At 41.4% G+C, this 126,038-nt stretch overlaps 2 protein-coding genes, 3 long non-coding RNA genes, 14 other non-coding genes and 1 pseudogene across 20 annotated transcripts; 17 read left to right on the top strand and 3 right to left on the bottom strand.

Moving 5' to 3' along the window:
• Positions 1-12,377: 12,377 nt before the first annotated feature.
• On the bottom strand, positions 12,378-28,484 carry LOC146577446 (uncharacterized). Its single transcript, XM_085267660.1, has 5 exons — positions 28,231-28,484; positions 17,763-17,823; positions 17,067-17,088; positions 13,597-13,752; positions 12,378-13,169 (listed from the first exon to the last, which is right to left on the bottom strand). Exons 1-5 carry the CDS (start codon positions 28,364-28,366, stop codon positions 12,936-12,938), a joined length of 609 nt encoding a protein of 202 aa, XP_085123786.1. The 5' UTR covers positions 28,367-28,484; the 3' UTR covers positions 12,378-12,935.
• Positions 28,485-31,926: 3,442 nt separating this feature from the next.
• LOC146577445 (uncharacterized) lies at positions 31,927-32,820 on the top strand. Its single transcript, XR_014889524.1, has 2 exons — positions 31,927-32,002; positions 32,370-32,820. It is a non-coding gene; the product is annotated as an uncharacterized LOC146577445 (long non-coding RNA).
• Positions 32,821-37,450: 4,630 nt separating this feature from the next.
• trnai-aau (transfer RNA isoleucine (anticodon AAU)) lies at positions 37,451-37,524 on the top strand. Its single transcript has one exon. It is a non-coding gene; the product is annotated as a tRNA-Ile (tRNA).
• A 492-nt stretch (positions 37,525-38,016) lies between these two features.
• On the top strand, positions 38,017-38,090 carry trnai-aau (transfer RNA isoleucine (anticodon AAU)). The gene has a single exon. It is a non-coding gene; the product is annotated as a tRNA-Ile (tRNA).
• Positions 38,091-38,446: 356 nt separating this feature from the next.
• trnar-ucg (transfer RNA arginine (anticodon UCG)) lies at positions 38,447-38,519 on the top strand. Its single transcript has one exon. It is a non-coding gene; the product is annotated as a tRNA-Arg (tRNA).
• Positions 38,520-38,986: 467 nt separating this feature from the next.
• On the top strand, positions 38,987-39,060 carry trnai-aau (transfer RNA isoleucine (anticodon AAU)). The gene has a single exon. It is a non-coding gene; the product is annotated as a tRNA-Ile (tRNA).
• Positions 39,061-39,553: 493 nt separating this feature from the next.
• Positions 39,554-39,648, top strand: trnai-aau (transfer RNA isoleucine (anticodon AAU)). Its single transcript has 2 exons — positions 39,554-39,591; positions 39,613-39,648. It is a non-coding gene; the product is annotated as a tRNA-Ile (tRNA).
• Positions 39,649-40,004: 356 nt separating this feature from the next.
• On the top strand, positions 40,005-40,077 carry trnar-ucg (transfer RNA arginine (anticodon UCG)). The gene has a single exon. It is a non-coding gene; the product is annotated as a tRNA-Arg (tRNA).
• Positions 40,078-40,545: 468 nt separating this feature from the next.
• Positions 40,546-40,619, top strand: trnai-aau (transfer RNA isoleucine (anticodon AAU)). The gene has a single exon. It is a non-coding gene; the product is annotated as a tRNA-Ile (tRNA).
• Positions 40,620-40,975: 356 nt separating this feature from the next.
• On the top strand, positions 40,976-41,048 carry trnar-ucg (transfer RNA arginine (anticodon UCG)). Its single transcript has one exon. It is a non-coding gene; the product is annotated as a tRNA-Arg (tRNA).
• Positions 41,049-41,515: 467 nt separating this feature from the next.
• trnai-aau (transfer RNA isoleucine (anticodon AAU)) lies at positions 41,516-41,589 on the top strand. The gene has a single exon. It is a non-coding gene; the product is annotated as a tRNA-Ile (tRNA).
• A 493-nt stretch (positions 41,590-42,082) lies between these two features.
• On the top strand, positions 42,083-42,156 carry trnai-aau (transfer RNA isoleucine (anticodon AAU)). Its single transcript has one exon. It is a non-coding gene; the product is annotated as a tRNA-Ile (tRNA).
• Positions 42,157-42,512: 356 nt separating this feature from the next.
• On the top strand, positions 42,513-42,585 carry trnar-ucg (transfer RNA arginine (anticodon UCG)). Its single transcript has one exon. It is a non-coding gene; the product is annotated as a tRNA-Arg (tRNA).
• A 467-nt stretch (positions 42,586-43,052) lies between these two features.
• trnai-aau (transfer RNA isoleucine (anticodon AAU)) lies at positions 43,053-43,126 on the top strand. The gene has a single exon. It is a non-coding gene; the product is annotated as a tRNA-Ile (tRNA).
• Positions 43,127-43,619: 493 nt separating this feature from the next.
• Positions 43,620-43,693, top strand: trnai-aau (transfer RNA isoleucine (anticodon AAU)). The gene has a single exon. It is a non-coding gene; the product is annotated as a tRNA-Ile (tRNA).
• A 356-nt stretch (positions 43,694-44,049) lies between these two features.
• On the top strand, positions 44,050-44,122 carry trnar-ucg (transfer RNA arginine (anticodon UCG)). The gene has a single exon. It is a non-coding gene; the product is annotated as a tRNA-Arg (tRNA).
• A 16,870-nt stretch (positions 44,123-60,992) lies between these two features.
• On the bottom strand, positions 60,993-63,215 carry LOC146577430 (protein AF-9-like). The gene is made up of 5 exons (XM_085254566.1): positions 63,093-63,215; positions 62,191-62,287; positions 62,017-62,079; positions 61,803-61,874; positions 60,993-61,435 (listed from the first exon to the last, which is right to left on the bottom strand). Exons 1-5 carry the CDS (start codon positions 63,194-63,196, stop codon positions 61,313-61,315), a joined length of 459 nt encoding a protein of 152 aa, XP_085110692.1. The 5' UTR covers positions 63,197-63,215; the 3' UTR covers positions 60,993-61,312.
• Positions 63,216-64,003: 788 nt separating this feature from the next.
• Positions 64,004-65,596, top strand: LOC146577429 (uncharacterized). The gene is made up of 2 exons (XR_014889515.1): positions 64,004-64,502; positions 64,806-65,596. It is a non-coding gene; the product is annotated as an uncharacterized LOC146577429 (long non-coding RNA).
• Positions 65,597-74,008: 8,412 nt separating this feature from the next.
• LOC146577428 (uncharacterized) lies at positions 74,009-85,689 on the bottom strand. Of its 2 annotated transcripts, XR_014889523.1 has the most exons (4): positions 85,494-85,689; positions 84,006-84,428; positions 83,821-83,874; positions 74,009-74,048 (listed from the first exon to the last, which is right to left on the bottom strand). It is a non-coding gene; the product is annotated as an uncharacterized LOC146577428 (long non-coding RNA). The 2 variants fall into 2 exon arrangements; XR_014889521.1 differs by lacking the exon at positions 74,009-74,048 and having other exon boundaries at positions 83,300-83,874.
• Positions 85,690-123,204: 37,515 nt separating this feature from the next.
• Positions 123,205-126,038, top strand: part of LOC146577427 (uncharacterized) — an 8,555-nt pseudogene continuing 5,721 nt past the window's right edge.

The following is a 126,038-nucleotide window of genomic DNA, read 5'->3' as shown; positions in this document are numbered from 1 at the left end:
GGGAGTGTGTGAATGAGACTCAACACTGAAACCAACAGTCCAAGAAAAGCGTCTGGATTTCTTTAAGTTTAACTTACTACTTCGTGTCTTGCTTGATGTGTAATTATATTGTCTTCAATGTTCCAGCGAATAGGTTCAAGCTACAAACCTATCACAGACCCAAACACCACAAACCATCAGTTTCACCATGTAGAATATATTGTTGTTTCCTTGCTTTTAATTCAGAGAAAAACTCTGATTTGGATTTTCTCTGTTCTCTTTGCTGCTGATTCTCTATCTCATCTTCGCTCTCAAACATTTAAACAGCAGCGAGTCTGCAGCTGAGGGAACACAAACTCAAACTGTCGGAACAGGTTTGATCGTTTCTTGCGTTTATTAATTTGGTGATTCATCAAATGTATAACTGTCATAATCTGCTGCTGAGTCTCTTACGCTGATGAAAATGCAGAAAACACAGATCACGAACACCAGTTCAACCAATCACATTCATTCCACTTTGATCTGTGACAAACTGATGCATTCATCTCTGTTAAAGTGTTGCGTTAGACTGCTATATATTTTTGTGTTCTTTATGCTGTAGATTTTCATGTCTCTGGAATAGTTGCAGCAATAAGGATGATTTTCTGTAAAATCATATTGATATGACCGTGAATTATTCGTAGATGAGCGTTAGATTAGTTTGATGGGTTAACTCAGAGAGCTGAAGATATGGTGGACATGCTGACCTCGCTCTGTGGTGTACAGGGCCGTTTACCCTCATGATTAATATTCACAATAAAAAAATGAGGCGAACATCATGAAGTCTGTGTGTGTTTCATAGTGTCGAACCACCTTTGTACAGTTAAACCTAACAGTTACTACATGACGGAAACACCAACATTATTTCTTTTATGCGTTTATCAGGTCACGCTGATTATTGAACAAAAACCCAAACATCAGCTGTTAATCGAATATTTTTGCTCTCTCTCCTCCTTAAACATGTTTTTAATGTTAGTTATAATTCAGAATTGGTGACTGGAACACGTATGACACATACGAACATCAGGAAATAAAACCTCAGTAAATGAAGTCAGTGTACGCATAAGTGCGCATGCGCCAACCAGCGTGCAGCCTGTTACAGTCGCTCCTGCTTTTCTCTTAGTTTAGCTCTTTTTTCTTACGTATTCTTTTTTTTTTTTCTGACTTGTATTTTCCTCCGTTTTCTATCTCTTACTCAATCATGTGGATTGAGAGAGTTTTTGTTCTTCTGGTGGCCGTGGAACTGTTACTTTTATCATGGAACGGGACCGCGGCACATCTCCTACACGCACGGACTGTTTACTCCAGAGATCAGCTGATCGCCCTGATGCCGGCCGGCTCGCTGGCCAGGCCCGCAGAAGTGCCCGCAGAAGTACCAGCTGAAATTTGGAGGAAAACACATCGGGGATGCAGAGGTCAAGGACAGAAGAGAAGAAAAAAGGTGACGGTGAGACAGCGGAGGCTCGAAGCGAGGAGGAGGTTTAAACCGTGTCTGCCGTCTATCGTGATGGGAAATGTGCGATCGTTGGCAAGTAAAATCGACGAGCTCTCAGCACTGGTACGGAGTCAGAGGGAATACCGAGAGTGTAGCCTGATGTGTTTCACCGAATCATGGCTGCACCAGGTCATTCCCGATGAGAATGCTTCCGTGGAAGGCTTCCACACTGTTCGGGCGGACAGGGACAGCATCGCTAGCGGTAAGCGTAAAGGAGGTGGGCTTGCTGTTTTAGTTAACAACCGGTGGTGTAACCCTGCCAACATAACAATCAAAGAAAGGATTTGTTGCCCGGACACTGAACTGTGTGCTGTTGGACTCAGGCCGTATTATTTACCCAGGGAATTCTCTCACGTCATCTTGGTGGCTGTCTATGTTCCCCCCTCTGCTAACCCCACAGCTGCATGTGACACTATCCACTCTGCCATAGCTCGGCTACAGACTCAGCACCCGAGTGCCTTTATTGTGATCTCGGGTGACTTCAACCATGTATCACTGGACAATACACTACCAACATTCAAACAATATGTGGACTGTCCCACCAGGGGAGAGAAAACTTTAGACTTACTGTATGCTAACGTCAAGGATGCATACAGCTCCTCCTCCCTCCCCCCACTTGGTAGGTCAGATCATAACCTGATTCACCTCACCCCCCGCTATGTGCCAATTGTGAGGAGGGAACCTGTGACCACCAGGACTGTTAGGAGGTGGTCAGAGGAGGCAATAGCGGAACTACAGGGCTGTTTCGAGGTGACCGACTGGGAAACACTCTGTGAGCCTCACGCCGAGGACATCAATGGGCTTACTGAGTGTATCACAGACTACATAACTTTCTGCACCGACTCCATTGTTCCAGCTCAGACTGTTCATTGTTACCCAAATAACAAGCCGTGGGTGACTAAGGACATCAAAGCCCTCCTCAACAACAAGAAGAGGGCTTTCAGAGGGGGCAACAAAGAGGAGGTGAGGAAGGTCCAGGTGTTACTAAAGGACAAGATCAGAGAGGCTAAGGACAATTACAGGAGGAAGCTGGAGTGGAAACTCCAGCAGAACAGCATGAGAGAGGTGTGGAGGGGCATGAAGACCATCACTGGATTCAGGCCAACCAACAGCAGGGGAGCTGAGGGAGGTGAGAATAGAGCCGACGAGTTGAATCTGTTTTTCAATAGATTCGACACCACAGTGTCTGCTCCCACCCCCACAACCTCACCTGCAGTCAGCCTGGAATCCAGAGCCACACCACTGTGCCAGCCTCTCTCTTCACATGTTGCCTCCTGTGAGATTCCTGACACCCCTCCCCCACCCATCACCTTCACTCAATACCAGGTTGAGATGCAAATGAGGAGACTTCACTCAGGCAAGTCTGCTGGACCAGACGGAGTGAGTCCCCTTGTCCTCAAGACCTGTGCCCCCCAGCTGTGTGGAGTCTTTCATAAACTGTTTATGCTGAGTCTGAGTCTGCAGAGGGTCCCGGTGATGTGGAAGACATCATGCCTCGTCCCTGTACCAAAGACGCCACGTCCCAGTGGCCCCCAGGATTATAGGCCCGTGGCACTGACCTCCCACATCATGAAGACCCTGGAAAGGCTCATCCTGGACCAGCTGCGACCCATAGTAAGACCACATCTGGATCCCCTTCAGTTCGCTTATCAGCCTCGTCTCGGAACAGAGGACGCCATCATCTACCTGCTCAATCGTGTCTACACCCATCTGGACCAGCCGGCGAGCACTGTGAGGGTCATGTTTTTTGACTTTTCCAGTGCTTTCAACACCATCAGGCCGACCCTCCTGGGTGATAAGTTAGCAGCGATGCAGGTGGATGCTTCTCTGGTGTCCTGGATTGTTGATTACCTGACAGGAAGACCACAATATGTACGTCTCCCACAGTGTGTGTCTGACAAGGTGATTAGCAACACAGGGGCACCACCAGTGTTGGTCAAGTTACTTGAAAAAAGTAATCAGTAACTAATTACTGATTACTCCCCCAAAAAAGTAATCCCGTTACTTTACTGATTACTTATTTTCAAAAGTAATTAATTACTTAGTTACTTAGTTACTTAGTTACTTTTTAAAAACACGATTTACAACCTGAAGAGGTGATAAAGTGATAGATCTTTCAGCCCAATTCTACTTTTTCTACATAATCCATCATACAAAATGTAATCAAATGGAAAAGTCTCTTTTTTTAACTTGTTTTATCAGTTTTAATCTTTTAACTTCATGCATCAAGCAAAACATTTAATTATATGCAACATTCTCTGACTTGAATAAATTAGTTTAACATTTAAACCTATTTTCTACACATTCCAGCACATAAAATAAAATATTTTTTGTGTTTTCACTCACTCTTTCAAACAGATGCAAGTAAAACACAGCAGAAAATAAATAAAGTCAAAGACTCAGCGGTCCTTTTGCTCTATTTTCACCTGTAAAGCAGGAGCAGGGTAGGCGGAGGGTTACCCTGGTGTAGGTGTGCTGCGGTCAGTTGAAGAATCCGCGCGAGTGTCTCTGTGAGTTTCCCATCACGTCGTAGCTACTCGGTGCTTGCTCGGAAGTTTAGGGGTTTTTTTCGCTGTAAAAAGAAGTTTTCTTCCCACGCACGATGGACGCTAATGTTTTTGTCACTTTTTATGGAATCAAACTCAAAGTAAGGTCAGTACTTCCACACTTTAAACGCTGCACGCTCATACTCTCTCCCGCACTCGATATATTATCCATTGTTGATCTGCACACAGCTGCTGTCACCAACGTCGCACTTGCTTACGTCACTGTCATGAGACATTCTCGCAAAAAAATCACGGTTTTAGTAACGCAGTAACGCAGCGTTCCTACGGGAAAGTAACGGTAATCTAATTACTGATTTTGCAATAGTAATCCCTTACTTTACTCGTTACTTGAAAAAAGTAATCAGATTACAGTAACGCGTTACAAGTAACGCGTTACTGCCCATCTCTGGGCACCACAGGGGACTGTCCTCTCCCCCTTCCTCTTCACCCTCTACACCACAGACTTCAGCCACTGCACAGAGACCTGCCATCTTCAGAAGTTTTCTGATGACTCTGCGGTGGTTGGATGCATCAGCAGGGATGATGAGACAGAGTACCGGGCTGTGGTCGACTCCTTTGTCACGTGGTGTGAGCAGAATCATCTGCAGCTCAACGTGGCAAAGACCAAGGAACTGATCGTGGACTTCAGGAAGACCAGGAAACACTTGACCCCTGTTTCAATCCAGGGGGTCAGTGTTGACATTGTGGAGGACTATAAATACCTTGGAGTACACATTGACAATAAACTGGACTGGGCTAAAAACACCACAGCACTTTACAGGAAGGGCCAGAGTCGTCTCTATTTTTTGAGGCGACTGAGGTCCTTCAACATCTGCCAGAAAATGCTGAGGTTTTTCTATGAGTCTGTTGTGGCCAGTGCGATCCTCTATGCTGTTGCATGCTGGGGGAGCAGGCTGAGGGTCGCAGATGCCAACAGACTTAATAAACTGATCCGTAAGGCCAGCAATGTTGTGGGGATGGAGCTGGACTCCCTCAAGGTGGTGTCGGAGAGGCGGATGCTGTCCAAGATAAAGACAATGTTGGATAACACCTCCCACCCACTCCATGACATGTTGATCAGTCACAGGAGCTCGTTCAGTGAGAGACTGAGATTACCGAAAAGCACCACTGAACGACACAGGAAATCATTCCTGCCTGTGGCCATCTCCCTGTACAACGCATCCACTTAACACACTGTTTGCTGCTACAACTACACATGTTTCTTTTCCAAATATTTATTTATAAGTGACTTATGTATGTATGTATGTATATATATGTATATATTGTACTATTCTTAGTTAGCGTATTGTCTGTCTTGTCTTAATGTTGGTTTAAAATTGAGCACTGTAACAAAAAATAATTTCCCCCAGGGATCAATAAAGTATTCTGATTCTGATTCTGATTCTGTACAGCGGGGGTTATGGCAGCTGTGTACCGGGACATGCGCTTTGTCGGTGGTAATAACAGCTCAATTGCTTGCGAGGCGAGCGGGTCTGTCCCACGCTTTGCCGTGAGCAGGGCTCCTACGCCTTTTTCAGGGTCAAATTCAAGCACTTTTTAAGCACTTTCAAGGTCCCTTTTCAAGCTTTTCCAGCACATCAGCCCCCCCGCCAAAAAAAAAAAAAGAATGCATGTTTCAATTCGCATTACCTCAGTAAGACCATGTGAAAATGAAAACAAATCATCCTACATGAACTTAAATACCTTTGTTCAACTTTTGCTAAGAAATAGAAAAAACGCACCACACAAAAATACAGTGGAACCCCGACTTACGAATGCCCCATTTCACGAAAAATTCAAGTTACGAAGGCACTGAATGGCAATATTTCTGCCCGTGTTATGGCAAAATGCCCGAGTAACGAAAGCTCCGATTGGCTGAGCCTACAACGCCCACAATGCCTTCCGAATCATGTGACAACCCCTTGGTTTCCGCACTCGTGCTTCGCTGTTCCACTTGAACGACGAATTGTTGTTCTAGTTAGCAATCAGCCTATAGCCTATCGTTCAGCATCGCCTCACTTAAAACGCGCAACTCAATTACGAAAGACCCTCGGGAATGAATTCATTTTGTAAGTCGGGGTTCCACTGTACTGTACTACCTTATATACATAGTGTATAAACTCTAAATGCCCATTTCACTTAAAAATTAAGATGTGAAAATGTGAACAAAAAAAGAAAGAAATAAGTCTGCTCATCAGATATTGATGCTTCTTTCCTGTGTGACAAGAATTAGGAGACAGATATTTGTTTGTTTTTTAAGTTAATTCCCAATAAAACTGTTTTATTGCTAACTACATTGCTCTCTGTATTATTGCTGAAGTCCTAAAGGATCACCTTTAAAGTGTTTGTGCTAATAACATGTACAGTCAGACAGGCATGGAGAACAGCACTGACTGGGAGGCTTTGAACAGATTAAATAGTTCAATTCAACATATAAGACTTTAAGAATGCACAAGCATCTACTTAAAATCTATTGAATTTGTCATCTGTGATATTATTTTGTACAATTCCAATGTATTTTGTTCATCTCCCTTAAATAAACAGGCAGCCTTAAAGTATGAAATATTCATATACAAACACATATAAATGTGTGAACTGTCTCAGTGGCTGATTGTGCCCCACAGGCCTCAGTGTGAGCTTGAAAAGACATTTATAATGTTTAAGTAGTTTAATGTGCAGGTGCTGACCATAAACACATTTTGAATGAAAGCCGGGGAACTTTGGTAGCACAGAAACAAGTGGCTATTCTTTGTGACCATATGGACCACTCATATTACCGTTATTTCAAATACTCCAGAAAGCTGGTGTCCAGGGTGTAATTGGCCGTTTTTGACTACTTTTGATGTGGCCTCTGTATTTCACATTTAAAAACTGTTTATCTTGCCAATCTGTTATTTTCTCATTTTGACAAAATGTATCAGCAGAATTTATCTAAATTCAGACAAAATTTAAAATACGAGTAGAAAGTGATATTTTTGACTGTAAAAACCACAAGCATGTTAAACAAATCATTTTCATAACTTGAAATGCAAACAGAAATTGTACATTTTTTAAAATACACAAAAGTTTTGCAGACAACAAAGTTATATTTACCTAAAAATGCAGCCAAGGCTCAGACGCTTTTTATGTAACCATTTCAAACTATTTACAGAACAATCAGGCGCAAGGCAGCCCAGGCGGGGAAATTTTGCTTTTACATTTTGCGACGCATTTTATTTCTCTATCTGATAAGAAAACTATTCAATCAGATAGTTGTTTGTGGTGAGCAATAATAAACAATGGATAATCCGTATACAAACAAATTCAAGCTTTTCTCCTCAACGGAGAGCCTCCCCCGATTGAACAACAACGCGTCAACAACATGCTGTGACTCTTCTTCCCTCTAAAGTCCTGGTGTTAACACTCACCCTGCATCAGCTTCACCTATTTTAAATTGTTTTTACTTTTCAAACCGACGGATCATTTGAAGCCAACCATCCAAAAACTGCTTCAGCTGTGTTTGATGTTTATGCTACAGCCTGTTTACCAATATAATCAATATCAGATATCAGAGCAACAGAAACCTCGGTGATCAGGACGCTGGGACTGAGAACAGGAAGTGGCTCAAACGTCACAGTTTCATAACGTCACCCTGAACTCCACTCACGGAGTTTCTGTCGCCATTGTAGCTTTTAAAGTCCCGTGATAAAGGCGGGGCATTCTGTGAATCCGCACGCTCATTGGCTAATAGCTCGAGATTGACACATCGTTATCCAATGAGCGTGCGGGAACTTCCGACATAAAGTTGTTTCCTTTGAAAAACCAAAGTCTGATTATTTTTGCCTCCACTGACGGAGCCTGTTGTTCCCGCCACAGAGACACAGTAATGTCAGAGTGGTGTTAACACTCACCCTGCCTCAGCACAGCTCTCACTCTCCTCCTGCTCTCTCACACTAAACGGAGGCTCAGCTAAACTCACTTCCTCTCTACTTACAGGAAACCAGCACTCAGAGGAGCCGACCGGCCTCACATTTCACCCACAGACACGAACAGCGTGGAATTATTTTATGTCATAAGAAGAAACATATTCATGTTAACACTCACCTGCAAAGGCGTAGATTTGGTTTTGGCATTGGTGGGGACGGATGATTCAACCACTGAACCCTGCCCTGTTTCTTTTGTTCCCCTTTTTGTCTTTGCTTCTTGATAAAAAAGGAGAAGTATACCTGCCTACATATGCTATTCTACCTGCTTTTAAACCATTTAAAATTACAATTCATAGTTTTATATGTGAATTTTGCAAAGAAGAGTGAGCAAATATTTCCACATCAAGATGTGCCATGCTAATAGGTTCCTACCCAAAAAGACTGATTAGAGTGATAAAAGGCAAAGGTGCTGCAACAAAGTATTAGTTTAAGGGTGTGCATATTTGTGCAACCGGGTTATTTTAAGTTTTTTATTTTCACCTGTGATCTTGTGTCACCATTACTCTCTGAGCTTTGTGTTGGTTCTTCTGTCACCTGACAAATAGGACATACACGACAATAAGAATAAAATGTGGAGCTGCTTCAGTGTTTCTGTCACTTTGTGCAGATCTTGACTCATCAGTAATGTTTGTAGGGTGAGTGCATTTTTAAAACAATTTGTGCAAACTGCACTACAAGGTTTTATTTTTATTTATTTGCAAAATCATGACTACCTCGTTATATTTTGTCTCAAAAATGAACCCTATGAATATATCAGTGCCATTAGGATGAAATTATTGTGTCACCAGCATTTTAACGTCAGACATATAATTTTAACAGCCTCTGTAAACTAATATCCTGGCTCGCTCGACGCTGCCGTTTTCTCTGACAGTTTCAATCAAAATTAGAAGTGCTGCTCAGAGACTGAGAGAACAAATAGTGCTGCCTGTTGTGCAGTTAGTTTCCAAAACACGTTATTCATGGTTACATACAATTTTAGACTGATGTCTAATGAATGGCTATCGTGGCTCAAGAGTTGGGAGTTCGCCTTGTAATCGGAAGGTTGCCGGTTCGAGCCCCGGCTCGGACAGTCTTGGTCGTTGTGTCCTTGGGCAAGACACTTCACCCGTTGCCTACTGGTGGTGGTCAGAGGGCCCGGTGGCGCCAGTGTCCGGCAGCCTCGCCTCTGTCAGTGCGCCCCAGGGCGGCTGTGGCTACAATGTAGCTTGCCATCACCAGTGTGTGAATGTGTGTGTGAATGGGTGGATGACTGGATATGTAAAGTGCTTTGGGGTCCTTAGGGACTAGTAAAGCGCTATATAAATACAGGCCATTTACCATGTGGGCCAAAGCCTAGCATAGCCTGTAATGTTATTGTGATGGACACATTTTATGAGTGAGCTTGACTTTAAGTAACTTACAGGTTTCTTTGAAAAACACTTTCTTATATCCAGGTTCTTCCTTTTTGCTGCCACCCACCTCTCCTCCTTGCAGGCTAGCTAGCAGCGCAGGCTTGCCGCTGCTAAAACTGTGCGGATCGATACTGAAATATCGATTCTTCCGATACCAGCAATTTATGTTCTAGAATTGATTCTCATATTATAATATCGATATTTTAGTACTCTGGGGTAAATTTGTAGTTTTTCCATTAAAATGAACGCAGTGGAAAGAAACTATATCATTCAGATCGTCTAATTTGGAAGGAACTACTTCCTCTTATGCCTTTCATAGTCATATGCGAAATACGGCTGTATAAATGTGTCGCAGCCCATTGCGTGCACACTCACAACAATGGCAGAGCGCAAACAGAGTCATGTGTGGACGCGTTTTACCTCCACAAACAGCCCAGACGCGGTTTGTGATATATGTGGCAAGACAGTGAGGTGTTGTGGCAACACCACTGACCTCGTCAAACACCTCGGAGTAAATCACATCACAGAATATGATAAGCTTATGTTGAGGTGAACTGAAGAGGAGGACAGGGACAGGTGCTGCTAGAGCGAGACAGCCGTCTCTCGCAGAGTCCTTTAGTGCTGCAGGCAGGCAACATGCTCAAATAGCGCACAACGTCAGTTTTTTTTTATTTCTATATGATTATTCTGCATTATTAAGCAATAAAAACAAGTTGTCTGATATCCTCTAATCATTATGAAGCAATATGGTTATGTTATTATTACAATTACATAATACAATTATACACAGCAAATTCAAAAGTGTTAAATTTTTTGGTGTTAATAGTCTTCTTGCAAAAGTAGAGTTAATTTTACTCTAAGCAGAGTCACATTCTTTTAATGTAACTCTGAGGTGTAAAATGATAGTAGTTAAAATCGAGTGTTAAAAATGAGTGTTTCTATGTCAAATCTGGAGGTGTTACAATGGAAACATTAACTCTTGACCTCTTAACTCTGAACTCCTAGAGGGGCTATGACACCAACAGAGTAAATTCACAGACTCCGCCCCCAGCACGGCTCCAATCGAAGCTGAAGTGAAGCCGTTTCAGAACATTTTGCTCTACATATTTGAGTTGTTTGCCATGCTTGGTAAGTCATTCTTTCAAAGATTGTTTCAATTATTTCTATTAGCTTTTACTTCTGTGGCTCTTTGGAGTTGAGACGAAGCTGTGTGAAAGGCATTAGCCATGTTGCTCGGTGATAGCATAACATTCTGTTTTAGCTAGCTGAAAGGTATTGTTTGCGGCAAATACCACAGCCTTGAAAAAAAGCTTGCATGTGAATTTTCAGTCAAACTTATGGTCAAATACACCTAAAACAATGTCTAGAATGTGAAACGTTGGTATAATGGTGCTACTTGAAGCCTGAAAACGATCGCCCATAAAAACAAAAACAAACGAGCAAACAGCAGTAGCTGACGTCCTGACTGGATTCTACGTTAGCATTTAGATCCCTCCAGTTTTATGCACACGGTTTAGGTAAAAATGAAAAAGGTTGAGGTTTTACATTTAGTTCAGTATTACCTGTTGCCTGTGTCCTTGTCTTTTGGGAAAATACTTTACACAAGTAATGGCTCAAAGAGGATTCCTTTTTTTTTTTTTACTGTGCTGCAATTGATTACTGGATTATTTGTGCCATTAATTAGTGTCAACTAATTTTTATTCAATCTCCGCACAGGATATGCTTGTGAAGATGGATTATGGGGGAGAGCAGAAGTGCGTTGAAGTTCCACAAAGGGATGAATGAAGGACATGCATATTGTATTGAAGAAATAAGTGATGAGAATGCTGTTATTTGCATTTACCATGTCAGACCTTTTGATAAACACAATTCTAATGAAAGTGAGAACATGTACACTGTTACATCTTTCAGAAAATGTTTTGAAATTGTGGTGCACAGTTCAGAATAAATGTTTTTCAAAAACCATTGCATCTTTTTAGTAAATGTTTATTTCCAAAAGAAATTTCTAGAAGTTCAGAACAGTAAAATTCCCGCTTTTTAGAATGAATTAGAAGATAACTCTTAAGTAGTTAAACTAAAATACTCTTTGAGAGTTAATATATAAACTCTTAACACTAAGTGTTAAATTATCAACTCCAGACAGATTTGGTGTTTAACACTAAATCAGAGTTAATGTACCAACTCTCCAAAAAGAGTTAAATTAACACTCTCTGGTGTGGACCCATATAGACACTTTAATAGTGTTGAAATCAAATCCGACAGTGTTAATTTGGACATGCTGGATTTGCTGTGTATATTGTATTATGAAATGCAATGAAACATTAAGTTTTTGTACAGAGTATCTGTATCGGATCAGTATCACCAGATACCACCCTGAATTTTACTTGGTATCGGATCGGAAAGGAAATCAGTGGTATCGCACATCACTACTAAACAGAGCTCCCTGAAAGGCACAGCCAATCACATTGGCCATATTTGTCACATGACGTAGGACTGCAGTAGAGAACGTAATTTAACTCTTTCTGCACCGCTGGGTGAACGAGACGTTGACAGATTGTTTTTTTCTTTCTTTCTATCGGGTTTGTTTTTCTTTTCTCGAAGAGATCAAATTATTGGTGGGGACACGTCCCTCCCGTCCATGCAAAATCTATGCCTTTGCTCACCTGCCTCAGCTCCACCTTCCTCCTCCTTCTCCTCTCAACGGAGGCTCAATACTTTCACTTTCACTTCTCCTCCCTAAACACAGAGGATGCTGGGACTTGTAGTCTTTTCCTTCCGGTTCGGTCTTCCTCTTTGTTTGTTTGTGTTTGTGTTCAAGTTATTTCGATCATGAAGACATAGGGTTGCCAACTCCCTGAGAAATAAATAAGGGGCACCTCGTGGCCAGGGCCGGGCAACCCAGTTGTCTTCACCCTTCCCAGTGTGGTGAATTTTTTAGCTCTTTTTTTTTTGTGTGTGAAATTATTTTTTAACCATTTGACTTGAATTTGATTTAAGTAGATGCATATTCTTTGTGATATGAACACATGGGAAACAAATGATCATTTGGCCATTTATTTTTAGCTCAAAATGACAACATTAACACAGTAAAACAGGTCTCTTTCTTAAACAGAAGCCTGTCATGCTTAACTTTTGAGAATAAAAGTAAATCTTTCTTTAAAAGAACTCTGTCCTGCTTAATTTAAAATTATATAAATTAATAGAAAACAATAGAAGGCACCATTTCCATTGAGAAAAATGGACATTCAAAGTTTGAATTTTTTTTTTTTAAAAGAGCCATGGCTTGAAAAGTGAAAACTGCAGTAATAAAGGCCCCAAGTTGAAAAGTGCCAGAAAAATAAGTTTCACTATGTCCTGAAACTTTACCAGTGCTGGCTTAAAAGAAAGGATGGTACATATTCGAAGAGGTAAACATGTTGTTCCCACATCATAACTGGAAAACTGTTCAATCGTACAGTCTGGTCCTGAAAACCTGGGCCTTCTTTGAAAGGCTGTTCCTTTTGAGCTCCATAACCAGTTTCTATAATATCTCAAAGGTATACTTTTCCAGTGGGTAGGTGAGGTTCAAAGTGTACATTAGTCCAAACAGCATTGCAGCTGCTAGGGTATAGTTATCCAAATCCTGCCAGACTCTCTGGCCTTCAAGGACTATCCTGATGTCCTCAAGGCTGCCATTGCCATCTCTTGACTTTTTGATGTAAATTCCCATGGTTGTTTCCTTATTAGATCGTTGGATAATGGCTTCATCTGTGGCCTAGAAAATGCAGAATTCCAAAATTTAATTAAACAGAACACTGGTCAAAGAACATTATACCAAATCTTATTTTAATCTGTGTCACTATTCCAAAAAATGTTAACATTAACACATTAGGTGAACAAAAAACGGATTCATTACAGCATGTGATTTGAGTCCTCAGAATGCTTAAAAAGGTAATGCATGAAGTGAAATCTCCATGCAAAGAAGCAGAATACTGTCAGAGCATAGAGAGGTGTTCAACTATGAACTCCACACATAGTTCTAATGCAGGTAAAAGAAAAAAAAAGAAAAATAAATGCACCCATGGTAAATTGTGAAAATCCCAGGTGATTTTCAACATACTCCTGGCATAGAGTGACAAGCAGCCTTTTGTTAAAATTATTATTTTCCCTAAAGTGTATACACAAATTAATTTTTTTCTTACCTGGGCCGTGGGCTCCAGAATGTTCTGAAGTCTTCTTCCTATTTGTCCTTCTCGACTTTTCAAGACCTTTATTAGTTTGTCAGATAGCACATCTATCTGCGAGAGTAATCTGGACTGCAGTGGCATGGTGGTAATGCGCTTAAACTCTGCATTTATCTAAAAAGAGAAGTTGTCACATAAAAATGCTGCCAAAATCTCAAATCTCACAAGGTTACATCCACACAAAGTTGTTATTTTATGTCATATTACTATTTATTAGCTATGGGTCCCATGTTTTTTTTGTTTTTTTTTTTGTTGTTTTTTTTGGCCTGTCCCGTTTGGCTCTTTTGCCATCAGAATTGTTGTCTAAAGGCAAAGAAAGATGCCCAACGGATTTACTTTACCAAACTGACCATCCCAGCCTTGCCGTAATGGTCCATTTGATTCACCTTTTATTGTTTATTTTATTTTCACTTACTGAATACGGGACAGACTTGACTGGGGGAAAGAAGGTGTTAAGGTTCAAAATTGAGGAAGGAGAGTACAAACCACCCTTGGTCCAGAAGCTCTTGGTCAAACAATGATTTTTAATGAATACACACGTGTGGGAAGAACACTCTGTGCGCAGACAGCAAGTGGTCTTCGACTTCCTCAAAGCATACACAGATTTTATACCGTCAGGGCTTGATTTACTGACGCCCCTTCATGCGTCACAGACAGGATATATACACATACGTCAATATCAAAACCACAATGACTTTTAACACAGTTTAAAAGAACGTTGTCTTCGTCTCGTCTGGAACACGAGCCCCACATCCTGCCAGACGCTGTTCCTCTTTCCAGAGACAAACATGACCAACTTCTCACCTATAAATGAGTCTACTAATGTGTGTGTGTGTATGTGTTGACCTTACATGCCCTCTCATCTCACCCGTTGCACTTCTGACCTTTTACCAGACCAGAGGCTCATCCTTATGTGTAATAACCTAACTGAAACTATATGTACTATGTTGAATAAATGTTTTAATCAAGAACCTCTACTAAGAGCTTAATAAAAGAATATAAAAGTATAACAGACAATTTGAATAACCTAGTAATTCAAATAGCCTCGTCTAACCTGCTCAGAATAACTTAGACTCTGCTTTCACTTCTGCTTTCCCTTCTGCAAACTCTCTGCAACTTCCTGTCAGCCTGCAACTTATTCTTTCTAAAACACACACACTGTTTAAACCTCTGAATACAATATTAATGCTGCAGATTCTATTATTAATGCAATGGTAATGATGATTATTTAACAATAGCAGTAAAATAATTTCCCTGCTCCACACTCCCTCTCTCGACCTCTGGAACACCAGAGGTCGCAATACATTGTGTCCTCGCTCAGCAAATCAGACAACCTCATGTCATCTAATTGGTCCAGAAATAAACACCCGCTCCCATTCGAGAACACTCCATGTGTAAGCTTAGGTTTCCTTGGTCCCTCTCTTGTGGTCCATCAGGCCTCGGACCTCCAGGATCCTCACCCCCCTGCGGTCACCGAGATCTTCTGCAAAGGAAACAAAACACCTTTCCTGCACCTCCCTAACTTATCATATTTGGGACTTCTGTAATCAAAAGCCTGATCCTAATTATGTTCTTAACTTATTGACCTGTATTTATATATTCTTATATATTCTACTACAAGCTCCAAAAGAAAACAACCACTTTAATCAATTAAGTTTAAGCATATAAGAGAAACAACTCCTGTGTGTTAACACTAACTTCATTTTAACCTCACATTTCCTATGTTATAACCCATTTTGGTATAGCCTTTTTATTTCATTTTGCTCATTTTAATGTAACAATACCTTCTAATTCTAGTTTATCAGATTTAACCAAAATATATGCTTTCCTTCCTCTTTGGTCCTTCTTTAAGTTCAGTTAAAAGCTAAATGAATTTGAGGCCTTTTGCCTGGAATCTATACTGTCATGTGTGTTTCTGGACTCTGTGTCTGTAAGCGCGTGCAATCCTTCAATAAGTTCAATAACTCATATCAAAAATTGCAATATGTATAAAAATCATTTCTATTTATAAACTCTCCCCTTTATCCTAAAAATAAATCTATGTAATATCTGTATGTGTAAGCCTACATTATAACCACTTCTTCTAGAAATCAAAAGAAATCCAACCTGTTCTCCTCCTTCAACCCTCACTAATTTTCCCCAAAGGATATCTTTTTGTCAACGTGTCCCACAATTTCCCTCTAAGATTTGTACACAGCTTTAAAACCCTGGTATTGTATCTTCTAAACAGGATTCAGTTCTTTAATCCTTTAACCTTAACATAAAAATAACTGTTTCAGTTTTACCATACCCAAATGACCAAAAACCCCAAAAAGTCCTAAAATGATCCTAAATTATTAAACAATTATTAAACCCTAAATTCCCCCTTTATTTTGACACATGAAATGTGTCACAATACTATACAAAACTTAAAATGCTCAGTTTTCCCCACTCATGATCCAATCTGTGTCTTACAAATAAACTTAAAACAGAACAATTATCAGTCATGTGTTCCTCCAATTAAGAAAATGATTCCCCTTTAACATTTGGCATTCTCCCAACCATATACTATAATCCCATAATCTAACCCCACTCAATAAAACAGAAATTTTCTCTGGTAAAAGCCAATTGTTTGTCCACATTTATTCATCCACCGTCATCCAGCCACACATTCACATGCAGTCACACCATATATTGCTAATAATGGAGCAAGTGATCAGATTCTCCACCCTCAGCAAAATGAGCTCAGTCATTTTTTATTTTCCACAGGAAAATATTTCTTTATGCTTTTGGACTGGATTGACTCGCATAAAATCCTTTTTACAGGGACTTACGACCTGAATAGTCCCCAGGTAGCTTTCTCCTCAGCCAATTGTAATCTGGAAAGCCCCCTTATATTTGCTCTTCCCGAGAATTTTCAGCGCCGTTATTCACTGTTGCAGACCTGCTTAAAACAAAAATGAGAAAAAATAGAGCTGATTATTTGCTCATGAAAACACAAAACAAAATCACCTGACAGGTTTTCTTTAAGTGCACTGTTACAAAATAATGGGCCCAATTTTAGACATGTCGATGTTTCCTAAAACTCCCTCTATTAAAAACAAAAACAACAACCCAAACCTAACTGACAGAATCAACCCATCACCACAACAACCTCAACAACCTTAAACACACAAGTCTTGCCACCACATAATTTCACCTCCTCAATACACCGAAAGTCTCATTAAAACCACACAATTTGCACACAAAAATCACCCCCTTTAACATACTTAAATTCAGCATAAAACCCCCTTACGACAACATATAATCACTAAACTATAAACTATTTCCTACCCAAATCTGTACTTCTCTTGTCTGCCATGCTTCCTCTTCTGAAAGTCACTTCCTCAGTCACACACACACACACAGGAAGTTCCTTCGTCATCACTCACTCCAGCTAATTTGCATACTGAGTCATCTCTCAATGAGTTGCTGTAACAACAGAAACATATGTTTAAACATTACCAACTCATTAAATCATTTTATTTCTTTCTACAGTGATCACTACTTGATCACTCAGTACGAGAGAGCACTCCTAAGTCACTCTTTTAAAACTACTTTAATCACCGTTTGTTTTCATAACTCACTCCCTTCGTCATATAACTTCTTTGAGTTATTCCTCAGCTTCAAACTCAAGTGTATTTCATTAACCATTCACACCATTCTACCACTCATACAAGTAGCAAGCTGATCTTCATTGCGTATCTTTGTGTTCTAAGCCAGGTTTAATCAGTATCTATACAAATAATCATCATGAGCTTGTCTTGTCTTTATAAGGTTAATGCATTTTCTGTTTGTGTATGTTGCTTTTGCAGTGTGTCAGACTCCTTCATAATTCTCCACTTAAGCCGTCAGTTTCTTTCCCAAATTTACTAACCCTCATTTTGATTTCCCCTTAAATAACAGCATTCCTTGTCCTCAGCCAGAAGTTAGGGCTCCACTTGCCACTTACCCCCTCCGCCTTAGCCCAGCGGCTTTACCCTTGAGGTCCCGTCTTCTTCACTTCATCTCACCAGTGAGTCTGAGCTCACAGGGACTGAGTGAGGCCGAGTAATCGTGACTGTGCCTGCCTTAGGTTGTCCCAGGGTTTCGAGGTGGGATCTTACCCGTCATGGGCTATCCAGCCTTCCATACTCGCCTGATACGGGGACCAAGTGGGCACGGGTGCTATGAGGGGAGGGGAGACACTGGCTCTGGAAATTAAAGGAGTTTAAGCTGCTTCCTTCATTGCATCTTATATTAAACTATCTCACTTCTGATTCTTTCCAAAAATAATTTCACATGTAACGATTTGTGTATGTGTGTTTTCTATTCATTAATGTAATTGTCAGTTATTTTCTCTCTTTATTTTACTTTTTTATCTGTTTGTTTGTGACGTTCTACTTTGGTTCTACTAAATCTTGATGTAAAAACAATACACCCTTATTTCACGCACACACACTCTGCAGACTTCCTCTGTTCACACACTCGCCTATGAGTTATTATTATTAGTTATTTATTATTTTGTTCAAATCACACAGAATCATTCAAATCGAGTACTCACAGCATTCACATCACAACCTTCAACGTGCTCACTTTCAATCCTGCAAGACGCAGAGATGGACATCTCCTTCACCTAACATAAACTAAATTACCATATCAACATACAATTACTGAAATTCAGACTCAAATACACCGTCTGTTTTAATAAAGTCAAAGAGTAAACGGGTGTACCAAGTGTATGTACTTATGCGTTCTTGAACTGAAAGAAAAAGAAACTCAAACTCTTATAACATCACTCATGCCTCTCTCAAATTAAAAACACTTTCAAACTTTAAAACATCCTACTTTACATTACCAAAGAAATACCTCTCACACCTTTATTCCTCATTCAAAACCTTCTAGTCACCGCATTCACACTTAAACTGTGACCAGAGTTGAGGAATGTAACTCAAAACACACTTTCCTAAGAGTATTTTAGACATGCTTGTCATAATCAGAAAGAGCAAGTCAAAAACAAACAAACGAAAAATTGAAACCTCCATTAATTCTCACCGCACACACAAGAAATTGAAAAAATAAACCACACCAGCAACTAATGCTGGAGAAAAGTTACTACTGAAAGTAATGTGTTAGTCTTAAGTATATACAGTGCACTCAATATATTTATATATCTACATCCAAACTCAGTCAATTACTATACATCCACTACGGCAACTCAAAACTTTATTTATAGTCCTCTAATAAACATAAATGGCATCTTAAACACACTCAACAATGTTTGCAGCAGTATTTGTGAAACCAACTGTGGTTTAAACAGTTCACTGCTTACTCATTTGCATTTTCACACTCACACACACTCCGTCTAAAAATAGCTCCAGCATTGCCTCAGACTCCTTTCACACAGAGATCTCTTATTTTATATTACAAAGACATCTTATATTTACAACCACTGTCAGATCTGTCAGCTTTAGCGCCTACACAATTTCGACAAATTTAAAATAACCGCCCAGCGGATAAACTCCCTGAGTTTTTTGCGACCAATTAACCAGTCTCGGTCCCGGACCGTGGCCCGATTTCTATTTCCTTAATAAATTTATAAGCGTTAACCAACCCAAACTTTGCCTGAAGCTCTATTTTTGGCATTACACAGCCAAGGCTTACCCTGAAGTTTTAAGTTAAAGTTACACGCCCGAAGTCCAACTTCTTCTGACCAAAAAAGCGCAGACTACCGTTCCAAACGGTAAGGAGACTCTAACTCCTAGTTATTCTGGAGTGCCCCAAGCTCCACAGTGACCAACTGACTATCCCTCTTCGAGGACAATGCCTAAGCGTCCTTGGCATTGGCAAGCGTTACCTCTGAGCACTGCGCTTCCTAGCAGACTCTAACTGCCGTTCTAGAATAATTTATAATACTTTGAAACAACAATCAACACCCAAAACAAGTGTATGACTGAGGCAGATCGACCCTGATGGACAATGGGGACTCTAACCCACAAAATGACCAACAAAGGTCTGACCTAATGACCAACCGGGACTTTAACCCACAAAATGACCAAATTCCCTACCAAACTACTTGAGACTCTAACTCAATTTCTTTGGGACTTCAACCCAGTATTTAAACTTTTCCTAGCAGACTCTAACTGCTTTAGCAGACTCTAACTGCTTTCATTTCTTCTTGGCAGACTAACTGCTTTAGCAGACTCTAACTGCTTTAACTCATGAGATTTTTCATCAAAATCAAAACAGACATCCACCAGTAATTTCAGTGAGTAGACTTAAATTTTATCATATCCAATTTGGCACACTTTGGAAATAATTCAACAGGTAGTGCCTTACCTTTGGATAAGCCGGCTTATGCCCACTCACTTCGACCACTGGAATTCATGTCTGCCCATCAGACCACCTCAGACCACGAATTTCTCCATCTACACCTCCAATTCTCCCTCCTCAATTACCGGACGAAGCCCCCAAATGTTAAGGTTCAAAATTGAGGAAGGAGAGTACAAACCACCCTTGGTCCAGAAGCTCTTGGTCAAACAATGATTTTTAATGAATACACACGTGTGGGAAGAACACTCTGTGCGCAGACAGCAAGTGGTCTTCGACTTCCTCAAAGCATACACAGATTTTATACCGTCAGGGCTTGATTTACTGACGCCCCTTCATGCGTCACAGACAGGATATATACACATACGTCAATATCAAAACCACAATGACTTTTAACACAGTTTAAAAGAACGTTGTCTTCGTCTCGTCTGGAACACGAGCCCCACATCCTGCCAGACGCTGTTCCTCTTTCCAGAGACAAACATGACCAACTTCTCACCTATAAATGAGTCTACTAATGTGTGTGTGTGTATGTGTTGACCTTACATGCCCTCTCATCTCACCCGTTGCACTTCTGACCTTTTACCAGACCAGAGGCTCATCCTTATGTGTAATAACCTAACTGAAACTATATGTACTATGTTGAATAAATGTTTTAATCAAGAACCTCTACTAAGAGCTTAATAAAAGAATATAAAAGTATAACAGACAATTTGAATAACCTAGTAATTCAAATAGCCTCGTCTAACCTGCTCAGAATAACTTAGACTCTGCTTTCACTTCTGCTTTCCCTTCTGCAAACTCTCTGCAACTTCCTGTCAGCCTGCAACTTATTCTTTCTAAAACACACACACTGTTTAAACCTCTGAATACAATATTAATGCTGCAGATTCTATTATTAATGCAATGGTAATGATGATTATTTAACAATAGCAGTAAAATAATTTCCCTGCTCCACAAAGGGGAGAAAGAAAGAGGGAAAGAGAAACAGCTGAGAAGAGGGACGGGGGAGAAGGGCAAAAGACAAAAACCAACAGAACGGGCAGAGAAAAAAAAATGCATATATCAATCACCTGGATCACCTGCTGAGAAAGAAAAAAGAAAGCAAGCAGAAGAGAACAAGAGTAATAGAATAAACAACATCACAATGATATATGGGAATATGACAGTAAATACTAAATGTTAAACATTATTGTGCAGCACATAAGATCAACAGAACACAGTGTGCTTTGAGGTAGGAGCCAAAAAGGGTGTAGTTTGTGGGTGTGATCACCCGTGTGTACACCTGTGAGCATGGACGCGCTTGTTTTTTGTTTTTTTAAAAGGTTCCTTCATGTAATAATCTGCTAGAGGGTGTGGGGGGGCCACAGCCCCGTCCTCCAGGGCGTGAAGCAGGTGTGGAGGAGATCAAAACTCCAGACATCCAGAGGCCCCCAGAACACAAGAGACCAAGGAAGACCAACAGAGGGGTAGCTGCGCCACTGTCCCGGAAAGAGCTGAGGAGAGTCCCAGATGAGGGCTCACTCAGCAGCCGCGGAGCAGAAGCCAGGGGGAGTTGCAGTGACGCGCCCGTGAGCTCCGCCGGCAGCCAGCTGCGCCTGAGTGACCGAGCCGGGGGCACCCCACCTCCGAAGTGGCCCGAGCGAGCCCCAGGCTCCAGGCCCCGATAAGCGGCCGCCAAAGAGTGAGCCGGTGTGTACCTGGACGCCCATCCCCGGACACAAAGAACCACCAACGCACCGATGTCTGAGGGGGTCCGCCACTGGCAGGGGAAGTGGTGGTAGGGGGAGATAGGCCTCCAAACCTTGGAGGGCCTGAGATGTCCCCAGAGAGGTGGCGCCTGACACCCAACCTGACATATAGACACAGACATACAGGCACACACAGATACAAACATCCATTCCCACCCTCATGCTCTCATATGCACTTACTCCACACTCAACCAACGTGGAGACAGACATAAAGAGACGTTGTACACACGATCACACTCCCCAAGCGTACTCTACAAACCGGGTCTAGGTGCCCCCGCCCCTGGAGGGGGGAACTGCACCCAGACCCAGGTGGTGTTTCCCTTTTCCCTGCGGTGGGGGGAGGCAGACCGCCCCGACTCCGCAGCAGCAGGAAGGCTCCACACTCCAGACCGCAGTCGGACGGCCTACTCCTCCTCCTAGTCCTAGCCCCCCTGCTCCAGCAGGTCGCAGAGAACGGGGGTGAGAGAAGACTCCGAACCTCCCTCCACCCGCTCATTGTAATGTTGATGCATGTGTGTTCTAAGGTGCATTTAAAACCCAGGAGGGCTTGGAGCTACCTGCCAGAGAGCAGCAGGTAAGCGCATGGTCCCTCCTGCTAGCCCTCAATGTCTACGTGTATTTAAAATTGAGAGGTGGGCAACGATGCCAGGGGTGGGGTGTACACCCTGATGGTACTTTGGACTCCGTGTATCGTGCCCACCCCCAAGATCCTATATGTATGTGTAATGAGAGTGTGAGTAATGTGAATGTCTAAGTTGTGGGATAAAATTGAGGCAGAGGCAGCCAGAAGGGGACAGAGGGGGGGGTAGCCTCCTCTGCACCCTGGTGACATACCCCTACTCCAAGGCCCTGCATGTGTGGGTGGTTGTGGTGGAGCGGGAAGAGGGAGGCAGCTGGAGATGGGGAGGGAAGGAAGGGAGGGGCAAGTGACCCCTCCCTGGGGCCAGCTCCCCCGCTGACCCCAGTAGGCACCCCCATACTCCGCGACCCGCCAGGGAAAGTGGGCCCAGGCCCATCCAGACCGGGCCCAGTGCAGCAGCGCCGCCCGGCCCCACAGAGCCCGGGACAGTCCACCCAACCCCACCACAGAGAAAACTGCACCCACCCCACCATCCACTCATCTTCCAGACTACATAAGACAATAAACACCCAGGCTGAGATCTTCCTCCACCTCTCCTGTATCTCCCCCTCCTGCAGAGGCAGCTCCTGAGGAGAGGAAAGCTCCTGCAAGATGTGACAATCTCCCCCACCAGTTGAAGAGCCCCCCAGGTGGCTCGACGCACCGGCGGCACCCTGCTCCAGGGCTGGGCCCCCATGCACCCACCCGCCCACAACCCCGGCAACACACCAACCAGGACCCAAGCCCCCGAGGCCCGGTCCGGGTCCCAGCCCAGAGACGGAGCGCCCCCAGAACCTCACGCCCATCCCGGACCCACCCAGGGGCAGCCAGGCTACCAGGTCAGTAACCCACGTCCGTCAGCACAGACCCTCCCCTAGCCCCGCTGCACGCAGCCGCGAGGAAACAGTCACCGGAGAGCCAACAGAGCCCCTAACCGGACATGACCGCTACCCCGGGTTGAGCCCCCCAAGGAAGATGCCTCCGGGGAACCCCCCGATGCCCTAAGCCTGTCCCTACCCCCACACCAATCACAACAGTGAAGGCGGGACCAAACTATGACCCCCCACCCCCACTAGGTGATGGAGCTGATCAAAGGAGCCCAGAGCAATTGATCTGATGTGGTGGCAGAGGCTGTATCAAGACTAATGTAATCTAATAGATAATTTCTATATTGGTTAGAATTAAGATTATTTTTATTTTTCCAGTTCATGAGGACTGTTTTCTTGGCTATGCATAGGGCAGTGAAAACCATATGGGCGATATTCTTTTCTGAAGTGACATTATCTAAGCTGCCCAACAAACACACTAAGGGGGAAGTTGGAATGTTACATTTCAGACACTTCGATAAGTCTTCACATATCTCGCGCCAAAACTTCTGAACTGGTGGACAGAACCAAAGAGCGTGGATATAATTGTCCGGTGAATTGGTTTGGCAGTGTGAGCAGTTGTTGGTAGACGTAAAGCCCATCTTGAACATCCGATGACCTGTATAGTGCACTCTATGTAATATTTTGTATTGAATTAATTGAAGACTGGGATTTCTAATTAGATGAAAGGTTTTTAAGCAAATCTGAGACCAGAAGTTTAGGTCTAAGTTAACTGATAAATCCGCTTCCCATTTTGCAATAGGAAGTGATATTGATTCATCTGTTTTAGAAAGCATTCTGTATATTTTGGATAGTAATTTGGGGGGTTTAAGAGTAAGAAATTGAACCACACTTGGTGGTGTTTGTAGTTCAACTTGACCCGGTTTAAATTTCTTTTTTACTATGGATTTAATTTGTTGATATTCTAAAATCTTTTCTTGTTGATCCCATATTGTGTAACTAGTCCGTCAAATGAAATAAATTCTGTTCCTTCTAGTATATGTTCTAAATATTTGATTCCTTTATCACTCCAATCTGAAAAGTTTATCATATTATTGTTTTGTAATATGTCAGGGTTGTTCCAGATAGGTGTACGTTTGCATGGGATTAATGAAGACGCCGTCAATTTTAGAAACTCCCACCATGCTGTCAGAGAAGAGCTGATGTTGATGCTTTTAAAGCATTCATGTCGTTGGATGTTTGAGCTGATAAATGGTAGGTCTGAGATCTCTAGATTATTGCAGAGTGCTTGTTCTACATCTAGCCAAGGTTCATCTAAGAGGGTGTGTTTTAGCCATCCTGAGATAAACTGAAGCCTGTTGGCTAAGAAGTAGTGCTGAAAGTTAGGCAGTTCTAGTCCTCCTTTATCCTTGGTCTTTTGTAGTGTTTTTAAGCTTATACGTGGGGGTTTATTTTTCCAAAGGAATTTGGACATACATGAATCTAGAGATCTGAACCAATCTTGTGGCGGTTTAGTTGGGATCATTGAGAATAAATAATTTATTTTTGGTAAGACCATCATTTTTATAGCGGCAACCCTTCCCATGAGTGATATGGGTAGACATTTCCATCTAGCCAGATCATCTTCTACCTTCTTTAAAAGTGGGATATGGTTTAATTTAGTTAAATCTCACAAGGTTACATCCACACAAAGTTGTTATTTTATGTCATATTACTATTTATTAGCTATGGGTCCCATGTTGCTGAGCAGTTCCATAGTTGCCCTTACTTCCATACCACCCAAAGCCTGTTTGCAACCACAGCAGTTGCCTCCTTCTGGGCCATTTTGCAGTTCTGCCAAATGACCCAGAAACTACATCTATTATTGTCATATACACATCAAGGTCTTTCATTAATACTTAGTTCAATTAGTTAATTTGACCTTTCCAGAAAATTTACCTTACAGAATGTGAGATAACATATGCAAATCTTCACTAGTAAATAAAATAATGTTATTAAAACCTTAACTGTAACACCTCTACGTAACAGCGCTAGAGAATTGTTCTGAAGCAACACCAATCTGCCCTTCAGCAGGGATAAGCACCATATATCGATACAGAAAAAATAAATTTAACATATTTATATTGTCATTATTTTTATCTCTTTAAGCCCTCCTCTCAGTCTCTCTATAAATCAGTTAAAACAATTTGGTGTCATGCCCTAAATAAACCGACTTTAGTGAAGACCCCCCCCCCCCCCCCCCCCAACCAACACACACACAGAGCCCACCCCATGGCAAACTAGCTTATTTAACTGTTTAACTAAAACATTTTAGGTACAACCAGGGGCCCGTTCTTCGTACCTCGCTAAGTAAGTTAGCTGGATTTGATTGTTGACGATTTCGCGTGATCTTGGATCGTTCGGTTCCCCGAAGCTCATCCGGGACTTGCTGTCATAGCAACAGAGCCGTAAGCGTAAACCTGCTCGGGAGCAGGTTTACTTTATGTAAACAGGATTAGATCGCGGCCACGCAGGTATGTCCGCTTCATTTATACGAAAGCAACAGCGATATTCCACCACTGTTTCACCATAAATAAATAACATCAATGTAACTAAAGATAATGCAGCACTTGATCCTTGTATTGATGTCACACAGATACATACAGGTCATTTCCTAAAAAAGGGAAATGTACTATTAACATTCTATTACATGTATGTGATTATTACAGATGTAATTCATATTTCAGAGTAGTAATTGTAAATTACTTCGTGTAATCAAGATGAGAGACCACGGCTATAAAAGCGAAGGTGGATTTGGGAAGCCTGTCGCAGCCATGTCCTGTCCGTATACGCGACCAACCCATTGCGGAAGGTGCAAGATTGATAAGGAGAGTCCCCAGAATTCAGCGTATATTGCGGGATAGACAGGATCCTTTAGCTCAGCGCGACAGTGTGCTCATTGAGAGATATCGATATTCCCGTGAGGGTATTATTTACTTAACCAACTTGTTGACGAGGGGGTGCAGGACCACCACCTGTCTTTTTTTCCTCTGCCCTTTTCTTGGTTGCTGTTATGAACAAACTAACAGAGTATTACAGGCCAGTATTACCTTGCCAAGAGACGAAAAGCAATCTAAGAGATAAATATTACCATTCTGCAGAATACTCCTGTATTCCACTTTTACTTGTTCCCATGTTCTTGTGGGTCCTGTTGTGGCTCTAATGTGAAAGGGGATATAATATAACATATTATAATATAATATAATGCCATATGATATTGGACAATATAGTGTCATATGATAGATCTACCCTACCGCCTACTGGTGTTGGCCAGAGGGGCCGATGGCGCGATATGGCAGCCTGGCTACAACCGTAGCTGCTTCCACCAGTGTGTGAATGTGGGAGTGAATGAATAGTGGTATCGTAAAGCGCTTTGGGTGCCTTGGAAAGCGCTATATAAACCCAATCCATTATTATTATTATTATTAAATTACCTACGAGTTTGATTTGTCAGCAACTTTCTGCCAGCCCTCTCTCCTTGCTTTTGCAGCCTTTGCAGTGTTCTCTTGCGTTTTAATTAAACTCTGAAACTCCTGAAATCCCTCACTCATGAGTTCTTGCTCTGCTGCCGGAAAATACCGAGCACGCCCCTTCGACATTTTCGCCGACCAATCAGCGGGTTGCCGATCAATGTTTCTACTATCGATGCGTAGCCCCTTTTACGACACCCAGTGATGTCACATTACTGCGTCCAGCTGTACTAATCGTCAACAGCAGGTGTGTTCGGGGAACCGGATTAGCAAGCTCACGGTTAGCGCGATGGTTTGGTCTTGGATGTGTCATTTGATCTTGGATGTAGTAAGCGACGTACGAAGAACGGGCCCCAGTTAACTAAATGGACACAAGTTTGTTAGTCTGTATTCACTGAGAAAAAACAAGCGAATGTGACTGGGCACACACTGAAAAAAAGCTAATGCACATAATATTGTCTCGCAGCTTAAGCTAGCATTATCGTTAGTTAACTTAAGGAATGACTTGTTTTTTACATTATGTTGCACAACAGCAATTCATGAGAAAAACTTCCCCATCTAATGGATGTTCTCTTCGTGTCCTCTCAAACATGTAGTTTTCAGTTTACCTCTACAAAGTAAAGCTCAGCACCAAACGTAAACGAAGCGAAGACAAAAAATGGCGGACCGCCACAGTGAATTTTCCCTCGCAGAACACACCCGGGGGGGGGGAGTTTCAACAGAAAGCATAACTATTTTCTGTTATTTTGATATGACTGGTTTTAAAAGACTGAACATCCTTCTAAAACAAGTGAAAGGCGTGAGACTTAATTATGTTTATGTTCCGTTATTTGAGGTTATGGATGTTCCTACCACTTAACATTTACCTGATACTACAGTTTAGACCAAAAATATAAATGATTCATGTTGGATATATTTACTGTATTTTTACTAATTTAACAACCTCATCATTGCATTAGTCGCTTTATGCTATAGCATTACGCTTACATTAGCTTGAAGCTCAAGGTCGTCATTTTATTTAATTTCTTTTTCTGGGCTTACAAACAGGACACACAACATTTAGATAACCGTTACACTGAATCTTGGGTCTGTGTTGAGTCTTCCAGCTGCTGACTACAGAAGCTAGATTGACCTTTCAGCATGTTTATAGCGGCTGTGGCTATGTGCTGGTAATGTTACCATGTGTGAGCAGTCACATTGGCAGCAGACACGTTTCAACAAACTAGTCATATCCCAGCCCTACATTAGCTTGTTTAATGGTTAAGACACTGCAGGTACCACCACTTACTACAGACACCGATGCAAGTTTGTAATAGTCTGTTAATTTAGACTGAAAGAATATACAAACAATATTAACTCACATTATATATGTTAATTACTAATTTGCTTATCGCATAATTTCGGTTACCATTAGCTAACTGGAGCCTTACATTAGCCTTTCATGGTTTTCGATAAACAGCCCACATACCTGTAAAATAACAACACCCCAGTAAAAGTCCACATATATAAAGGGTCTACACTCTTTCTCACTGGTGTGTTAGCTTTAAAATCTTATTTACCTTCAAGTGTAAAACTCCAGATGGTAGTAGATTTTCCAAAGCGAGAGACAAAAATGGCGGACAGTGCAGCCGATTTTTCCTTTCCAGGGGGCGGAGCTTGAGGATAAAACACGACTAACTTGTTTCTTTTCAACATGATTTGTTCTAAAAGAATGAATATTCTTAAAGAATATGTGAAAATTAAAAGACAAAAATATGTTTAGATGTGAAATTTAAATTAGTCATGCTGGATATATGAAGTAATTCTATGCAAATTCAACAACCACCCTATTGCATTTTTTTCAGTGTGCTTAACTTTTGAGAATAAAAGTAAATCTTTCTTTAAAAGAACTCTGTCCTGCTTAATTTAAAATTATATAAATTAATAGAAAACAATAGAAAGAAAAATATTCTTGTAACAGTGCACATTTAGTGCATTTAGTGCAATTGGCTTCAGTAGAGGCATTATTTCAGCTTTTGCTCCCATTTGTAAACCCGCTTGAGTACGCATCTTAACTCATCATCATTATTCATCTATGTATTACTTTTATGTATTAGTGATCTATTTGTTGTAATCATCTATCCTTGCAGTTGTCTATTACACAAAATAAATTATATTATCACACTTCTGGCCACATAGCGCTGATATTCACTGCACATGCCCATATTAACCTTAACCAGAGGGTTTAAAAAACAAACCAGTGTTTACATACCATATCTGCTTCTGCCGTGGCCTGGTGGACAAGAAATTGGTTAAGGGTTCCCCGAGCTTTCACGTCCCTCATGTTCTTCATGTGCCCACCACTAGAAGCTGCCTATGGAAAAAGTGCGCCGGCACACAGTGCAGTGCGCTTTATAGGTGTTATGGTGACCTTTTCCAGCCAGGTGTTTCCCTTTTCCCATTCCTCCTGTACTTTTGCAGCCTTTTTTATTTCTCTGAGGGAAACAAACATTTCTCGCTCGTCAGGGTGTCACCGCAGCCGCTCACACTGCTCACGCGCAAACACGTAAACGTCGGTGAAAAAGACGGAGCAGCACGGCTGTGCAGCGTGTGATCTGGACACAAGCGATGGAGACACAACTTGTAGAACTTTGGAAAGCTCATCTGAGCCTTTTCGATGTGGCATCACAAAATGATCACGACCACAACAACCGTGAAAATAGTTGGATTTACATTGCTGCTCAATCACAGCTGCCTGATCAATGTTTTTCATTAGCAATTTAGCAAAGTTGATGGTGGTGGTGTGTCTGTGTGAGTGAAAGACAGAGCGAGCGACAGATTTTCTGTTATAAGCTTCATTTTATGGAGGCACAGTGTGAGCACTCGGGTCGCATCAGAGCATCGGGCGATATAGTGTGAGACCTGCATCGTGACCTACGAACTTATAACCCCTGCGAGCCAATCGTGCAGTTTGAAAATTGCAGTGTCTGCCCAGCTTTAGGTGTACTGTCGTCCGAGACTTGCACCGCAGTGTCGGCATTTGTTTCCCCGTTGGCCAGGGCTGGACTGGGACAAAAACTCAGCCTGGGCATTTTGACTAGAGACCGGCCCCCCAGGTATTAAAGCCATAAAGCCTTTGAATGAAAACAAACGCTGTTGTGACAGTGATGTACAGTCTTGTTGGTATATGTATGATTTCTATACATTTTACATCAGATAAAAAACTTTGGTTGTAAGATTCAGATAATTATTTGTTAAAAGCGAGACATTTTAAATGAGAATAAGAAAGAAAAGTGTTTCTTTGTGCCCCCCTCTCCCTGTTAATGCCCTACCTGCCCCCCTGGCAACACTTTGCTAGACCCGCCCCTGCACAGTTACCAGCTGTCAGTTACATAGAAAAGGATCCTGGTGTAATTTGTCTCTCAGAAACAGTTCATAACTTCAACTCATTCATGTCACCTGAAAGGTAAACCTGTTTCTCCATCACCTGTTCAGCTCTGATGATCCAGTAAGGACATCTCCTGGTTTCATCTTCATGTTTCCCTCTCACCACATATCCAAACTGATATTATGACCAGCAGCTTTTACAGCTGTGGCTCAGCATGAACGTTTGTTTTGGGTTTTTTCTGCCCATGCCTGTGATGCCGCCCCCACCACGCTTTAATCATGGACTGTATTTTAGGTGTTGCATTTCTTCTTGTTAATTGCGTAGAATGATGCACAGAGTGAACCTCAGCCAAGACCAGTGCGCTGGAAAAAACGTGACAGACAGGGAGATTTTATTCCTCAAAGACCATCATCCAGTCGAAGTACTAGTTGCCATGTGGTCAGTATTCACACAACCATTGATTTTATCTCACAACTTGTTTTCACCAAAGAATTTCAGTAAGTAAATATTCTTCGATCTCTTTTCCCCCCCAGTGTCTGCAGATCAGCATCAATGTCCACGTGAAGAACCTAGTTATGTTGCCAGTGTCAACCCAACAAAAGGTACTTTACCTTCTTTTATATGTTGTGATTCCTTTTTTAAAGTTTGCTTTTATATTTGTTGTTATAGTTGAGTTAGGCAGGGCTTTTGTGCAGTCCTAAGAAACATACTGCCTAGAGTGTTTTTCACTTTGTGGAAGAGTTTCTTTATTATTTTCTGTTAGTGTGTGGAACTGAGGTGCTTCGTCAGGAGCTCCTTCAGTTGTTGGAGGATGGAGAAGAGGACGCAGCCATGACTTGTGAGACGTCGTCTGAGGCAGCTGCTACTCACTGGGAGATCAGAAGCATGGTGTCCTTGCAAAAGTGGAAAGAGGCCAGGCCTTGTCTTATAGACAATATGTTAGCTACTCTGGATCCACAGTCACACCGTGTGTGTCAGTGTGGCAAACAAGTAGTTGTGAGGTGTCTGGACTGCCTGCCTCTTCCATTCCTTTGTGCTGACTGTGATATTGCAGTTCACACACGCTTTGTCCTGCACAGCAGAGAGGCAGTAACAGGAGGGTTTTTGAAGCCTTCATCAGAGTTTCACAGGCCAATAGGTACGGTTTTTAAGTCCTATGCATTTCTTGCTATGTACTATGAGTGTGTGCTGTTATTGTATATTTATTGTGTATCAGTTCATTTCTAATTCTTTTTGTATATATTGTGTGTTTTAATGTTAGTTCGGCTGTTGCCTGTGCAAAGGCCAGACTGTGTGTGACTGCCCAGCAGGTAACGTTGAGGTTTCACCCGGTGCAATTGTGGCTCTTGTAACCATAAATGGTAAGTTGCTCTTTTGTCACACACTACATACACAATAGATGTGTTTGCAGGTTTTAGTGCAAATTGTACATTGCTACATTGTTTTGAATTACCCTCGGCCCGCAGTATATGTGGGCACCTGTCAAAGGTCATTTGGATTTACCAGACCGCTTTGAAAACAACATGAAATCTAGTCTAATCTAATCTTATTATGACTGTCCTTGAATATTCTGTTGTTTGTCCTCTACTTAAAAGACTGGCCGAATATCAGCTGATGCCTTCAGTAAAAGTTTCTTGGAGTGGAGTGCTGTAAAGTGTGAAGTGGACAGGATGTGCAAGGAGCCATGCTTTAGCTGCCCTGCCTGCACTCCAGACATGCTCGCCGTGTCAGTTGATGGAAACCGCAAGCTTTATCGCTTTCAATCAAATGCAAGGTACGTTATGCATTGTGGACATAAATCAAATATGGATTTGTACAAAAATTGTATTTTGATGTTTCTTTTCAAACAACTGTCACTGTGTTCGTTCAGCACTTCAGAGCAGGGGAACTTTGAAGGTGTCTTCATTGAAGAAAATGAGGAAGTTGCTGAGTTTGTGAAATACATCCAGAGACACACAAATGATGTAAGATACACATATATATCAGTGCTGTCAGCGTTAATCTTGTTAAAATGACGTTAACGCCATAACCATATACTCATACGTGTGTGTGTGTGTGTGGATACATATTTGGATGGGTGGATATTTATTTTGTTTTTCTCTTGGTGTTGTCGTAATACTATTTACTTGACTTTATCTTAATGCATACTTCATTTTGTCACCATGTGTATTTAACAAAAAAAATGATGCAGTGATAAGTGGAACAAAATTCTTTCTTTCAGATTCAAATGATTCATGTTATGCAACAAATAATGTTTAACACATTAATTTTGAGGAAGCATTTTCACTATCACTCGCAGCTCAATTCACTTTGATTTCCTTTTGTTTCCAGATTCAGATCAATCATGGGAGTGGCTCTTCAGTTTGGTTTCTGTAGCTAACTGACCTGTTCAAATGTGTTAAGGCTTAATAAAGCCAAAGTTCTTACAGGCTACCAGCCAGTGGCAGTCAATAGTAACATTTTATCAGACCCAAAAGTGCAACAAGTAATGCTGTAAAAACAAAAATTAGTAACTTTTAAACTTTTCGTTGCATCTCACTCAAAAATAAAGACCTGCCTTACTACAAACAAAAGCTTGTCAGTCCAACAAACCCCACCCTGTAGTTGCTGTGATGCGTGTTTTCAAGCTATATAACACAGACTATTTGTTTTTCCCTGAGTAAACCAGCAGATGATAGTAACGTGCACGTGAGCCTGGTTGTGAATGTTGTACTTGTCTGAGCAACGCCCAGTAGAAACTGACTGTTAGTCAAACCTGAGTAATTATACAAGTTTGAACTGGTCTAGTTCACTGTGGTTATTTTCCGTGTGAAACTCAAGTGTATTGATTCACTTCCACACACACTTTAATTTGTAGTTCAAATGCATTCTTTGCCTTTGAACATTAAATCTGTTGCAATAATTTGTACAGAGCTGCATGAGATATCAAGACTGTAACAGTTCTCCAAAACCACATTCAAGTTAACGCCTCCATTATTGGGCCACAGTTTGTGTTGATACCTGAATTTTTATTTAGAGAGAAAAAAAAAACAAAAAAACAACTTTTTACCTCAGGCCTGATCAGCTGATTATGACTACATAATGAACAAAACTCAAATCCATTATTGTAAAATGTTTCCAGTTTACTCTTCATGTGAACAACCTGCAAAGATCACAGCTTTCATTAGACCAACATGCCTCAGTGACTCATTAACAGCTTCAACTATCACAATACAAGAAGATGGAACCATGACATGATACTGGAAATGTTTCCGTTTCAGAGTAATTGAAAACCAAGATGCACCCCATGTGAACTGTTGTATTCAAGGATTCATTCAATATATTTCTTACTCAACCAAAATTTCTGTGTTTCTTGAAATTGGCAATAAATGCCATTGAAGCTGGCATTTATTTTCTGTTGAGAAGTTGTTCTCTTGTGTGTTTTCCTGAAATTTGGATTTTGGCTTTTGACTTCTCTGGATTTTTGGGTTAGCTTTTTAATCCTTTCTGCCTGTGAGTTCACATTTTGGTTCTCATATACCCACAGCTACGAGGAGTAAAAACTTTAGGACTCTAGTGGAACATTCTAAAGTGCAGATTTAAGAGTGGATATTTTTTTACAGGTTTTATTGATTATTTGTAAAAAAAAAAAAAAGAAAAAAGACTAAAGTAAAAAAAAGAGTTGTCTTTAATAAGTCCCTTAAACCTTTAATGGAGTTAGATTGGTTTTAGGGATTTTTTATCATTATTTTTTTTTAATTAACCACACTAAGAAATGTGGAAATGATTTAAATGTGTTGTTGTGCAGTTAAAGCTGTTTATGTGACACCCTGACCTCCTGTGGAGCAGCTCTGAAAGAAATAGTCAATCGGCAGAGGACACATCGACAGTTTAGTCCATTCACAGAAGAAAAGACCAGAGAAAGGCCTGGACTTCCACAGAAGACACGTGTGGATGATCCAGATCCTATCACGGTAAAAAAAAGCCTTCATCACAACATCAGCCAAGTGAGGAAGACTCTCAAGGAGGGAGACCATCATTACCCAAGTCTTCCATTAAGAGAGTTCATTGTAAATCCAGTGTTTGTAACTGTCTCTAAAGCCAAACACCAAAACAGACCACATAAAAGTAAAAATTAATACAAGCTCAATTTATCTATTCTGTTGGTTATGATTAACAGAGCAAACAGTGGATCATGACAGATACATTTTTCTGTTTCAGTAATTCTTGTTTACCTGCTGTTGTCATACACTTTCTTATGAAAAAGAGTCAATATACTTTGTTTTTTTAAAACTAAGAAAAAAGGGGGTTGTGTTTGTACAATATCTAAATGTATGTGTTTTTTCTAAATTGTGCTAAATTTGCCCACTGAAATTTGCCCATTTTGTACTGAAATCCAGCGACTGAATACCTTCTGTAACATCGCCACTTTGAATAAAATTATGTTTGTTTTTAGGCAGCAGTTCATTTTTTGGTAATTCATAAATGTGTGTAAATATGATGTTAAGACGACTGTGTATTTATCTTTCAATTTTCTGAGTGATTGACAGACTGATTTATGATATGTTAACATGATAAATTTTGTCAGTCTAATCCCATCAGGATAACAAATATTTACTTCCTGTTGTAGAAAATCCATTAGTTTGTGAAGCAGTGTTTTGAATCAGATACTTACATATTTAATATTTATCTGAACTCCAGATATCAAATGTCATCTGTTCATCAAACTATTTGATTCCAGCCACACTAGAATTTCACATGTCAAATCACAAAAAAGTGATCTATAATATAATAAATATATAAGTTTATGGTAAAAAGAAGAGAGACTTACAGGTTGTTCAAACAGAGCAGAAGCTGAAGAATCTCTACTATACACCCAAGGTTTGTCACTGTGTTCTTGTCTCAACTTGTGTTGTCTGGCTCCAAATGTTCATCAGCTTTGCTTGTTTTTCTTGTTTGTATTTTTTTTCTCCACCCATTTGATTAAGGGTGCATTGGGAATATAAAATACCATAAAGGCACAAATAAGTCACATAAAAAACAAACAAACAAAAAACAGCACAGAGTGATAAAAAAGTTTACATTTATTTTTTATATCTCTCTTTGAATGTGTTGGTGTGAGATTCTATCCAGAAAGAAGAAAACAGGAAACTGAGAATAATACACAAATTATTTCATTTAAAAATAGTTTTAAATATTCTTGTTACTGCAGTCAGTAGGTTTTAATTTGTTTAGAATAAATTCATAATTATTCTATAGATGTCACATTGACTCCAGAAAAAAATAAAATAATATAAATATATATATATATAATATAAAAACATAATATAAAAATAAAATTAAATAATAAATAATAAATAAATGCTTCAAAGTGTTAAAAGGGCACGAAAGAGAGCATGTGAGCACAAAGGCATGACCATGGCAGTCAAGAAAAAAAAGGTTAACCGTTGTATTTCAAACCAACCCATTCTTTCTACATCTCAACCCCATTAAATGATCTTGCTGTTTGCTCTCATTTACATGTCGTCTCAGGCCTAAATGTTTGCTTATTCCAGTATCATTCCATAGATGTTTTCTAATCTAATCGAGGATGTATTCCCTGCTAGTAAAATTAATAATGTAGTTAACAAGTAGAAAAAAAAATATGTGAGTGCCCTGTGTGAGAAAACAATTTGGTTTATTCTGCTGATACCCCTCCATTATCCAAGTGTGTGCTTTTTTAATGACTTAAAAGTATAAAACCTCAATTTCAATTCCATGAATACAAACTTTGTGTCGTGGATTATGAATCTATAGATTAAAGGTCATGATTACTTCACAGCCTGGCTTGAGACAGAGTTGTGAGACTGTCAGTCTACATTGTCTCTGCAGAAAATGACCCTATGAAACAAACTACAGCTGATTATTTTACACACACCAGACTGGATTTATTTAACCTCCCAGCTTCAGGACACATTTGATCATTTTAAACCAAAATATCAATCATCATATGTTAAAAATGGCATTAAAATCAGCTGACTACACTTCCTGCAGGTGAAGAAATAAAGTAGAATTTTATTACAGCTATAAATTTTGTGAACAGCAATGTTAACATTACTTTTATTTTTGTTACACAGAACTATAAAAACAAGAACTTGTGAGCTGCAGCCACATAAGTCTAATTTCCCCCTGTGGAAACCTGCAGATAATGTGCACTCCATGTCAGTGTTTTTTATCATGGTTTGCAATCCATACCGGGTGCTCTGCCATGGTGATGTGTCCTCATGTTCCACACACACTTTAGTATGCAGTGTGTGTTTCCTCTTTGCCTTTGAACATTAATATATTATTAAAGAATATTTCTTTAGTGGGAAGAAGGAACAAAAGACAGGGAAACAGTGCAGCTGCTCAACATCTGGAAGCCCCCCCCCCTACACAACCAGAACTTTGTTTTTGTTGTTTGTGCAACAAGGATTTCTGCTTCTTTGAGGAGCACAATGCAGCTGGAATTTAGGAGTTACCCTCCTGAGCTGAAAATTTACATTTACATTTGCAATGATTGATTACACAGCAGTGGGGAGTAGATGTCATCACAGTAGATGTCTTTCTGAAAGTGCTGTAACTAAGTTTAAGAATATAATGCACCCACTGTTATCATCTTCAATGCCCTGTACCAACATAGAGCAGAGCAGCTATCTGAACGCTACCCCAACAGATGTCGATTATCTTGTTAATAATTTTACCTCCTCACTACGTACGACTCTGGATACTGTAGCTCCTGTGAAAACTAAGGCCTCAAATCAGAAGTACCTGACTCCGTGGTATAATTCTGAAACACGTACCCTAAAGCAGATGACTCGTAAGCTGGAGAGGAAAATTTAGAGGATCATCATTTAGCCTGGAGAAATAGTTTGCTGCTTTATAAGAAAGCCCTCCGCAAAGCCAGAACATCTTACTATTCATCACTGATTGAAGAAAATAAGAACAACCCCAGGTTTCTCTTCAGCACTGTAGCCAGGCTGACAAAAAGTCAGAGCTCTTTTGAGCCAACCATCCCTTTAACGTTAACTAGTAATGACTTCATGAACTTCTTCACAAATAAAATTTTTATCATTAGAGAAAAAATTACCAATAATCATCCCACAGATGCAATATTATCTACAGTTACTCTTAGTACCATTGATGTTAAGTTAGACTCTTTTTCTCTAATTGATCTTTCTGAGTTAACTTCAATAATTACTTCCTCACTTCACTGTTAATTCCTCCATCAACGGTTAGCTGAGCTGGTCAGAGCGTGGTGCTAATAATGCCAAAGTCATGGGTTCAAGTTTTTTTTCCACTATGTTGAAGTAATTTCTTGTAAACACACATTTCTCTTGTGTTCTTAACAGTTCTTCCACCCTCTTTTTTGGTATATTGGACAAAAAAAGGGGTCGGTTTAGGCACAAGTTGTGGGCCGGTTAGCTCAGCTGGTCAGAGCCTGGTGCTAATAACGCCAAGGTCATGGGTTCAATCCCCATACTGGCCATTCCAGCAGCCATCCAAGGTGCTGTCTCGTGATAGACTGTGGATTTTATTTGGTGGGATCCAAGAAAAAACCTCTGCCAACTTCCAGGTGAGTGATGTACGCAACTACAAATGACAGCAAACCACAAAATTCACTGACACATGACACGCTAATGAATACATTACATGCTTAGCTACAATCTCCAAATCACTTTTCCAGCTACTTTCTGGATAAATCACTCATTTCCAAAGTCTGACACAGCATACTGCATCAAAAACTGCTGCTTTATATCCTCACCTATCGACCCTAACAGTAGAAGACGCACACCATGTATTGTTTTGTGGCAAATTTCTTCTTAAAGCATTTGTTGTAAGTCAACAGAAGAGGTTTTTTTCCCACTATGTTGAAGTAATTTCTTGTAAACACACATTTCTCTTGTGTTCTTAACAGTTCTTCCACCCTCTTTTTTGGTATATTAGACAAAAAAAGGGGTGGGTTTAAGCACAAGTTGTGGGCCGGTTAGCTCAGCTGGTCAGAGCGTTGTGCTAATAACGCCAAAGTCATGGGTTCAATCCCCATACTGACCATTCCAGTATGGAAAATGCTGTCTCATGGTAGACTGTGGTTTTGTTTGGTGGGATCCAAGAAAAAAACTTCTGCCAACTTCCAGGTGACAGATCGGGCCACGTAAGCTTTATGACCTCCATTGGCAGTTGATACGCTGGCTTAGTGGGTGGATCCACTTTGCATGTGGCAGGTAGGACTACGTTTTTAAGAGCGTAATACGTGGGAGAAATGCTGTGGCATGCACTTATTTCAAGCAACAATCAATTATTTCAAGAAGCAATCAAGCAATATCCACCAGCCATGTGACCAACCCAACACCAGCAGTTGGCTCAAGCAGACTCCAACGAACGTTCGTGAAAAGTGGGAGCTTCTGCCAGACCACGTGGCCTAACGGACAAGGCGTCTGACTTCGGATCAGAAGATTGAGGGTTCGAGTCCCTTCGTGGTTGGTTGTGAGTCCTTGAGGAGCAGGCATTCGTTCGCAGCATGCCAACCTCGGCTCCTTTGTGTCATCCAAAATTGCTACGCTGTTGTCAACTTCATGTCCTTCAACAGAGACTCTACGAGTTCTCAAACGAGGCTCGAATGGCCAGGTTGGGGACTGAAGCCATGAATTTGGCCTTATCAGTGCCAGGCTCCAGTAGTCGTGGCTTAGAAGCAACCATAGAAAGTCAATAACATGCCATGACCTCAAGCGACACGGGTGAAAAAATCACGACTTGGAAGCAGGCTGTTGGTGGAACTCCACCTGCATAGGTGGCTTCTGATCAGTAGGAGCTTCCAAGAGTTGGCTTTCATTGGTACAGCTTGAAGTAATTTCTTGTAAACACACATTTCTCTTGTGTTCTTAACAGTTCTTCCACCCTCTTTTTTGGTATATTAGTCAACAAAAGGATCAGTTTGCACACAAGTTGTAGGCCGGTTAGCTCAGCTGGTCAGAGCGTGGTGCTAATAACGCCAAGGTCATGGGTTCAATCCCCATACTGGCCATTCCAGCAGCCATCTAAGGTGCTGTCTGGTGATAGATTGTGGGTTTTATTAGGTGCGATCCAAGAAAAAACCTCTGCCAACTTCCAGGTGAGTGATGTACGCAACTACAAATGACAGCAAACCACAAAATTCACTGACACATGACACGCTAATGAATACATTACATGCTTAGCTACAATCTCCAAATCACTTTTCCAGCTACTTTCTGGATAAATCACTCATTTCCAAAGTCTGACACAGCATACTGCATCAAAAACTGCTGCTTTATATCCTCACCTATCGACCCTAACAGTAGAAGACGCACACCATGTATTGTTTTGTGGCAAATTTCTTCTGAAAGCATTTTTTGTAAGTCAACAGAAGAGGTTTTTTTCCCACTATGTTGAAGTAATTTCTTGTAAACACACATTTCTCTTGTGTTCTTAACAGTTCTTCCACCCTCTTTTTTGGTATATTAGACAAAAAAAAGGGGTCGGTTTAGGCACAAGTTGTGGGCCGGTTAGCTCAGCTGGTCAGAGCGTGGTGCTAATAACGCCAAAGTCATGGGTTCAAACGCCAAAGTCATGGGTTCAATCCCCATACTGGCCATTCCAGTATGGAAGGTGCTGTCTCATGGTAGACTGTGGTTTTGTTTGGTGGGATCCAAGAAAAAAACTTCTGCCAACTTCCAGGTGACAGATCGGGCCACGTAAGCTTTATGACGTCCATTGGCAGTTGATACTCTGGCTTAGTGGGTGGATCCACTGTGCATGTGGCAGGTAGGACTACGTTTTTAAGAGCGTGATACATGGGAGAAATGCTGTGGCATGCACTTATTTCAAGCAACAATCAATTATTTCAAGCAACAATCAAGCAATATCCACCAGCCACGTGACCAACCCAACACCAGCAGTTGGCTCAAGCAGACTCCAACGAACGTTCGTGAAAAGTGGGAGCTTCTGCCAGACCACGTGGCCTAACGGACAAGGCGTCTGACTTCGGATCAGAAGATTGAGGGTTCGAGTCCCTTCGTGGTTGGTTGTGAGTCCTTGAGGAGCAGGCATGCGTTCGCAGCATGCCAACCTCAGCTCCTTTATGTCATCCAAAATTGCTACACTGTTGTCAACTTCATGTCCTTCAACAGAGACTCTACGAGTTCTCAAACGAGGCTCGAATGGCCAGGTTGGGGACTGAAGCCATGAACTTGGCCTTATCAGTGCCAGGCTCCAGTAGTCTTGGCTTAGAAGCAACCATAGAAAGTCAATAAGCGACCATGACCTCAAGCGACACGGGTGAAAAAATCACGACTTGGAAGCAGGCTGTTGGTGGAACTCCACCTGCATAGGTGGCTTCTGATCAGTGGGAGCTTCCAAGAGTTGGCTTTCATTGGTACAGCTTGAAGTAATTTCTTGTAAACACACATTTCTCTTGTGTTCTTAACACTTCTTCCACCCTCTTTTTTTGGTATATTAGTCAACAAAAGGATTAATTTGCACACAAGTTGTAGGCCGGTTAGCTCAGCTGGTCAGAGCGTGGTGCTAATAACGCCAAAGTCATGGGTTCAATCCCCATACTGGCCATTCCAGTATGGAAGGTGCTGTCTCATGGTAGACTGTGGTTTTGTTTGGTGGGATCCAAGAAAAAAACTTCTGCCAACTTCCAGGTGACAGATCGGGCCACGTAAGCTTTATGACGTCCATTGGCAGTTGATACTCTGGCTTAGTGGGTGGATCCACTGTGCATGTGGCAGGTAGGACTATGTTTTTAAGAGCGTGATACGTGGGAGAAATGCTGTGGCATGCACTTATTTCAAGCAACAATCAATTATTTCAAGCAACAATCAAGCAATATCCACCAGCCACGTGACCAACCCAACACCAGCAGTTGGCTCAAGCAGACTCCAACGAACGTTCGTGAAAAGTGGGAGCTTCTGCCAGACCACGTGGCCTAACGGACAAGGCGTCTGACTTCGGATCAGAAGATTGAGGGTTCGAGTCCCTTCGTGGTTGGTTGTGAGTCCTTGAGGAGCAGGCATGCGTTCGCAGCATGCCAACCTCAGCTCCTTTATGTCATCCAAAATTGCTACACTGTTGTCAACTTCATGTCCTTCAACAGAGACTCTACGAGTTCTCAAACGAGGCTCGAATGGCCAGGTTGGGGACTGAAGCCATGAACTTGGCCTTATCAGTGCCAGGCTCCAGTAGTCTTGGCTTAGAAGCAACCATAGAAAGTCAATAACATGCCATGACCTCAAGTGACACGGGTGAAAAAATCACGACTTGGAAGCAGGCTGTTGGTGGAACTCCACCTGCATAGGTGGCTTCTGATCAGTAGGAGCTTCCAAGAGTTGGCTTTCATTGGTACAGCTTGAGATAATTTCTTGTAAACACACATTTCTCTTGTGTTCTTAACAGTTCTTCCACCCTCTTTTTTGGTATATTAGTCAACAAAAGGATTAATTTGCACACAAGTTGTAGGCCGGTTAGCTCAGCTGGTCAGAGCGTGGTGCTAATAACGCCAAGGTCATGGGTTCAATCCCCATACTGGCCATTCCAGCAGCCATCTAAGGTGCTGTCTGGTGATAGATTGTGGCTTTTATTTGGTGCGATCCAAGAAAAAACCTCTGCCAACTTCCAGGTGAGTGATGTACGCAACTACAAATGACAGCAAACCACAAAATTCACTGACACATGACACGCTAATGAATACATTACATGCTTAGCTACAATCTCCAAATCACTTTTCCAGCTACTTTCTGGATAAATCACTCATTTCCAAAGTCTGACACAGCATACTGCATCAAAAACTGCTGCTTTATATCCTCACCTATCGACCCTAACAGTAGAAGACGCACACCATGTATTGTTTTGTGGCAAATTTCTTCTGAAAGCATTTTTTGTAAGTCAACAGAAGAGGTTTTTTTCCCACTATGTTGAAGTAATTTCTTGTAAACACACATTTCTCTTGTGTTCTTAACAGTTCTTCCACCCTCTTTTTTGGTATATTAGACAAAAAAAAGGGGTCGGTTTAGGCACAAGTTGTGGGCCGGTTAGCTCAGCTGGTCAGAGCGTGGTGCTAATAACGCCAAAGTCATGGGTTCAATCCCCATACTGGCCATTCCAGTATGGAAGGTGCTGTCTCATGGTAGACTGTGGTTTTGTTTGGTGGGATCCAAGAAAAAAACTTCTGCCAACTTCCAGGTGACAGATCGGGCCACGTAAGCTTTATGACGTCCATTGGCAGTTGATACTCTGGCTTAGTGGGTGGATCCACTGTGCATGTGGCAGGTAGGACTACGTTTTTAAGAGCGTGATACATGGGAGAAATGCTGTGGCATGCACTTATTTCAAGCAACAATCAATTATTTCAAGCAACAATCAAGCAATATCCACCAGCCACGTGACCAACCCAACACCAGCAGTTGGCTCAAGCAGACTCCAACGAACGTTCGTGAAAAGTGGGAGCTTCTGCCAGACCACGTGGCCTAACGGACAAGGCGTCTGACTTCGGATCAGAAGATTGAGGGTTCGAGTCCCTTCGTGGTTGGTTGTGCGTCCTTGAGGAGCAGGCATGCGTTCGCAGCATGCTAACCTCAGCTCCTTTATGTCATCCAAAATTGCTACGCTGTTGTCAACTTCATGTCCTTCAACAGAGACTCTACGAGTTCTCAAACGAGGCTCGAATGGCCAGGTTGGGGACTGAAGCCATGAACTTGGCCTTATCAGTGCCAGGCTCCAGTAGTCTTGGCTTAGAAGCAACCATAGAAAGTCAATAACATGCCATGACCTCAAGCGACACGGGTGAAAAAATCACGACTTGGAAGCAGGCTGTTGGTGGAACTCCACCTGCATAGGTGGCTTCTGATCAGTGGGAGCTTCCAAGAGTTGGCTTTCATTGGTACAGCTTGAAGTAATTTCTTGTAAACACACATTTCTCTTGTGTTCTTAACAGTTCTTCCACCCTCTTTTTTGGTATATTAGTCAACAAAAGGATCAGTTTGCACACAAGTTGTAGACCGGTTAGCTCAGCTGGGCAGAGCGTGGTGCTAATAACGCCAAGGTCATGGGTTGAACCCCCATACTGGCCGTTCCAGCAGCCATCTAAGGTGCTGTCTGGTGATAGATTGTGGATTTTATTTGGTGGGATCCAAGAAAAAACCTCTACCAACTTCCAGGTGAGTGATGTACGCAACTACAAATGACAGCAAACCACAAAATTCACTGACACATGACACGCTAATGAATACATTACATGCTTAGCTACAATCTCCAAATCACTTTTCCAGCTACTTTCTGGATAAATCACTCATTTCCAAAGTCTGACACAGCATACTGCATCAAAAACTGCTGCTTTATATCCTCACCTATCGACCCTAACAGTAGAAGACGCACACCATGTATTGTTTTGTGGCAAATTTCTTCTGAAAGCATTTTTTGTAAGTCAACAGAAGAGGTTTTTTTCCCACTATGTTGAAGTAATTTCTTGTAAACACACATTTCTCTTGTGTTCTTAACAGTTCTTCCACCCTCTTTTTTGGTATATTAGACAAAAAAAAGGGGTCGGTTTAGGCACAAGTTGTGGGCCGGTTAGCTCAGCTGGTCAGAGCGTGGTGCTAATAATGCCAAAGTCATGGGTTCAATCCCCATACTGGCCATTCCAGTATGGAAGGTGCTGTCTCATGGTAGACTGTGGTTTTGTTTGGTGGGATCCAAGAAAAAAACTTCTGCCAACTTCCAGGTGACAGATCGGGCCACGTAAGCTTTATGACGTCCATTGGCAGTTGATACTCTGGCTTAGTGGGTGGATCCACTGTGCATGTGGCAGGTAGGACTACGTTTTTAAGAGCGTGATACATGGGAGAAATGCTGTGGCATGCACTTATTTCAAGCAACAATCAATTATTTCAAGCAACAATCAAGCAATATCCACCAGCCACGTGACCAACCCAACACCAGCAGTTGGCTCAAGCAGACTCCAACGAACGTTCGTGAAAAGTGGGAGCGTCTGCCAGACCACGTGGCCTAACGGACAAGGCGTCTGACTTCGGATCAGAAGATTGAGGGTTCGAGTCCCTTCGTGGTTGGTTGTGAGTCCTTGAGGAGCAGGCATGCGTTGCTAAGTGCTGCTGGATGTTTGCTGGAAGCTGAGACCTGCTGTTATTTGACAGCTACTGGAAGTTGCAGGTGACTGCTTGAAGCAGAGTGCTGCTAGCAGCTGAGAACTGCTGCAGGGTGAGATCTGCCGGAGGTTTAAAGCTGCTTGAGTCACTTGAGTTTAAATTATACTACTCCTCATATTCAGTATGTTTGAAACCTTTCATCGGTCTGGTTAGTGCTTTTATTCTGTTGTTGCCAGAGGCGGAGCCAGACGTTTGAAACACCCGGGGCTTAGCCCAAAAGGTTAGTATGCATGTGGGATGTTTTGTTTTTTTTTTTTTGGGGGGGGGGGGGGGGTAGAAATGACTGAAAGATTAATTGGCTCTGTTTTGAGTTTTGTTCAAAAAACAATGACTTCATATAGGGAAAAATATATATCACATGTGCAGGACACCTTAAACTAGTTTTTTAATTAGGCAGCAAGGCAGAACAAAATCGGGGCTGCATCAAGACATGAGGACTAAACCCCAATTCAACCAGACCCAGAACTGATCCGGAATTAAAACAGGACTACAACAGTTCAAAATCAGGACTACTGAGGACTTAACCAAGACAGAACCAGAATCAGAACTAGATGATAGTAGCACTAAAAGTCATCATAGACCTGCAGTACATTTATTGTTTAATTCTACCAAAGTACAATATTTAGATTGAGAAAAGTTTATATAATTATTTAGCCTTGTTGTGCAAACAAGCCTGCAGAACTTAATAAATATAGAATTTGAAAAATAACAAACCTAAAAAGAAACACTAGGTACGAGATACATGAGGACGGTGATACTTTTGGTAAACAACCATTTGACTAACATGTGTGTCTCACCTGCTCTTGTTCCACCTCTGTTCTGTCCTCATTCTCCTCTCTCTCCCTCTCTGTTCCTCTCTCTCTCTTTGTGCTGACAATCATCAAATATACAGTTGAAACCACATATTTATGTACTCTTCAGATCAAAACACAAACACTTTTTTAATTGTAACATCAAATCAGACTAAATGTTTATTTTTTAGACTGATAAATCTAAAAAACATATTTGTTAACTTTAAGAGTAAAGAGAGAAACTATCTGTATTTCTTAATTGCAAATGGCACCAAATTGTATTCAAACTGAGCCACACTTATGGAGCTCCACAATTCTTTTCCTGGTGTTTTGGTTGACATCTTTTGATTTTCCCATGTCACAGAAAATTTACTCACATGGACTCTACTAACCTATCAGAAGCTTCTTCAGCTCAGAATGGAATCGTCTGGAGTTTCTTATTAGTTAACAATAAACTTAGTGTACATGTACTCCTAAATTTGATGAAAGTGATAAAAAATAGACAGCTCTGTCTCTCTTTATTCTGACATTTAACTAATTCAAAAGATATTTCAATATTTATCTAAAAGAAAAGTTTACTCTAAATTGATGTTGTACAGTAAAACTGTTTTATGTTTTCTCCCTAAAGTGTAAATATCTGGTTACAGATGTGAATATCCTGCTGAGTACTGAAATCCCTCTTATTTTGCATACAAATATACTGAACAACATACAAAGCATAATATATAAAATAACATTTACCTGAGTTTTTTCTTTGAAAGAAGCCTCTAATGTCCATTCTTATATTTCAGTACATAACTGAAACCGATTTAGTCGGGGAGGGTAAGAACTGAAAATATGAAATAAACACATGTAAGCTAAGACTCTCTAAAAAAAATAGCATTTGTTCGGCTTTTCATTTCGCCATTTGTTGATTCACTTGAAGAGCGAGTAACGTAATATTGGTCAAGTGATCAGTTTGATATCAATCTTTCGTGATGCATCGTCATATTTACATTATTTGTACGCTACGAATGATTTGCTTTGGTACCTGGTCAAACTTAAGCTCTCCTTAGTATGGCTGGCTCCGTTTCTCCAACAGCGCACTCACTGCTGGCAGCAGCTACCCCGCCCCCTCGCTCAGTCGCTTAGTGCCTGAGCTCGGATCATACCAATATGAGGGGGGATTCATGCACAGTCGTAAATTCCCACGGTGTGCACTATGTGCTTCGAATATTGTGTGTACTTTTTGTTTTATACAGTTGTCAGCCAGGCATCTAACTATGAAAAAAATTACACTCCAAAAGACCCCGGGCTTCTGACAAAACAACCCGGGCTTAAGCCCAGTAAGCCACCCCCACGCTCCGCCCCTGGTTGTTGCTGTAGCGGGTTGTCAAATGCAGTTATTCATCAGTTAGTCAATGACCAGAGAATTGATTGTTTTGTCATTATTTTAATCACATTTAAAGCTGGTTCCAGTTTCTGAAATGTGAAGATTTGTCACGGCTGGGGGCAGTCGTGTGGTGTATTGAGAAAAGGATCCAAAATGCAGGCACTGGCTGGGGTGCGAGTGAGTGTTTATTTACAGCGGTGATAAGGTGACAAAAACAGGAAGAGCAGAGCGGGGAGTAAACAACCTAAACATGGAAAACTAAAGAACAAAACTTAAACCAGACACTCACAATTAGGCTAACGAGACAGGGGAGAGGTAAAACTGAACACACTGACATGAGACATGAACTTTCAGAATTAAACAGGAAACTAACAGACACAGAGAACCAGACAGGACACTGAACTTGACAGGCAGACTCATGAGCAGACACAATAACTCCATGGACAGACAGAGGGAACACAGAGAAGTGGGAGCAGGCAGGCAAAGAACAGAAACCTAACAAATGGCAAAATCACAACAGAATACATACTCGGAATGAACAAAAGCATGATTTTCTTGATCATATATGATCTTAAACTTAATGTCTTTAAAGGTTTGAACTTTTAAAATGTAACAAAAGATTGAATCTTTGAGTTTTTTTTAATTGTTCTTATTGTATCTAGAGTGATGACATTTAATGTCATTTTTAAGATGACAGATGTGGAGGAGAGACATGTTTCTTTGCCCTAAGCTGTGTCTGGCAGGCAGAGCATCTCCACGCTCCACAAAGCTGATGCTTCTGATTTGGAGTAAATGAGCTGAGGGAGACATCTGGTGGACAAACACAGACATGACAAGAAGAAAGATTAAAGTGCAGAGGGGAGACAAACAGCTGGAAATACTTGTTGGAAAGGATTGTCATGCTTCAGAAAAACACACAGCACACACTCTAACAATCCTTTATTTGCACTGAAGGAGACACGTGAAGAAACCAAATCACACAATAATGACGTGAACACATTTATAGCCAGTGTTCAAGATGATGGATAGAAACGAAAATCATGGAGCATTTATGTATTTTTAGGTCTGTGTCACAGAAACTGTTCAGCTATTCTCTGTTTATTAGTCTATTTATTAGGAACCTCTGTTGGTTTTTATATGTAAAGCATTTTTCTTCTATCATTGAACCTTTTCAGGGTTTTCTCATAGTAGTTTTGGGGAGTTTTTAATTTTACAGATTTACAGCTTCAGAATAACTTTGTGATGTCCGATTAGAAAGTCTGTGTCCATGTGGATTTTTTTATATGAATGATGAATTTGTTGTATTGCATTTGAGTTCGATTTTTACTGATGGATGATCCAAGTCAATGCACACAGCAGCAAAAAGAACTACAGCAACACAACCGAGAACAAACGAGCAGCACAAACAGGAAAGCAAACTGAGAACAAAACAGCAGCTACAATATCTTCAGAGTGACAAACTGCATTTAGCAGAACACCAACTTCAATTCAAAGAACCGCAAACTGCAGTTTCTACAAACCCGCTAAATGACTCCACCTGAACAGGAGAGGAGCGCTTCCTGAACCGATGTTTGTCAAAACGTCACGCCGCTGTCAGATTGGCGTTCACACCGCCGTCGCTCCAGTACAGCTGAGCAGACTGCAGCCGTGGGAGAGAGTGACTGTGTTTCGCACGCTCAGCATTCTGATCCTGGACTTCATGACAGATCTGCCACTGTGAGTAACACTGCTTCGTCTTCCGTGGACTCTGTATCTGCTACATCAGATGACTGTGTGTTTGAACTCTACAGACATTGTTCAGAGGGACTCCTCGGTGTCACGTTATTCACCGGTTGTCCTCGCTCGTGATCTTTGTGTTCCTGAGCCGTCAGACTCTGCTAATGCTCGCAGTGTTTTCTCTGAGTTAGCCAATATGGATTTTCCAGCTGTTGAGTTTGCTGAACAAAGGACTGTTACTCCACCCCAGACTCACCTCCACGCTATTACTGGCATTGTATCCCCACTGGACTGTTTTCCTCCTCAGCCTGCTGATTCTGAGGTTTCCCAGCCTGAGCCCAGCCACACCATCAACAGTTGTGAATAAAAGAGTGCGTGCTGAGGAGCCTGGACATCAGTAATCCTGCTGTTGATCCGCCAGTTTCCCAGTTTGTGATCTTTTCTGCGCCTCAGCTGGTAAACGTAAATGGTAGCAGAGTGCCACCTGCCATAGTTAAACTGGCTGAAATGCTGGAATTAGTGCCTCAGAAATAATGAATTAGGTTGGATTTTGTGTTTCACAGCCATTTATATGTAAACCAGCTCACCATGCTTTTGTGTCAGTCACTGTTAACACTGTTGTGGTATTGTTACACCCTTGGACTGTGCAGTTTATTCTGTGATGGCCTGTGAAAATACACCTGCTTCTGTAACCTCCTTCTGAGCTGAGAGTTACTGAGTTTGCTAAGCCTGAATCTGTGTATACAAAGACTGTTTCAAAGACTGCTATTTCGAACATGGACAGCTTAAGAACAGCAGAGTTGCTAAAACCAGCCTGCCATACGTCTGTCTCCTGAAACTGTGTTTGGCACCATTAACCTAGTTTACCCAGTGACTGTTACTGAGCTCCGCTCTGCACCTTGCACCTACCCATACCATAGGTCAGTTTCTAGCTCTATTACCTGTTCAGGCTTTAGCTCCACTGCTAGCTGCTGAAAGCTCTAGTGAGCTTATTCAGTCAGCTGAGGACTGCATCTTTCTGACAAAGAGGACGAGCATCAAAATTTCCCCTCAGAGGTGAAAAAGATCATGATAAAGAAGACTTAAGGCGGCACCACAGAAGAGGGAGACTTTAATGTGGCAAAAGTACACACACGTTGTACTTAAGTAGAAGTACAGAAACCTGTGTTAAAAATGCTCCAGTAAAACTGATTCAATGTATTTACTTAAGTAAAAGTGAAAAAGTACAGGCTCTGAAATCTACTCAGTGTAAGACAGTAAAAAGTAGGTGAGCTCTGCCTCGTGAGCAGAGAAAAAGAAGGAAAATAAAACATGGCTCTATTTTCTGTTGCCTACGTTGTAGAGGGCGACTTTGTCCCTAAACAGGAAAATGAGGAGTCAGGAGTTAAAGTGGATTCAGCAGGTGGAGGAACCCTAAAATCAGCTGTAATGGCTCAGTGCCTGGAAAAGATCACAAATCACAATCATTTCTATTCAGAGCTCCAGTGGATTTTCTGAATGTACAGGCTGTGATCAGCTGACCTGCTGCTCTTTGTGGATTCACACAAGTGAATTCAACCAGATGTCAGCTGATGTTTTTATGAGTTGAACAGGCTGATTTCCATTCTCTACACTGACAGTAAATTGTTTATGCTGTCTTTAGATTAGACACTATTCAGCTGCTCTGAAGGTGGAATTCAGTGAATCTAAGCGCCACAGTCACACACTGTTCTGTACTTTAAATCCATCACAGTGCAGCAAACTAACCTGTTTATCCTGCAGTAGCATGCAACCTTTAAATAACACAGTTAGTCTTCATCAGTTTGTTTAGCAGCACGTTTCAGAATATGAAAAAACATAATGTCACATGTACAGACCCAATATTTGATTTAAAAACTGAGCTTTAAATGTTACATGTGAGCTTTACCCCCTCCCTGTGAAATACAGCAGCTGGACCTTTAGCTACAACTCACTGTGACACAAACTGCACATGAAGAGTTTGTGTGTTTGCTGATGTTTGTTGAGCTGATAGAAACGTTGCATTTGAAATGTCCTCACGCTTAAAGTTTGATGCTTGAAGGCTGTCTTCATCCTGCTCTCTCAGGCTTTGTTCAATGTTGCAGTGAAACTCTTCAATTTATATATTAATGATATTTGTGACGTATCTAAAAGGTTAAATTCGATTTTATTTGCAGATGACACAAATTTTTATTGCTCTGGAGAGAATTTGAAAGACTTGGTTGAAATTATGACTTCTGAGATGTTAAGAATAAAAAAATGGTTTGATGTAAATAAATTATCTTTGAATCTGACAAAAACGAAATATATGATATTTGGCAATCGTGTAAAGGAGGATAAAGTCATTATGTTTATAGAGGAAGAATTGATTGAAAGAGTTACTGAATTTCGTTTTTTGGGTGTAATAGTGGATGAGAATTTGACATGGAAATCTCATATTGAACATATTAGAAAGAAAATGGTCAAAAGTATTTATATTTTGGGTAGTATAAGAGATTTATTAAATTATAAAACAATGCGTATTTTATATTTTTCTTTGTTTTTTTCATATATCAACTATTGTGTTGAAGTTTGGGGGAATACATATGAGAATACCATAAAACCTTTAAACCTATTACAGAAGAAAGTTATACGAATAATTCATAATGTTAAATATAGAGAACATACAAATAAATTATTTATAGAATCAAAATTATTAAAATTAGGAGATTTAGTGAAATTACGGACATTATTAATTATGTTTAAGGCTAAAAATAATATTTTGCCTTTTAAGTTACAAAGAGTATTTTTGATGTGTTCAAGGGGAGAAGAGAATAGAAGGAAATTTTATTTTAAACATCAGTTAGCCAGGACTACACAAAGATTAATGAGCACAACGGTTAGGGGTATAAGACTGTGGAATTCACTTCATTATAATTTAAAGAATTGTATAAATTTACAATGTTTTAAAAAGTGTTATATGTTTAAAACGATAACTCAGTATGAAGAATGCGAATGAATGTGATGTTGGTTTGGGATTCGACCGGAGAGAAATGTCAATATTAGTTTGTTCCTGATTTTTGGTGCCCACCGGTGATATAAGTTCGATGGTAGATAGGGGGCAGGGTTTAATAAGAATATTTTCTTCTTCCTGCTCCTTTTCACACATGGTTGTTGGGTTTTGTTGACAGAAGATGTGGTTGTTTTGTTTGATTTGTAGTACCAAGTGTGAAATAAATAAAAATGAAATGAAATGAAATGAAATGAAACAGAATTTACAAAGACAAAAACAAAAAAAGACACGAACTGATCCACATCAGTTTATAACAATATTGAACACAGGCTGCAGCTGGACACTGACAGGTAACATCATTTTCACCTGCTGTCGCCTGGATGTGGAGCTGCACTGTAAACAAACACTGAAGCCCAATTCCATCAGAGCAGGGGCAGAAATCTTTAACGAACTAAAATAATAAATTTCATCAGCTTCTCAGCCCCTGAATACAAGCAGACTAGTGGATCAGAAGGTTAGAGTTAGCTAATAATCTCTAATGTTTTTGATGCTATTTAGAGAACAGATAAAAACTTTTTTTCACAGCAACGTCGCCGTATTATCAGGACAGTTTGAACTTTTGCTGTATTTCAGTTAAAGTGTGTTTTAAATCTGCATCACTGATTTGTGCCATGACATGATCTCTTCATCGTCTTTCTGCCACAGCAAAGAAAGTCTTAATTAGGCGATTAATGACAAACCAGCCTCTGTGTGAGCGCACTGTAACATCATGATACCATAAACACTGCATATGAAACTTGTTCTCATCTGTCCTGTATGTCATCATTAGGCAAGTTAAGAAAATATAATGTTTAATGATAATTCCAGAAAATAATACTAACATGTGGTATTATTACTAGTATTAATATAGTAGTAGTAGTATTTTTAGAGGTGCTCTGATTAAATTTGGGGGCGCTTGAACACCTCATAGGAGGAGTTGTGAAAAAAGTGAAACCAAACGGAGCAACTTGTCATAGTCGACCTGGGCCGGTTCTAGACAAGCATATATAAGGGGGCAGACCGAAATGTAAAGGGGGCAAATGATGGAAGTGGAGGCAGGAAAGGGGTGGGGTTGGGTGGGGTGTTCTTAATAACTGTTTTTGTCATGTAACTGAATTGCACTTTGTCAGGCCTCTACCCTAAGGCTAGACCAACTTGGGTGTCCCACCTGAAGGCTGGTCTAACTCTTAGGGTCACCGAGGCACGCAAACCCCCTGACCACATTAAGGTGGTAATCCGTCAGGGGGGAAACAGAAAAACAAAACAACCAAAATATTCCTCATCTGTCACGGTTTGCCGGGGCAGGCCGTGTGGATAAATAACGGACCCAAGATGCAGACTGCTTAAGTGGAGGGTGAGCTTTATTTACAACCGGAGAAGTACAACAAAAAGGGGTGGCGAGAAACAGAACGGTAAAAACTCTAAACTGGGAAAACTAAACACAAAACCAGAACACGAGCGAGGGTACCTTGCAGGGAGAATGACCAGGAAGCCGGAGGCATAAACACAGAATGGCGGAAGGGAAATGACGCAGACGAACCAGCAACTACCATGACAGAAGACACAACTTAAATACACTCAGAGAACACAGGTGGGGAACACAGCTGGGAGGAACTAGGCTAACGAGACAGGAGAAAGGTAAAACTGAACACATTGACATATGACACAGACCTTCACAATAAAACAGGAAACTCAGACACAGGGAGACAAGACGTTGAACTAAACAGACAGATTCACACACAGACGGGGTGACACCATAGACAGACAGAGATACAGATGCAGACCGAATATAACACGTAGAACTCAAACAACAATAATCATCATGATAATAAACTGGAAAATGATAATAATAAACTTAAAGCGCTGGGTCACCGACCCAGGACCATGACATCATCAGATTCTAACAACAACTAAACAACAACTAACAACTAAAAGCACTAATTAGATGCCTTATATTAAATATATCCAAGCCCAGCAATAATACATCTTACTATTGCCAATATTAACAAAACTAAAAAGGGTAGGCGATGTTATTTAAAAAATACAGTTCACCAAGTCTTAAAAAATAAAACTCAAAAATAGAATTAAAAAAGAAAATAAAGAATAAATTAAACTATCCATCCAGATCTTTACAACCAACAACATCAAATCCATCTTCATTGAATGGCCTAATTCTCAAATAAATTTGTAAAATAAAGATTAAAATAAGACTTCTCAATATAACCAATATTTACAAAACTAAAACGGGTTGGCATAGTAATGAAAAAAAAAATCACCAGCTCTTGAACAAAACAGATTTTGTCATGCTTTAAGCTTATTTGTTTCGCAAGGAACTGAAGTCTGTTTGCAACTAAACAGCTCCACTCTCCTTTCTCCTCGGTCCACTCTACAACAACAGTCTCCTGTTTACCTTTCCAAAAACACTCTTACAGAGTCATCCATATCCAACTTATTTGTTATGGACTTCTCATGGACCAAGGTCACCAAATTCCTCTTTCTCTTATGTTGCAAAACTAAATAATCTTTGCTAAAATCACACTTTGTGTCGCGTCTGACAGACACAAGTCCCCCAGTCGGCAGCTGGCAGCAGACAGGCTCACAGTGGTGCTTGTGGGATTGAGAAACACGTCTTTTCCAGACTGAGGCCACGTCCACACCAGCCCGGATAGATTTGAAAACGGCGTCTTTGTCTGAAAACACTCCGCGTCCACACTAGTGTTTTCAGCTGTTTTCACAGAGTTGTGCATCCACATTGAAAGGGTTGAAACTCTTACGTCCCAGTACTGCGCATGCGTGAAACGCAAGACGATTCGACCTGCCTCATTTCTGTCTGCCGCTTATTTACTTCCCGGCTCTTAGAAACGTCTCTTTGAAAAGCGCAGAGTTTTTTTAAATGGACTAACAATGAGGTGGAGTTGTTGCTGCGAGTAACACAAAAGTACAAAGTTGCAAAAGCGAGTGAGAATCATGAATCATGCAGCGGCCAACAACGGTCCAAGCGTGGGATTTCTCTCCTGGAAATGTGCACATTATCTTTTCCTTTCTATTGGTAGGTGGCACAGTGCACGTGTGGCAAGTAAGCAAGCTAGAAGACTGGCAATGCTGGGTATCCAGTTACAGAAGCAACACATTAACAAGAGAAGTCTGAGTAAAACCAAAGTTACTTTCCCTAGTAACTAGTTACTCTGAAAGTAATGAGTAACTTGAAGTAACTGAGTTACTTTTGATATAAGTAACTAGTAATGTAACTAAGTTACTAATTTAAAGTAACTTACCCAACACTGTACATAACATTCATCAATCTTCAAACATTAAAGAAGGAAAACCTCTGGGGGACAAACCCAGTTTGATCCGGATGGATAATTGATCCAACATGTCTATTTAATCTGTTTGCCAAAATTTTAGTGGAAATTTTCATATCCAAATTCAACAAAGCAATATGTCGATAAGAGGAACATTCTGTTTCATCCTTTCCTTCTTTCAATAACAAAGAAATATTAGCGCACGGCGGAATGCTTGAGTATGGAAAGAATGCTTAAACATTCTCAATAAAAGCAGGGCCACCTTTTCAGAGTATTTTTTATACAATTCAATGCCAAACCCATCTGGGCCTGGGGACTTTCCACTGGGGAATGACTTAATAGCTTTCGAAACTTCTTCAACAGTAATATCTGAGTTTAAAGCCTCTCCTGCAGCGTCATTCATTGTCGGGAGATCCTGCTTCCCAAACCAATGAGAAATATTGCCCCAAGATTTTGACATATAGAGCTCTTCATAATATTCTCTAAATCGCTCATTAATAGCTTTAGGGCTAATTAAAATTTCGCCTGATCTTGATTTTATTTTGTGTATAGCCCTACTAGCCTGTAGGCCTCTCAGCTGCTGAGAAAGAAGCTTATGGGGCTTATCTCCAAACACAAAATGCTTCTGTCTGATCCTAAATAGCTGATCTGTTACTTGACAAGATAAAATTGTGGTTTACTCAAACTTCCTTTTAATGATGTCTTGAAACAAAGAGGGACAAGAGGAGGCCTTGTGGTCCTGTTCTAACTGTGTTAATTCAGCTTCTATTTCAAACAGGCGTTTCTGGCGTCCTTTTTTTAACGAGGATTCAAAAGAAATAATTTCTCCTCGCATGTTTCCCATAGAATCGAATCAGAAACGTCTTGTTTATCATTAGTTTCCAAGAATTCTGATATTTTAGTTGTCATAAATCGGCAAAAGGATGTCTCAGACAGGAGTGGCGGGTGAAAACGCCAGTTGTTTCGTACCACAGAAGTCCAGGACTAAAGATCCAAGATCAAGATATTATGATAAGTTGAGCATACAACTTTAGACATCAATTTAGAATCAAGCAAAAAAATAATCTATTCTGGAGTACGATTTGTGCACTTGTGAAAAACAAGAGTAATCTCTACCAGTGGGGTTACACAGTCTCCAAACATCAACAGGTTAGTAGAACTCAACATATTATTATTCAGAACAGTCGAAGCGTTAAACAACTGGGAGGTTTGAGTGGATCTAACCAAGAGTTTATCAAGTACACAATTAAAATCGCCTCCTAAAATTACACGAGTATCAGCGAGACTAAGTAATAAATTAAATATTTGTTGAAAGACAGATCATAATTATAAAGCCAGGACGGTTTGCCACTTCATTTTACGCGTTAAAGCAGGGGTGTCAAACTCAAATACACAGTGGGCCAAAGTTCATAACTGGATCAAAGGAGCTTGCAAAGAAAAGCGTCTGGACTTCTTTAAGTTACTTGAAGACGTTTCACCTCTCATCCGAGAAGCTTCTTCAGTTCTGCACCAGTTCATAACTGGATCAAATAATCATTGAAAAAAAATCTTCCTCCAAATATAACAAGGAATCTTTTCTTATGGACTCAAACAAGTTTTGCTGAAAAACGAAATATGGAACAAGCAAAGCTTAATACTAAACAATATATAAAACTAATATAAACTTAATATTGCACACATGCAAAATCAAATTTCCAATTAAATAACAGATCAGTTGAAGTCATTTCTTAAATAAAAATTGCATTTGCAGCATTCTGAATTAAATTTTAAATTTAATTAAATTAATTTTTTTCATCATATTCTCCCACCTGTTCAGAAAGCTCCTGTTTTCTCCCTTTCTTTTTGCCACTTTGGGATTGGTAGCATGTAGGGATGGGTATCGTTTAGGTTTTATCCAATACCAGTACCAAACCAGTACTTCTGGAGAAGAGAGACACGTATGTGAGAATGCTGTTTGTAGATTACAGCTCAGCATTCAATACCATCGTTCCCTTGAAGCTGGACAGGAAACTGCAGGATCTAGGACTGAGCAGCTCCCTCTGCAGCTGGATCCTTAGCTTCCTGTCTGACAGACGCCAAGTGGTCAGACTGGGCAGCATCACCTCATCCCCCATCACACTGAACACTGGTGCTCCACAGGGGTGTGTACTGAGCCCTCTCCTGTACTCACTCTACACCTACAACTGCACAGCCACTAACAACTCCAACATCATTGTGAAGTTTGCGGATGACACTACAGTGGTGGGTCTTATCACCAACGGTGATGAGACGGCTTACAGGGAGGAGGTCAGCGCCCTGACCCACTGGTGTCAAGACAACCATCTCACCCTCAACGTCGCAAAGACAAAGGAGTTGATAGTGGACTTCCGGAGGTGCAGAGAAGTACACACCCCCATCACCATCAACGGCGCTGCTGTGGAGAGAGTGAGCAGCTTCCGGTTCCTTGGAGTACATCTGGCTGAGGATCTTACGTGGTCAGTACACACAAACAAAACAGTGAAGAAGGCGCAGCAGCGCCTCTTCTTTCTCAGGAGACTGAAAAGATTCGGCATGAGCCCCCGCATCCTCAGGACCTTCTATCACTGTGCCATTGAGAGCATCCTCACTGGATGCATCACCACCTGGTATGGCAACAGCACCGCCTACAACTGCAAAGCTCTCCAGCGAGTAGTGCGGTGCTCTGAACGGATAATTGGAGGTGAGCTTCCCTCCCTCCAAGACATCTACAGGAAGCGGTGCCTGAGGAAAGCGGGGAGGATCATCAAGGACTCCAGTCACCCCAGCCATAAACTGTTCAGACTGCTTCCATCAGGAAGGAGGTTCTGCAGCATCCGGTCCCGAACCAGCAGACTGAGAGACAGCTTCTTCCACCAGGCCATCAGACTGCTGAACACTTCATAGACACCTCAGCTTCACTACTGGAACTTCAACATTATGCACTACACACTGTACAGTAATGCCACTGTTTTGCACATATTCAACTCTGTATATTTTATATATTTTATTTTATTATTTTTTTTACTATTTAATTTGTAAAAATGTGTATACACACACACACACACACACACACACACACGTAGAAAAACATTTAGTATACACATCCAGAAATGCATACACTATTATATATTGTACATATATTTATTAGTTTCAGGTTAGCCATTCTTGTATTTTGCTCGTTTGTGTTGTTGTGTTTTGCACATCTCTGTTGCTTGTGGGGCTCGCACACAAGAATTTCACTCGCATGTGCTGTGCCAGTGTGCCTGCACATGTGATGTGACAATAAAAGTGATTTGATTTGATTTGAAAACTAAACTAACAGTGGGTCAAAAGCTCTGTTTCATGGTCAGCAGTAGAGATGGCCCTGTCCCAACTTTGAGATGCATCGGTTAATATTTTATTAGCTTAGTTATCCAGCTTAGAGTAATTAACCATTTAACCAAATTGATGATAGTAGCATTCATTGCATCGGTCCTATTAGCACTGCAGTCCTCAAGGAACTGTGTTATTGATGTCGGATATCTTCTTTATCTGCAAGGCTTCATCTCAACGGATTCACGTCACTGAGCCAAAGTCTGATGAGTCTGTATGTGGCTGCTTGAACTTGGTTACTTACAAAGGGTTTGTAAACATGCAGATCGAGCTGCTACTGTGTTCAGTGATAAATCCGCTGTGCTAACATGCTTGTTTGTAAACAATATGCCAAGGAAACTCAAAGAACACTTTTTTAAATGAATTAATATTTATTTTGTTTACAATTTACGATGAAATCAGTCAGTTGCACTTGCTTATGTGTAGAAGTGAAGGAAGTGTGTTTTCCCCAAGAAGCCTGCCTTCACAGCTGCAGGCAGTGATACGAGTGAGGAAGGGCAGATGTGTCATCATGTGCAGAGGTTTGTGTGGAGGTGAGGGTGGGGTTTGGTGGGTGGGCAGCTTTTCACTTCCTTGGCCTTATGCCAGTGTGACAGTCGATGTCTCTGTGTCTCTTCTGCGGGAGGTTATTTTGAAGGTCTCCCAGTTTTATTGGAGGAAGTGTTTGCCGGACCGCTGAAGCGTTCTCCCACCCCTCGGTTCCATTCTTCCATTGTACCCAGCTCCTCTCCCTCAGCTACATTTTCTCAAGCGAGAATGACTTAAAGGAGTCTCAGTGGGGACTTTCCCTTTTAGTTTAAAAAAGCAACACAAAACCCTCGTGGCTCGTAATGAAGCCTTTATCGTGTCCACCAGAGATAATGCAGTTTAAATAAATGATTACAATAGCAGTAGCAATGGTAGCATGAAGGGGAGACTACAATGATCCTAGCACATGCTTCCACTATGCTGTGCAGATGAGCTCATTTAGAACATCAGCAGAAACATGGCACCTCCATCCCCGGGATGAAACATCCCGCTGTTTCCTGCAACACCCAAGATGATCGTCCAAGACGTCTTATCCACAAAGCAGTTGGAAAACCTGACGAGGGGTGGGGGGTGTTAATGTCCATCTAAGAGATCAGCCCACTGTGGGTGGGCACTCCACCCTTTTCCTGCTGAGGACCATGGCCTCAGATTCAGTTATGGAAGTAAATACAGAAGGTACCAATCCTCCAGCTGCAGGAACATGAAGGCAGTCCAAAAAACCCAAAACTACTTTTGCTTGTTTAGCTTGTAGGAAACGAGGGAACTGATTTTACCAGTGGCGCTGTCTGGGTCTCCAGGCTCTGAGTACATCACTACAGTTTAGCAGCTGCACTACTTAAGTTTGTTGTTGGAACAGGCAGGTTAGTTTTAAGGATGCAGAACAGCTACTGTAATCTAAACAGGGGCCTCTGCAGCTGTCAGCCATAACGAAACGCACTGCTTTTAAAGCATCACATCAAAAACCGGTCAGATAATCACATTTTTATTAGTGCTATTAATGAGTTTATATTATTTTAAGGTGTAGTACAGAAGGGTGAAGCTGTCGGCCTGTACTAACAGCCAATAGGGGCCAATCAGTCTATTTTAGCTTCCTGTACGGAGGGATGTCCTGTGACTGCTTTAACCAGGAAACAACATTTTACATATTTTTAGGCAAAGACATCGACTTTGGGGGTAACGATGGTCACAGAATCGTGGAGTAAGTCTGCTTGAACCAAAGGCAGGGCTTTGTATGCATCATTCACATTAACTTAATATAAGCAGTGAATAAAGATGAGATGAATCATTTAACTGTGGATTTCCCACTTCAGGGAGCTGTGCAGCAGTTTTAACATGCTACCACTAGGTGGAGCTAAAAGCTGATATTTTGAACTAATGATCAGAGGCTGCTGTAAGATGCACACAGCAAACATTTTGGGCCTGACACCACAATTTGTGCACAGTGTACACAGCTACTTCAGACGCACATACAAAAACCAGCTCATCCACATGTGTGCGATCTGCACATCATACAGAACATTTATAGTTCATTCAATCCTCAAAATACGAAATCATCCTCATCAGACTGTCACGTGTCCCTGTGGCGACTCCAAGAAAGGCCTCGTCTCACGCTGAGCTTTGATTTAACAGGTGAAACACATCCACACCTCAGAGTACCTGTTAACGGTTCCTCCTGCAGGTTTTGGGTCGGTTGTATGACTCCACGTGTTAGTGGATCTTTGTCTACAAACATCCTGAACCAACTGAACCCATGATCTGTGCTTAGGCAGGCGATCAGAAGCAAAAGCTTAGTGGGCAGGACCTCCTGAGAGGCAGCTCTCCTGCACCAAAGATGAGTGCTCAGCACAGGCGAGCAGCCATTCATGCCCTGCTGTTTAAACAACATTAAACAGGTTTTTAAAGCAGCCGAACTGAGTTCATCTGGTATTTAAAGCTGGTAAAATGAGTTCACTTTGTAGAGCAGAGTAACAGGACCACAGTAAGATTAAAAAACAATGTCGATCATTTTGAGAATAAAGTCAAAAATCTTTTTAGAGAAAAACACTGAAATGTGGCGATTACAGTCGTTTTAAGTGCCACGGCTGCACTGTGAGCTGGTGAAATGCTTCAGGATCAGGTTTAGTTGCAATAACTAATCTGCACATTTCCACTTTATTCTCAGAAGGACCTTTATGTTAATGTGCTCCCTACACTCCTATGTAGGAAGGACACTTTCAGCAGGAGACAAGGCCAAAGATTTTTGTAAAGCTCCAGTGGATTCAAAGTTCAGAGTTTGCATAAAGGTGGCTTTAATAAAGACACACTTACAAATAAAGTTTTTTTAAAGCTTTAACTCCAGAACAAACTGGAGAAACTTCTCAACTTTTAGTTTTCAGACGACGGCGCTCTCAACTCAGCACGCTCGCCATGATGTGTCACTTTGTATCCAGACCTCCTGCTGGATTCTTCTTCATATTTCACACGTCTTTGCAAACTGTGAGGTCGCACACAACAAAACAGAACAACAGAGATGCATCTGTGCGGACGCTGTTTGATCCCAGGGAAATTAATGACTCGGATATCTGATCGGAGACCGAAGCAGAGTAGTGTTACTGGTCAGACTTGTGCCTTATAGAGCTCTTCAAAGTCCTGTTTCACTTTTTTCCACCCAACACACACGCACACACACCTGCAAATTAAATTTAATAAATAAGACGTACAATGTTGTAAGGCAAAGTTGATCATGCACTTGTCACGATAAACAACAACATACATGGCAGCAGAATCACTCCCACCCACCAACCCTTCATATCAAGCTTTCAGATTGTTGCCTGCTGACATCCTGATCTCGTACATCTACCCCCGATTTCTGCAGCAGGGTGAACTCTTTGTTCGGGGGGGTCGAAGCAGCAGGCTGGACCCACTGTGAGGTTTAGACACGCCAACTACAGCTGGAACTGATACAGGACGAGTCAGAGGCTCGGATCCAGCACCCAACCGCTGTGTGCCTCAGGACGTCCCGAGATAGCTCTGCAGCTTCCTTACTGTACTTCTGTCCAAAGAGCAAAGGTCAAAGTCAAACGTAGTGTTTGTAATGTGGAAGTGTCCGGTCTCTTCAATCAGGTTTACAATCTGCAAGACAGAAAGTGAGAGTGGTGGGCACAGGCTGGGTCAAAGTAAAGTCTGCAACTATTAACTATTGTTCTACATTACTACTTCATCATTATTATTTCGTCTAAGGTCTAATATTTATTTTAAACAAGCAGATTTCTTTATGCAGTCATCTGCTGCAGGCACAGCACGCTCTCAGCTGGCCAATCAGAAGAGAGCTTCGACCTGCGCTAACGTGTTTCCTCAACTGGTCGATTTAAACGGTGTGAATAAAATCTGAGATCTGAAAATCACTGAATTCAGTTTTTACATCTGACACGGATCCCAAGCTTTGTAGAAGTGGGTTTGCGTCTGATGGACGTATCGGACACTGCTGACATCAGCTCACCTGTTGCAGTATGTGACCTTCTCTTAGTGTCATTAGTCTTTTATGCAGCTCCACCAGCTCATCCAGGTAAACCTGAAAAGCACACAGCAAACACGGCTGTCATGATGTAGCAGTGGCTGATGGTAACAAACCCCAAGACATAACAACACTTTCTATATTTCAGAATATTTACTAGTCTACTCCACATCTAAAAACCAAAGACACTCGTTCTCACCTTATCACACTCCATGCTTTTGTCTTGCTTGCTCTGCTTGGTGGGACTTTTTACTTCCACTATCTGACAGACAGAAGAGCAAAGAGTCACCCAGGGTCACGCACACACCTGGATACTGTGGCTTTCAATCATGCTGATCTAAGACATAAGCCAGTATATTACTGATATGATTACCTGGTTATTAGTAGACTTTAATAAGGGCGGGGCCTCACTGCATGACAGCGGGGAATGGGAGGAGCTGTCACTTCTGCTGCCATCACTTAAACTAATCCTAAGTATGAAGTCACAAAAAACAAAGACATTAAAACTGTTGTCTCAGCTGTTAGCTAAAAACCGCTAACAATGAAAAATCCCCCATGAGCAGCATGTGAGAGAGTGGGGACGAAGGACGGTCTTTAACAGGAAGATGACTCTCGCAGAATCAGTGTCAGGGAGGGGCCTGCTAGATCAGGGGTGTCCAACTCCAGGCCTCGAGGGCCGGTGTCCTGCAGGTTTTAGATCTCACCCTGGGTCAACACACCTGAATCACATGATTAGTTCATTACCAGGCCTCTGAGAGCATCAAGACATCATGAGGAGGTCATTTATCCATTTGAATCAGCTGTGTTGGATCAAGGACACATCTAAAACCTGCAGGACACCGGCCCTCGAGGCCTGGAATTGCCCACCCCTGGCATAGTTGATAGAAAACCGGTCAACTGTTGGAGACGGAGACGATCTGGTTAAGTTATGCTTTTTGGCCAAGGTTGACGGCACGCCTCCACCAACAGGATGGTGGAAAGAGTTGGAAAGAGCTTACATGAAATACTTGAAAAGTTAGTAAAAGGCACGTTGAAAGAACCTTTAGAAACTGTCCCAAGCAATTTTAACCAAGATTTAAATAGCGGCTCTTCATCATTTTACAGGTTTGTTGTTAAAGGCTGGCTCTACTGCACAAACATGTGAGATACAAAGTAGCCCTCATAATAGCAATATCCTGGTTAGAAGGAATTCATTACCAATGTCTGCACACAGCTCTATGAAACTAAACTAGTGTGCGGTTCAGCCATTCGAAAAGCTGCCCTCGGGCTACTAACCTGTGCTGGTGGTGTGCGAGGTGTGCTGCTCGATCCGTGTCTGAATCCACGTCGTCGTTGTCGTCCTCTGAATCGTCGTCGTCGTCCGAGTGCAGATCCTGCATCACTGACTGCAGCGGGCCAAGCACTGAGTGGAACAGTTCAATAAAGCCTCAGTCATTGCAGTTTAAACCTCAGGAATACAAGCAGAAAGCTGCAGATTGTGACTAGAGCAGGGCGATATGGCCAAAAATATTTATCACGATATATATTTGAAAATTTGCGATAACGATATAACTGACGATATAATTGATGCGAGACAAAATACAACTCCACAACATTACTAGCGCAAAAAGACAACCTTCCATTTATTTTCACTTAAACAAGAAGCTGGTTTTTATGTACATTAAAGCTTTATAAAAATGGAACAGTGCAAATGCAAATTCCTTGCTGAAAGTTTAACCAAAAGGCATTTCCAGTAGAAATGGGCTGACATATCCTGAGCATAACCATGTATAATATCCACTGAAGTTAAAAAGAGGTGCTTTGCAACATTAAACTGCAGTGTGCAGTACGTATTTTTCGGACCATAAGGTGCACGGGATTATAAGGCACATTAAGCGAAACAAAGCAGTCAGATAAATCAAACTTTATTAAACTCATTCTTCTTGCTTCCTTCACTTCTGTACCATTGATTCATTAATGTTGAATTCTCTGGCAGCTGCATGTTGTTGCAGTATATTAATGACTAACCTCGTATTGTGGATGGATTATCTCAGCTGTTATCCTGACTGAAGTTTGGTCCGTTTACAGCATCCTGCCATGCGATTGCATTTGTCTCTAACTATCAGGAACGTTAACTTTTATAAGTGGAAAAGTGTTAGTGTTCGTCCTCCAGCTTCACTGTTTATGTTATGCTAATGTAACCCTGGTTAACATAGCTAACAACAAATAAAAGCCTGTTAGTAAAAACAGTCATAAGAAATATATTACAGGTGATAAATAGTCAATAAATAGATCATAATGGTTAGAAAATTCATTAAAAACATCAGCAATGATATAATTCATGGTATAGGATTTCATTTGTGTTTAAAAACATGTTAAAAGGGTACAGAACTTGCTAATTCATGGTGTTTTATGTTAATTCAGGTAAAATGGCTAAAATATGTGTTGAGACTCTGATTGTGAAAGGGCACGCTGCAGCGTGACTCCTGTGATTAGCCACACCCAATCGGGTTGTTCCTTTTTTTGATGCTCGAGAGGGAGAAATGCAGACAGTCCTTGCAGAGCTGCTGCTTAAATGAGTGAAAAAATAGTAAAAATAAGCCAAAAATCTACTTAAAGCCATTTTTGTACTCTGGAGAATGTATTTTTGTTTTTCCGACCTGTCCTTGCCTTGGTGACGTTGTGAACATAACCGAACGGGACTTGGTGAGTTCAGAAATTGTCTTTTATTTCATGCAAGAAATTTTTGTTGTATTATATTGCTCATTTCATGCAAATGGAGAGCCAAGGTAGCAGATTTATGTTGTTTTATGTTAAAAACGGTGGATTCGTGCTTAAACGACACACAGGCTGCAGTTCAAAGGCCTTTGAAGGTGTTTCAGCGCGCCATATTGGCGTCACCTCATTTACGGCTAAATAAGCTGGAAAAAACGGACTTTTACTGTTATTTAAGGGCTACCCGTGTGTTATTTTCGAATGTTTATGCACTTTATTTTGTTGTTATGGTAGGCCATTAAGGTTTGGATCGGGAAATGCTGAGCTAGAATCGGAGTTTGATCCGCTGAGCGAGAAACAAGATGGCGAGCCACCCACGGACCCATTGAACTGTACCGAGCAGGAAAAAGGAAAACGCCCCCTGCTGGACGTTGAGCTCTTTCGCTGATAAAACTGGTAGGATTAATCCATACACCTCTGCAAAAGAACAGCGGACTTTTCAAAGCACTGGATAATCATTCGGAGTAATTCCAGGACTAATAGTTAAAGGACACAAAGACAACTTTCTTTTGTTTATTTGTTTGTTTAAGGGATTTATTCAGCCTTTTGCTGAATTGTTTTCAGTTTTACATTTATTTATTTTTGTAATTTATTTTGGTCAACCTTACATTTTAATGCTGTAATGGTGTTAATGGAAATGTAAATAATTTTGTTGGGTTAAAACAAAATAAGAACTGGTTGAGAATTTAAAGGTGAACCTAGACCAAGATTAAATTAAATCTTGGGCCTAAAGAACTGAACTTGATTTAAAATAACACAGTGTTAATGCAAATAGATCAAAGGATAAACTTGAACTTAGAACTTGAAATAAATAAAACAATAACCTAGGTTGAAAATAACATCCTTCTAAAGCCAAATAAAAGGTTTTGAGATAAATAGGATGAACTGACAGAACATACTGAACTAAAAGGGGGGAAAGAAAAACCTTGTTTTCTTAAATGTGTGATGTTGAATGTTTTATGTAATGTGTCTATAACTGTCTATTCTCTGTCTTCACAAAATAATAAGCCGGCAATTTAAACGTATTTACTGGTCTGTGGTCTTTATTACATGCTACGCTCATTACTGCTCTAGTAGTCGAACCTAACTGGTCCTAGTATACTGTAATGACTCCAGAAGTGTTACACTAACATAGCTGTGTCGCTAGCGATCACGTAGCACATCATTATATAGCAGCTAGCCCAACTTCAGTAACCCTACAAACGTCACTGCTGTTTAGTTTCCTGTCTTCATTTATGTTGGAAGTGATAGCAGAGCTGTACGTTTGATTTTTTTCAGAAATCTCTGTCAGAACATGCAATATCATGCTTAGGTAACTAGCGAAACTAGCGAGCTAACTTCCGCTAGCTCCCTGCTAACTTCTAACTCCGTTAAATGTAATAAATTTTGTTTTCATGGATGCCTGGAAGTTAAACTTCATAGTTACACCTGGTAAAGCAGCAATGCTGATCGTTTTATTAAAGATGAAAGAATTTAGACAGTTTTTAACTCTCAGTGATGCTGCAGTGTTCGTTTGACCAGAAGAATACGGAGTTTAGGACCCAGATTACTCCCAGATTTAAGAGCATCTTAGTCCGACAAATACGATAATAACGACGGCCGCTTGCATGTTCTGCAAAAAAAATGTGCTTTGTCGTGTATCTGACGGACAAACACCAAACCAGTTCCACATCACTGAAGTTGCAACATTTTTACAAACCAATTCTGGTTCATCTGATTCACTCAACAATCGGCCATGTGCGTATGAAAACAAAGGCACTGCGCATGCGCGTTTTACTCATATTCTATCGCGATATTTCATTTTCCTATCGTTGCCCAACATTATACCGGTATTACCGTGAACGGTATAATATGGCCCAGCCCTAATTGTGACGTTGGTACTGTAAAGCTCAGAAAATGTGGAGATCTGACTTTCAAAGGGAACACGCACACATCTCGAACTCTACATAGCTGACTTACAGCTCTGGTTTTCAATTGTTCTCATTGCTCAGGAAAACAACATGATTCTTTCATGTTCTTCAATCTCAAAATGATTTCGCAGCCTCTCTTACGACGTCTTCAACTTTCTGAACCGACTCAAAGTAAAAGTTTATAAACCAGGGCTGTGCCCGTTTGTTTACAGGCTCAAAGTGATACTTTAAGAAGATTTGTGGTAATAATGTTTCTGATCATTTACACAAAAAGATATTTTCGGCAGCATTTCTAAGTTTGATTAAATGAAGGGCATCCCATGATTGCTTCCAATGAGCTACTGTCACTGATGACACAGCGCCGTTTGCAGCAGCGTGAAAGTGGCGTGGCACGGCACTGCAACACAGAATAAGTCAAATGTAGTACAGAAACAGTCGTAGTTTGGCCTGGAAACTTTTGTTAAACAGTAACTAAAGTAACTTAACCTTGTGACTTTTTAGGAACCTGCACAATATTTTCACAATAAAACTGAAGACTCTCTTCTACCTGGGATGTTGGGTCATGAGTTGAGCTTTTTAACCTGCTGCTTTGGTCTTGCACCATGTACTGTATCAGTAACTTTCATCCACTGTTTGCTCTTCCTGTCACATGACGTCCTTCAGCCACACTTGGTGGAGTCATTTGTTTACATTTGGGTCACACACAGCCTGACTGTAGCGCACAGTTTTTTCACCTGAAGGGCTGAAACAGGTTCTTGCATATGTTGCAGAGCACTGTGATTGTTGGAGGTTCCTGAAGTTGCTCCACTGCAGACTGACACATGTGGCTCTCACTCCCAGACATGCCCAGGCTTGTCTCTTAATTGCATGCACTAGGGATTATAACCACCTGGTGTTGCTATAGCAATGATATCTCAGTACGACAGTTTTGTATCACGTAAGAATTTGTACCAGTATGATTGCAGACAATATGATATACACAGCTAGTTAATGCTTCCATTTTACAATAATAAAGCTTATGGTTTATATTAGAATATGTAGGAGGGATCACTCTCCTCAGCCTTCCCGGGAAAGTCTGTGCCAGCGGGCTGGGAATGAGAGTTCATCCACTGCAGGAGCACGATGTAGAGTGGCTACATAAGATGCAGGTTCAGGCATACCAGGCAAATTCAAGGTCTGGCTATACCAGCATGGTATAGTACCAAGACTCATTGGCAAGTCCTGCATGGGGCGTTAGGGACTCGGGCCCACCCACTTCCAACAATGGGCAATAGCTGAGCCCTGGCTGAGGAGAGGCATGGTCCGAGCTACTAGTAAGCTAACATAAACTAACCAACCCAGTGACATCACATGCTGATGTCGGTAAACGTGTTATATAAACTTAAACTTTAAGCACTTACTTCTTAAATCGAGCTGCACAGACAGCGTTACCTTTGAGAGCAGGGCTCAGTGGTGTAAATTAGCCTTCATACATGTAGCGTTTCATGTCCACTTTAATGATAACAGCTAATTATCTCAAATCGTGAGCATGTTAAATTCCCACCAAGCAGGTTAACGATTATGGTAACTGTGTAACACTTCAGTTTTCTTTACATTGGACTTTTGCTGAGTGCTGTGCATTGTTGTGAATGTCAGCTACATGTGTCGTAGTGAGGAAAGAGGTTGTGTGTCTGCCTGTGTGCAGGGGTGCTGCATGTCAGCTGGAGGCGGTGAAACAACACTGTTCAATATCGATCCTGCTGCTAAGGAGCGTTTAATCCAAACAGTGTAGCAACCTTATGACAACCATACCACAGTCTCTACAGGGCACACAATAAGTGTTAGGCTACCACTGTGTACTTGGTGTTACGCTTGCATGACAACAGACTGTTGGATGCATTTGCTTTCTTTGATTTCTACCAGTGAGTGTGATAAGTTTATGTCAGCTGGACCTAAAGTGATGTTAAAAACACTGTTTAAGCTTCACACTGCCAGACTGAATACTTCCACCTGTGTAACACAACAGTTGGACTCACTATAGTCTCGTCACATCCTGACATCACCCCAGCCCTGTCCTCTGTGCATCGTGGAAAGTGACGATGGGAAAACATTCAGACACTTTGTGCTCACGTTAGTTTTCCTCTCCCAGATTCTCCCAACAAGCAGCTGAAGATCTATTAGGATAATTGTTGTTATCACAGTTAATATTCCAGATTTATCTGATTACATCTCAACACCCCACCACCCACCCCCCTTTGTCCTGTGCTGTTGTTGATTTGTTGAAAAGAAAAGTCATTAACAAGTGAATTAAATTCTTCTACGGTGCTGCTGAGCACACGCATGTGTGCGAGGCGGCTGTTTGCTGGTTTGCTGAATGGCACTGAACACATGTGCCTGTACAGTTTAAATCAACCAGGACCATAATGAACCCTGACTCCAACAGACACTCAGGATCCACCTGCCCAGTAAGTCACCCGCTAACTGCAACTATCAGAGCCCTGACCTTCTGCAGAGACGAGTCACACTGAACACAGCAAGTGTCCCTGCTCTCAGATACAAAACCTGCCTTTAAAAGTTCAGAGTAATGAAATCAGCAGTTCTGATTCTAGAATTTGTAGTCTCACACACTTGTACACTTTTGTTGTTTTGGTTCACATCGGTTGATATTCTGCTGCAAACAAATAATGAGAACATTTTATAAACCTTTGAGTGTCCATCAGGATCCTGTAGAAACAGCTTCCATCTCAAACACTAAACATCATTATTTACATTCTGTTTATTTATTTTTTTAAAGTCCCTCTAGCACAGATTTCTTTAGCCGAATGTCTTTCTGTGTCTTCCATACAAACATTAAACATGCAAACACTCAACACAGCAACACTGAAAGCATTTGAGTGTAACTTTCATTCAAATCAAACTTTATACACAATTACAATAATGGAAAAAAGACAATTTAAATAGTAATACACAACAACCACAGCAGAAATAAATAAAAGAAAACCAAACACAATCCAGACATGAATACACAAATATATTTAAATCTATATATTTATACATTTTAATATGATGTAAAAGAAAACAAATACGAAACCTATCAAACTACCAATATATAAAAAAACAAGACCAGAATCAGAGAGACTTTATTTATCCCCAAGGGCCAATTAACATACAACAGAGCAGCATGACGTTGAAGATAAGCACAATAAAAGTGAGATAATAAATACACAGAATATACAGTTTTAAAATTACACAGTTTTAAAATTAAAGTGACTGAAGGTGAATAAATAACTAAGTGACTAAAAGTGAGTAAAGTGTTGGTAGTATAAGAGTGTAGTTTATGTTTCTGGTGTGGGAAATGTTCTTATCAGCTGGAGTTAAAAAGCAGAGCTGCTTTGGGGACAAAGGTGGCGCTCCTCCTCCTCTCAGTCCTGCAGGAAATGCAGCGGAGGCATCGCCCAGAGGGGAGCCATTGAAATGCAGGGTGAAGAATGTGAGAGGGGTCGTTGATGATTTTGGCTGCCTGTCTAAGGGCCTGTTGATGAAAACCTGCCAGAGTTCTGACAGGCAGGCCAATGATTTTAGAGCACACTGATGCTGCAGTCTGTTCCTGTATGAAGGCTGAGGGAGTGGGACCAGCAGCTGATGGAGAAGGTCATGATGCTTTCCAGGAAGGCGTAGTAAAAAGTCATCATGATGGGTGTGTCAGAAAGGGTTTTATTGCCAAATGTTGAGCAGGTTTACAACATTAGGAAATTGCTGCGGTGCTTAGTGCAATCATACTGTCATAAATGCTTAAATAGATATAAAAATAAAAATAAGAATAAGAATTAAAAGTGCTAAGTAGATAGATATATACATGATATATACATGAGTGCAGGTGGTGATCAATGCAAACATGGAATGATGCAGTGACACAGCGTAGGGTCATGTGTTAGTGGTGGGAACAGTCATATGGTTATTGTTCATGTGTCCGACAGCAGAGGGGAAGAAACTGTTCTTATGGCGAGAGGTTCTGGTGCGAATGGACCGGAGCCTCCTGCCTGAGGGGAGCAGGTCAAACAGACTGTGTCCAGGGTGAGAAGGGTCAGCTGAGATCCGAGCTGCACGCCCCAGTGTCCTGGAGGTGTACAGGTCCTGCAGAGATGGGAGTCTGCAGCCAATCACCTTCTCAGCAGAGCGCACAACACGCTGCAGTCTCTGTTTGTCCCTGATAGTGGCTCCAGCGTACCACACGGTGATGGAGGAGGTGAGGATGGACTCGATGATTGCAGTGTAGAACTGCATCATCGTCCGTGTTGGCAGGTTGAATTTCTTCAGCTGCCTCAGGAAGTACATCCTCTGCTGGGCTTTCTTAATGACGGAGGTGATGGTGGGCTCCCACTTCAGGTCCTGGGTGATGGTGGTACCCAGGAATCGGAATGAGTCCACAGAGGTGATGGGGGTGTCAGTCAGGATGATGGGGGGGAGTCTATCAGATGTCCTGTGCTAATACGCCATGTTTGGTTTTGGCCTTTGGTCTTGTGTTTGTTTAGATGCAACTTTGCAAACCTAAGCTGTACTGCCATATCATTGTTAGAGAGGAGGAAAGCTTTCCAACAAGCAGCACTGCATGGTCTAGGATTCATCTGCTGGGACGGCCACTGCTGCACTGTGTTGAATCCTCCAGAGCAACAAATTAGCAAAACTTCTGTTTTTAAAAAGATGCTCACACTCGCTGATCCATTTATTAGTTACTGTGAAGTCTGACCAGAGCAGGACTCTGAGGACTGGACCCTCACACGTCTGTACTTTGTGCTTCTACCCAGCTTTACATTGATGTGCTAACTTTAGCTACCAAACACAGTGATGTAGAGATGTGACTCTACAGTGAGGTTAGAATATACAAACAGCTGGTGAGAGTCCTGTTTACAGACAGAACCACAGAGAAAAACATAACCTGGTGGAGTTCCTGTGTCGCTCTGTTAGCTCCTCAACACAGAGCAACATGAACGTTACGACGCACCTCGTACTGCTCTGATTTAACTCTGAGCTGAGGCACCAGAGCCAAAAGCTCAGCGATGGCTTGAACCACCTCTGGCTGTGAGTGACAGCTGAGCTCAGGCCAAACAGTTCTCCATGCTGAGATAATATCCACCACCTGAGAAAGAAAGATTTGTTTTAAGACCAGAACTTTGGAAAAGATTCAAAAGTTATGATCCAGAAAAATGATGATTCCTGAATTTAAAGAGACAAATGGAGACAGGCGAGGTACCTCTGCTCGACACAGCTCCTGTAGTCCCTGCAGAACGAGAGCAGCCGGGGTTACCAGGTCTGGTCTGTTGCACTGTTTTAAAGTGAGTGAAATGGCAGCCACCATGTCCCCTGCATGCTGGTAAGGCCTGGTTAACACACACATCAGCGTGAACAAAGTGGGAAATGTGTTTCTTCTAATTTTGTTACCATTTTTATTTAAGAAAAAAGCATTAAAAGTGCCAGGACACGTGTAAGTAAGTAAATGCCAAACACAGCTTCTTATCATTGCAAACTCTTATGGCTGCAAATGTTTTACAATAAAAGCAAACGCAAGCATTTGTTGTTGTTGTTGTTTTTGTTGTTGTTTTTTTTTTTTTTGACAGACATGAGTGAGGGATAGGAAAGGGAGAAAGAAAGAGGAAGGAAAGGAAAAACAATGTTACATGTTACAATGTTAAACAATACAAAACAAAAAAAATAAAAATCTCCTGGATCACCTGTTGAGAGAAGAATAGAAAACAAGCAAAAAAAACCAAAAAAAACAAAGCAACATACTAAACACAACACCATCGCATTAATCTAGCTTAGTGTAAACAGCAGTAAATACTAAATATTCAATGTTGTTGTGCAGCACGCAGGACAGATGTGCTTCGAAGTAGCAGCCAAGAAAGGTGTAATTTAAGTCCACGAGCAGTGAACACCTGTGTGCATACCTGTGTGGATCAGCGTGCTTGTATTCCAAAGGTTTCTCCATGTAACGATCTGCTAGGGAGTGTGGGGGGGCCACAGCCCCGTCCTCCAGGGTATGAAGCAGGTATGGAGGAGATCAAAACTCCAGACATCCAGAGGCCCCCAGAACACAAGAGACCATGGAAGACCAACAGAGGGGCAGCCGCGCCACAGAAGCCAGGGGGAGTTGCAGTGACGCGCCCGTGAGCTCCGCCGGCAGCCAGCTGTGCCTGAGTGACCGAGCCCCAGGCCGAGAGGCCGGGGGCACCCCACCTCCAAAGTGGCCCGAGCGAGCCCCAGGTTCCAGGCCCCAATAAGCGGCCGCCAAGGAGTGAGCCAGTGTGTACCTGGACGCCCACCCCCAGACACAAAGAACCACCAACGCACCGATACCTGAGGGAGTCCGCCACTGGCAGGGGAAGAAAAACGTAAGCATTTGTGAAAACAACGAAACAGCTCAATGATTTGCTAAATTTGTACTGTAGCATATATCCAGAGGGTTTCCCAGGTTTTCACTAATGCTGCTAAAAAAGCTGCATGTACATGTTAGCAGGCGTAACAGGCCCCGGGAGGATGAACAGTGTGCACCAGCTGGTTAGAACAAAGGAAATAATCAAATAAAATCATCGTTTTATTTCATCAACACACATAAAGGCCATAAAGGCCTGGATGCAGTTTGTGGAGTTTATATGATGAATATAGTTTGGATTAAAGTTAAAACTATAAAGTTATGGCTCACTTGCTTAGAGTTGTATTATATGGGAAGCAGTGCTTACAGACTGACATAGTTGGATTTCTTTTGCTTCAAATGTATGCTTTTATTTTGATAGTCTGGCAGAGACAGGAAGTTAGCTGCCTCTCAGTCTCTCTGTTTGAACTGAACTTTGTAAGACTTTGATCCTTCTGGATTCAGGCACGTGTAGCTGCTCTGGACATTTGTACGGAAATATTTAAAACTGGACTCCTGCTGATTTTTGGAGAAACAGGGACTCAGTGGAGCGTCGAGCTGAGGCTTCATTCACTGCAAAGCTACAAAGTGCATTCATTTATCTTAACAAGCAAAGTTGATGTGATGTGACTGAAAAAACAAATATTTCTATGTTTCTGAACTTTCATCAGCTTGCTGAGCAGAAACATCTATGAAGAGTCCAGTCAGTGATTATTACTCATTAGAAGGGAAGATGAAGAATCCTGGTGTTGGAAGCTCACACTGTCTGCACTGTGCATGCAAAGTCCACTGAATGAATGAACCAGTGAATGTAGGAAGTGCCCACTGTTTCTGTAAGTATGGGAGGACCCACCTCTCTCTGCAGATGTCCCTGACACAGGCGGCCCTGGCCAGGATCTGCTCCCACTGGGCGTCCCTCCCCAGCACCACCCTGCTGTCCTGCTGGCTCATTAGACGCTGCAGCTCTGGGTAGACCCGGTCCTTGCAGACATGACCAAAGCAGCACACAATCAAAGACAAACAGAAGCTTTGAACACATGAATATGACATTTATAGTAATGCGTTATTATTGCAAACCTGTTTTTTCCACAGAGCGGTCATGAGGCGCAGTCCCACTGCTCTCAGCTTGGGGGAGCCGGCCAGCATGTGCAGACTGTGCAGCACGATCGGGAAGCAAAGCTGGAATATTACAGCACATACGATCAGAGCCAAGTTTACAAGAGAAACACACGGTTACAGCTGAAGAAGGCAGATGTTAGACGATGACTGCTGGTTTGGAGAGTCCAGCTCACTGACAGAGTGCTTTATACTACAGAGCACTGCATCTATCCCACACAGAGGCTGCTGTGGTGGAGTCCAATCCCAGCTCCTACAAACTGGGTACAAGAAACACTGTGTTCACACAGAGAAAACTGTGTGGGAGACGTGGGAATTTCTCTTTGTTCCTTTGTCAAAGTGCTAAACATCGAGAGGGGAACATTTCAGTTATGTGCACAAACTGATTTACCAACATTATCCACACACAGTGCCCTGCTAATGGTGCTAATATTTAGCACAGTTTGTTTAATGCAGTGTTTGATTTGTTGCTCTTGATATTGTGCCATTCATTTGTGCACAGAGATGGCATCACAGAGATTTGATGGACATCAGTCTGATCTCTGCTTTTACACTGATAAACCTCAAAAACACATCTGTGTTTATTAGGTTCATTTCAGGACCACAGACAGCGCAGGACGCTTTATGTATCTACATAAACTCAGCTGCATTTGATGTGACAGACATGAGCTGTAGATCACAGATACACACACCCCATCAGCACAGATGTGTTAGTGGTGCTGTTAACACCAGCTGGAGACATTTACAGTTTGTTTTATCCCTCAGGTGTTGTCTAAATACAAGAATGTATGTGTAGGTAAAATACAGTGGGTTGCAAAAGTATTCGGCCCCCTTGAACTTTCCCACATTTTGTCACATTACAGCCACAAACATGAATCAGTTTCATTGGACTTCCAGGTGAAAGACCAACACAAAGTGGTGCACACGTGAGAAGTGGAACGAAAATCATACATGATTCCAAACATTTTTTGCAAATCAATAACTGCAAAGTGGGGTGTGCGTAATTATTCACCCCCCTGAGTCAATACTTTGTAGAACCACCTTTTGCTGCAGTTCCAGCTGCCAGTCTTTTAGGGTCTGTCTCTACCAGCTTTGCATATCTACAGACTGAAATCTTTGCCCATTCTTCTTTGAAAAAGCTGCAGCTCAGTCAGATTAGATGGACAGCATTTGTGAACAGCAGTTTTCAGATCTTGCCACAGATTCTCGATTGGATTTAGATCTGGACTTTGACTGGGCCATTCTAACACATGGATATGTTTTGTTTTAAACCACTCCATTGTTGCCCTGGCTTTATGTTCAGGGTTGTTGTCATGCTGGAAGGTGAACCTCCGCCCCAGTCTCAAGTCTTTTGCAGACTCCAAGAGGTTTTCTTCCAAGATTGCCCTGTATTTGGCTCCATCCATCTTCCCATCAACTCTGACCAGCTTCCCTGTCCCTGCTGAAGAGAAGCACCCCCAGAGCATGATGCTGCCACCACCATATCTGACAGTGGGGTGTGTTCAGAGTGATGTGCAGTGTTACAGGACGCACTCGATGACGCAGACTGGGGCATGTTCAGAAACAGCTCCGACGATGACGTCAACGTGTTTACGGAAGCGGTTGTGGGATTCATCGGGAAACTAGCGGATGATACCGTGGAGACAAAGACTATCACAACGTTTCCCAACCAGAAGCCGTGGGTGGATAAAACCATCCGCGACGCTCTGAGATCCCGCACCGCTGCCTACAACATGGGACTCATGACGGGGGACATGGACCCGTACAAAGCCGCGTCATATAACGTGCGGAGGGCGGTGAAAGAGGCGAAGCAGCGCTACGGGAGGAAACTAGAGTCACAACTCCAACAGAGTGACTCTAGGAGCCTGTGGCGGGGACTAAGGACAATAACGGACTATAAAGCACCAACAACCGGTATGACGAACGCGGCCGTGACTCTGGCAGACGAGCTGAACACTTTCTATGCTCGCTTCGAGGCTGCAGCTAAGGTCTCCAACAATGCTAGTGTTAGCGGCGCTAACGGCTGCAGACAGGAAGATACTGCCAGCACCGGAAACGTGCTCGTCATCTCCGAGCATGAAGTAAGGAGAGCCTTCAAGAGAGTGAACACCAGGAAAGCAGCAGGACCAGACGGCATCCCAGGTCGTATCCTAAGAGACTGCGCATACCAGCTAGCTCCTGTGTTCACTGAGATATTCAACATCTCTTTATCTCAGTCGGTGATCCCCACATGCTTCAAAGAGTCCATCATTGTTCCTGTCCCGAAGAAACCCCACCCTGCTTCTCTCAATGACTATCGCCCTGTAGCCCTCACCTCAGTAGTGATGAAGTGCTTTGAACGCCTGGTCAGAGACTTCATCATTTCTTCACTACCAGACACACTGGACCCACTACAGTTCGCTTACCGTCCAAATCGTTCCACAGACGATGCCATCTCTCATCTCCTCCACACATCACTCACTCACTTGGACACTAGAAGGGGGAATTATGTTAAAATGCTCTTCATAGACTACAGCTCTGCATTTAACACCATAATTCCCTCCACACTCACCACCAAGCTGGAGCATCTGGGACTCAGCTCATCTATGTGTCAGTGGATCTCCAACTTCCTAACTGGCAGACCACAGGCAGTAAGGATGGGCGGACATGTCTCAGCCTCCACCACTCTCAGCACTGGAGCCCCCCCAGGGGTGTGTTCTGAGCCCCCTGCTGTACTCTTTGTACACATATGACTGTGTGGCTACTACCAGCTCCACCACCATCATCAAGTTTGCTGACGACACCGTCGTGGTGGGCCTGATCTCTGATGACAACGAGACGGCCTACCTGAAGGAGATTAGGAATCTGGAGAACTGGTGCCAGAGGAACAACCTCCTTCTAAACGTCAGTAAGACAAAGGACCTGATAGTGGACTTCAGCACTAAGCAGGAGAGGAACTACCAGACCCCCGTCATCAACGAGTGCCCAGTGGAGAGAGTGGACAGCTTCAAATACCTCGGAGTTCACATCACGCAGGACCTGTCATGGTCCTGTCACATCAACACCGTGGTGAAAAAGGCCCGACAGCATCTCTACCACCTCAGACGCTTGAGAGACTTCCAACTGCCCTCCAAGGTGCTCAGGAACTTTTACTCGTGCACCATAGAGAGCATCCTGACGGGAAACATCTTAACCTGGTTCGGGAACAGCACCATGCAGGACAGACGAGCTCTACAGAGGGTTGTGCGGTCAGCTGAGCGCACCATCCGCTCCGAGCTCCCTGACCTGCTCTCAATCTACAGCAAGGCCAGGAAGATCGTGAAGGACCTCAGCCATCCCAACAACAGACTGTTCTCTCTGTTGAGGTCAGGAAAGCGATTCCGCTCCCTGAAGACCAACACAGAGAGACTGAGGAGGAGCTTCTTCCCGCAGGCGATACGGTCTCTCAATCACACCACCACACAGTACTGACCCACACATATGGTTCTTTCACACACACTGGACTTTCTGGACATTGTTTTTGCACAACACTGGTCACTATATTCTTCATTTCCGGTTAATACTTGTACAGCTGCTGTTATTGTGTATATATTTATTTATATTTAGATTCCTTCATACATTCTTATATAGTTCTATATTGTGTATTGTGTATTTTGTTGTACAGTTATTTTATTTTCAACTTTAATTTATATATTTATCTTATTCTTCCCAGTTAAATTTACCCTTCATTCTAATTTGTGTTGTACAGTTATTTCATTTTTAACCTTAATTTATATTTTATTCCTTCCTAGTTAAATTTACCCTTTTTAATTTTTCATATTTATTTCCTATCTTATTCATAGCCTTTTCCTTTTTTGTTCTCTTTAGGTCACGAGCAGTTGTCCAAGCATTTCACTACATATCGTACTGTGTATGACTGTGTACGTGACAAATAAAATTTGAATTTGAATTTGTTAGTTTTCCACACAGAGCATTTTGCATTTTGGTCTCATCTGACCAGAGCACCTTCTTCCACATGTTTGCTGTGTCCCCCACATGGCTTGTGGCAAACTGCAAACGGGACTTCTTATGGTTTTCTGTTAACAATGGCTTTCTTCTTGCCACTCTTCCATAAAGGCCAACTTTGTGCAGTTGTGATGGCATGCCACACATGGTAAGCTCCACACCTCACCACCCGTTGATTCACTTTAGTTTAATTTACAGTCACTACTTTAAAATATTCTACTTATTGTTCAATATTGTTTCTTTATTAAATGTATTTATTTTTCCATCACACCTTCCAATGTTTATATGGCGTGCACTAGTGATGGCCCGCTTGAAGCTGACGCTCCGGAGCGTGTGTCGAAAAAAACAACACACTGGTTCAGAAGCACTGTGTCGAGGCTTGCTTCGTTTGGCAAAAGTCACGTGGCCAGTGACGTCCGAAGCTTCATTACGCACGTAACTGCTTCGGTACCTGATTCAAACGGATATAAGGAAGTGAATCATCCACTGGATTCGTGGAGTGTGTTGATGGTGACAGATAGCGAAGAGGTGATCATTCCACTGACAGATATGGAGCCAGCGAGGAAGAGAGGACGTTATGGCGTGTGGGAATATTTTGAGTTGAATTTGCTCAATTCATTTTATCTGCCGAAGTGAAAAACCTGAAATGTCCAAAATCATGTTTTCATAATGTAAATATCATTACAGCATATGACTTTAGGAACACTTCCATGTGAATTAAAGCTGATGAAGACTACAAAAATGTATTTGACACTATACGTACATTACATTGCTACAGTTTAGAAAATCATTTTGTTTATTGTTTTTGGGTGATAGTCTGCAGGACCCAGGAATACCTGCATATCTACCAGCTTGCAGTGTGGTTCCTGCACTCCACAGCCTCTTCTATTCCATGCAAGTGGATTTTCTCCAGGGCAGGAGAAACTATTTCTAAGAAAAGAAACCGACTCAGCCAGCACACAGTAACACTAATCCTCCTTTTAAATGTAAATAACAAAAGGGCTACCTGACATAGATCATGTTTTTACTTTGCAAGTTCTTGATTAGGGGTGGGTTTTGATTATCGCTTTTCTGATTACAATCCATACTAAATTGAATAAAGTGATATTGATTCATTAAAATCCCGTGTCGATTTGTAAATTAACGTTATTATGCCTGAAACGCCAGCATCTCAGGTTAAACCTCACAACATGTCGTCAAACACCAAACAGCTAAAACAGTAACTGGGAGCAGGTTTACGGATTCTGCATACAAACGTAAACGCAGAGCGCGGACCCGACGCGTCAGAATCAGATTTTGGTGTGTCGTCGGGTCCGCGCTGTGTTTGCCTCTTTTTTTTTCGCTGGCTTCTGCAGCTGCAGGTTTCATAACTCTCTGTTTACATCTCTAATTAAGTCTCACATGTGTCAGCTTTCTTTTAATAGATACGAAATTATGGATATATACTGTTAAATGATCAGAACTGTAATATTTCTGACTGAGGCAAAACTTTCCAGATTCCAATCAAATTGAATCGGATCCTGTATCGAATCAAAATGATTCTACAAATCGGTAACAATGCAGCCGTACTCAGCTTCCTAAGCATTTTCCCTTTCCAGTTCACAATCAATCCCACCCCTAGGTCAAAAATATGTATAGGACAATTGGCCTCATCTAATATTTTGTATGAACCTGTCCAGCTGTCCAGTGATTAAATGACAAGTAGATGGAGGCAGGACTCCACAGCAGGGGCATACTGCATAATGTGCTGTGCGTTATCATATATATTGCTCACTTATTGTATTTACCAACATCAAGGAGTTATCAGCAAAGAAAGGCCACACCATAGTGCATGTTTAAATAGGGAAAGTTTATTGATCAAAATGTATTACGCAAATACGCATTACATTTTTTTCAGCCCCCCAATCGAGAAAACAAAATCAATTACATGTTCAAAGCAATGGAACGGTGGCCCAATATCAGAGAGAACTCCACTCTTGAGTGAGCAGTGATGATTGAGCAGTCCGTTTTATTTTGCAGATTCAAGCTGCTCTTCAAAATTTTCACCACCAGATGTCACCGGAGAGGACTGTGTTGAAAAGCTTCGAGTAATGAACCGTTTTTCAATACAAGCTTCAGTGCTTCGGAAAGCTTCATTTGGCCATCACTAGCGTGCACTAGTGATGGTCCGCTTGAAGCTGAAGCTCCGGTGCGTGTGTCAAAAAAATCAACACACTGCTTCTGAAGCACTGTGTCGAAGCTTGATTCGTTTGGCCAGAGTCACGTGATCAGTGACGTCCGAAGCTTCATTTAGAACCTAACTGCTTCAGTATCTGATTTGATGGTTTATAAGGAAGCGAATCATTCGCGGGATTTGTGGAGTGTTTTGATGGTGACAGATACTGTTAGGGTTCCTGTGTTTTGTGTTTTTGGTTATTTGATTTTGTCATTTCATTATATTCTAGCTTTGCTTTACGGGTTTTTCTTAGTTAAGGTCTTCTGGGTGGGGTTTGGTTAGAGTTTTAGTGTTTTGGTTTTCTGTCTGTGTTCCGTAGTTGCTGTCTTCCTTGTCTGCTGTATTTCCACGTCCAGTTAGTGTCTGTGTCTGCCCTGGTCCCACGTCTCTGTTCCCTTTGTAGTGCCTGCATGTGAGTCTGTGTCTTTGTTCAGTCTGTGTTATGTGTTTCCTGTTTTACTTTGAAGGTCCCTGTCTTATCTCAGTGTGTTCATGTTCATGCATCATGTTTTTAATTTGCAAGTTCATAAGCATTTTCCTTTTCCATTTCACAATCAATTCTACCCCCAGGTCAAAAATATGTCTGGGAAAATTTCCTTAATATAATATTATTTATAAATACACCTGTCTAGCGATTAATTGCATAAGTGCATGGAGGCAGGACCTCACAGCAGAAGCATACTCCATAATGTGTTTTACATTATTATATGTATATATATGTAAAGTGGTATTTTTCAATTATTGTATTTACCAACATCAAGAAGTCACAAGCAAAGAAAGACCACACCATGGTGCATATTTAAACAAGGAGAGTTTACTGGTTAAAACTATGTATTAAACAAATAAAACACATTTTCTTAACCACCAAAAAATACACGTTCAAAGCAACACAACGGAGGCCCAATATCAGACAGGATTCCACTCTGTAGAGTGGGCAATCATAATGAAGCGGTTGGTTTTATTTTGTGGATTCAAGCTGCTCTTCATATTTTTGGCCACCAGATGTCACCAGAGAGGACTGTGTTGAAAAGCTTCGAGTAATGAACCGTTTTTCAATACAAGCTTCAGTGCTTCGGAAAGCTTCATTTGGCCATCACTAGCGTGCACACATATTAACCTTGCAAGGTCAAAGTTCCGTTTTATGTTATATTAATACATCTTTTCTTTGTTTGAGTTACCTGGGGGTTGGCTTCTCCTCCTGTCTGGCAAAGGTGTGGCAAAGGGCTGGGAGACCTGAAGTACCACTGACAGCCTAATTGGATTGCACCACATGCTTCATTGCCTGGGGGGTGTTTCATGTGTGTTTAATTGTTTTGAATTAGTTGGTTATATGGCAGCCATCTTGTTTTCCCCCGTGTGTGTCATTTGGTTTAGCTAAACCGGTATTTAAGTTCCCCTGTGTGTAATTTCATCAGTTCAGTTTGTCATATGGTTGTTTGAGGTTTTGTTAATTATTATCTTGAGTTTAGTTTATTGAGTTGACCTCTTTTATTAGTCTGCCTGTTTAAGTTTTGGCTTTGTTAAATATATTTTCATATTTTTGGGTCAATAAAACCTAGTGATGGGCAGATGAAGCTTCATGAAGCACTGAAGCTTTTCATCCAATTGGTTCATCCCAGCGCAAAGCTTCTTAAAGCTTCATTTGCTCTAGTAGGACATCTACTGGACGTAAAAATATTAGTTGGCATGAATTTGAAGAGTGTGGCCTTTTGCACACAGCCTGTAAATGTCAACAACAAAAGGAGTGTGTAAAACATCTATATTGTAGTGATGGCAGTATACTTTGTATATTTATACTGGCAGTATGGAAAATGATAATTTGGAAATGTTTAAAATGGAAATGATCATTTACTGTGAGGTGAGGTGTGGTTGGGGTGTGGACAGTAGTTGTGCTTTTGTAACATTGAGGTATGGACAGCTACACACTGAGGCGTCAGTCCTGCCCACATTTTATTCTGTAAAAACTAAATTTTCACTGCTTTTATGGCCTTTTTAGTGGGGAGAACATAGCTAGGATTTAATGATTTAACAAATCTTTTGAATCCTTTGTCCTCCACAATGCTAAATGGCTGGGAGTCCTCAATCATCATGCTAACCAGGGGCCCGTTCTTCGTACGTCGCTTACTACATCCAAGATCAAATGACATATCTAAGACCAAATCATCGCGCTAACCGTGAGCTCGCTAATCCGGTTCTCCGAACACACCTGCTGTTGACGATTAGTACAGCTGGATGAAGTAATGTGAGATCACTGGGTGTCGTAAAAGGGGCTACGCATCGATAGTAGAAACATTGATCGGCAACCCTCTGATTGGTCGGCGAAAATGTCGAAGGAGCGCGCTCGGTATTTTTTGGCAGCAGAGCAAGAACTCTTGAGTGAGGGATTTCAGGAGTTTCAGAGTTTAATCAGAACGCAAGGGAACACTGCAAAGGCTGCAAAAGCAAGGAGAGAGGGCTGGCAGAAAGTTGCTGACAAATTAAACTCGTAAGTAATTTAATAATAACAATAATAATGGAGTGGATTGATATAGCGCTTTTCAAGGCACCCAAAGCGCTTTACAATGCCACTATTCATTCCCTCTCACATTCACACACTGGTGGAGGCGAGCTACAGTTGTAGCCACAGCTGCCCTGGGGCAGACTTACAGAAGCCAGGCTGCCATATCGCGCCATCGGCCCCTCTGGCCAACACCAGTAGGCAGTAGGGTAGATGTATTATATTACACTATATTATCCAATATTATATGGCATTATATTATATTATGTTACATTATATCCCCTTTCACATTAGAGCCACAACAGGACCCACTAGAACATGGGCACAAGTAAAAGTGAAATATAAGAATATTCTACAGAATGGTAATATTTATCACTTATATTGCTTTTAGTCTCTTGAAAAGAGACCCTGAAATAATCTGTTTGTTTGTTCATAACAGCAACCAAGAAAAGGGCAGAGCACAAAAAAGACAGGTGGTGGTCCTGCACCCCCTCGTCAACAAGTTGGTTAAGTAAATAATACCCTCACGGGAATATCGATATCTCTCAATGAGCACACTGTCGCGCTGAGCTAAAGGATCCTGTCTGTCCCGCAATATACGCTGGATTCTGAGGACTCTCCTTATCAATCTTGCACCTTCCGCAATGGGTGGCTCGCGTAAACGGACAGGACATGGCTGCGACAGACTTCCCAAATCCACCTTCGCTTTTATAGCCGTGGTCTCTCATCTTGATTACACGAAGTAATTTACAATTACTACTCTGAAATATGAATTACATCTGTAATAATCACATACATGTAATAGAATGTTAATAGTACATTTCCCTTTTTTTAGGAAATGACCTGTATGTATCTGTGTGACATCAATAAAAGGATCAAGTGCTGCATTATCTTTAGTTACATTGATGTTATTTATTTATGGTGAAACAGTGGTGGAATATCGCTGTTGCTTTCGTATAAATGAAGCGGACATACCTGCGTGGCCGCGATCTAATCCTGTTTACATAAAGTAAACCTGCTCCCGAGCAGGTTTACGCTTACGGCTCTGTTGCTATGACAGCAAGTCCCGGATGAGCTTCGGGGAACCGAACGATCCAAGATCACGCGAAATCGTCAACAATCAAATCCAGCTAACTTACTTAGCGAGGTACGAAGAACGGGCCCCTGGTCTTCATCTATTTGAGATTGTTCTCCTGAGGAAAGACAATAAAGACAAAGCACAAATATAAATATCACACACGTAACTTATTACAGCTGTATAATATTGTTATATCATTTAGTAACATTACTGCATGCTATATTATCATGACATTTGATGGCTCACCTGGTCTTGCTCCACAATCGGTGTTCCCCTTATTCTCATGCAAAGCTCTGTAGTGCCTAAGCATGGATGAGGTGTTGTTGTTATATCCCAGCTCCCTGGCACATAGCAAACACTTCACCTTGTGCAAAAGTACAGACATCCTCCTGGATGAAGAAAAGCTCCTCAGACTACATGACCTGGATGACCCCACAGATAAAAGCTCACATGTGTGTATGATGGACTAAAACACACTGTGAGCGCTCAGATGAAGTAGAAAGGTGCTGCTGATGTTCCAGCCCCGTCTCCAGACGCTCACAGTCAGTACAGGTTCTTCTTAGTCGTACCTTATGAGTGCCGAGGTTTGGCAGGCTTGTGAGAACAGCGTGAGCCAGGATTCTTTTCTTTGGTCAGTTTGAACAAAAGAAGCAGCACGAGGGGCGGGACCTGCAGAGGGAAACACCCACATCAGCAAACACACCAACCAAACATTAAATGCACTTTGTCAGACCGTACAGAGGCTGCATCACTGACCTGTACGTGCACACAAACTGACAGCTTCACAGGATATTCAGCATAAACAGATAGAGCAGGGTTGAGTCTGCCCTTGTGATACTAAATGTGTGGTGCCCATCTTGTACTCTGCAGTCAGTTAAAGCTTCAAAGATCACACATGAAGTCCTGACACTTTAGTATGAGACAGGTTACAAATAAGGAAACAGTGAGACAGCATCACGGTCCTTAGACACACCACGCTGCTGTGCAGTGTCACAGCTTAATTACCACCACACACCTAATGGCACTCCGAGCCTTAACTGTTGCAGAGTGACCGCTTCACCTGCACGGCCCGAGAGCGAGAGGGAGGGGCAAAGAAAATAAAGCTGAGCGATGACACGTTTAATGCTGTCGAGCCAAAAACATCACTTTGAATCAAAATCACTGCAGTAAATCATCATTTAGGTTTCATAGTGGTTAGCTTCTGGCTTTTCCTGTAACAAAGACCTGCTGCTGCACGTTTAACATGACAAGTACGAGCGAGCAGAGATCTCCAGAGGACTCAAATATGCCAACAACCTTCAACCAGTGCATCCAAACACCAGTGTGTGCAGCACTCTGGGAGCAATTAGAGCAGAAGGTGAATCCTCTGGGGCCCGGTGCACGCTTGAGTAATGAGGGGTAAACTCACACTTCATCTGCAGCTAGTGACTCCAACACAAGTCCAGAGGGAGGTCTGTCCCCTTAGAGCACTCCCTAACCTCTCCCTTTATACGGCAGCAGATCAGCAGCAATCACACAGCAGTGACAGCTTTTATCTTCCTGCTGATCTGAACCATTTCAAAGTCATGTGTTGGTGCCAAAACACCAGGTTATCAACATGTGTTTACTGCTCTTAAAAAGACAAACACAAGCTAGCTCCCTTACATACAACATATCTACATGTCAGAGGGAACAACATGCATTACTTTATATTCAGTCCACAGATTTAAGAGAACAGTTGTGTGGGTTATCTACCTGGCAGGGGTCGGCAGCAGCGACAGCCTGGCTTGCTTTCAAAGCCAGCTGGCAGATGTTTTCCTGACCCATGATGATGAGATAAGTCACAATCAGGACAAGAGAGGAGGACAGGCGCTGGCTGGACGACAGGGCGGAGCTGACCGCCAACAGCCAATCGGTCGCTGCTGCTGGATTGTTGGCCACTTTGCGCAGTACCGACAAATAGGGATGGGTATTGATACGATTTTCACGATTCCGGTTCCATTTTCGATTCTTTATCGATTCTGTTTAAAAAAGGAGAACACTAAGGTCGATTAGCTCAGAACTTTGTTTTATATCTTCTCTTTGAACAAGGTAGAAATTTAGGAGTAACATGGCCTTACAAACCCAACAGTGAGATCTTAAGAGATCCAGCCTACGGCTCTTCAATGGGTGTCACAGGGTCCCCAGGAAAGAAATATGTAAATGTAAAATAATAAAATAAATATTCTTCTGTAGCAATAACAAAGTGTAACATAAATTATTCTGTAGCAATTACACAAGAATATCCAGTAATGTCCTTGCCTACAATTAAACACATTCACTTACCGAAAATCGGTGCAAGCCTTTGACCACAAACTGAGTCACTGCTCGGTGACGTTCGTCTGTCCTGCCTGAAAGGAGACGCTACCGGCAGACTGCAGCGAGAACTGCCAGCATCTGAGCCAGACTCTGTCTGTCTCATCATGGTCACTAAATGCACAGTGATGGCAGGTTTGTAATAAGGCAGATCGCGCTAACATAATATGCACTGTTAGTTGATTATTTACCTGCCGCATTAACGGGAGAGGACGTGCAAACGTTACCGCTGCTGCTGGGTTGAGATTCACGAGTCCGGAGCGGAATTAAAAACACGACATTCATTTAAAGTTATCGTGTGTTATAATATATATAATATATAATATATATAATATATATAATGTAAAGTTCTTCCTCTCAAACAAATATTCCCAAATGTTTGTCCCAAACAAAGGAAACCAAGATTACCCTTCAGCCATCCACCCACGAACTAAACAACACTTTGGTTTTCTTATATATTTTAATAAGAATTTATGCTTCTTGATGTTATGCAAACGGAATATTTTGCACAAATAGAAATTATCTTTGAGTTGGACTGAATGAATTTCACTTAACCTGATAATAATATTGATAATAATAACAATTATTTATTACATATACTAAACAATGAGGGGATGAGCAGCATCAGTAAACACATATTGCTTTTGAATACTATTAATATACTAACACAGTAACCCAAGCCCCTCCCCAAACACACCCAGTCCCACCCACCTGCTGTTACCATAACGATAAGCCAGGCTGTACTGTCCACCTGCTACCAGCAGCCTGTTTACTGGCTCCCAAAAACAGGAACAGGTAAGTCAGCACCTGTTCATCTTATCAACAGCTTATTTACTACAATATGTAGAACAGAGTTACTGACCAGTCAGAGCAGCGTGACAGTGCACACACACACACACACACACACACACACACACACACACACACACACACACACCACTGCACTTTAAATCTGAACACTTTCAAACGTGTCACCAACATAAAGAAGATGTTCCAACAACATAAAGAAAGCCTTCATTATATTTTAGGTGATGCTGAAAATAAGCTCAGTCCTGTTTCATGGCTGTGAATGGTTTGAAAGTCTGAAACCAAACAGTGCCAGCGGTTTCTACAGGATGTTGCCTATACAGCAAACAATACAGGCTGTGCTGTAATGCTAGGTCTGCACTAGCAATACAAGCCAGAACAATGCATGAGCACGATGCTTTAGAAATGACACCACGGAGGCTTTGCTGTGCAACACTCAGACTGCACGAGCCCGACGGGCCTGACGGGCCGCGGCTTTTTGGGAGAGCACTCAGCGGCACAGTGGCAGCCTGTGATTGCTGTGGTGGAGCCCTGAGGTCATCACAGTCGGGGCTTTGATGGGCAGAGCTTTGACTTTTCTGTGTAAGTACATGAGATTTATGGCAGTTACTTTTCATTTTGATATGTTCTCGTTTATTCTTGTGTTAGTTTATAGAAATGCTTTAGTCACTCTGGGGTCACCACAGCAGGAAGCTCCATTTGTTTCATATGGCAGCTTTTATTTTTTAAAGCTTCTTATTTGCCTTTAAAAAGTGACTTTGTCACTTCCTGAGCCAACGTGTTACCATGACACTAAGGAGGCACACTGGGAATACTGGGAATACAGTTTTAGACCTGAGGCATCATCTGCAAAGGATTTACATCAAGGTATTAAAAACAATCTTTATATTTAAAATGAATCTGTCCAATAAATGTGGTGAGAGCATTAAAATATTTATGAGAAATGAAAGCAATACTTTTGTTAAAGCTTCAAATCTGTACTTGAATCATGATTTAAACTGTGGTTGTGAACAGGGAATAAAATGATGTAATGAGGTGATGTTGCTCCTCCTCACCTCAGAGACATGTGATCAGTCTGGATGAAACTTTATATGAACTTACATGACGTGTACATTGTTGTTTCCAAATGCATTTTGCTAAACTATTTTAGTACTGTGGCAGTGTGTTGTCGTGTATATCTATTAATAAGTGTTCAAACAGAGATGCTAACAGTGCCTGATTACGTTATCTTATATAAGAAATATGTAGCTTTCAAAGAGAACATGGTGATAGATGATGAAGTCTCCCAGCAGCCCTCCTACTGCAGTGTTACTGGGATACGGCTCAGAGACACCTGATCCAGTTCTAACAATAAGCTTTAGAGAAAAAACACGAAAACTAAATGGGGAGTCTCGTGAATCCAAGCTGGGAGCTGGTCCACAGGAGATGGGCCACTGAGAGACAGCTGAAGGCACTGCCTCCTATTCTACCTAGCAACAACAAATAAGGCTGCAGTCTGAGGAGGGAGTGCTCTATCAGTATAACTTTGTACTACAAGCTTTTTAAGAGACGACAGAGGCTGATTATTCGAGGCCTCGTCTGTCAGAAGGAGGACTTTAAATCTTGGATTTAACAGGGAGTCAGTGAAGAGGAGCTAATATGTGACAGATATGCTCTCTTTCTACTTCCTGTTGGTACTCGTGCTGCAGCGTTTCAGGTTAACTGGAGGCTTTGAGGCTTTTCATGGCACCTGTCTGATAACACTGACTCACAATCGTGCAGCTAGAATCACTCTCAGCTTAGTTCACAGACCTACGTGGTTGTTTGTGCACACTGAATGATATATTCTGCTCAAAGATGGCTCCTCACAGCTTCACTGGAGGCCACGATGATGCTGTTTCTAAGAGTTTTAGGGCCGAGCACAACAGCCTCTGTCTGGATTTAGAAGCAGGAAATTAGAGGTCACCAGGTCTTTTAGGTCTCTGTGATCAACAAATCACAACAACAGTCACGTGAAGGCACAGACCACGAAGTACAGAGAAAATCCCACTAACCGCTCAACCCCAATGAGCAAGCCCTCGGCCACAGCAGGAAGGAAAATCTCCCTTTTAGCCGAAACAGACTGGAGGACGGGCAGACGTCTGACCGACTGGTGGAGAGGGAGGGACTCACATGGTGGATACCCACCTCTCACAGACGGTGAGAGGACAAAGACAAAAGTGTCACCTCATATCAGGCGGCACCTCCAGGGCTGAAAACTGAAACCTGTGCAGAAGTGCCAAAAACTGCAATTCCCCTAACGGCCCCTGGAGCCTGCATCCAAAAGTGAGACAACCCCAACAGCCCCCTATATGAGCACTGTCACAGTTTACAGCTGTAGCTTTTTACCAGGCCTCACCTCTGCCCATCCAAGTGACCCACCTGTGTCACATACACTGTGAAGCTGAGCAGTGTGTCACTATGAAAGCTCTGCTTCTTCCATGGTTTATATACACATGCTGTGTGGATCTGTGTCTGAAGGAGCACAATACATTGGGACGCACACTCATTGTGTCCCAAGTGTCACTTTCAAACTATAAAATACAAAAATAAAATCAGCAGCATTGCTCTGTTGGTCTCTAAGAGGACATCAGGCTAACATCTACTGTTATTAAATTAGTGCGACACACCATGATGAGCTGCACTCACACTGATACAGCCACATAGTACGTGACAGCTCAAATAATTAATCAGGAGTAATCCCCCAGATATATAACAACGCTCAATCTGGAAATGGCAAAGCCGACCACCCAAGACAGAGCAGCATGTTTGTTTACTGCGGTGCGCAGCTCGTCCTGGTGTTTCCTACATTTCCCACAGGCCAAAGCGCTTCACCACGAAGCTTCCGTACACACGAGGCCATCCACAGTTATCTGGTGATCGGAGAAAACTAAACTGTAAAGTCGTCCGGACACAACTTAGCGCTGAACAGGACCTGCTAATAGCAGCTTAGCATCAACACAAGCTAATGCTAACGTTATACAGCTGACGGCAGGTTCACTGTAACAGATACGCGGCTGTAACTGTAACTGCAGCAGGCTAAGAAAGACTAAGGAAGCTCAGTTAAAGTTATACATGCTGTTCAAAAAACTTTACCTCCTCCAAATCTCATGAACCCATACTTTACTCATAACGCAACATAGAAAACAAATGAGCTCATTGTGAATTTGGTGGCAGCAACATCCCAAAAAGCTTGCAGCATGGCCATGTTTCCAACATCACCTCTACTTTCAACAACCATCCATAAACACCTGGGAACTAAGGAGACCAGGTGCTGGACTTTTCGGAGAGCATCGTTGTCCCATTTCTGTCTGATATAAGGGACAGAGCTGCTCAACAGTCCTGCGGCTTTTCCTCTCGTGATGTCACAAATATCATCAAATATCTGGTGCAGAACTTGCGGTCTTCCACTACAAAGCCCTGCTGTAGTGTGCAGCTTAGCAACATCCTCCATAAACATGTAAAAGACATCATCTCCATGGGAGCATGTTGCTCTAAAACCTGTGTATATAATTCAGTCTTGGTTCCTTTCCAAATGTGCAAGGTGCCAATTCCATAGGCACTGATCTAATGCCAACCATCAGAGATGCAGCCTTTTTAAACACTGATAACAAACTTCAGCTCAGACCATTTGGATATGTCAGTGTTCACAGGCAGAACGTGCAGGTGTTCCTAAACCCATGCAGTGATTTCCATGACAGCGCGCCACCTGAGTAACAGAAGATCATGTTGGTTTTCAGATCTTTACTAGATTTACCCAGTAAAGATTTTACACTGCAGAACATTATTCTGATATTGTGCCACAGTTTGTAGATGGGTAAACCAATGAGAGCCCTGTTCTTCCAGTATGCTCCTTTTATACCTAATTAAATGACTTCCCTATGGCCAGATAAGCGAATTAGTTGCAAAATATTCCTGTCCCTCCAACACTTACTTCTCTGGGTTTTTCTGGTCCCCGTCCCACCTTTATAAAGATGAGTCGATGCCCTTAAATTCAAGATCAACTAATACTTTTCACAAAGTAGTAAAATCTTTCATTTTAAATATTTTTGAACATTAATTTAAATTAATAACTGTTGCCTGAATGTACAGTTTCGATTTCGTGAATACCAATTTTCATATGCATAGCCTTCTGCTGATATTATTCCTGGTAAATCTCTCGAAGATACCTTTCTGGTCATCTCCCCTTTCCTTCATGTTATCAGCTTTTGCTTTGGATACCTGAACACTTGAAGGCAGCCTGTGTCTTCCACTGTTATTTAATTACAGCCACATTTCTAAAATACAAGTCGTTACTGAAGTTTTCCAAAAGCCTGCTTCTTCAACTGGTTAAGGAATCCTGCACCTTGCATCAGTTCTAATCTAGTTTCTCTCCGAGTCACAGCACTAAAACACCATCCATCCATCCATCCTCTTAACCTCTCCTCCAACTTAGGAACCTGTGGTGTCACGAACCCATCCCACCTGTCATGGGTACCTCTTGACCTTCCACTAGTCCATCACTGAGAGACAGAACCACACACTCATATTCACACTATGGTCAATTAAATTTAGGGCCCTTGGATTGTAGGAGAAAACAGGAATACAGCCCCCCCGCTGACAGGCGTTAATACCAGGAACAGGTTTTTGCAGGAAGGCACCAGTGTGTAAATCACTGTGCCTGCTGAAACTCCAAAACAATATTCTTGAGTAATGGTAAGGTGATTAATGCCATTCTAACAAACAGAATAGTGAACTGAGATTATAGTTATAGTGATGCTCTCACATAGTTTTCATCATTCTCATCTCACAAACACTTCAAAATTCATATAAATAACTACAGGGCTTATGTTGGGTCTGTGTTTCCACAAACCCCGCTAATTCTAGAGACTTATTCATCATGAAGAAAACAAGACAGTCGATCGATCCATTACTTGCACAAGGGCCTCGTCTGTGTCCAGCACGACAAAGAACCCCAATGATGGCCTCCTCTCGCTGCCTTTTATTGACAAACTTCAAACAATAGTTTACAAAACACCTCCCCTTGCAACCCCCTTTGGTTACAAAGACAAGGCACTTTATGTAAATGTATATGTGTGAACTTCTGTAAGAGTGTGTGTGTGTGTGTGTGTGTGTGTGTGTGTGTGTGTGTGTGTGTGTGTGTGTCAGACCTCCTGCTGACCAAAGGGTCGTAAACCCAGGAAGTTTACATCAAAAGAAACAGATCTTTCAGATCTACAATAAAACCTCCCCCAGCACAGAGTGGCTGGAGAGGTGGTCAGGATCAAAGGGATGGCTTTGATCCTACTGCTTAAACTAAGACTGTACAAATTTAAGAAACACAATGGCAACATTCAACAATTAGACTTAACAGCTTACTCCACTCCTATGGGATCCCACAAGGGTCAATCCTCAGACTAACTCAGCTTTCATTGTATGTTAATTAAGGGTAACTGGACACATTCAGTGGGAAGAATATGCAGCAGTCCTATACTGTACCATGTACCAGTAATAATTAGATGTAATTTCATTTCCTTCTATCTCCATCCATTTATCCATTTCCTATTGACTATGATTCACACCACTGCTTTAATGTTAATATGTTTGCAAGAAGGATCTGTAACAGTTTATGGTTGAATATACATATTTCTATACTGTGTGATGCGATATGTAGACCTCTCTGTGATGTGTTAAGAGTTTTAGAGGTTTGTTTTAAATAGTGCTATACAATAATGATGGCTATTTATTGTTGTTATTATATGACACTTTAAGCTAATTCTCTGGAGTACACTGAAGGCTAGTTTGTCTAAGAGGATTTTTCATAGACTTTCTTATTATTTTGTCCAAATTTGGGAGTTATTATGCAGTATAGTAAAAAACCTTTTTAGTAACATATATGCACAGAAAAGGGGAAACTGGACTTTCACTGAATTACTTCTTTTCGTTAGCCTGGAACAATCAGATTATCATTTTAAACGTAAACTCCAGTTCGAGCGACTTTGAACGTTACATTTAATTGTTTTAAGGCAGAAACATCAGGTTTCCTTTGGGACCTGAACGTAGCGTTCTTACGGGAGGTTGCCGATAGTTGATTGGAGATCTGTGGATCTGTTGTTCTCTTATTGGTTCTTTGCATCTCGTGCTCTTTCTGAGGCCTCAAGCGGGTGAACCAAGCCGCACGTGCGCTGTGCCTCTTAAAGCGATCCGGTTTGTTGAACGTAACAAAGACCGTAACGGAAGTGACCGCGTTTCATGCTCAAAATAAAATACTGGATAATTTTTGGATAAAGTGCACCGTAGTTAGCAGTCATTAAAATGAATTTAAAGATAAATAATGACACTGTAGTGATAATTAATATTAAATATTATTAATTAATAATTACTATTAATATTGAGTATTAATATAATGATTAATTATTAATATTAAATGATTTCCCCTCGGGATCAATAAAGTATTCTGATTCTGATTAATATCACAATAGCTACACGATATTTTACTTTCTTAACAAATTGGTTTAAAGTCATGGCAAACAGACTTAACATCCAGTAAGTGTGTGAAAATATTCTCTTTGCCACTGAAGTCCTTTAAAGACTTTATAGACTGTAAATCTTAATCCAGTATCAGTGCTGGGAACCACAGACACGCAGTAAGAGAACAGAGACTCCAGTGAAGGCACTCCTACATTCCTTACTAATACTGCACAGTGAAAACATGCAATTCAACTAAACTAGAGCTTCAGTACCAGCAAGACTTGTCAAATGCAAGGGCAGCTTCAGGAGACACAAAAAGGAATCTATAGTTATAGTTATCCGACAGACGGATTGGGGCTGCAGCTGCAGTAATGCGGACGCTGCACCGGTCCGTCGTGGTGAAGAGGGAGCTGAGTGTAAAAGCGAAGCTCTCAATTTACCGGTCGATCTACGTCCCTACCCTCACCTATGGCCACGAGCTGTGGGTAGTGACCAAAAGAACAAGATCGCGGATACAAGCGGCAGAAATGAGCTTCCTCCGTGTAATGTTCTGTCTCAAACTTATGAATAACGTGTTCATAATCTGCTTCGTGAGCCACCATTATCTTTATTGCCGCTCGTCCAGTTCAACATAAAACACACCCACTTTCGTGACAACAAACACTCCCCCTTGCCACTACGGTGGACCACAAGGGACAGTAAGCACGGAGTGCAAACATTATAAGCAATACAACACTCCGAAGGGTGGCTGGCCTCTCCCTTAGAGATAGGGTGAGAAGTTCGGCCATCCGGGAGGGGCTCAGAGTAGAGCCGCTGCTGCTCCACATCGAAAGGAGCCAGCTGAGGTGGTTCGGGCATCTGACAAGGATGCCCCCTGGGCGCCTCCTGGGTGAGGTGTTCCAGGCATGTCCCACCGGGAGGAGGCCCCGGGGCAGACTCAGGACACGCTGGAGAGATTATATCTCTCGGCTGGCCTGGGAACGCCTTGGCATTCCCCGGATAAGCTGGAGGAGGTGGCTGGGGAGAGGGAGGTCTGGGCCTCTTTGCTTAGGCTGCTGCCCCCACGACCTGGCCTCGGATAAAGCGGATGAAGATGGATGGATGGATGGATAGTTATACAATTTGTAGTGAACCCCCCCGAATGAAGGATGACACTTTACTGATGACGTTTTGAAGGTTTAATGGCAGTAAACCATCAATCTCACCGTAAGAGCTGGGGATGTATACATAGAAACAGCGTGTAAGCAAAAATAATCCACACTCTTACAATCGTAAACCTTATAACATGAAGTTCGTATCAACGTAACATTTAACAAATGTAGCAACTGTCACAGAAACATCTAAACGTGTCCTCATTTATATCATAACCATACCTTGTGCCCCTATCAAGGGGGCTGCTAATGACAAAAGAAATCTCCATAGGCTCCGTTAAGCCATCACATTTCAAAACTCCCGGGACTGCTGCTGAAAACTACGCCAAAAACAGTTTTTACAGGAAATCGTCCCATCAAAATAAAAGCTTCTACACACGAACAGGAAGTTGGTAGTAGAAAACAGGAATGAGTGCCAAAATAAGGTGCAAGGAAAGGCATTCAGGGTTATTTACACTCCCACCAAAATTACGAATAATTGGTTTACATAAGAACCAAAATGAATAATTTTCCGAAAACAAAATAACCCATGTAGGAGTTACCTTAGGAACTTTCTAACAACAATACAAGTTTTTGTACTGGACGCTCAACAACTGATAGTTTAGTAGAGCGTTGACCTTTATTATTGAGTCTCTTTTCTCCAAGTGAGATCTTTACCCTTCGCACAAGTCCATCTTTTCCACTGACAGTCTCTACAACTCTTGCAAGTCTCCATTCCCCTCTGGGTTCTTATGAGCTGCTTTTCTGTATGAGCAGTCAAAGCATTTTATACAGCGTGCTTCATTCACACAAGCACTTCTTTTTCTAACAATGACACTATGATGGATGCATCGGAGAGGAAGTCGGGGTTCCACATCTTGCCCAAGGATACCGTGGCGTGCAGACTGGAGCAGCCAGGGATCAAACCTCCAACCTTCCAGTTAGTAATTCTACCTGCTGAGCTACAGTCTGTACTTCCTGAACATCACACCCTCCTTTTGTTTCTTTATTTCCAGTAGCAACCAGGACCATAATGAACCCTGACTCCCACAGACACTCAGGATCCACCTGCCCAGTAAGTCACCCGCTAACTGCAACTATCAGAGCCCTGACCTTCTGCAGAGACGAGTCACACTGAACACAGCAAGTGTCCCTGCTCTCAGATACAAACCCGCCTTTAAAAGTTCAGAGTAATGAAATCAGCAGTTCTGATTCTAGAATTTGTAGTCTCACACACCACTTGTGCAGAGCACTTTTTTTGTTTTGGTTCACATTGGTTGATATTCTGCTGCAAACAACTAATGAGGACATTTTCTAAAAGCTTTGAGTGTCCATCAGGATCCTGTAGAAACAGCTTCTGGCTGCAGCTGCTGTGGAGCTCCACAGTAACCGGAAACACGTAACTTCAGTTAAATCAACTCTGACAGCGAAAACTAAATTGCGTTTTTGTTACTATTGATGCTGCTGATAAATAAAAATGGTTTTAATTTTTTTTTAACACTCTGGGTTTGTTCAAAAAAATTCACCATGCCCTAAATTGTTCGTGGCCAAAAGTGACACTTGCTGTTTCGCTGATTTTTTAATTTTTTTTACAGCACATCGTGTTGTGCGTTCTGAGTGTAGACCATTGTCAATCAATCTAGTCCAGTGTCTCCTGTACAGGAGCGGTCCCTAATAGGCCCACGGACCGGTCCGTGAGTCTTTTGGTACCGTTCCGCGAGAGTTGATCCTCCGGTGTGAAATGTATGGTTGTAGTTGTGTGTCTTATTTTGAAAGAACTATTTACGCGTTACCATAGCGACCAGAGAGCATTAAAAAGCAGAGAGGAGGATGTCACTGTCATTGTTGTTGGCGCACAGCTCAAGTCACGTTTATTATTATATTTACAAAATACCACAGTTTCTTTTTTTATTCTTTTGTTGTATTTATCCGCGACACCTTAAAGGTCGTTCCCTGAAAATATTGTCTGACATTAAAGTGGTCTGTGGTGCAAAAAGGTTGGGGACTCCTGCTGTACAGTACAGAATGCGTTTAGCTTGTCGAATTTACATAAATCTTCGATCGCTAGCAGTGTAACTCTGAAGTGCTGCACTGTATGTTTGTAAGTTTTCTCCCAAACAAACACAACAATACCGACGAAACGTTTTGCACCCTCAAATGCACCTTTAGGTTTCATTCCATGATACTGGACTTATGTTTCTACGAAGGTTTGAACTCTAAGAGTGTTTAACATGATAGTGATTTATTGATTCTAACCCTAAATCTATCTAGTAATGTCTGCACATATTTTCAGTACTGATTTTAAAGTGTTTTAATCCTTCTGTCACTCAGGGAACCCAATAAGGATTCAAATACTTCAAAAGTCAACCAATGACATTGATGTGTAAGACTATTTAATAATTATTTATTTTTTATATTTCATTTATTCATTCATTCTTTGCACTGTGATTTAACTCATCTTTGTGTAAAGCAGGGGTGTCAAACTCCAGGCCTTGAGAGCCAGCGTCCTGAAGCTTTTAAATGTATCTCTGCTGCAACACACCTGAATAAAATTATTAGGTCATTAGCATGACTCTACCCTACTCAAGTAAATTGAAATAAATGTAAGTACATACCACCAGGTAGCTCCACTCGTACCCAGTGTAACGGGAAGTGAGAGGGTTAGGTTTTGGCGCTTTGAATGTTCAGTTGTGTGATGCAGCGATTAACGTTTGAGTAAAATATTGGGCTCCCTCGTGTCTTCCCTACATTCCTCCACAATGTACGTTTTTGCAAAAATGTACTTCTAGAAGTACTTTTATTGCACGATGTTCATTCACTCATGAGCTGCTGCAACATGAATCAAATGGCTGAACTGCCACCTTGGCGTGCAGTCAAGTTCTACAGTCTGCTAATGATCTAATAATAAGTATTAATATTCCTCACTCACCTTACTAAATGTTTGTGAACACAGCCAGAAACATTTGCATCACAAACACAGACTAGTGTTTATTAGCAGAAGCTTTTGGGTGGTTGCTCTCAAACCTGTGTACAAGTTTAAGCATTAATGGTCCCTTCACTGATTTCCAGGTATCCAATGTCAGGGCTAACAGATGGATTCAGACGCAGGCAGCGTTCTGAGAAGCAAAGGGTTGACAATTTATTAACACAGAAGGGAAACCACAGTGATGTGTATATACAGTGAATGGGGCAGGGCTTCAGGGCTCCAGGGGAAGGAATCCACACTCGCTCTCCACTCGGCCCAAACTCCGCCACTCCCCTTCTTACGCACACTCGCTTCTCCACAGCCACTCTCGCTCCAATTTCCACTTATGTTGACACACACAGGGATCACAGGTCAGGGTCCGCCACCAGTTCCGGGGAGATCTAAACACAAAGAGTCCAATTAGATCAATACGCCACACAACACTGAGAGAGTTTGTCTTAGGAGAGCTGAGAGCACGAACATGGGAGGTTCAACATTCCAGTGCCGAATACTTCGTGCCGCAGCGTTAAATAGGCAAGGGGGACGCCGCCTGATCAGCAACAGGTGTAGAAATCACCGCAGATACGTGGGCCAAGGGTGAGAGCCCACAATGAGCTCCACCCAGGGAAGCAGGAGAGAAAACAAAACAAACCTGTGGCCAACATGAGCGAGCCGGAGAGGCACAGGGACCATGGCAGCCAATACCAAGTGCACAAGTTCACCCCAGATGGTTCCTCTTCTCTGTAACTTGGAGGATGTGGAGTAGGCTGTATTTTAATCAAAGACATATCAATCAATCAATCAATAACCATGTCTAAAAACAACACAGGTTGACCAAAGTGCTGTACACAGTAAAAGAAAAAGTAAAAAGTAGAAACAAATACACACAATGAACAAAACAAAAAATAATCCCAAATTTCGTTTTTTTTTTTCAGAAGGGGTCAAACACTTTTATGCAAGAATGACAGCGAGGTGAAAAACCTTCACCCGCAAGAAAACTCCAGCTGTGACTCATAGTACGAACACACACCTCACAGTAACACACTTTAATTGTTTAATGTGAACTTTTTGCCAAGCTAGCTAATCCTGACCAACACACCAGACACAGAAGATAAAGGAACGATGTTTTACTGTTAGAGACAGAAAGGTTAAAACATTTTGGCAGAGGGCTAAAAGGGGCTAAAATTACCCAAAAAGAAATTCCATTTGACCAAAAACACTTAATTTTTAAAAAATTAAGTATATAGTTATGAATAATGAACAAATAATTAACAAACTGGAGTTTATAAATCGTGTAACACATCCTTATGGTAAGAAATTTTACCTTAATGCGTTACATGTGTTAGAAGTCAATGTATCTTTAACAATATGCTCCTTATTTTATATCTCCTGATCCTTCACAGAGCTGCATGAACCTGTTGTTGATGTCAGAGAGTCAAACTCTGCTGAAGAGTGGGTTGTTTCCTGTTCAGCCACTGGTCGACCTGCTCCCACTGTAACACTCTCACAACAAGACCTCAGCTTCTCACAGTACAACACTGTCAGTGTGTCCAACACCAACGCTACATTCACTGTCACCACTACAGCTGTGCTCTCAGGTTCACGTAAACACAGCACACAGGTGGGATGTGCAGCACGAGTGCTCTCTGCTCCTCACAGAGAGGTGATGGAGACGATTCCTGAGGTCCAGCAGACGTCAGATTATCAGTGATGGTGAGAAACTGAGATGCAATAACAATGCATTGTGGTAGTATGCATTTTCTCTTTGATCAATAGGTGGACTTGTTGGTGTGCTTTGGATCAAGTGCACTTCAGCTTGTGGTCGTGAACAGATGGCCAGACATTCTCCTTCAGGATCCCAGAAACTGGATTCTGTTCATCTTGACGTTGCATCTCCAGACTGAGAGATCTCAATTACTTTGTTTCTTATTTGCTTCTGAATTTCCTTGGATTGCGCCATGATGTGTAGTTTTTGAGGATCTTTTGGTCTACTCTACTTTGTCAGACAGGTCCTGTTTAAGTGATTGATTCAGCACAGGTTTGGCAGTAATCGGGCCTGGCTATGACTATGGAAAAATTGTATATTTTCTATTGATAAATGCAAATATTTTATGTCTGTTATGTGCATTGCCGTGTGGAGAATATAAGGAAAACAATTGTGTGGTTTACATTGTTTCTTCCTCTTAGATTTCTTGATTTTTTTAAAAATTGCAATAACTTTATGTTAATTTCAGTGCACTTTCACATTTCTTTAAATTCAAACTACAGTCCTGTGAATAACTAGAAACACTTCTAGCAGCACAAATGTGAGCTAATTGTTTTCTGCTTGACTTTATCAGTCTCTCATATTGTTGTGGAGGAATGTTGGCCCACTCTTCATTACAACGTTGCTTCAGTTCTTTGAGGTTTGTGGGCATTTATTTAAGCACAGCTCTCTGAATGTCCCAGGTTGAGGTCTGGACTTTGCTTTTCAGCTATTCTGCTGTAGATTTGCTGCTGTGTTTGGGATCATTGTTCGACTGCAAGACCTAAACTTTACCTATTAAACAGTTAACTCTGTATTTTACACTTTATGTGAATATTGTTGCAGATTTCAATTATTAATGTTTTTATAACTTTGTTCTTTCTTATATTTAATATTATACAATATTTATACTTCATGTCTCTGTCTTCTTTTGAACACTCCAGCACAGCATCACTATAACTTTGTCCTCACTGACAATAAAGCTGTTTTATATATTTCATTGCAAATGTTTCAAGCAATTTGTAGCTGTATCTTAAGATATTTTGTTAATAATATAGTATTTTATATTGTTTTTTTCCCCATATTTGAGAAATATTTAACATGTAAAAGTCTGTTTATGTACAATTTGGTGATATTAGCCCTGATTATTGGAGGAACTTGTACATGAAGCAGATTTCTGAGACTTCAGATTTGAAGGTTGTTGTCATATAATCTAAATGATGGCAGATTAACGTTCCCTACCTCTGTCCTACAACCACAGGACTCCTTTGAATTTGACTGATAGAAATTTCAAGCTCAGTGTTAATGAAGATTTCAAAGGCCTTAGTGCAGGGGTAGGGAACGTCTAAAACCTGCAGGGACACCGGCCCTCGAGGCCTGGAGTTCCCTACCGCTGCCTTAGTGTGAAAGGAATGAAGCTGTAGCGCCTCCCAGTGGTTGAAAAGAGGTACACAAGAGGTTTTTGCAACCTGCTGTTTAATGAAGGTAATCAGCTGGGACAAAGGTACATTATGAGAATAATATCTCTGACAAACCTCTACCTCAATTAAAAGATGCATTTTGATTTACATGAATGCATTTCATCTTCTCTGCAAAGGCTACACAACCTTCTTTGCCATTTGAGTGTGTCCAGTCCAGCTGAAACCAGCTCATTACTGATGGCATGAAAACGATCTGTGAGGTAACATTTTTACTGTCATTCATTCCTGTTGAAAACTTGTCACGTGTTTGCTTAGGTTCTTCTCAATAATCCTCCCGTATCCTGTGTAAAAACTACCCGAGCTTAAAGTATACAGACTGCCGGGAGGGGCGAGACGGGAATTTTCATTGCATATATATATATATTAAAATACAGATAGCAGCAGCCACGGAAACATAGGCAAGAGAGAGCATAGCAGTGTCGTAGATGTAGCCAAATAAGACAGATAAATTAAGATGGAAAATCCCCAAAACAAAACCCAATCTTTAGTGTGGGAGCATTTCCATGTCATTCCCAAAGGTGTAATTATTTTCAGCGACTGCAAACTGAACACAAACTTTTCATAACTGAGTTTGTTTCTTCAGTTGTATTTTGGTAATGCTGTTGTACAGCAGGGAAGCAAACACAAGTGCTAACGCTAACAACATCCAATCAGGATTTATTGGTTAGATCAAAGCTAACATCTGCATTACATGTGAGCACTACACATGTTATTTAACATATATAACGTATAAGATTTTTACATCTTTCTCTTTCCCTCGAGAAGAACTGCTAAAACTGTAGAAATAACATTACAGAAAAGCAGGACATGCTCAAGCAAAACATTAGAGAAAATCTGTCACGGTTCTGGGTCAGTTTGACCCAGTATTTTGAGTTGTCATGTTTTTGCAGGTTTAGTTTAGTTCCATGTGTCATTTTCTGTCTCTCTCTCTATGTCGAGTCTGCGTCTTAGTGTGATGGTTTCTTGTTCCTGTTTTATTGTGAAGGTCTGCGTCTCATGTGAGTGTGTTCAGTTTTACCTCTGTCTCGTCTTGGTGATTATTCCCAGCTGTGTCCACCACCTGTGTGTAATTCCCCTGTGTTTCTCTGTGTATTTAAGTCGTGTCCTCTGTCATTGTAGTTGCTGGTCCGTCTGTGTATCCACCATGTCTCACCCGTGTGTTTGTGCGCTGTAGTTTAGTTGTTTCCAGTCTAGTTTAGTTCGTGCTCCATTTGCTGTTTGTCCATATTTATTTTTGTGTTCAATAAACCACCTTCACTTCTCCACTACTGCCTGCGATTGGATCCTCATTTATTATTTTCACACGGCTCTCCTCACCCGCCGTGACAGTACGGACCAGCCAGATATGGATCCAGCGGCAGTCACCCCACCTAGGGAGCTTCAGGAGGCCGTTATCGACTCTGCTTCTAAATTGATTTACCAGCTGTTAGAGCATGAGGGAGAAGTGTCTCTTTACACTGTGGAAGCCAACCTACAACACCTTATTTCCAGTTACCCCTGGTTATTGGACTCACTGCGTCCGCTCGTACAGAATTTTGTTCTTCACGAGCTTCACCTACACCTCCCCGCCGCTACCGCTCGCCTGCTCATGCAGTGATATCATCAGTGACAAGTCAGGTGATAGAGGCTAATGCAAAATGGTGTTTCAGTGAGGCAGAATTTATTATGACAATACATTTTTTTTAAATACTCAGTATGAATTAAACAGGTTAAAGGTCAATGCTCTGTTGTAATATAAAGACAAAATGATTGACAGCAGCCCAGCAATATCAGTAAAACGCAAATTAATAATAATAATGGATTGGATTTTATATAGCGCTTTTCAAAGCACCCAAAGCGCTTTACAATACCACTATTCATTCACTCTCACATTCACACACTGGTGGAGGCAAGCTACAGTTGTAGCCACAGCTGCCCTGGGGCAGACTGACAGAAGCGAGGCTGCCATATCGCGCCATCGGCCCCTCTGGCCAACACCAGTAGGCAAGTAGGGTAAAGTGTCTTGCCCAAGGACACAACGACCAGGACAGAGAGCCCGGGGATTGAACCGGCGACCTACCGGTTACAGATGCGATTTCCAACCCCCTGAGCCACGGTCGCCCAAATTAGCCACATGGTGCAATGTAAGGAGCTCTGTGATTGGTTAGGAAAGGACAGACTGGCCACCTCGATTTTTCTTCACTGCACATTGATCCATAGCTTTGCTCTGTAAAGGCTAACAAAGTGCTTTTGCTTTACAAAGACATTCAGCGTCGGTATTCACTCTTTTAAAATGCCACTGAACACTGGAGTGAAATGGAGCCCTGATCCTCAGAGTTTTATTGTTGCTAACATTTCTTATAGATTGCACAGATAGTGCCCCACTGCAGTAATCACTCATGTCTAGATATTCCTGTTAAAAGGGAGTTTTTCCTCCCCACTGTAACATGGCAAACATAGCAAACGAATAATCCAGCTGAAGCTTCAGACAGCCGTCAGACACTGAAACACTGCCATCTGCTGGACTCGAATAACAAAGACGCTGCTTTGACGGGTGAGGGAGTTTCAACAAGTCTGCAACGACTCAAGCATCAAACTACAGAACTATTCTAGCGGACATGGTGCTCTAATGACTGCTTCATTAACGCAGGTCAGAAAGGATAATAGAAACTCAATAAATTATGAAATACAAAACTTACTGGTTCACTGCACACACAAAACGTCTCTTATTAGCACAACACTGCTCAGGGCTCAGAGTATATTCCTTATAACCTATTAAACCTTAGCATGTTATTTTGAAGTGTTACAGGTGAAACAGCCAACCAGTGAAGTTACCTGTAATTTCAACATTGAGCTACAAAAATGGTTTTTTTTAAAAAAAAAAAAATTTAATTTCTTTTTACAGTTTTGCAATTTTACACAAGTTTTATCATCAGTGTCACAATGACTGCTGCTAAAATTGAGTATGAGCTTTTTGTTGGTCTGATTAAAAGGTTAAATGTAAAAGCATAATTTAAACATGTGATGTGAGGTCATTAATTACAGTGCAGGTGTCCTGCTTTAGGATCATAAATTAATACTTCCAAAACAGTAAAGTTGTAGAGAATCTATGTTCATTATCGTTGCTAATCATGGAAAGACAAAGACGTCAGACTCTGCTGAAAAATATTACACCCTCCTACTCTCTGCACACAGCGGTCTGAGGGACCTTCCAGGATCGGGGATTTTATTTATTTTGTTCTTTTTTGGTCTTACTGGTTAGTAGGTGGTGATTTTGTACCTGATGATCTCACATTTGGAACATAAATTGCTTTGGAGCAGATTAGGTTCAAAGGATAACTTGGCTCTTGAAGTTAGCCGGATAAGACAGCGTTCTGCTTCACAGCTGAGGCCTCAGAGAGTTGTTGCTAACCAAAGTCTATCTTGTACGGCCATGCAGCATCTTATGACATTTTGTAACCTGAGCAGTGAAATGATTGCTGTTTTAGTGCACATACACAGTGTGGGGATCAGTATCAGGACAATAAAGTTATGGTGCAAAAAGCTGCATCTGGTCAGAAGGAAAAGCACGCACACTTGGAAGACTTGACCATTTGCACAAAATGAATGGCTGACACTGGACAGATGAGAGAATGTGGATGGTCACACCCTCGTGCATTAAAGAGGGCTTTCAGTTCATTGAAAACACAAAACCAAACACACAAAAGACACAATGAGACAGCTGATCAGTTTGCTTCACTAAATCATCGACACAAGCCGTGTTGTAGAGGGTACTGCAGCCGTGGCAGGTTATCATCTTAATGTGGCCCTGACACTCCATCGCACGCCACAAAGCTGTGAATAAATGAAAAGCAAAGAGGCATCATCACTAACATAATAACTGTAGAAGTTATCCCGCTCCATTACATTTATCAGGATATCGTAATAAATGTTCATCATATGTTGCTTTGACCCATCATTGTTGTCATTAATATCGGTACGTGACACTGGACACTTCCTGTCATTCATATGTCATGACTTTGTGATCAGTGTAGCAGCTTGAAAATAACTGCTTGGTTAACAGCAGGTGTACAGGCAGGTGCTCTGATCAAATAACATGTTTGGCTAAAGAAACAGAAAATAAAAATATGTAAATAGGAACACCCACATCTCTACTTCTTCTTCTATTTTCCATTTCACACTTACAAAAAAGTTCTCCTGCGTAGGTGTTGAGACAAATATATGTCAATTTAATACTTCAGACAGGCCCCAGAGCAGGTCTGAACAATTAGTCCACTTAAAATCAAAACTGCAATTTGAAACCATGCAATTAGCAATTTTGCAAAGAAAACTTGGCTAGGCTAAGCTAAGCTAACTGTTAGACAAAGTAGAGGAGTTGGAAGAGTAAAGGATTCTGGTTAACTCCAGTTCAACTTAACATTAAATTAAACTGAATCTATTAAACTATTAGACTCAGACGAGGTCGGCACAGGGACAGGCCTCGGGGGTCCAGGCCCACCCGGTGAAGTGCTTCTTCCCCAACATCTTCTGATGTACTTCATTTATACATTTTGGTAATGAAGTACTTAAACTACCACCTCACTGATTAGTTATTGCAGTGTGAGCTCAGTTCAATTAATCAGGTCACAGTAGTTTAGCACTTCTACAGCAATCATGCAACCAGCATGACTGAGGAGGACACTGGGTGGACGGGCTTTGTAGGTCAGACTTTGAAACTATCTTTTATTGTCATTACGCCAAAAGCAGTGAAATTATATGCTGTCCCATTCAGTGCAAATAAAGAATCTGTGTTTACTGACAGGACAAAGCACTGAACATGATTTCATCTGTTAACCTGGACAAATTCCAAAACAATTCCTTATTATTTCTTTTTCTTAAGTAAAACCAGTAAAAGCTTCTACTTCAAAAGTATGGACTTAACACTGAGATCCTGATATTTTAGACCAGTTGAATTTAGATGATCTTTTTTAGTTCATTCAGTTTGCTGGTTCTAACGACGACGGTCTTCATCAGTTTTAATGTCACTGTGACTCATATCTCTGCATGGCTGTTTTGTTCTGAGTGCACTGTGACAATTAAGTTAAGATCCGGTGATCAGCACAGCAGCCTGGGAGTGACTGCTTGGTTAACGACAAGGTTTACAAGACCTGATCAAATGTCACACTGGAAATATTTTGCAAGTGAAACAGCAAAAGCAAATGAAAAAATGTAAATATGTTAATTGGACCACCTACATTGTTTCGAGAGCAGGGGTGAACTAAAGAGTGCGACCCATCACTTCAGTGTCAGCATATAATTTCTATTTAACACTCAAAAAAATCTGTTGTACAAGTATTAAAAATATATTCACAAATGAAATTTACATGCCTGAGATGAAAACATTACTCATACAAGTTGTCAGGTAAAGTCTATAGCACTGTTACATCTAAATATGGACACTGAGCTGGGACTTAACGATGTCACAGATCTGAGCCTCTGCACCTTCACTATACGTTTGTGTATGTCAGGCCTGTCCTGTATCTCTCCACCACCTGATCCAACACACCACCAAATCCTGATCAGCTGATCATCTCTGCTCCTCTAATCACCTGAATATCCAAGTATCCGAAAGTGTCCATCGATCTGACAATACAATTGTAAAACCGATCATTGACCTGTGCCCTAATGTGTTCTGTGCACTTGTGAACACACTTCCTTATGGAGTACGTTTATTAAGGACACTCTTTCATTAGCACACAGGTTCAATAACACAACAAATAACCTCCAATAAACCTTTTAATAAACTGTCATTGGAGGCTGATGTGTTCTCTCTTGGCTTGTTTTCTTGTTGTGTGCCACACAGAAAATAAATGCATGGTGTCTTAACTCACTGATACGGGGATATCAATGAGCACAGAGTCCAGCCAACGATGGCACAAAGTCAAACCTCCTTCAAGGAAACTGGAGAGTCCAACACTGGCATTGAGGCTACCCCAACAATATCAATATGGTGTAACTTCCTGCTCTAACTCAGGCTCCTTCCCCACAAGAAAGATGATATTTTATGTACTCGAAGTCAGACCTGGAATCTGTGGGTCAGACTTCCTGGGCCCCCGACCCCTGACCTCTGAGATTTTCATGTCTTGTATTTTATAATATTTATCTTTTGTTCTCCTGCCAAAATTGCAAACACTGTCATCATGCCATATTGCACTGTTGTTCGATCAGCTTCATTTAATATACTTTTATATATACTTTTATCCTTTGTTTTGTTATACATCCATTTAAATCCTCATATGAAATTATTACAACCAACTGGTAGTAAAACAAAAATAAAAAGATTGTTCATCATTTTAACTGCAAATGGTCAGAACACTCACTTTATTTGCCAAAAATTATACTTAAAAAGGGGAAAAAAGAAGTGTTAATAGTTTATTTGAAAGGTCAAAATATACCAACACATCTTTTTATTTTAAATCTATTTGTTTGTGCATTCATTTTTTTTCTAAAGCCAGATGTGGAAAAACACGCTGCATCTACATGCAGGTTCTTGTGGTCAGTGGTCATCATATTTGCATTATCTTTCTGAGTCACAAGCAGGGAAGTGTTAAAGTTTCCTAGAAGTGGTGGGCCAGTGATGTAGGTGTGGATGCAAAGGATTATTTGAGGTGGTGCTGATCAGAAGTATAAAAATCAAAGTGTCCAGATCCAAACACACTTTGTTCCTCTGTGACAGAAGTGAACTATAACTCACAGCAGCATCTGAACTGCAGAAGAGATCTCTGCTCATCTCCGTCTGCATTCCTCTTTTGCTAAGAACTTATTATGTATCATTTAAAATGATTTTCCTTTTAAAGCTGGGCAGCAGGCTCACGTTGAACATCTCCATAAACTGTCATAATTCTGCTGCTACACTAAACACTGCATTCGGTGAGCATACTAAACTTACGTAAGCTGTATATTTGCACGGTGAGAGACCTGTTTTTGCTGATTTGTGTTCAAATACAACAAGATCTTATTTAAACTGACTGTCAGATGTTGCCTATCCAGTTATGTAATGAACCCACTATATACATTAACCACAGACCCTTCACGACATCTTCATCACCTGCTGTTCCAGACAACCAACTTATACCTGAACCACTGCAGGTTAATCATCATCATTAGTAAAGGAAAAAAAAGGTGAGTGTTTTAATTTGGAAAAGCTTGAAATAAAAATCCTATAAATTACACAAACAGATACGAATTGGAGGAAAATCCATAGTGTCTTGAGTTCTGTTTGATTTTTATTTTGCAGTGTGTCATTGTTACTACAGAGCACACTGAAACATGTGAAAGGAAAGAATAACTGAGTGCAGAAAGGCATTTATATTAAATAGGATTTAAACTTTGTTCTTAATGAACCGGATCTATTATGACCTGGACTTTTATCTATAAAATGGGCTTGTGAAACCCAGAGAAAAACTCTCTCAATATATCTGTAGATATAAATATATATTTATCCAAATCACATCAAGTAAAAAAGGCAAAATGACAAAATTAAAATAAATAATAACAAAAAGTATAAATTAAAACACAAACTTTTAAGGCAAAAACAAATATCTTGATGTCTTAATACGATGAATATAAAATATAAAGTAATACAACAAGGTTAAATATCTAAACATTTAAAGACAACTACTTCAGCTTTTCAAAGCTTCTTTTTCCAGTTGAAAATGACATCATCACGCCTGAATCTGCTTCCAGGAGCCGTCCAGATCAGGCTTGTTCAGGATATTTAGAAATCGTCCTAACAGTTGAAAAATAAAAAAATAAACAGAGAACAAAGTAATATATATGATTATAAATAAATAAAAAAGAAAACTATAAATAAAACTACTTCTTTCATTTAAAGAAAAAGGTCTATCAGTCCTCTTGTCGTGTGTGTTTGCAGCTCACAAAGACGACTTACTGAGCTTCAGGATCCAAAAGGATGTATCTGCCAAATTCTTAATGTGGAAAAACGTCCATGTGTTTTCTTCTCCAGGAGACGATGAAGACACTGTTTGTCTGCACGATGCTCGTGCTGCTCTTTGCTTCCGGATTTTCCAAAGTGAACAATTTTCAACCAAGCGAGCACCGACCTGAAGAAACACCTTATGAAAAGTTTAGAAGACAGCATGTAGATGCTAAGATGACTGAAAAGCTGTGTAACACAGAAATATCAAATAGGAATATCTACAAAATTGACAACAGTTGTAAGGAAACCAACACATTCATCCTCAGCATTCCAGCAAAGGTCAAATCCATTTGTAGAGGTGATGGGAGGTACGATGAAAATAGCGGCATGACGTATAGTACCGCAACGTTTCGCATAATTAAATGTAAGCTAAAGCATCAGGGAGCCAGGAAACCCAGCTGCCAGTATGAAGGCAGGCTTCTCACTAACAGGATCATTGTCGTGAAATGTGAAGGGAAGTTACCTGTGCACTTCGATCGGGACCTTCTACCCTCTGAGCGCAACGATGGCGAGCAACTATGAGGAAAGAGTAGTGTGGAGGGGGGGCGTGGTCTGCGATGCTGCTGCAGGTGAGATGGATGTACCTGCTCTGCATTTGCTATCACGCCTCGCCAACTTAAAAGGCTTTGTGCTGTCTGAGTTGTTGGTGTTGTGGATGTGTTGGCTGGCAGTCCACAGACAGACTGATTTACACAACTGTGGAAAAAATAAAATTAATAAATAAAAAAAATTGGAAAACATAGATGTGTCATTATTTCATATAGATTTCAAATAACATACCATTTGATGTCAACATGTTTTAGTTGCATTTGCAGTGCTCGTGCTGTTATATTCTTATGATTCTGTTCATTTTATGAGTGTATCCTTCAGCCTTGCTTCACATATTTACTGCTGCTTGATCAGCTTTAGTCCTGCTAGCATCAGCACAGGTAGAAACAGATCACACATCAGAGAATCGGCCGTGCATCTAAATGCAAATGGAAACTAAAAATGAAAACATAGATAACTGAGCTGAACTTCATAGATCTGAAAGTTGACCAATGCATACATAGTGCTAAAAATCAGGTATCGGGAAAACACATTATTTTATATTATGCTGAAGTCAATTGTTATCCTTTTTTAAAACTATATCATATAATAAAGTCTGTTTTGAAGTTTACTATGGTAAAAAAAAATATTTTAAGGCTCTTCAGATATACTGTAACTTCATAGGTATGAACCATCAAAGCATTTTCATCATAAATATAAAACTTCATTAGGTAGATCTGTTCAAATACTCATTAATGCAAATATCTGATCAGCCAATCACATGGCAGCAACTCAATGCAGGTGTAAAAGGTGAGGTCTAAAAAGAACCTTTAAGAAAATATGAATCATCTTAATCAGTCTTTAATTATGAAGCAATGGCCTAACTCCCTCTGACAAACAGACCTGTGGCAAAATTTATAAACCACTTTTGACTTTTTCCAAGGTGAACATTGTCTGGCAGCAGGTGCCCTTCCCCTCCCAGATCACGGTTCATATCTGATTTTCAGCTCTAAAGTTTATTTTTCTCTTCATAACAACTGTGCAAAGGATGATTTCTGAGGATGATGACTCATTTAAAATGCTTGGATGCTGACAGTTATGCAGAGTCGGGCATGGAAAGGCTGCTCTTTGTGACAGGTGGGTGTTGTCATACATGGGTGTAGCTGCCAGCTGTCCTCGAGGCTTCACCTCTGCTAAACGTGTGTCTCTGAACTTGACCTCGTCTCATAAACTCTCCTGTGATTTTTATTTTGCATCCTTGGTTATTCAAATGAATGATTAATATATTAATATAAATCTATACAGATTTGTCCACACTGGATATGACAGTAAGAGTTAGTAAAGCTCTGTTAACGTGTCCCTCTACAGCCTGTTGTTTCTTAGTTTCACCAGTGAAACTGCATTAAAAACAAAACATAGATGACATATTGTCGCCTAGGCAACCACCAAGCTCCCAGTGCCTACAGACATTCACTAAAACATGCTGGTCATTGGATCGTTTGAATAAATACCTTTAACTAAATATCAATGTTTCCGACATGTCTTAGTTTACATTATTACACAGTTATTATGAGAGAGCATGTCTAATATTTTTCCACTAAACAGTCGTCTTCTCCTTTGGTTTGTTTGTAACAACCATTTATAAAAACTTGTGTTTTGCTTTTGTTTTATTTTTAACTGCAATTCTGGTCGAGTAGCTTTTATCCGATTGTTCAGTCTGACGTCACTAGCCGTGTCTGGGCCTAAACTCTGCAGGTCCATATATCAAACGATCACTATGGCATTACTGAGAGTTGAAAAACTGTCTAAAGTCTTTCATCTTTAATAAAATGATCAGCGTTCTGCTCTACCAGGTGTAACAATTCAGTTTAACATCCAGGCATCCATGAAAACGGAATTTATGACATTTAACGGAGTTAGAAGTTAGCAGGGAGTTAGCTCGCTAGCTTCTATCTAAATACAATATAGCATGTCCTGACTGCGGGGCTTTGGAAACAAATTAAAACGTACAGCTCTGCTATCACTTCCAGCATAAATGAAGACAGGAAACTAAACAGCAGTGACGTTTGTAGGGTTACTGAAGTTGGACTAGCTGGTATATAATGATGTGCTACGTGACCGCTAGCGACACAGCTATGTTAGCATAATATAAACAAGCTAACTTTTTTTCCACTCAATAAAAGTTAACGTGAGTGTTCTCGGTGGTCAGGAGCAAATGTAATTGCATGGCAGGATGCTGTAAAAGGACCAAACTTCAGCCAGGAGAACAACTGAGATAATCCATCCACAATACGAGGTTAGTCATTCATATACTGCTGCATGGGCTGGGCTGTAGTTACATCCTAAGGTTTTAAAAACTGAGCTTAAATAAATGATTAGTGGTAATAAAAGCCGAGGGAGGTCAACAGTGATCACTGACTGTTTTAGGAGCTTTTTGAGATCAAATAGAAGAAAATACATAACATTAAACATGTTAACAACACAAAAGCCATATTAAACGCAGACTACTTTAGACCCGGAAGTAGGATTCGTCTCGTCATCACTGAACAACCGGATTGTGTTAATTCAACATATACTACAAAATAAAATGACTTTTTTTAAAGTACATTTGTGGACATTTTATTTTCAAATTATCCAATCACAGAATCAAATGCACAAAGCCTGTGATGTCATCAAAGGCACAAAGCTTGTGATGTCATCACATTCTGTCATTGGAAGGAGAAATTCAGTCAACTGTAGCAACTCTTTGGTGGTAGAACTACAAAACAACCTGTTTGTTAAAACCAAGATAAGGAAGACACAGAGACGCAGAAGCAGACGCTGAAGCAGACGCATATAAAATGGCAGAAGCACAGATGGAAGTGGTCGTGAGCCCAAATATAACAGTTTTGCAAAGATCGGAAAATGACCTCAAAAAACCCCAAACACCAAATCCTGAAACACTTCCTCTGGCACAAGTTCAAACAGAAGTGGTCGTGAAAGGCAAGAAAAAAAGGGGGCAAAAGCAGAAAAGAGTGGCTGAAGAACCCAGACGACCGATTACTCGGGCGTATGCTCGGGCTCTTCTAGAAGCCCAAAACAACGTGGCTGATGGAAGCAACCTGAGAAATGAAGAAGTGTCAGGAAACCCTGAAGGAACCTCTGAAAGGGAAAACCCTGAATCCCTCCCTATGTCAGAACCAAAGGACGACGTGAATATGGAGACAGAGGCAAACATGAATAACGCCAGTGGACAAAACCCTGGGCCAAATGGAGGGACGTGGCAACATCAGCCAAATCCCAGATTTATACCCCATCATGGCAGAGTCCAGTATGATTCATGTTGTGAGATTGCTGCTCTCAGGCATCAACTACAAGCTTCCCAAAACCACCAGAACGAGCTTTACTGGAAACTGGTAGCTGCTAATAAGAGGGCTTCTTATTACCAGTCTAAGGTGACCAAACTTCATGCACAGAAGATCGCCGACAAAAAACAGCATGAAGAAACAATTAAAGAGCTCATAGAGCAACTGGAGGAGGCTAATGATAATAATAAGCCTGATAAGAGCAAAACAGAGGTTCAAGCAAAGGACAACCAAGCAGTTGTCATGCTGGATGACATGATCCGTGTCCTGCACGAAGACGTCAGCGACCCTACCACAGAGCAGTGTGTGGATTCTTCTACACAAACCACAGAGGCTTCACACACGGACTGTGTAGGTCTGAAGGAGGCTCAATTTGAAGTCCAATACAAGACTCAACAAGAGCAAATAGGAACACTCCAACAACAGCTCCTACAAGCTCAACACCAACTCAAAGAACAGGAAGATAAACATAGGCAGGACCAGGAGACACTGAACATGGAAATCAGTGAGCTTAAATCCCAGCTCTGCTCCAACAAAGAGCTTCATGACATGAAAGTAGAGACTCTTTATCAAGAGTTGAAAGAAGTCAAAGCGTCCTACATTAAAATCACACAGGAGCAAAATGAACAAAATTCCAACACAGCAAATGGAAAATCTGAGCTTCTGGTGGAAAAAGACACCAAAGAACAGGACAAGGAGGAAGAAGAAGACTCCCTGACATCAACTGAGATGTCTCTGCATGACTCTCTACAACAAACAGAAGACAGAGAGAAAACGATAACTACCAATCCAGCTGAACTCGAAACTGAAGCTAAGACTGTGCCAGACAAAAAACCCAAGAAGAAGAAGAGGAACTGGCTGCGTCGGCTTTTCAGCTGTACCAGTCCACAGACAGACTGATTTACACAACTGTGGAAAAAATAAATAAATACAAAAAAAATAAATAAATTGGAAAATATAGATGTGTCATTATTTCATATAGATTTCAAATAACATACCATTTGATGTCAACATGTTTTAGTTGCATTTGCAGTGCTCGTGCTGTTATATTCTTATGATTCTGTTCATTTTATGAGTGTATCCTTCAGCCTTGCTTCACATATTTACTGCTGCTTGATCAGCTTTAGTCCTGCTAGCATCAGCACAGGTAGAAACAGATCACACATCAGAGAATCGGCCGTGCATCTAAATGCAAATGGAAACTAAAAATGAAAACATAGATAACTGAGCTGAACTTCATAGATCTGAAAGTTGACCGATGCATACATAGTGCTAAAAATCAGGTATCGGGAAAACACATTATTTTATATTATGCTGATGTCAGGGCTCTGAGTGCGGGCAGGTGGAAATGTGGATCCAAATGCAGGACTCCGAGACGAAATGTAACTAAAACCACAGCTTTTATTGCTGGCATGAAACAAAAACAGAAACCAAACCATGAAACCAAGCAGGAACACACAGGCAGGGTCTGAGGGTACGACGCGACACCAAGCATGGGAAAACACAGGGCTTAAATACACAGGGTAGTAATGAGGGAATGGGCCACAAAAGGGAGACACAGCTGGGGGAGCTGAACTTCATAGATCTGAAAGTTGACCAATGCATACATAGTGACAACACATTATTTTATATTATGCTGAAGTCAGTTTTTATCCAATTTTATAACTATATCATATAATAAAGTCTGTTTTGAAGTTTACTATGGTAACAATTCATCTTTTTAGGCTTTTCAGAAACACTGTAACTTCATAGGTATGAACCAACAAACCATTTTTCATCATGAAAATAAAAAATAAATCTAAAGGAGATAAACATCACAACTGTTCAACCAAGCATTAAGTCCATTTTGAAACAAAGAACGATGTACACTCAGCCAATCACATGGCAGCAACTCAATACAGTGTAAAAGGTGAGATGTAAAATAAAACAATTAAAAATATTAATTAATCTTAATCAATCTTAAAATATGAAGCAATCTTCTAACTCCCCTTTACATACAAAGCTGTGGCCAACCTTACAAACCATTTTGAATTTTTTCCAGCCGAGGCGTTCAAAATAACCAAACTGCTAATAGTCACGGTTTAATTTGGGCAGCTGCCTGCCTAATATAATGTAAAATCATCACAATATTTTACACAAAGAGAGTAAATGTATCCTTGTACTCAGCTAAGACAGCTGGGCTGCTGTGGCTTGTGTTTATGTTCAGAGTGACATCTGATTTAAAAGCAGACTGTCATGGTTGCGGCTGTGTGCAGGCAGGATGAGGACCCAAACGCAAGCTCACGGAGGCAGGAATGAACTCAAAACACAGCTTTATTGCTGGAGAGAAAAACCATACAACCTAAACGAGGAAACTCTAACGTAATACACAGAGAAACACACGGCCATGAATGAGGGAGAACGCGACACAGAACTGAGGGAGACGCAGACATAAATACACAGAGGGTTAACGAGGGAAGTGGGAGCACACGGGGAACACAGGTGACACTGATAATCATAACAAGACACGGCAGGAGTAAACGCAACACTGACGGGAGACTGTCAAAGTAAAACAGGAAGTACACGGAGGTTCAGAGAGGAGGAGAGACAGCACGGGGAGAGGACGGACATAACGGGCTGGGAAAACATGGAATAAAACTCAAGGAGGGGAAACGAGGGCTCACAGATACACAGAGGGGCACACAGGAGGTAATCAAATAAGGAACATCTTAACAGAAACCATGGCATAAATAAAGAACAACACACAAAACATATGAAAACTAAGAATGCTGGGCCAACATGGCCCAGGATCATGACAGACAGCAAAAGACACTGAGCAGCATATCAGTCAGCATGGGAAAAATGCCATAGATTTAAGGAACCAGGCTAAAATAATTGGTTTCTAGTGGGTTCTATTGTAAGTGCTCTATATTTCAGCATGACATACTGTATGCATCCTACACTGAGAACCCTTGAAGCTGATCATCAGGGTATGCTGTGTACTTCTTACACAGAAGATAAAATAACATGCAAAGATTTTAGATGGTTGTGGTTGGTCCTTACACACAGATGTAAGGTCAAAAAAAAAAAATCACCCACAATGGATCGTTCAGAGACGCTGGTCCAGTGGAACCCACTTCCACAAAGGCTGCACCTGCTCTGGCAGAACAGGAAGCATCAACTACATAGTAGCTATTTTCATAATTAAGACATCAACTATAGGTGTTCCCAAAATGTGCCATGTTGTCTGCACACCTGACAGCTCAATAAGTCCTGTGTTGATTACAGATGGTGGTTGTTTCCAGAAACAGCACTTGCATAAAATAAGTACAGAGCACTTTATGAGCCAACCTGCTTCTTTAATGAGCATTTAGGTTGTTTGTATTCAGTGTTCACAGATAATATGCTCATTAAAAGGGGGGATCCACTATGTCCTTCTTCACAATCCTGTCTGCCAACTTTAAGAAGAAATCAGAGTGACGCAGAAGCTTTAAAACAGTGTTCAGAATAATCAGTGATGCTTTTATCTGAACTGATGACAGATAAAGATGAACGTGAGTGTGGCAGAAGAGTAAGTTCTCCCTCTTTCTTGGAAGTATACAAAAGTCTGTTGTTTATAAAAAGTTAATAAACAAACAACAAGTTCTTACAGAATGAGACGTGAAGCCTGGAGACGAGCAGTTCAGACACGCTGTTATTAAATTCTACCTGAGCAGGTTATAGTTCACCTCAGTTACGGAAGAACAAATAACACTTGGCTCTGGGAGCTTCAGTTTTTATACACTGTCGTAGCACCACCCTAAGCCATCATTTGCATCAACACCTACATCACTAGCCCAGCAGTTCTAAGAAACTTCTCTGTTTGTGGTTCAGAACCTAATGTGACACCAATGAGCACAACAGCATGCAGCTGCAGGTTGTTGTTCATACCTGGCTTTACAATAAAGAGCCATGTTTGCAGGCAGCTGTTTGAAGTTTTGTGTAAAATATCATTTTTATAGAAATAAACCAAATGTGTCTAAATATATTAAGTAAACAATCAGAATAAGAACATTTTGAAATAAAATCCAAAAACTGCATCTGGCTTAGTTTTTGTTGAATAAATAATGACTCTGTGTAATATGTCATGTGTTGTATATGTAAGTTGTATTTGTACAATGAAGCCAGGCTTTCTTTGTGTTAGCTGCCTGACAAAACCTAAAACTCTAGTCAGAGATTGCAGGTGTCACAACAGACATGATCAGCTTTCTCTGTCGATCCTATCTTTCTGTTTCACACTCTGTGCACTCATATAAAAAAAGCTTTAAAAAAAAAATCACATGACTCTTCTTCCACACAACATGATCCCTGAGTGCAGCCTGCTCCAACCAGACATGTTATCACAGCGACGATGGTGATAATTAAAATCTACAAAGAACGTGATGAACATTATTAAAATGCAGCACTGTTAAAGCAACGTGATTAATGCTGCATTAAAATGAGCCTTTAGCACATAGAGATGATTAAACAGTTTCATTTGAGTTCATTGTTTCTAAGGCAGATGCTACACCAGTGAAGGTGCACTTAGTTTTCACACACTGCTTCTGCATTGTGTCTTAGTTTTAGTGGATTAAATAATGACAGTGTTTGTTTGTTTTTCTTTAGTAACAAATGACCTCAGACCAGCTTATAATATTTTATAAACAAATAAGCATAAATGCATAAACTCAGCCTGGAATCACATGGGATAAACATGGGATGTGCATTTTTTTATTTGTTTTGTGTTACTGAGTCTTGCAAGAATGCCAACCTTACCAGCAGCAGCTTGGTTTTTTTGTTTGTTGTTTTTTTAATTGAATGAGTGCTGAAAGTTGAGCAACAGCTGTGACAACGAGAGAAGATGGAGCCAATCAGAAACAACTGTGAAAATGTACAATATGCAAGCTAAGAAAGCAAAGTGTAGCAATGTTGCCATCATTTTTGTTATTGTGGGATTTTTTTCAACATTCACTGAAAATCACTTCTCTCATATTTCCTCTTTATTATTTTCATCACTGTTTAAGAAACGTAACAAAGTCTTATAAAGCATCTAAACCAGCATCATGAAGTGATGTTTAAAGATGGCAGCAAGCTCACAGCATCTCTCAACTCAAGAGCAACATTCAAAGTGCACAGGCTGAAGGAAAGTATTGATTTTATCACATGCAATTACAATACGCCTTTTCATCTGTATCTGGATGTACAATGGGTATCGTTGTTTGTCCCAGCAGTTTACAATACAGAATGTGCATGTCTGTGGGGCTTTTATAAAGATTTCTATTTGCATTGATACAATTGCTTGGATCACAAATTGTTCTAACTTGATTAAAGTCACCAATGATAAAGGTATTCTTGCACTTACAGTTACCATTATTATCTCTGTTTGCTATCAGATCATCACATCCCCCTTGTGGGATCATGTTGATGATATGCTGGTTTTCGAATTTCTGAACACGTCCGTTAGTCATGCAGAGCACAGTGCCAGAGAGCGCCACCAGCAGGAAAATGGAAGTCTTCATTGTATTTCTATATCGAAAAAGTAAACAGAGTGAATATATAAATCATTATTATTTCATTTCATTTATTAACTTGTTTATTTTTCCATTTTCCTAAATGTTAATCGTGCTTAACTATTAAAGTAAAAATACAGATAGATAGGAAACTCTCTGAAAAGTCAAACTGTTTTCAGTGAGTTTATATATTTGCCAGAGGAAAGGTCAGAATCTGCATATCTGACCACTTTGAATCAATTTATATCTAAACAGAAATCAGTAAAAGTTCAAATCAGTTTTATCAATATCCTCACTTATGAGGATATTGATATCCGTATAACTGGAGTTATTATAGATTTTCATACATGACATTTGTGAAAAAGGCGAGGGTGTCAGGGTCCCTGTGTCTACCCGCTCGCCTCAGTGTGGCTACATGTGTTTTTTTGTTTTGATTTTGTCCCCGCTCTCTCCCTCCCTCCTTCTCTCACTGCCTGGGCGGAGCTCATCTGTGGGCTCCTGCCCTTGGCCCACGCACCTGGTGACACCTGTGGCTCATCACCCAACAGTGTTCCAGTCCCCTTATAAGATGGCAGCCCTGTATTTCTCGTCGCTGGACCGTTGCCGACTCTCGTCAGTGTTAACCCCAGCTCAGTTCATTCTCGTGTTTCCCTAGCGATCTTCTTACAGTAACCTTTTGCATCTCTGTGAATAGATTTGCCTGGACCTGCCCCTGTGTTACCTGAGCGATCAAGTGTGTGAGGATTGGAGCGAGCTTTTGTGTTTCTTGTGGAGTGTGAAGAGGAGCGTGGAGCGTGGATGGAGTGAGGACTTTGGAGCGTGTGTGGACTGCAAGTGTCTTTCCCCCCTCCTGTTCGTGTGTGGATTCCCGGAACCCGTCTTTTCCCCACTGTGTAAATAGATCACCTGGTGCTTCTGTAAATAAAAAACCTTTATTGTTCCCTACTCAGAGCCTACGCGTGAGTCCGTTCAGTCCCGTTGTGACAGAGGGTAAGGACGTAAATCGACTGGTAAAGAGGGACTGGTGAAGAGTCTGCAGCCGCAGCACCGATCCATCTGTCCATCTCCTGTTCCCTTCTCTGATCACTCGTGAACAGGACTGCGAGTTTTGTAACTTAATAAAAGCAGTAATTTGTTTGCCAGAGTGCCCCTTCCACGTCACACCCTGTTCTTTCCTTCTTGTCTTATATGAAAATTCACTTTGTGGAGCTTTTTGGGAAATTGTTAAACTTCAGGAAGATTCTGAACATGCCCCATCGTTTAGCCAGCTCTTTGGAGCTGAGCAGGTTCAGGCCTGTTGTTGTAAGTTTTATAAAACGATCTCATTTAAACGGATAATCCAGCTGAAGCTTCAGACAGCCGTCAGACAGTGAAACACTGCCATCTGCTGGACGCGAATAACAAAGACGCTGCTTTGACGGGTGAGGGAGTTTCAACAAGTCTGCAACGACTCAAGCATCAAACTACAGAACTATTCTAGCGGACATGGTGCTCTAATGACTGCTTCATTAACGCAGGTCAGAAAGGATCAAACATATCAATAAATTATAAAACACAAAACGTCTCTTATTGCCCAGGGCTCAGGAAGTGAGTGACCACTTAAGTGTGTTCAACAGGAAGCTAAAGACTGGTGCTGTTAAAGTGTTCAAAAAACAGCAGGAGCTCGGTGTGAGGCCACAGTGGGCCAAAAAACACAAGATGACCTCCAGCGAGGACAAAATGTATCTGGACGTCTCTGTGAGCATCTGTCTCACTGTGTAAGTGTAGCACAGTGTCTGTGTGTGCATGGCTGGGCAAGAGAGACAGCACAACTGAAAGCCAGCACTCAGACGAGGACCCGGTGCATCGTCTGTCTCATCTCAGCCAGTTTACTTACAAACTCTTTAAGTTTGAATTTTAAAGCCGACAATGTGCACAGGGCAGTGATATTTAAAATGAAGGTAAACTATTCCAGTCTCTGCAGCCCCAATTGTGTATCTCACACACACACACACAGTCCTGAATTCATTACTGAAGTCTCATCCAGACGTTCAATGTGCTCTGTAATTAAATTGAGACGTGGGGTCAAAATTCCCACCTAGATTGAGTGAGATGAAATAGAAATCGGCTCTCCTCTAACTGACTTTATAGAAATAATTACATAAGCTGCATTTATAACTGTTATTAAATAACAGCAGCACACGAGAACTAAAGTGTAATCCCAGCACATTTCGCTTCGCTTGCACTGATTCTTTAGAGATGACGACCGTGGTGGGTAATTAAGGGCAAACAATATACAAGTGGCGTGAAAAATGGAGGCTGCATTACCTTTCCAAAGCTTCCTTTCCCGATGGCCCGCAGTATCTGGAAGTGGTCAAAGTTTACTGTGGAGAAAATGAGAAGCAGTTAGTGAGAACGTGTCAGTTTGAGCTGAGCTATAAAACAGGGAACATGACATGTACAGCACTGTGCAAAAGTCTTGAGCCATCCCTCATTTGCTTCCAGGGATCCGGACTTCCCTGTAATCTTTAAAGTGGTATTAAGGAATAGCTCTCCAGGCTTTTTAAAGTGTTTCTGATTTTTAATCCAGGGCTTGTATTTGACCACTTTTTGTCTGTTAAGACCCTTCACACTAATCTCTGAAACATTCAAACATAAACAGACACCTAAGTCACGGAAAGGACCAGAAAACTTAACAAAGAACCAATTTTAAATTGTATCTGTACACATTTACTTGCAGCCTATTGCAAAAAAACAAAAGCCCACATCATTTGTTCTCACTTCTTTAGTTGAAGAATGCAGTTAATAACACCGTTAACACAGACTGACCTGGCAAAACACGAAAAAATAAGGGGGTGGTTCAAGACTTTTGCTCGGTACTGTATGAGAAATGGAAATGTGCACTTCACAATGTATCGCTGCACTTCGGCAGTACTGTGCAGATTAAATGTTTTTTCCTTCCCGATGCATGTGAAAGGTTAAGACTTACATCTCCAAATGTACTGGAACTGATTTGAACCAGAGGACTCAGCCACACTGTTACTATGTACTGCATAAACACGTTTACCGATGAAGGTAAATCAGACGCTGTCCTGACTGTGTGGCTAAATTTTGTGCTGAAAGCATCAAATCAATTGAATATGATTAACTTGCTATGAGAGGTTTTTACTCCAAGTGTGACTTTTTCTGGGTTCATACACCTTTCAGGGTCAAATTCAAGCACTTTGTGAGCACGTTTAATGTCCATTTTCAACATTTTCCAGCATATTACCATAAAAAGGATGCATATTTCACTTCGCATCACCTGAGTAAGACCACGTGAAAGGCCAAATTAATAAGTCTTCTCATCAGATATTGATGCTTCTTTCTTATGTGACACAAAAAACAGGAGGAGACAGATCTTTGCTTGTGTTGTTTTTTAAGTTCATTCATTCAAAACTAACTGTAAGACGCTTAACTACATTGCAGTCTGTGTTATTGTTGTAGACCTAATTATCACCTTTAAAGTGTTTGTGCTAATAACATCATGTAGAGTAAGACAGGCATAGAGAACAGCACTGACTGGGAGAGGCTTTGAACAGATGACATACTCAGATCAATTCAACACTTTAGACTTTAAAAATGCACAAGCGTCTTTCAAAAACCCATTTATTTAATCTATCATCATTGATATTATTATGTACAGTTATAATGTACTGTTCATCTCCCTTAAATAAACAGGCAGCCTTAAAGTGTGAAATAGTCACTTGTCTACTGTCTCAGTGGCTGATAGTGCCCCACAGGCCTCAATGTCAGCTTGAAGCCATTATGTTTCAATTGTTTAATGAGAAACAGATTTTGAATGAAAGCGAGGAAACTTCGGTAGCACAAAAAAGTGCCTATTCTTTGTTCCCATATGGTTCAGTCATATTACCGTCATTTCCCCCTAAGCTGTTCCCAAAGACACCAGGTTAATACTTGAAAAGGCTGCAGCGATACACAAAAATATCATCAATATTCTGTTTACTTGGTGACAACGTCGCTTTTAGCCTTCAATCAGAAAGCCTGACGTTGGCTAGTTAAGCATCGGGCTAACGTTTAACGCTTTCACTTGAGGGAAGTAACTCGTATTACTGCTACTGCTGTGTAATCTTGGTTCAATTCACAGCATATTCTACAAGTTACACTGCAATAACTAACTGTTAGAATAGCGCCACCGTATTGTATCGCACTGAGTGCACTTCAATCCTTTATCCCGCGAGTTTGCTAGCTAGCAAAATAATAATACCAATTTTAAACAAATAACATGTGTAACGTACACACTCGAGAAAATTATTTACTAGTACTTACGCAAACTCCCCCGTTGTGAAAACGTACAAATCCTTCTTGTATTTTTCGTTTTCCAGCAAACACTCATTAAAACGGCCTCCAGGCACATTAGCGCACTCACCCCCGACTGATCAGGGAGGGGGTGGGGGGTCACACATTGAAACAGACTAACGTGCAGAGGTACAGCCCAGGCAGAGAAATGTTGCTTTTAGACTTTGCGACTCGTTTTATTTCTCTATCTGATAAGAAAACTATTCAATCAGATAGTTATTTGTGGTGAATGAAATACGGTTACAGTTTCAAGAAGTTTTAAGCACCAAATCCGAAATCCAAGCACTGCAATATTAAAATCCAATTCAATTTCTTGTTTGCTCCGAAATCTACGACATGACTATATACAGAAAAGCTTGACATGGTATGCAAAAACCCCCCGAAGACAATACAAATACAAATACATGAACAAAAAATGTTTTAACTGTCAGTTATGTCATTTTAAAATTTTCCAAAAGTAACATTTTCTTTGATTGACTGATATTAAATTGATTAGGGTCAAGTTTAGTGTGAACAATATTACACAAACAAGCACGTGTGCGCATGCGCACATATGAGAATCCCTTCGATCGCTTCTCATATGTGCGCATGCGCACATATTAGAATCGCTTCGATCGCTTGTGACGTGGTAGCTTTGCTTTGATCCTTTCTGACGTCATAACTTTGCTTTGATCCCAAAACCCATAAATAGGAGCGCTCACCTGTTACTTTATGCTTAACGGACGTTGACCTGCAGCAACTAAAACCCTTTCGAGAAGTTTTGAGAGCAATTTACGAGAGAAATCAAAACAAGTTCAGTTTTGTTTCTCACCAATCCACAGCGCAAACAGACACATTACGCCATGTCAGCCAACCCATCCTTCGGCTCAGATGAGCTTGGAATATCTAAAGGGACCATTTTGGGAGATCACCACATGGTGGAGGCTTTCCTTGGAGAAGGAAGCTTTGGTGTTGTAACGAAATGTCGCGATACAAAAAAGAACCAAACTGTTGCTATTAAAGTCAACAAGAGCGACCCTGAAATTCTGCTCCAGGCAAAACTGGAAATTTTCATCCTGGAGCAGCTACGACGCTTGGATCCAGACAGGTGCAACATTGTCGAATGGAACGGCTATTTCCTCGATGGAGAGCGCATTTGCTTGAATTTCGAACTCCTCGACCAAAGCCTGTGGGACTACATAGGGGACCGGAATAACCAAGGTCTCCCAATGAGAGAAATCAGGCCAATTTTGCATCAGCTTGCAAATGCTCTATTTCACCTGGGTTCTGTGGGAATAGTGCATGCTGACCTCAAACCTGTCAACATCATGGTTGTGAACCGCAGTGAGTCTCAAGTCAGAGTCAAACTTATAGACTTTGGCATCGCATGTAACACCTCTGCAGTGATTCCTGGTGACTGTGTGGGGACAATTGGTTATTGTGCACCTGAGATTATGCTTGGCACTCCATATGATGAAGCAATTGACATGTGGTCTCTGGGGCTGGTAGCTGTGGAGCTTGCTACAGGGGTGCCTCTCTATCCTGGGGAAGACGATTATGAAGTTTTGAAATTCATAATTGAAACTCAGGGTCAGCTACCAGATCATCTTCTAGAGTCTGGCTTGTACACTGACAGCTATTTCATCGAGGATAACCACAACGAACAGCGCTGGACATTTAAGACCCCAGAACAATTTCAATACGAGACAGATTATCGATCCAAGGAAACTCGATATATAAAACTTAAGTGTCTCGATGACCTCGAACAACTGCTGAAAGTTAGGCGAGGACCGGAAAATGGCCAAACATTATTTGTAAGGCTAATCAAAGAAATGTTGGCCTTGGATGCAAATCAGCGCATAACACCCTCGGAGGTTCTGAAGCATCCCTTTTTCGACCCTGGCCTCTCAAGGAGAACCCCCTGCACTGACATGTATAGTACAGGGGGAGAACTCCTTGTGCTCTCTCAGCAGCCTTCAAGCTGGAAAAGTCATGGATCGCAAAAATTCAGCTGCAGTTTCCAAAACTCAGTTGAATTTCCTCAAAAAAGAGACATCAACACCTCAGCCAACCCATCTGCCTCTGAAGATGATCTTCAAATAACGGAAGGGACCATTTTAGGAGATCACCACGTGGTAGAGGCCTTCCTTGGAGAAGGAGGCTTTGGTTTGGTAACCAGATGTCGTGAAACAAAAAACAACAAAACGGTTGCTATTAAAGTCAACAAGAGCGACCCTGAAATTCTGCTCCAGGCAAAACTGGAAATTTTCATCCTGGAGCAGCTACGACGCTTGGATCCAGACAGGTGCAACATTGTCGAATGGAACGGCTATTTCCTCGATGGAGAGCGCATTTGCTTGAATTTCGAACTCCTCGACCAAAGCCTGTGGGACTACATTGGGGACCGGAATAACCGAGGTCTCCCAATGAGAGAACTCAGGCCAATTTTGCATCAGCTCGCAAATGCTCTGTTCCACCTGGGTTCTGTGGGAATAGTGCATGCTGACCTCAAACCTGGAAACATCATGGTTGTGAACCGCAGTGAGTCTCCCGTCAAAGTCAAACTCATAGACTTTGGCATCGCATGTAACACCTCTGCAGTGATTCCTGGTGACTGTGTGGGGACAATTGGTTATTGTGCACCTGAGGTTATGCTTGGCATTCCATACGACAAAGCAATCGACATGTGGTCTCTGGGGCTGGTAGCTGTGGAGCTTGCTACAGGGGTGCCTCTCTATCCTGGGGAAGACGATTATGATGTTTTGAAATTCATAATTGAAACCCAGGGTCAGCTACCAGATCATCTCCTAGAGTCTGGCTTGTACACTGACTGCTATTTCATCGAGGATAACTACAACAAACAGCGCTGGACATTTAAGACCCAAGAACAATTTCAATACGAGACAGATTATCGATCCAAGGAAACTCGATATATAAAACTTAAGCGTCTCGATGACCTCGAACAACTGCTGAAGGTTAGGCGAGGACCGGAAAATGGCCAATCATTATTTGTAAGGCTAATCAAAGAAATGTTGGCCTTGGATGCAAATCAGCGCATAACACCCTCGGAGGTTCTGAAGCATCCCTTTTTCGACCCTGGCCTCTCAAGGAGAACCCCCTGCACTGACATAAATAGTACAGGGAGACAAAACCTTGTGCTCTCTCAGCAGCAATCATCGTTTGGGTGGCCAGAATTCTAGGGGAGCTAGAAGTTCTTGTCGAAAAAAAGCCCAAAACAATAACATCAACAAAAACAACCAATGAATGTGGTCTTAAACTTGGGCACAATTTGGCTTGAAATCCATCAACTAATCTCTCAATATTCAAAGCGGAGCAGCAGACAACTTACCATCACATCAGTCCTTCAATCAGACCTACAACAAACGTCTTCCGTCTCTCACCCCAACCGGTCGCAGCAGATGGCTGCCCCGACCTGAGCCTGGTTCTGCCGGAGGTTTCTTAATCCTTAACATAAAGACAGCTATAAATTAGGATAATCAAACTTGATTGATTACCTCCTGCACCCCCCCACTGTGTGTTCAACAGGAAGCTAAAGACTGGTGCTGTTAAAGTGTTCAAAAAACAGCAGGAGCTCGGTGTGAGGCCACAGTGGGCCAAAAAACACAAGATGACCTCCAGCGAGGACAAAATGTATCTGGACGTCTCTGTGAGCATCTGTCTCACTGTGTAAGTGTAG

The sequence above is a fragment of the Mchenga conophoros genome, linkage group LG3, assembly GCF_057382185.1.
Source record: "Mchenga conophoros isolate Kocher_MC1m ecotype Shallow Benthic linkage group LG3, M_conophoros_male_GT1.1, whole genome shotgun sequence".
NCBI lineage: Eukaryota > Metazoa > Chordata > Actinopteri > Cichliformes > Cichlidae > Mchenga > Mchenga conophoros.
Note: the sequence above shows the minus strand (reverse complement) of the source record. Positions and strands in the feature narration are given on the sequence as shown.

What these genes read in the sequence shown, in the direction of transcription:
- LOC146577446 (XM_085267660.1), bottom strand. Translation starts at nt 28,366, where the DNA reads ATGTTGAAAAGAAACAAGTTAGTCGTGTTTTATCCTCAAGCTCCGCCC. An exon ending in ACTCATTGAGAGATGACTCA is followed by an intron (nt 13,753 to 17,066) that starts GTATGCAAATTA and finishes TTCTCTTTTTAG; the next exon opens with ATAAATGCAGAGTTTAAGCG. An exon ending in TTCTGGAGCCCACGGCCCAG is followed by an intron (nt 13,170 to 13,596) that starts GTAAGAAAAAAA and finishes TGCATTTTCTAG; the next exon opens with GCCACAGATGAAGCCATTAT.
- LOC146577430 (XM_085254566.1), bottom strand. Translation starts at nt 63,196, where the DNA reads ATGCAGGATCTGCACTCGGACGACGACGACGATTCAGAGGACGACAAC. An exon ending in AAAGCATGGAGTGTGATAAG is followed by an intron (nt 61,875 to 62,016) that starts GTGAGAACGAGT and finishes TGTGCTTTTCAG; the next exon opens with GTTTACCTGGATGAGCTGGT. An exon ending in AAGGTCACATACTGCAACAG is followed by an intron (nt 61,436 to 61,802) that starts GTGAGCTGATGT and finishes TCTGTCTTGCAG; the next exon opens with ATTGTAAACCTGATTGAAGA.